This window comes from Notechis scutatus, chromosome 2, assembly GCF_049901735.1.
Source record: "Notechis scutatus isolate UNSWTSFEM ecotype Mainland chromosome 2, rNotScu1.2, whole genome shotgun sequence".
In the NCBI taxonomy this organism is placed as follows: Eukaryota; Metazoa; Chordata; class Lepidosauria; order Squamata; family Elapidae; genus Notechis; species Notechis scutatus.
In genome coordinates, this window is record NC_142010.1 from 162667454 (window position 1) to 162791051 (window position 123598).

The 123598-nt window shown below is 39.9% G+C and overlaps 2 protein-coding genes across 3 annotated transcripts; one reads left to right on the forward strand and one right to left on the reverse strand.

Moving 5' to 3' along the window:
• Positions 1–3221: 3221 nt before the first annotated feature.
• Positions 3222–61940, reverse strand: LOC113417207 (uncharacterized). Of its 2 annotated transcripts, none has more exons than XM_026675467.2 (20): positions 61678–61940; positions 43590–43646; positions 40588–40625; positions 35896–36036; positions 34919–34981; positions 33939–34059; positions 33659–33751; positions 31484–31644; positions 30692–30777; positions 30448–30531; positions 29900–29962; positions 26354–26431; positions 26164–26252; positions 25891–25927; positions 24638–24783; positions 23215–23277; positions 20455–20530; positions 9633–9717; positions 8545–8632; positions 3222–5606 (listed from the first exon to the last, which is right to left on the reverse strand). In XM_026675467.2, the coding sequence occupies exons 1-20, from the start codon at positions 61840–61842 to the stop codon at positions 5496–5498; spliced, it is 1845 nt and encodes a 614-aa protein (XP_026531252.2). In that variant the 5' UTR covers positions 61843–61940; the 3' UTR covers positions 3222–5495. The 2 variants fall into 2 exon arrangements, with proteins under 2 accessions (XP_026531252.2, XP_026531251.2); XM_026675466.2 differs by having other exon boundaries at positions 24638–24786.
• Positions 61941–63229: 1289 nt separating this feature from the next.
• On the forward strand, positions 63230–117209 carry CHD1L (chromodomain helicase DNA binding protein 1 like). The gene is made up of 23 exons (XM_026675462.2): positions 63230–63374; positions 64419–64531; positions 64634–64737; positions 65397–65511; positions 67245–67276; positions 67693–67774; positions 68441–68603; positions 70343–70498; positions 71767–71859; positions 80726–80822; positions 83965–84038; positions 86279–86389; positions 92130–92244; positions 97331–97484; positions 98404–98575; positions 100246–100391; positions 100841–101001; positions 101275–101477; positions 108460–108558; positions 108894–108964; positions 109467–109581; positions 115626–115734; positions 117073–117209. Exons 1-23 carry the CDS (start codon positions 63278–63280, stop codon positions 117140–117142), a joined length of 2652 nt encoding a protein of 883 aa, XP_026531247.2. The 5' UTR covers positions 63230–63277; the 3' UTR covers positions 117143–117209.
• Positions 117210–123598: the final 6389 nt, after the last annotated feature.

The following is a 123598-nucleotide window of genomic DNA, read 5'->3' on the forward strand; positions in this document are numbered from 1 at the left end:
GTGCAGTAGCCAAAATCATGTTTTGCACATTTGAGTTATACAGGTAAAGCCTGAGTTACGTAATGGAGCCTGTCAATTACATTTGTAATTCAACAAGTGAATCACATAACTTGAATGTGATCGTTCTCTGCTTTTACCCACACATTCACTAATCAAATGTGTGGGTCGCTGAGTGCACGAGGTATCTCAAGGAAAGCTGTGGGGGAGGTTCCCCTGTCCCATCTTGCCATGCCGGACTTGCAGACCTTGCAAAGATCTGTCTCCTCTCTGCTGCAGTTTCTTTGCCGTTGAGGGAGAAAGGAGGGCAGGATGATTTCCATCCCAGCGTCCAGTTGGCTTGCAAATGCTTTTTGTGCCAAGAGTGAAATGTTCTTGGAGGAGGGGGTGATCACATGCAACTTCAGGCACCCATTCTCTGCAAAAGTGGGTGGGTGTCTGAAATTGCACAAGATCATGGACCCCAGAACATTCCACTCAGCACAAAAAGCATTTGCAAAGTAATCGGACACTGGGAACAAAATCGTCCTACTCCCTCTCTCTCAAAGGCAAAGAAACCATGGCAGAAAGGAGACAGATTTTTGCAAGGTCTGAGACGGCAGGATGGGGGTGGGTGAGGTAGCAGGGGAGATAAGGTCGAGGTGTTATGGTGTAACTTCAAAATGGTCACTGTCATAACTCGAGGATTACCTGTATTCTCAAATGGCATGTTGTCTATTTTGCATGGGATTCCTTAGTAGGCAAGCAAGGAAGATAAAATTGGAATTTTAAAACACTGACATTTTCCTTTATTTATTATAATCACAGATAAACACAAGTTTTTAATACTTTGTTCTGTAACAGAGTAATCCAAGTGGGGCCCGTGGTCATCTTCTTTGGCAGTATTTTTAATTAAAAAGAATTACCAGTAAATGAGACTAGCCTCTGCAAACTACTAGCCTTGAGTAACTTATAAGAATGTTCAGTGCTCTTAAGGCATCTTGGAAAGAAAGCTTAGTCCCTCTTTTTGAAGGTATATCCATAGGCCCAGAAATAGGGATAAAAGCAAGTACTCATTCTGTGATCTGAACGTTTTGTCACTGACCATAACAGCTATTTTGTGAAAACAGTCAGTTCTGTGAATTAAGAGTTACCAAATGTGAACAGCAAACATGTAGATGGCTACTAGATGGCAACACAACATTAGATAGCACTCTTACCTCGGCCTCTCAGATTTTACAGCCTGGATCAGATAACTTGTCTTGGAATGCCAGCTAAACCTTCTGCCACATAATAGCTGCCTCTCCCTTGCTTTAATTAATTTTTTTATATGTCTTTGGTCAAGATGCTACACAAAGTGATTAAACTTTGGGTAGATGACAGGGTGCACAACAGCACACATGAGCCCTATAGAATTGCAGAGCAACATGAGAACTAGTGTTTTCTAACAGAAGTATGTTCAGCACCTTATCATTTTTTTCCAAAATAAGAATATAGACAAATTAGGAATGAGGATTAAGTCCTCTGTAGTAGTTTATGTATGCAAAATCTTAATGTTATTTTCTTTAAAGGAATGACGAGTGTGACAATAATCACAAGCATGATTGCCTTTACTTCCTATTTATAGATGCTCTGTTGCTTGTTTTTCTTGGTCATACTACATTGTGGCAAAATGTTTAACACACAATAGGTATATGCAGAAGCAAAAAACCTACAGAAATGCCACTTGAAATACATAAAAGAGCAGGAAAAACAATGTTGTAAGAGATTGAGAATCCTTTTTGGATGCCCTTGTCCCAGTACTTTTACAAAATTTGGCAATAATAAAAAAAGTTTTCTAATACAGGTAGTGCTTGACTTATAACCACATCTGAGCCCAAAATTTTTGTTGCTAAGTGAAACATTTGTTAAGTGAATGTTGCCTCATTTTATTACTTTCCTTGCCACAGTTGTTAAGTGAATCTGGAGTTAAGTTAGTGACATAGTTATTAAGTGAATCTGACTTCCCCATTGGCTTTGCTTGTAAGATCACAAAAGGGTGATCACATGATTCCGAGACACTGCAACCGTAACAAATATGAATCAGTTACCAAGCTTCTGAATATTGATCATGTGATTATGGGGATACTTCAATGGTCATAAGTGTGAAAAATGGTCATAAGTCACTTTTCTCAGTGCCGTTGTAACTTTGAACAGTTAGTAAATGAACTGTTGTGAGTCAAGGACTACCTAGTATACTACCTGTATACTAAAGGTTTTATATTTACCTTATACCAGAATAGTTTAGTTAGGTTGAAGAACGGAAAGGCTTTTCTAAGAAACCAGTCTTACTCTTATCATTTTAACAATATGCCATTATCAAGGAGGACAGAATTGTAACTTTCAATCTCATAGTCACAAATTTTGTAAACATTTACAAAGGTATGGATAAAGAATAATTACTTGCTTACAGACGCTTATTCCCTCATATTGTTCAATTTAACATTAACTTGAGACCACCACTCCTAAACTCAAGAAAACCTGCACAATTTGTGTACTCTCCTCCCATTCATTGAATACAGCCTGTTGTGAAAGGTAAGGCTGAAAAAAACACTACTTTCTATTCAGTGAAATATCTACTGAGAATGTGGTTCCAGATCCAAATCCAGGGTTTTATCCACCGATAACTTCAAGTCAGTCTAATCTGGTGATTATTAGGACAGTGCTTGCAACCATCCTAAGATTATTTCTGGAAAATTTCTCATGTCTTCAGTATTGTTTGTCCTAAGGATAGCTTGGTTCGGAATGACAATGTGTATGTTATTTCCAGTAGTGGGATTCAAAAAAATTTACTACCGGTTCTGTGGGTGTGGCTTGGTGGGCGTGGCAGGAGAAGGATATTGTAAAATCCCCATTCCCTCCCCACTCCTGGGGAAAGGTTACTGCAAAATCCCCATTGCCTCCCCACCCCACTAACCTGCTTTCCAGCTCCGTTCTCCTGTGCAGGGCAACAAAAGAAGACCCAACCGATCAGTTGGGACTCGGGAAGCAGAGAATAGATGGGGGCGGGGCCAGTCAGGTGGTATTTGCCAGTTCTCTGAACTACTCAAAATTTCTGCTACCAGTTCTCCAGAACTGGTCAGAACCTGCTGAATACCATATCTGATTATTTCTATGGCTTCTTAAATACTATTTTGAGACATGCCCAAACTTCAAGTTTCGAATATTAATCTTTGGAAAACTGCCACACCAATCAACATTTCAGAGTTTTCTGAATATTGTATTTATTTTATCACAAACTCGGAGTGAACAAATCCATTGCATGAAATATTGTATTAATAATGCTGATGCCAATCCCATCATATTTTCTGAATCAATTACTTTCTTTCACTTTGAAAAGGAACATGGATGCTCAAGCCTATAGGAACTGGTAAAATGATTTGCTTTCATTTTGACACAAGAAATTAACATTCTGCTGAACTATAAAGAAATACAATTGTGCAATATCACTAGAGGGTATATATTGTTAGAGTTTTGTCAGAGTTGGGTTTAAAAAAAAAAATCTGTAAATGCCCATCACCCTTTCTAAGAAATTTTCCATGCAAGAAACATCAAGAATACTCTGCTATATATACAGGTGAAACTCAAAAAATTAGAATATCGTACAAAAGTTTATTTATTTCAGTAATGCAACTTAAAAGGTGAAACTAATATATGAGATAGACTCATTACATGCAAAGCAAGATAGTTCAAGCCGTGATTTGTCATAATTAAGATGATTATGGCTTACAACTCATGAAAACCTCCAATCCACAATCTCAGAAAACTAGAATATTGTGAAAAGGTTCAATATTCTAGGCTCAAAGTGTCCCACTCTAATCAGCCAATTAAGCCATAACACCTGCAAAGGGTTCCTGAGCCTTTAAATGGTCTCTCAGTCTGGTTCAGTAGGAATCACAATCATGGGAAAGACTGCTGACCTGACAGTTTTGCAGAAAACCATCATTGACACCCTCCATAAGGAGGGAAAGCCTCAAAAGGTAATTGCAAAAGAAGTTGGGTATTCCCAAAGTGCTGTATCAAAGCACATTAATAGAAAGTTATGTGGAAGGGAAAAGTGTGGAAGAAAAAGGTGCACAAGCAACAGGGATGACCGCAGCCTGGAGAGGATTGTCAGGAAAAGGCCATTCAAAAGTGTTGGGGACTTTCACAGGGAGTGGACTGAGGCTGGAGTCAGTGCATCAAGAGCCACCACACACAGACGGATCCTGGACATGGGCTTCAAATGTCGTATTCCTCTTGTCAAGCCACTCCTGAACAAAAAACGTCAGAAGTGTCTTACTTGGGCTAAAGAAAAACAGAACTGGTCTGTTGCTCAGTGGTCCAAAGTCCTCTTTTCTGATGAGAGCAACTTTTGCATCTCATTTGGAAACCAAGGACCCAGAGTCTGGAGGAAGAAAGGAGAGGCACACACTGCAAGATGCTTGAAGTCCAGTGTGAAAGTTTCCAGAGTCTGTTGATTTGGGGAGCCATGTCATCTGCTGGTGTTGGTCCACTGTGCTTCATTAGGTCCAGCGTCAACGCAGCCATCTACCAGGAGATTTTGGAGCACTTCATGCTTCCTTCTGCAGATGAGTTTTATGGATGCTGACTTCATTTTCCAGCAGGACTTGGCACCTGCCCACACTGCCAAAAGCACCAAAACCTGGTTCAATGACCGTGGGATTACTGTGCTTGATTGGCCAGCAAACTCGCCTGACCTGAACCTATGGGGCATTGCCAAGAGAAAGATGGGAGACATGAGACTGAACAATGCAGAAGAGCTGAAGCATCCTGGTCTTCCATCACACCTCAGCAGTGCCACAGGCTGATAGCTTCCATGCCATGCCGCATTGAGGCAGTAATTGCTGCAAAAGGGGCCCAAACCAAGTACTGAGTACATATGCATGCTTATACTTTTCAGAGGTCCAATATTGTACAATCCTTGTTTTATTGATTGCATGTAATATTCTAATTTTCTGAGATTGTGGATTTGGGGTTTTCAGGAGCTGTAAGCCATCTCAATTATGACAAATCATGGCTTGAACTATCTTGCTTTGCATGTAATGAGTCTATCTCATATATTAGTTTCACCTTTTAAGTTGAATTACTGAAATAAATGAACTTTTGCACCATATTCTAATTTTTTGAGTTTCACCTGTACATACTGAATGCAAATGTCACATACAGTATTTAAAATGCATTCAAACAAATTGTATCTGAATAGAATCTGCTCAATCGTAAAATCTTAAGCATCTGGATGTTTATTTATAAACAATTTGTATCAATATAAACTCTAAACACTGCAGACACCTACAGCACTGTATATCCTTTAGTAAGTTAACCGTTTCGTTCCAATTTAATTTTCTCTGCATTTTTTAATGGGAGCTTGTGAATCTGTCCTGAAGACCTTTCTAACTGTCATCCCTTAAGCCATTTATACTTTAAACAGACAACTGTATTGGAACTGGAAGTGTTAAAGAATTTTGAAGCTAGCCATATTATCTCAGAATATCATAGTAAATTATTGGTTTTGCCAGTGTACCATGAAATTGCTCCAGTTTCAGGCCTATTTGGAACAGCAACGCTTCATTCCACCACTTGGTCATCATCTGTGAAAGAAACAGCAAGATACCTATAAAAAACTGCTGAGATACTGTACCTTCTCAGAATATACTTTTGGGAGTTGACAGAGATAGTTGCTATAAGCTCATTTGATCTCTGGCTGTAAAGAGCTTTGAGACATAGGGCGTAAAACAAGTTAGGACCAAAGGAAAACTAGACAACCTTGAAAACCATTACTACAATTATTTGTTGGAACAATTAGAAAAGTGCTTTCTCCAAGTACAGGAAATCCTCAACTACAATTCGCTTAGTGACCATTCAAAGTTACAATGGTACTGAAAAAAGTGACATGACCATTTTTCACATTTATGATCATTGCAGCATCCCCATGGTCACTTGATTTGCATTTGGATATTTGACAACTGACTCACATTATTTTGCATTACCTGGAGTCATGTGATCACCATTTGCTACCTGACAAGCAAAGTCAATGGGGAAATCAGATTCACTTAAAAACCATGTTACTAATTTAACAACTGCAGTGATTCATTTAACAAAGATGACAAAGTCATAAAATGGGGCAAAACTCACTTAACAAATTTATCAGCAACATAAATTTTGGGCTCAATTGTGATCATAAGTTGAGGACTACCCGTATTATATATTTTAACCAATAACAAAAGTACACAATTTAAAATTCACAGGACATACAGTATATTAATTACATCAGCATGTACAGGGATTAAGTTTCTCAGTGGAAACCAAAATATTTTTTCAAAATTGGAAATGCAAAAATAACTAGAAAATGGGTCTTCTATTGAAATAAATAAGAGGCTCAGGTAAGCTGTCTCATTAATAAGCAGAATTCTGGAGGTAGGCATAGGGATCCCTTTTTTAAAAAAGTCATCTTCCAGGCTTCAGAATAACGGACATTAGAAGAAATGTTTTTTGTGGTGGTATCTTTTGTGGGTAAAGAAAAGAAAGAACGGTTTGCATTAGGAACCAATAGCCCAGGTTTTCCAAAACTAGAGATTAAAATCAACATTTTTCACTGGGCTCAAACCAAACCAGGTCACCAAAATATAATCAGAATACCTTATTTCAATTAGAATTGCCACACCTATATTTTGGAAAACTTAACTTTTGGATCTTCTTTAAAGACTTCATAATCAAGTACAGAATACCCTTTCTTACATCATAGAGGCAACATGTTATACAAAGTCAGAAGCCCATTCATTTCCACGTCAGGCTCAATCTTGTAAAAGTTCCACACTCAGGAAAGTCAATTGTATGTTAATTAGTTTAGTCCAGCTGGTATGTATCATGCACTCTGAATAGAGATTTGAGAGAAAAGCATAAAACATGCTATAAAATGGGACTCCTCTAGGTGCTCTGTCTAGCCCATTTGTTCTCTTTTTAAAAACTTCTTATTTCCCAAAGAATAACCAGAAAAGGAAAAGGATGTCTAAGTTTCCCATCCTCTTTCAGTCTAACCTGATCAATTTACACACTTAAAAAATAGAGATGACAACTAGCTACCCACTGCAAAGATGGCTGGAATGCTATCAAAGAGGGAAGCCCCGATATAATTTTCATTTATTTATAGCTCATCTTCAGTATTTTTACAAATAATTCAAGGCAGTGAACATAGCCAATACACCTTCCTCCTCCTACTTTCCCAATAAACCTATGAAGTGAGTTGATCTGAAAGAGAGTGACTGTCCCAAGATCACCCACTTAGCTTTCATGGCTAAGCTAAGACTAGAACTCTGACCTCCCACTTTTTAGCCTGATACCTTAACCACTAGACCAAGGGTGTCAAACCACTAGACCACGGGCTGGATGCATCACACACTGGCCATGCCCACCCCCATTTTAGTGAAGGGGGGGTCGTGATACATCATGTGATAACATGACAGTGAAAGTTTGACACCCCTGCACTGGACCAAACTCTCATCATCCTAGATTATCTGCTTTGGAGATTACCAATAGCTCAGGCCAAGATGGGGTTTGTTATGCATATATCTACATTAGTTGACTACAGAATTATGGCCGTAAGTCATGCTGGTAATTAAGTGGATTGCAACATGACCACAAGCAATTTTATGATGTTTTCAATGTTTTTGCTGGTAACTGGAAGTATCCGTTTCTGGCAAAAAATATAAACCACAGTCACATAATGTTGCAAATGGTTGTAAATGTGGGCCAGTTGCCGAATACCCAGAGTGCAATTACTTGACTGCAGGGAGAGCTGGGCAGCCAACTGTCAGAATTTTGAACCTAAATAGCCTTGGGGAAATCGGTTGTAACTTTGAATGAATGCTAAGTGACCGGCTATAAGGACTACCTATAAACTTTTGTTAGTATATATTTGAAACAAAACTGGTCATATTCACAAATGTTTGAGTGGGTGCTTTTGTCAACACATTAGGAATGCCAGGAATGCTATGGCATATTAACTCCCTTTCTAGGTTATGGACAACTTCCCAATTTCTCTTTTTGAAAATTCATACTGTATTAAAAAAGATTTCATATTCACAATAAGATATACTGAGAGCAATCTGCCACACAAGACACATTACACCTGAATATCATTTCTGTAAGCTATAAGCTTCTGTAATAGAAAGTAGATACCTTTCTATTTTTGAAAAGTTGTTAAGCAAACAAATAGAATAGTTGAGTCTCATTCTAAAAAGGCATCGGTATTAATATTTGACTAAATAATACATTTTTATTTGCTACCCTGAGTTTGCAAGGGATGGAAAAAGATGTGCGTTTCAGTAGGATTTGGTAGAAATATAAAACATATTTCCACCATCTGTGATTATTGGCCTAGCAAGGGCTAGGAAGGAATATGGCCACATATGAGGATTCAGAAATTGAAAAAAAGAAACTGGATGAATGTAGGTGGATGAATTAATCAGAAAGATTATTCTTAATTGCGTTCACTGAGTTCACACCAAATTACGGAAGGTAATAACTTACTTGTAAACTGATGGGAAGCCCTGAAATTGTATATCCAACTGGTACCACTAGGGCTGGAATGCCTGTCAAGTTGGCCAACTGCATGTATCTGTAAAGATCAATGGAAACAATATTAATAATGTGAAAAATTCTGGAAAAGAAGTACTGAACTCTCTGCAGATTGTAAATCCAAGCCTCTTTGAACGTATTTGGCAGGGCACAAAGAATATTTTTCTTCTTATAATTCTAACTAACAGAAATGGTTTTAATAGTTGCTGTATAGCCAAGTTGTAGCAATCCAAGAGTTAAGCAGCCAACAAATACATTTAAATGGAAAGAATGTTAAAAAAAATAAACAGGCCAAAATTATGCCATATTTTCTACACATCAACCAGTGGAGATACCTATGGCTAGGTCGTTCTTTTTTCCTTTTCTATGAACCCATATGCATTTTAGGAGGACGTCATCCTTGGTGATCTCTTACATATAATGCAACTCCATTACATATAATGCAACTTATGTCTGTTTCTTTTGAAAATTTTATATCCTTCCATCATTATATTCCAGTCATTTCACCCCACTAAGTTTCAGTAATGGCAACTAAATCATACCTGTTCTCACGTACTAGTACTCCACTCCTTTCCCCTTTCTTTTCTTTTTCTTTCCTTCCTTCTGTCAACTCATAAAATTTCTTCCTTTACTTTTGTTATTCTTTCTACTCTTCTTTCAGTTTTTATTGTTACAATTATAAACTAATAAAATTATTTCTTAAAAAATTGAACTAAAGTGTTAATGGTTGCATATCTCTTTGAAGATATGGAATCTGGCTTTGTTAGGTATCATCCACATCTTATTCTTGACTGGGGGAAACAACTAAAAAGATGGCCTAGAACTTGAGTGTCAAATTTGCTGCATCACGTTGCTGTCAAGCAATCTTTCATGACATTTTTCCCACTTGCAGAGCAGGGGTGGGTGTGGCCTGTATGTGACGCATCTGGCCCGCAGGCCACCAGTTCAACACCGCAGCCTAGAAGCTTGATTTCATTCCCCTCATTTATTATTTTGTAGGTGTCACTTTGTTTTTTTATTGCACACAATCTTGTTCTCACTTCATGGTCCGTAGAGTTGTCTGAACATCACTACATCCAGTCAGGAGGTCTGATTCATGGATTACTGGTGCACAGCATGCAGTACCTTACACAAAACAAAAATTACAAAATTATAGACTTTATTTTCTACAGCTGTTATGCATCTATATAGAACTTTTAAATGAAAAATGAAAAATCGTACTAATCTATTAAAATAGTTCTTTAACAAAAACATTTTGACTGTTGCTTTGGAAATTCAAATATACTGTTTAAAATATATACATCTTTATAAATTTATAATTATTTTATAAATAAACTGCATGGCTTTAGCAAACAATTCATTAAATTTATATTCCATCTGACTCCCAATGAAATGAGTTTTCAGCTTTTAAAGTACAACATACTTTCATAAAATCAAATCTAAGTATCCTGAACTGGTAATGATATCACTTCTGCTTGACACATAGCTAATGAACAGCAGCCCATCACTTAGTTGTGTAAGTGGTTCTTGTCAAACTGCTTTTGTTTTTAGGAACATTTGATAGTCATTACCATGTCCACTCACTTGGATTTCTAAGTAGGACTGAGTATATTATATACAACGTACTTGTCCCTTTCTCTTGTTTGTTCCTTTTAAACAGATTACATTAATCAGCCATTGTACTCCATTCAAGGGATTCGTCCCAAATTTCTCTAATTTCTCATCCTCCACAACAGCAAAATCCCTTCTAGATTATTTTTCTTAATCTGAGCATTAATATATGCATAATGATGGGCATTAACTTCATAGACCAATTTTCCTTGTTTTTCATTTAGTCATTTGATAAGACCAATTATGAAAACTCTCCTACTTCTTTCTACAACACAAAGTCCTTAGTTGGAAACCATATTGTGAGGTTTTTATTGCAAATTATCTGCAAACGTCAATCTAAACACTTGCTAAACAAATTCACCATGTGTTCTGACTTAGGCTTCCTTAGAAAGCATAAAACACAATCTTAATTCTGGCAAAACCTCTTTGATTTCCACGGCTGTGGATTACGTTCATTCACAGTCTGTAAGGCTTCACAAACAGTCTTTCAGGGGAATGTTTATAAACATCCACCTTATCAGACTTTGAATGCTGCCAGAGAATTGCCAAACGCAGGGCAAGGCCAAACTTGGCATAGAGTCAAACAGAACTTTTCAAGGCTGAATCGACCAGACAAATTAACTGCTTCTTGCAAAAGCTCATGTCTCATTCGCTTGTCTTTTATGTCCTATGGGAGGGGCCAATCATCTCCAAGATGTGGCCTTACTCCTGAGTCGACCCTGTTTTCTCAATTGTTCTTGTCTTCTGGTAGCCCTGCACATGCGCAGGCTGGGAACCGGTTCCAGAAACTCCCCTGCCTCACTGCTGTCTAAGTCTGAAGGCAGATGATGACTGTCAGCCTGCCCTGGCCCCATCTCTGCCTCTGATGCAGATCCCTCTTCTGAGTCTTCCTCAGCCTCCAGGACTGCCCAGGTTCCTCCCCAACCTCCTCACTACTGTGCGACTCTGCTGACAGCTCCGTCAGCCGCCGGTGGGCCACAACACCATGCTTCAATCACAAAGCATCAGCTTTAAGGAATTTTTCAGTACAGATAGTCTTCAACTTAACAATTGGTTCCTTAGTGACAGTTAAAACCTAGATAGATTTAAATTACTTATGGCCCAGTTTCAAAGTTATAGCTACTGCAGCGTCCCTGTGGACACTCATCCTTACAACCAATTGCAGGGATACTGATTGCAGGGATGCTGCAGTAGTTCCCCAACCTATCTCTTTCCCACCCTGCCCTGCTAGGTCCCCGCACCTCTTATGCCTGCTTCCCCGCCCCCATGATGGGTCCCCACAGGCTTTGAGCCTGCTTCTCACCTCACTGGGCTCCATCTCCCATTCCCCATCATATACTTACCTCTGGAAGGGCTCTGGTGCTGACATTGGGAAAATGGGCGTTGGTACCTACCTGATACGCCCGTTCTCGTCGAGCTGCGTAGAGCATCCAGACAGTGGGAGGTGCTCCAGTCTTCACTCTAACAGGCTGAGCTATAATTGAGGAACACTCCTCCTCCTCAACGTGACTCCTCCATGCGTTCCCCAGTTTTACGAAGACGAGAAGACAACAGCTATCCTCTCATGTCAACTATAATACAAGACTCAACTATGAACTATATACATCATTGGCGAAACAGGACTCCCCCCAGACGGACCAATTAGGGTGGGGCTGGATGCTCTCGCAGCTTGAGCGAGAACGGGCGTATCAGGTAGGTACCAACGCCCATTCTCCGTGGAGCTGCTGCGAGCATCCAGACAGTGGGACATACCAAAGCCTGGTTTGTCCTACGGGAGGGACTCCGTCTGGTCCGGAATCACCTCTGGATCTTTTGCCGCCTGTTGAAGGACTCGCCTGCCAAAGGAAGCCTCAGCTGAGGCGTAAGCATTGATTTAATAGTGACGTATGAATGGAGATGGAGACGCCCAGGTAGCTGCTCGACATATATCCTGAATTGACGCCTGAGTAGCCCAGGCAGCCGAGGTGGCCGCACTCCTTGTAGAGTGAGCGGTAATGCCACTAGGGACAGGAAGGGCCTGTGCCAGATAGGCCTTGGATATAGTAGCCCTAATCCAGCGGCCAACAGTAGACGAGGAAACCTTGCAGCCCAGCGTCTTTGGCTGAAAAGACAGGAATAAGGATTCTGATTTTCTGATTGATTGTGTACGGTAGATGCAAATACGAAGAGCCCTTCGCACATCAAGAGTGTGCCACTGCCTTTCCCTTTCTCGAGAAGGCTTGGGGCAAAAATTAGGCAGAATCAATTCCTGGGATCTGTGAAAAGCCGAGTTGATTTTAGGCATAAAGGCGGGATCTGGTCTCAGGACCACCCGATCAGTGTGGAAGACACATAAGTCCTTTCTCACAGATAGAGCTGCTATTTCATATATCCTTCTTGCCGATGTTATCGCCACAAGGAATACCACTTTGAGTGTGAGAAACTGAAGTGGCGCCTCCCTGAGAGGTTTAGTTAATGCCATAAGAACTTTATTAAGATCCCAGGTAGGATATCTGTGGATCACCGGAGGGTGCAGATTGGAAGCCCTCTAAGGAAAGACCTTATGCGAGGGTGGTGGGAGAGTGAGCCAGAAGAGCTGCTAGCGATCACCGTGGACAGGGCTGCGACCTGCCTTCTCAGAGTGTTGGGGAGAGACCCTATCTAGCCCGGCCTGTAGGAAGGCTAGGAGTTGGGCGATTGAAGGCGAGAGCGGATCAACGGACGACTTACAGCACCACTTACAAAAGATGTTCCAGGTTGTGTCATAAATGCGGGTAGTCGAAGGCCGCCTTGCTGCCAAGATGGTATTGATGACCTGGGCCGACAAGCCCTCATCTTTTAGCCTTTCCGCTCAACCTCCAGACGGCTAGCTGAAGCCACTGCGGGTCTGGATGTTGAAGAGGTCCCTGGGACAGAGAGATCCTGTCGGGGGATCCTCACGGCGGGGCCACTGACAGATTGCGAAGATCCGCAAACCACGGTCTCCTGGGCCAAAACAGGGCTATCAGGAGGACCTCCGCCCGTTCGAGGATCAATTTCTGAATCACCTTGGGTATCAGCGGGAGGGGAGGGAAGGCGTATAGAAGCCCGGTGGGCCAGGGGCAACACAGGGCATAGTGGTTCTCTGCGCCGTCGGCAGGATAACGAGAGAAGAACCTCGGTGTCTGGGCGTTGAGAGGAGATGCGAACAGGTCCACCAAGGGCTGACCGAACCTCGCTGCTGCCTCCCTGAACAAGGAGGGGTGAAGGCGTCATTCCGATTGGTCCAGCGTGGCCCTGCTCAGCCAGTCTGCTTGGACATTCGAGACCCCGAGATGTGCTCCGCCCTGATGGATAAGAGATGTCTCTCTGCCCATCGACAGATTCGCTTGGCCTCCCTCATGAGACGAATAGAATGAGTGCCCCCTTGACGGTTGATGTGGGCTTTGGTGGTAGTGTTGTCTGTTAAAACCAGAATGTGATGGCCCCTACGTGGGGAGGAAGGCACGCAGTCTGGCTGAGTCTGCTTGATATACTGCGTGCAGCTCCAGCCAGTTGATGCTGCAGCGCCGTTCGGTTGCTGACCAAGTTCCCTGGGCTGAAAGCGACTGCATGTGGGCTCCCCATCCGTAAAGGCTGGCGTCTGTTGTGAGAGTGACCCTCTGGGGCTCCTTGAAGAGATGACCTCGGTTGGTAGATGGTCTTGTCCACCAGAGAAGCGAGGCGAGAACCCTTGGGGGACCTTCACCACGAGACCTGAGTTGCTCCTTCCGGAACGTTGGTAAGGCAGGAGGAACCACTGCAGGGATCTGGAATGTAAGCGTGCCCAGGGAATAACTGATATACAGGAGACCAACTTTCCAAGCAACTTGGACAGGTTCAGTAACATGGCCATTCTAGTCTGCCTGATTGTCATGATAGCTTTTTGTATACTGGTGAACCTCTCTTGAGAGAGGAATACCCTCCTTGAACCAAATCAATCACAGCTCCTAGGTGTGCTATACGGGTGGAAGGGTTAAGCTGGCTCTACTCCCAGTTAACGAGGAATCCGTGAGCCTGAAGCACTGAGAGGGTAGTCTTAGTGTCACTCTCAGCCTGATGTCGGGTAGGAGACAGAATAAGAATATCGTCAAGGTAGCAGTGAATGCGAATAGGGAAGTGTCTAAGGTACGCCGCCAGGGCCGCCAACACCTTGGTGAAGGTCCTCGGGGCCGAGCGAGACCGAAAGGAAGGGCCCGTACTGGAAATGCTGATTGTTATAACAAAATCTCAGATACTTGGAATACGAGGGTGAATGGGTATATGGAGATAAGCCTCAGAGAGGTCAATGGAAGTGAGCCAGTCTCCTTCCTAGTACCCTGTAAGATTGACTGAAGTGTATGCATTTTGAATTTGTGATGAACAACATAGCGATTGAGCCTCTTTAGATCTAAAATGGGTCTCCAACCCCGGAATGCTTCGGGACCAAAAAGAGGAGGGAATAGAACCCCCCTCCTGCTGTGACAAAGGCACGGGCTGGATGGCCTTGATATCGGAAAGATGAGTGATAGCGGCCGCCATGAGAGCCCGCTTAGTCGGGTCTCTGGAAAGGGGAGAACCATAAAGTGCTCGGGGAGCCGATTGGAACTGGAGAGGGAGACCAAACCTTACAGTGTCCCTAACCCAGAAATCTGACGTGGATAAGTCCCACTAGTCGGCAAAGTACTTAAGGTGACCGCCAATGGGATAAGAAATTGCAGGGCTACCTGGTGCGGCGGGGAGCTTTATTCCCTGCGCCCGGAAGGGTCTCCTGTAGGAGCCTCCCCTTCTATTTCTATCCCCGAGTCACTCCGGTCCTGATAGGTCGACCGGAACATCGGGAGCCCTGATACCTAGGGGTGAAAGCCGGTGGAAAGGAAGATCGAAGGAGCCCCTCTGAAAGGACTGAGACCCTCTAGACTCTTGCCTTCGAAAAGCGATGGGAGGAACTTCTTCTTATTCCGGCTCTCCATCAGCAACAGCTCAAGTGTTGGGCCAAACAATTTTCCCCCTGCTATAGGAGCTGAGGCCAATTTGGCTTTATTCTTGACATTGGCCTGCCAGTGCCGAAGCCAGAGTAGCCTACGGGCAGAAACGTGCGAGGAGATGGCCCTAGCGGAAAATTTCACGGAATGAAAAGTGGCATCGGCCGCGAACTCTGCTGCGGCCGTGAGTTTTGCAATGTCCTGATGCGCTCTAGTGTTTGACGGGGGACATGCTGTTTTAACTGCCTGAGCCACCTGATAGAAGATCGGGTGAAAATGACGCGGCTGTGGCCGACCGGATGGCCCAAGCATCCGACTGGTGCGCTCGTCGCAGAGCCATCTCAGCTCACTTATCCTCCGGCTTCAGCGCTTCTAAAGTGTCGGTGGGGTTGGATGAGGATGCTAGTCTCACTATGGGATCGTCTACCTCCGGAGTGTTTAGCATGTTAGAAAACTCCGAGTCGAGATTAAACAATCTCTTGTCTTGACTGGAAGGAGCAGGAGGGGGGGCCCGCAGAGGCCCATTGCCTTGCAACCAAATCGGAAAAAAAATTGGGGGAGTTGGAATGACCTCGGTTTCGATGACTGGCTGTCTGAAAACTGAGTCTTCTGGTCCCCCGGGATCGCTGGTGATGGTTCAGAAGGAGACTGGGAAGCCAGGCCCGAGACATTCTTTGCCTTGAATAACAAGGACTTAAACAAGTGAGGCTTAAATAGGCCTACGAATACTGGCTGGTCAGGAAATGCCCTCGTCCTCGGACATCTCCCCTTCCATGGGGTCTACCTCGAAAAATGGTTCTGAATATTGGATCGACCCCCTGTCTGAACCTTCCTCTTCCCTGAAGGGTTCAAACCCCATTTCTTCCTCTTCCTGGCTCACCTCCCCTTCCGGGAAGGGGGCTTCCACTTGGGAAGGTACCTGACCGTGATGTGAAGCCGGTCTGGAGATCGATCGTCCGGACATCGATTCGGCCTCGGGTGCCATCGTTTGGGAACCTGGTCTGGCCAACTGCTGGATACCCTCTGCTATCCCTTGTCTGATGGCCAGTTGCATCCACTCTCTAATGCTGTCCGGGATAATGGTTGAGGACGGGTCTTCTGGGCGAGGCCCGCTGCAGTTGGTGTGAAAGTCGCCTCTGGCGTGCGAGAAGTCTGGTGGCTACGTGCAGGTGAGCATCTGGAAAGAGAAGGTTGACCTGAAAGGGGAGGGGGTTGAGTAGAAGCAGAGGGCAGGGCAGGATGTGCAGAATGCGAGTCTTTAGATCGTTTGTCAAACTCCTTCTCCAAGGCCTTATGACGCCTTAAGGCATCCATTTGAGAGGCCTTGGAGGAGTCCTTGTCCCTTTTGCGCAGATAGTGCGTCTTAGACTTTGCCTTCAAAGAAGAGCCACTAGGATTGCCTTCTGCCATGACACAAAAAGATTTTTGACAATAAGGAAAAAAGGCGGTTGGCACGCCTGGGAGTTCGACCTACAACGTAGGCCGGCTTTCTTATAGTTGGGCGTCCCCCTTTTGGATAATTTTTTTGTTGTGGGGCCCAAAAATGCCAATCAAGTCCAGCCAAGGAACAGAAATAAAACAATAATGTACCTTCAACTTATCTTAGTAAGAAGAAGGGAAATAAATTTGGAGTTAAAAACCTAAATAACCAATCCATCAAATGAACGCAGAGGCCAGGAAAAGGAAAAAAATATGAATAAGAATAACCAACAAAGGGCAAAAAAGGTGGGCCTCCTGAGGCAGCCTCCCAACAAAAATGGGAAGTGAGTGCCTGAGTCTCTGGGCGAGCTGCGGGCAAGAACAGAAAGCCAACAATAATAGCAATACAAAGGGTAACCGGGCACTGAACCACTCTACCCTCAAAATCCGGGCTCACGCGGCCTGTCGGTCCCGCTATGGGCCTTTAGAAGCCTCGCAGCCCGATCGGAAAGATACGAAATTCAAAATGGCGGCCGGCCACGAGGCGCCCTCAAAATGGCCACCAGCTCCGGCGTGACTACCCCAGACACCCAAACCCTCTGAAATCCACCAATGGCTGGAAAAAGGCAGAAAGAAACACGAGGGTTGAAAGAAGAAGCTCCCTTCTTCTAAGCATTCGTGGGGAAGGCGCAACGCAGCGCTATCTGTAGCGCGATCTCAAGCCGCTTCTCAGCTGTAGCGCGGCTAGAAAAAACAGCAGAGGAAGAGGAGGGGGGGGGGGGCAAAGGGCTCAAACCCCTATTTCCCCCTTAAGGAGCGAAAAAGCTCCTAAACTAAATTTGGGACGAAAACTAAAAACGCAGGGAACAAGGAGAAAGGAGAGATCAAACCTGAATTGCAGAAAAAGCGAAAGGAACCTGGATTGGCCAAGGAATAAACGAACAGCTGCCTGTCTCTAGCGAGGCTGAGCTAAAACTGGGGGAACGCATGGAGGAGTCACGTGGAGGAGGAGGAGAGTTGCTCAATTATAGCTCAGCCTGTTAGAGTGAAGACTGGAGCACCTCCCACGGTCTGGATGCTCGCAGCAGCTCCACGGAGAAGAGGCCATTCTACTTCTCCGCATCCTTAGGCTGTGTAGCTCTGTCCTGAAAGCAGGCCCCATTTTTGGAGCGGCTGCAATGAATTGTGGCCATTGTGAAAATGGCACCCATTTCCGGGACAAAGCCATGCAACCTAGTGATGCCAAGGGGTAGAGCAGCAGGTCCTCATTATTATATGACACAAACACAAATGTTCTTGTAATGGATTTCTTGTAATGGATTTCTAATATTTGGCTTAGTGAGATCTTCCAAGTTTCAAAAAATAGGAGTCATATCAAGTCCATTGCCATATTTACTCCCAGTAAATTCTTTGAAGAAAATCATCTGAAGATGGAACCACAGATTGATTCCACCTCTGTTGGCTAGAAGGTAGGGCTTATATTTTTCCCATCTAGTTTAGAATAGCTTTTCCCTTGTTTTAGCTCTACCTTCTGCAGAAGAAGAAAGTATTCAACCCACCTCTATCTTTGTCTATTGGCCGCTCATATGTGAGAGTCAGCTAGCTTGCTACTTGCTACTACCGCTACAGAAATGGGAGTGGGAGAATTCAGTGGATATTTTTTCTTTGCAGCTTTGTAACTACTGATCTGAGTTTTGCTTCTCTCTCCAAGGTCATTTCTTTTAGCTCTGGAATGCAATATCCAGAGACGATACACTTGAATCAAAGATTTTCTCAAAACATTTCCTGGCTGGTGCTTGCCCTAGCTTCAAGAGGTTCACCTCTACGATTTGTTTTCAATTGGGGGCTTCGTGCGTTTTTGCCTCAGAACTTGCCTGATTTAAGTTGCATTCAGTTCTTTCCTAGTAAAAGTATCTTTTCTCTAAATCTATGGAGCCAAAGGTTTTTATTTCCAAGGATCAGACAGAGGCAGCCCAGGCAATGGGAGAAAGTGAGAAAAGAAGATGTAAGTAGATGACAGACTAGCACCAATTCTGTTGTATAATGCAGAGGACACATAAAGACTTCCAGAATCTTATTTTCAGCAGACAACCATGTGGAACCCCAGCTCAGTCAGAGAACCATCTGCCTTCCCTTCCTCCTCTTCAGAAGAAAATAATGGCAAACAGGGATCACAAAGGCCCTTTTTTTTTTTAAATTCTTGTTCATTTCTTAACTAGGTTTACAGAAAAAATTAAAAAATTACAGAAGTACAAAATACAAAAACACACAAAAACTAAAAAAATAACAAAAACAATTTTAATGACTCTATTAATTGCACGGCCTACTGATCAACAGTTGTAACAAATCAATAGGTCCAATAAGAAAATAATTAAACTTTAAAAAGTCTGATTTCGTGTTTGTTTCATCCTCTAAAAAGTTTTCTAATTCAGGTAGACCTTGACTTATGACCACAATTGAGTCCAGAAATTTTGTTGCTAACTGAAATATTTATTAAATTAATTTTGTCCCATTTTACAACCTTTTGTGCCACAGTTGTTAAGGGAATCACAGTTAAGTTACTAACATAGTTGTTAAGTGACTCTGGCTTCCCCATTGACTTTGCATATCAGAAGGTCACACAAAGTGATCACATGACTCTAGGACACTGCAACTGTCACAAATATCAAAGTCAGTTGCCAAGCATCTGAATTTTGATCACATGACTATGGGGATACTGCAACTGTCGTAAGTGTGGAAAACAGTCATATGTCACCTTTTTCAGTGCTGCTGTAACTTTGAAAGGTCACTAAATGAAATATTGTAAGTTAAGGACTACCTGCATTCTAAATCCGTTACTAGTTTACCTTATTCATTCCAATTTTGTTCACTATTAAAGAACTTTTCAATTATTTTCAATTCGTGGTTGCTTATTGCAAAGCTCTATATGGTGAACCATAATCTCTTTTCTCTTAAAAGAAAAAACACACTTGACAAACCAGCACAAAGGTCCTTCAATAAAAACTCACCTTCCCTCATAGCAACAAATTGTTGGCAATAAAATTTCCAAATAGCTACAGAGTAATTCTGGTCTTTAAGATAGGTAAAACTGTTTTGAGTAATCTCTTTTCTCTCAAACATCCAGGTTTCTGCAGGCTGACAAAGGATGTCTTTGAGCCATGCATGGAGAGGAGGGGAAATCCTTTGGCAGAAGGCAACAGCTTGCAATCTTCCCTGCCATTTTCCCTACTGACTTTCTGGAGAAGCAAGCAGATTAGATAGCAAATGGCCACCACACGATCACGGGGTGCTGGGTACCAGTCGTAAGTGCAAACCGATGGCCAAGTGCTCAGATCACTACCATGTGACTGGGGATGGGCAGCACGTGATATTTTATGATGGCCGAAAATGCTTTGTGGACCATAAAGCACCCTTTCTGAGCGTCCTAACTTCAAATGGTCATTAATCAATTGGTTGTAAGTCAAGGGCTACCTGTATCACAGCACCATTAGCTTCCCTTCACTTCCATTTTTGCATAGAAAAATAAGTGAAACAATGGGACATATACAATCATTCCAGCTACAGGGTCTCTTTTGCTCCCCCAAAGGAATGTGAGTGTCTCATTCTTTCCCATTTTATCTGCCATGATCCTGAGGTTCTTCAGACCATCAGGTGTTTTGAAAATGTTTCATATTTGTAAAGCTAAAAAAAAAAAAAACAACCACTCACACAAAATGAACCATCATGAATATTAGCAAGGTAGCACAAAGTTGATTCCAATGCAAGCCAAAGTTGTGGATTATCAACCTTTTGCTGATTGTAGTTTGCCGCATGGTTAGCATCAGATTAAGCCTAACAACAATATATAAGGTTGCTCTTAACTTTCAAGTACCTGGTGTAAGGAGACAATTCACCTTTGAAAATATCTCTTTGAGGGAAGCCATGCTTCGACTCCGCTGCCGATTTGCCTGAAAATAGACAAAACTCAAGTTAGTAAAAACAAACTCGAGATCTATAAATATTATAGTTAGCATAAGTCAATACAGCTAAATGCTTACAATCTAAATATTACAGTCAATCTAAATAGTAAAATTACTGGCTGACTATTATTATAATGCTTAGTAGAAATTCCGTAGACATATAAGAGACATAACAATATTTATTAAATGAAACAACTGATTGGCCACAAAGGAGGAAACTATGCACGGCCAGTTTAGCTATCAGAATACACTGAAATATAAACAATTTCTAAAAAATTATGTCAGAAAGCTATGAGCATAATTGGGCATGCAATCCAAGAAAGTATTAGTTTTAAAACCTAATATCAAGAGTGGGAGAGTGAGAAGAAATATTTTAATTTGAATGAGCAGCAGAAGTCTTTTTCCATTTCTGAGCTGAACAAGCTATATTGGTCAAATTATGGTAGTAAACTCCATAAATTTAAGTTTGATTCTAATTCGCTTCTACAAACTAGCATTTAAACTATCCTTCTCCAAGTAGTATTCTCCAGATGTGTTGAATATAACTCCAAGCCAGTCCAAAATTACTGAACTTTATTAAGCTAACTATAACAATGCAGTAAGAAATGTAAGGGGTTTAAATTGAAACCAGATACTTCCAATCTTTTCTTCTTGCTTTGTCAGAGGAAAAGTAAAACAGAGGAAATACATGGAAACATTACACTCCCATTAGTCCAATAAAATTATCTCTCAGATTAATTGTGAACATTACAGAGCTCTCTAATCAAGGAAAGGTGGCTGGAACTGCTGTAAAATTAAAATACACTGCTCAAAAAAATAAAGGGAACACTTAAACAACACAATGTAACTCCAAGTCAATCACACTTCTGTGAAATCAAACTGTCCACTTAGGTAGCAACACTGATTGACAATCAATTTCACATGCTGTTGTGCAAATGGAATAGACAACAGGTGGAAAGCATAGGCAGTTAGCAAGACATCCCCAATAAAGGAGTGGTTCTGCAGGTGGTGACCATAGACCACTTCTCAGTTCCTATGCTTTCTGGCTGATGGTTTGGTCACTTTTGAATGCTGGCGGTGCTTTCACTCTACTGGTAGCATGAGACAGAGTCTACAACCCACACAAGTGGCTCAGATAGTACAGCTCATCCAGGATGGCACATCAATGCAAGCTGTGGCAAGAAGGTTTGCTGTGTCTGTCAGCGTAGTGTCCAGAGCATGGAGGTGCTACCAGGAGACAGGCCAATACATCAGGAGACGTGGAGGAGGCCATAGGAGGGCAACAACCCAACATCAGGACCGCTACCTCCGCCTTTGTGCAAGGAGGGACAGGAGGAGCACTGCCAGAGCCCTGCAAAATGACCTCCAGCGGGCCACAAATGTGCATGTGGCTGCTCAAATGGTCAGAAACAGACTCCATGAGGGTGGTATGAGGGCCCGACGTCCACAGGTGGGGTTGTGCTTACAGCCCAACACCGTGCAAGATGTTTGGCATTTGCCAGAGAACACCAAGATTGGCACATTCGCCACTGGGGCCTGTGCTCTTCACAGATGAAAGCAAGTTCACACTGAGCACATGTGACGAAGATGCTGTGGAGAACATTCTGCTGCCTGCAACATCCTCCAGCATGACCGGTTTGGCAGTGGGTCAGTAATGGTGCGGGGTGACATTTCTTTAGGGGGCCGCACAGCCCTCCATGTGCTCGCCAGAGGTAGCCTGACTGCCAATAGATACCGAGATGAGATCCTCAGATTGCTGGTGCGGTTGGCCCTGGGTTCCTCCTAATGCAAGACAATGCTAGACCTCATGTGGCTGGAGTGTGTCAGAAGTTCCTGTAAGACGAAGGCATTGATGCTATGGACTGGCCCGCCCGTTCCCCAGACCTGAATCCAATTGAGCACATCTGGGATATCATGTCTTGCTCCATCCACCAACGCAACGTTGCACCACAGACTGTCCAGGAGTTGGGGGATGCTTTAGTCCAGGTGTGGGAGGAGATCCCTCAGGAGACCATCTGCCACCTCATCAGGAGCATGCCCAGGCATTGTAGGGAGGTCATACAGGCACGTGGAGGCCACACACACTACTGAGCCTCATTCTGACTTGTTTTAAGGAAATTACATCAAAGTTGGATCCGCCTATAGTGTTTTTTCCACTTTAATTTTGAGTGTAACTCCAAATCCACACCTCCATGGGTTGCTAAATTTGATTTCCATTGATAATTTTTGTGTGATTTTGTTGTCAGCACATTCAACTATGTAATGACGAAGTATTTAATAAGAATATTTCATTCATTCAGATCTAGGATGTCTTATTTTTGTGTTCCCTTTTTTTTTTGAGCAGTGTATAATGGCTAGTTTGTTTTCTATTAGCAAAGATGTTGAACATCAAGATAAAAATAATAACATACATTTGTCTCATCTGTCTAGCCTTTAAATAAAAGATATGACTGAAAAAGATTGGGTTAATAAAATCCAATCATATTAAATGCTTATTTCAAAAGTTATTTTAGTAGCATGCCAAATGATTTAACTGCTTTTTTGAAGGGACTGTAATTTAGTCAACATTTTACTATTCTTCCTACTTTTTTCCCCTTGTGTACAAGGAGAATATTACTGACCAACAATGGCTTTTTACCCCAGCTCTCCTATTCCTGCAGTTTATTTTTCACCTTAATATAGTCCAGGGCTGTAATTTGAGAAGCAATTGCAAGGTTCAAACGAGTCTCCAAATTCTGAAAAACGAAGACATTACAGTAAGTATTCCATATAGAATGAAAACCAAAAGCGAAGTAGAACTATAGACAAGGAAACCTGTAAAGCAGTGTAGTGAACAATTTTAAAAATGCACTCATATTTAGGCAAATATCAGGGAAAATTTATTTTTCATAAAATCTTTTCCAAAAATGCATGTAATTTTAAACGGTTCTCTCCGATAGTTTTTAGACATTTATTTATTAAATTTCTATGCCACCCATTTTGCTGAAATTACACTTGACCTTCAGTATAAATCCTTAAAACAATAAACATCATAAATTTAAAATTCAGTTAAAATCCAGTTGACCAAGATGGAGAGGAAGTGAGCAAAATGTGCATGGGGAAGAGGTGGGCTCTATTAGGCAGGATTTAAGGTAGGGGAATAAGAGCAAGATTAAAGGAGGAATGCACATTTACTTATATAATTTTTTCTTCTGCTTCAGTAGAGAAATCTTAAGAAATATTTTCTAAGAAACTGATACTTATTTTTATTTAAATTTATTTCTTTCAAATATTTCTATTTTTGACTTTCTCTTCTACTTACACTGATCACTTAGGAAGCCCCAAGAACAAGCAAGTGAACAGTAAGCACCCTACTTTTTTCTAGAACAAAAGTCCCTGCTGATGCTTCAAATCAATCAGTGTCACACATAACAAAGGAAGGCAACAGATTAGTGAGGTCTAGTGGGTCTGGAGCCTTGATGTAGAGGGAGGTCCAAGACTCTGACACTATACTGTGGATTCCAAGAATTATATATTCCATGAATAAAATCATCCTGAGGTCAAAGAGAACTTCATGCATAAGATTTGGAAGTTTCCCAATTTCCGCATCATATTGCTAACTACATATTAAAATCAACCTGAACAGCAATTGGAATGATATCTAATGTGAAGTAAAAGGTAAAGGTTTCCTTTCAGTCATCTCCGATGGTGTTCATCTTTCTTGGCCGAGGGAGCTAGTATTGTCCGAAGACCATTTCTGTGGTCATGGCTATATGCCAGAGACGCATGGAACGCTGTTATCTTCCCATTGAAGTGATACCTATTTATCTCCTCACATTTGCATGGTTTAGAACTGCAATCCTATTGCGTGAAGCTCGGGTCTCAAACTCAGGCTGCCAGCTCTCCAGCTGACAAGTTCACTGGTCTTTAACCACTGAGCCATTGTGCCCCAAGCTAGTATCAGGATACATTGCAATACTGATGTAGGCATTTCATATACAGACAGGAATCAGCAACCCAATCAGATTCTTGTGAATACAAAGGGCAGAAAATGCAGACCCTTGACATGATTTGTTAAAAATACCAATTGATATAGTGACCCCAACCACCATTTACCATTTGTTCAAACTGATTGTTGAAGTCAGGCTGCAGGAAATCTCTCATTTCACTGAGAATGCAGATTACATGAGCCACACGAGCCTCTTCTATCTCTGGCAAAGATACTTCAACTACTGAGGCTCCTAAGTCCACTAGGAACTCCACTGCTGAACATTCAGCGATAGCAGAAAGAAGAAGAAAAGTAAACTTCACTTTTAGATAAATATTGAGATGCCAGGAGTTTAAATTCACATTTAAAAACAATCTTTGTGCTACAATCTAATCCAGATCCACTTTTATGGGGCCATTATATTGTACTTTGATATCAACAATGATGCAAAAATGTAAAAAATAATATTATTATTCCATTCCATTCAACTTCTCTTTGACCATCTTAAAACTGTCCAAACAGAACACATCCAAGCAAACTGCACAACTCAAAAATCATGCTCTGGTTCCTTTAATCCATCCTTAATTAGCTTTCTTCCATGAATATAAAATATATACATGATACCCTCCTGGATGGTGCTAGCAATTCATGGCATCAGTTTATATATGCTCAAATGAATTTTTGTTTGCTAGGAAGAGGTCTATTTGTTGTAGTTCATGGATGACTGGTACGTGGTGCTGGCAAGAAGTAAACTTATTAATTAGAAGTTTCCAATCTTTCCCATAAATATGGAAAATCCATGACCATCACCCCCTTGCACTCTTTAAATTAAACAATGGCATCACAAGGAAAAAATGCTTATTCATTCCTTCACATATTTGTTTGAAGTAAATTACTTCCAAATCAAAATTGTTTTTGCTCTACAAGAAAGTTTCCAAATTCAAATTTGATCTGAAGGATCAAAAATTGCACTGAGAAGAGGTTTAAACATAGCTGTCCTACCTGAATTTCACTTCAAAAAATAATTGGGAATTCCAATCACCTCACCTTTGATACAGCATGTATTTTCTTCCTGCAACCTAAACTCACTGGGCTTTCAGTGTGCTATCATCCTAGCCTCCTTCACTCACCTGTATTCATGATCTTTTTTTATCGTGATAAATAATTAATACCGTAGGATCAAAATATGCACCTATTTCTCCTTAGATTAGATTTTCTCAGGAACATAGTACAGCTTCTGAAACACTTTCACTCCTCAAACACTCATGCAGTGATTTGGAAATTGCAAGACACTTTTGATCTTCAAGATGTATAAGCAAGAGATACTCAGCAGGCAGATACAACACTGATCAGCAAAAATTAATGATCATTTGCATGTTACCTTTTTGGCAGACAGCTAAGATTTCAGAATCACATGCCTAGCAGATAAGACAAAACACAATTTATTTAGTGTCTTTCCTCATTTTTCCAGAATCATTGCAAGACACTCAGTACCTCCCCATGTTTTTTATCATTTCATATAATCATGACACAACTCTCTGTTCTACTACAAACATGTCTCAAAACTGATCTAAGGACCAAAGTTTGCCCATAAAATATTATAATTGGTTGCCCAGGTATAAAATGTTAATACAGAAGAAATAGAAAGAAATACCTTAAAGAAACTCCAATCAATTCCCAATTTTAAACCATTCAGATTAGTGTTAACGTTTTCTGAGAAGGATGGTTCAGGTTGGTGCAATCCTGTAATGGATTTAAAGAAGTAAGAACAGACCCAGACATTTCATACAATTTTTAAAAACCCTTCTTCCTTGTGTTTCAAGTGAGTAAGTAGCAATACGCACCATATGGATACTGTAAATCTGACCCAGCCAAGGTAGCATAAGCAATAGCAGCATCTGTAACTGAAGTGCAGAGAGGGCCTGGCAAAAATTGAAAAAAACAATTATTCACTTTTCTAATGGTCCTATACTTTCCAATTATTTCTGAATTTAAGAGAACTTTATAGCCCCTTAGATTGTGGGAGAAAGCAGAACAGTGTTAAAACATTGTTGCCTGTTTTGAAAAGTGAAATAAAGGAGTACTCTGTCAGGCAACTTACTGTGGAGGACATTTCTGATGTGGTACAATGGCAACATCCAAGAATAACTCTTCCTTTTTCTCAAGAACAGTAATAAAAATCAAACAGACTTTCTTTTCAAATAATTACAATGGCACTTCATTCTTTACCATCTTCAAAGTTTACTATTCCAATACAATAAACTGTTTTTTGAAAGTATTCTAAGCACATCTTCTTTTCAGTATCAGTTATCAAACACTTTGGCAGTTTTCAAAGATTACACGCATTCATCCTCATGTGTCCCGTCAGATAATGATAAAAACATATTGTTTTTAAGGAAGATAAAGAAATAAAGTATGTGATTGGAAGGATGAAACCACTAGCTTTTATTTTTGTCCCACGAAGGGTTGATTTTGTGCAGTAAATACATGTCTTCACTGATGCTTTGGAAAAGGCCAGTTACGAGGGCAACACATTGTTTACATAGCAGGGAGAGCAATCAATGGAGTTATGAGAATATTTCTGATTTCTGCTGTTACCAAACAAACAAGAAGTAAATCAGCTCAGCTGCCCAAGGAAGAACTGGATTAAGAGGTTTGGTGACAATACAGGATCAACATCAATGGCCAATATAGAAGTTGTAATTTTGCAAAAATGAAGCATCTTGGAAAAGACATACCAGGACCTACTGTAAAAGTTTTATGTTGCCTATCATGCATTCATTCCCAATGTTTTCTCATATACAACTCAAATATCAATTGTCAAGTTCGAAGTACACTTATGCTGTTGCAACTATTATCACTTCTCGGCTTGCCAATGAACTACAGGGGAGGGGAGGGGGAAATGGAATGTAGGCTCTAGACATCAAGAAGACAAACCCTGAGAGGCAAGGAAACTTCACCAGGTGGCTAAAATCCTTAGAAACCCTTTCTCGTAACAATTCAACAACATTTAATTGGGCAATATGCCCTACACTAATAGGATGCTACCAATTCAGGGTGATGCTTTTTGGACTACAACCCCCCCCCCCCAGCTGTGTTCATGCAATTGATAAATGAAGTGTTGCATGAGTACCTTCTCATCTATTCTGAGACCACATGTGAAACTAGTACGCTGTACTGAAAAAACTCCTAAACGCTAAGCTGTCCAAATTGTCCAAATAGATAGTCTGGATTATTTAAGTTATAGAGGGTCTTGTGAAGGGGTGGAAATGGACCCAGGAAAAGGAAAAGTGATTTTGGAGTGGCAAGCCCTCCCACATCCACAAGCAACTGCAAAGCTTCCTGGAGTTTGCAACTTCTATAAGCAATTCATCCCCTCATTTGTGAAAATCACTCTGCCGATTATGGAGCTATTGAAAACAGCGGGAGGGGAAGAAAAACTCCGGCCCAGCCAGCCACTAAACTGGACAATGGAATGCCAGGCAGCTTTCTAGATGCTTAACAGTCTATTTGCAGCTGAGCTGGTCCTAAAACACCCTAACCCCGAGGACCCATTTATGATCCAAGCAGATGCCAGTGATGTGGCAGTGGGGGCAGCACTCCTCCAAAAGAATAGAGAGGGGAAACTGTAACGTGTACCTACACCTCCAGAAAGCTGAATGAGACTGAGAGACACTGGGCAGTATGGGAGAAGGAAGCCTTCATGGTATGGTAGGTGCTATTGATGTGGAGGCAATTTTTAGAGGGGGAGTAAAATCCCTTTTGAGGTGTGGACTGACCACAAAAATCTAGAGGCATTGAGAACCCCCCATAAGCTCTTCCCAAAGCCCATTTTGTAGCCTGCATGAGCTTCTCTCCAGCCCAGAAGCTGGCCCCCACTACAACGACCTGGGGCTTCTGCAGATGTTCCTGCAGCACATATATTGATTGCACAGAGTGCCAAAACGCATCATCTGAGATGGGGGGGAGTGTCCAATTCATGGATACATTTTGGCACAAATTCATAAAACTGATAGGGCCCTCCCAGGCCAAAGAGCTCAGTTCAGCGTTTCATCCAAGCATGAACGGAGCTGTGGATTGAGCCAATACCATGGTACAGCAATACCTACATTGCTATGTCCACTATCAGCAATAACTGGATGGAGCTTCTGCCATTTGCATGCATATCTGCACTGGTCTCACTCTTTTTAAGATAGCTATCAGAGTGGAATTTGTGCCCATGCCAGAATACCCACAGGAGCACCCGTCATCAGATACCTTGACTGAATGTATAGACTCTCCTCAAAGCACATGGTGTAATATAAAGCCACAGAGAGCCAAAAACGGCAGGCAGATAAGAAAAGGCCTCCCCAGGAGACATTTCACTTAGGGGACAAAGTGTATCTGTCCACAAAATTCCTAAAGTTGAGGCTGCCATGCAGAAAATCGGGTCCAAAATACATAGATTCCTTCCCTATTGTAAAAATAATCAACCCAGTTACAATAGAACTGAAACTGCCTAGGATATTGGGGAAGGTACATGAGTTTCCACTGTAGTCTGTTAAAACTGACCCATGACTCTAGACTAAGGCCAATTGAGAAAGAAGCCCCAGGTCCAGTTATGGGGGGGAGGGTGAAAAATGCTATGAGTTCAAGCAGATTTTAGACTCCTGGCATTATAAAGAAAAGCTGCAGCACCTGATGCAATTGAGGGGTTATCAGATTTCAGAAGTGAGGTGGATTAAGGTCCACGATATTAGAGCAGATTGCTTAATAAAGAGATTCCATGCGAAATACCCTCAAAAACCAGGGGCCCCAATGGGGAAGGGAGGGAAACTAATTATTAATAAAATGTTTTTATTGTCTTCCAGATATCTCCCACGTTTCAGGGTGGTTTGGCTTGACAAACTTGAAGCACGCTTATGCTGTTGCACTTCTCAGCTTGCCAATGAACTAGGGAGGAGGGAAGGGTGAAATGGAATGTAGGCTCCAGGCATCAAGAAGACAGTGAGAGCCAAGGACACTTTACCAGGTGGCTAAAAACCTTAGAAACTCTTTCTCATAACAATTCAACATCATTTAATTGGACAATGTACCCTGCACCAATAGGGGAAGAAGAAGTCTACATTTTAATTATACAAGATTGTGCGGGAATTAGCTAGAGCTGGTTTTGCCTTAATCTGTGCCAAAATTATGTACTCAATAAGGTTTTGCAAGAAGAGATCAACTTTTCATAACTATACTTGCTTGGTTGGGTCTGTCAATCGGAACATTGACATCAATTTTTAAACAAGCGAAGTATCTCCAAAAACTAAGAATTATGTCACTTAAATTAAAGTAATGGCATAGAAAGTAGCTTCTCCTTTTTCTCCCAAGGACACCCTATCTATATACAGCTAGAGACATCTTACCAAGTCCAACAGTAGAATATGAAAGAGGATGACACCCAAATCCACTGATCCGTCCAAATGTACCTGCAGACAACATAGAGCAGAATGATTAAAATTACAAAGTGAATGTCAGAAATACTTTAGGCAGAGTACTAAATGATACAGCCTAAGAGAAAATGTGACCAATCCAGCTTAGTGCTTCCTTTTCTTAGCTCAAGCATCAGTCAAGTAAATGAACTCAACTTGAACTTAAATATAGGAACTGGGTTTGGAAGATTACAGGTGGCTGAATTGCAATAGTACATTCACCAGCATCCACATGGCAGTCGAAACAGACAACACAAAGGCCACAGCATCATAAAGTTCTGCCCTTTTTGTACATGTGTCAACGCATATACAAAGGGATGGTACTTTGATCACAACACTACCACAGCCTTCTTGCCTGTTTGATTTCTTTCACTTTTTATGCCCTCAATTTTGTATAAGTGATTTTAATAAATTGATATTTTTCATTTTCAAGAATATGACCCTCAGAATTAGTTGTTTTTCACATTTCTATCAGAATTTACCTTTCAGTCCCACAATACCACAAAAAGAAGCTGGGATTCTCACTGAACCACCACCATCTGTACCAACAGCCAGTGGACAGAGGCCTAAAGAAAAATGGAATTCAGAGAAGATTTCATTAAATAAAATTATTTTCTCCATCATTTTTTCCACCGCCTAATCTGAACAAAACTTGAAATGTTGCTGTAATTTGCCTTGGTTTTTCAACTCCACTCTCCACTTTTTCATCTGTAATACTAGACTTACCTGCAGCCACTGCTGCTGCTGATCCACTAGAACTACCACCAGTAAAATGCTGGGGATTGTATGGATTTCTAGTTGTACCATGATATCTAGAAATAAAATAAATAGGTATTTTGAAGGCCATCATAGTGAAGGCTGGTGAGGAGGGAAGAAAGTATCTTTATACGCTAAAGAGATTAGATTGCAATCTGCCACAAGCAAAACTAAAAATATATCTGCTGCCAAGTCTAAGCAAGGGGAGGAGAGGGGCAGGAAAAATGGAAACAATAGAGTTGGAGAAAAAGATTGCGAGTAGAGAATTGAAAGCAGAGCACTGGCAAACGATCAGAGTAGGAGGAAGCAGTCAAGCCTAGTTTGTACCGTTACTGATTGCTCCAAAACCACTATAATACCATTCTTTTAGTATTATAAAGCTGCTTTTCTCTCTTTTGCTTGCCTACAGGTACACAGAAAAGCTTTTCCAGCCCCACTAGTTTCATACCTGCAAGCTAAGACAGCTCAATGCAGAAAGGCACCACTGCTACCAAGAAAGAAGGAAAGTAGCCTTCAGGGAAGCTTATTTAGCACAAAAATTCAAAGAGTTGCCATGCTTTTTCTTTTTTCTGGAAACAATGTAACCACCCAGTGGAACTTTTAAATCTTTCTTCTCTCACCTTCCATCCTCCAATAAGCTTTCATTACACTGTTTTATCATTCAAGATGTCAAAAATGTAATCATTTTTCTAACTGTCCTTTCTAGCCCTCACAAGAAACAGTTTGAATGAAAATCCATTTAGTGAATACATGTTATTTTACCTATTGGGATTACATCCAGTGGTCCCAATACCCAATTCATGCATGTTCGAGACACCAATGATAATGGCACCAGCCTCCCGTAGTTTCTTTGTCACAGTGGCATCTTCAGTCTCCGGCTTTTTGCCCAAGTATACAGTTCCACTTCGATGGTGATAGGGCACCTTATAAATATACCAAAAAGTATTCGTTCTATGGCAGGATTCTTTATAAATACAACCCAGTACTATATAGATAATTTATTCCTGCCTAAAGGGATGGCAATAAACCACACAGAACACAATTTCATAAGAAAATGCATCCTTTTAAGTTCTTCTCTTTGGGGAAGAAGCAGTGGTGGTATTCAACCAGTTTGGCCCAGTTCGGGCGAGCCGGTAGGAGCAATGAGCAGCGGAGACCAAACTGGTTCTCTCCGCCACTCTGCTGTTGGGCCCACCCACCTGCCTGGGCTCCCATACTCACTTTTTTCCCCATCGCCCCGTTGAATTTGACACGCAGCATTTTTTTTGGGGCGGGCGGATTGGCGCCAATGGCAGCTTTCAGGGCGGGCCGCTTGGACAGACCAGCGGGCGGATGTGGCCCGCGGGCTGTTGCCCCCCCAAATGATGGCAAACCACACGACCAATTCATAAAAAAATACTCCCTTTTTTCCTCTTCTCCCGGGAAGCAGTGGTGTATCAACCAGTTGGCCCAGTTCGGGCAGGCATTGCAGGGAGACAAAGGTTCTCTCGCCACTCTGCTGTTGGGCCACCCACCTGCCTGCCCATAACTTTATGGCGACTCTGCACCTGTGCAAAGTGCACATTTGGCGCGCATGCACACAAAGTACATGCACGTGCACAAAGTGCGCCCACCAAGCCACACCCACTGAACCGGTGGCAACAATTTTTGAATCCCACTACTGGGAAGAAATTCCTGTCAGACCCAAATGACTCCATCTCAAAGCCCCCCTGCAATCCCATCTAGACTAAAAAAATAGAAGCCTCCTTATCACTCATAGCTTAGCCCAAGGGCCACACTTATAAGGGAATTGCAATTTAGTGACACTCAAACCTTCCATCTTCTTATCCGCTGGTGATCTCACCATTTCACCTTGTTCACAATTAATTTCCCAGCTTCTCTGCCCTCACAAAAGGACAGAGGAGCTGGGGAATTTGCCTAATGGACCTCACCCCAGATACGCAAATGAGGATGTGCGTAACTTCCTCAAACTGGTCAGCTAATAAGATTTCTAGGATTTCTTGCCTTGCATCCAACAATTTCTGTAAAAAAAACTTTGCTTTTCCATTGCTCAAAATCCATCTTGTAAGAAGACACGCAATGATCATTACAACAAACATGGTTCTTCTCCTCAGTGTTGTGCTCCTTACTTTGCCAAATTCCACAACACAGCAAACTCATTGTAATGAGCAGCATATTACTTTGACAGTATCTAATGCATAACTGTGTATAACCACAATAATTAGCAGCCATTGATAGTTTAAACTCCAATAATTCTTCCTATTTTTTTAAAAATCTCTTCAAGTTGGTGATTGTCATTACATCTTGTGATAGCAAATTTCAGAATATGCCTCGACAAATCTGCTATCATTTTTAATATGGCAGAAATGAACATTATATAGATGAAGCAAATGTCTATTAACCATATATAATTAAATACAATTTAGGGGTTTTGTCATAGCCCTTTTCATCTCTACCTCTTTTTGAAATACAGCCATTAAGCCAAAATGATTGTGAACCAGTAATTTAAATATATGCTGCTGTATGAAGAACTTTTTATCTCAGTCTCCCTGTGTTCAGCTTCATGAATGATAGATTTTCACTATTATAAAACAGCATTCTTTTATGAATCTGTATCACTATTGCTTTAAAATGAACTTTGAAACATTTCTTCATAAGGGACTTACTTTACTCTCTTGATCATTTTGGATTCCTTTTTCTGCTCCCTTTTCTAGTTCTTTAACATCTTGAGATGTAGCAAGAACAATATATGGTATTTCAAATTTCTTGCATTGTATTTTAGTATATAGGTATTATAGTATTGATATTAATGCAAGGCACAAAACAACTGATAGTATTAAGGTGCTGTTATGCTTTCTTAATATTTCTTTCTTATACCCTTAATGTTTGTTTTCCTTTTTAACAACACTGAGCACAAAAAAAGTGAAATGTGTGTACCACTTTAATTTCTTCTTTTAAGCACACTGGAATTCCATCCAAGAGTGAGAGAGGCTGTTTGCTTCTGTAACGAGCTGTGGATTCCTCAGCCATCTGAGCAGAGAGATTTATGAAATAAAACATGTTTTATAATTATTCTACAGAAACAGTACTTTAAACAAGTACACTACAAAGTATCTCACCCTGAAATCCAAATCAGAAAGCTTCAGCACAAGAGAGGAATACAATTTAGAGAATACCTTTTTCAAGAAACAAGTAATACTCCTCTCACTGAACACACCTTGATTATCTCTTCCTCATTCCACTGAGCAATTGCCTGGAGGTTAGGACCTGCTTTCCCATCTTCTTTCAGAGCAGCAATAATGTTCTTGGCAACTTGTTGGGGTGTTATCTCTCCAGATCTAGTGAACAGTCAAAATGGAAATTGTTACATTTCTACTCTATTGTCAGATTCATGCTGAGCCTGAGGTCACTGGTAGTCCTGAACAGTAAGATTTCAAATGCACAATCCCAAATTCTTGAAAGGGAATGCTTAGTGAATCAAGGCTTTCTGAGCCCTATACTACTATATCATTTGTGCTGTGATGAACCAGGTTACTCCATGTAATCATTCAAACCAAACAAAACAGCTATGTTTTTATTCATGCAATATGCTAAGTAAAGCCAAACAATTCACATTATGGCCCAGGTATTCTGGCCGCAAACCATTGTTTACTTATGATTCTTAAAATGAGTGAACTATGTGGTTAGCTGCTCAGTTATTTGGGAATTGAGTGACTGAGATATGTGACAATTAAATTAAATTTGATCAGATATATGTTCTTGAATCAGACTGAGGAAAAACATGATCTTCTAGTTCCATCTGACGTGATTATGCATTATAATAATTGGCCCTTGTATGAATCATGAAGTCATTCCTCACCCCTGGAATGGTACTCCAAAGTAAATTTAAAATCAAGAACCATAGTTTGCCTGAAACATATGAAGCATGGGGAAACTGGGAATGATTATTCAATTATGTGCATGAACAGAGGTAAAGAAAAACAGAGTTAATTCCACAACAGAAACTAACGCCTGCTCATGCTAAAGATATCTTTATGGAAAATACAAACAATGCTTATATTTCTCCATTTGTTCTGGAATGGAGTGAAAAATAAGAACAAAGTTGGCCCTTAAGCTACTGTTTTGTCAATCAAGAGAACTAAAAAAAAAACCAAGAACAAACATACTTTTTTTAAAAAAAAATGCTGAATTCCTTACCTATAGCATTTCAAGTAATCCTGAATCCTTTTAAATCTGAAAGCAGAACTTGCAGAACATGAACTGTGACATAAAAAGGAACAATAATGATTCATGGATAATCTGAAAAGAGTAAGATGTTAACTGAAAAGCATTAGAGGCCCTCTTCTAATCTTTTTAGCAGAAACTGTCTGAAATTGGTGATCTTTCATTATTACTCATCCAATTTGACTGGATATGGCTCCATTTCTTTCTTTCTCAACTGCCACATCCTACTGGTGAGAGCTGCTGTGAAAGGAGGCAGTAGCCCATACTGCTCAATTTCATTTTTCCTAACCAAAAAAAATGAAAATCACTAGGAAGAAGAATGGAAAAATGTTTTCAGTTCCAATTCTGAATTCAAAATATACGATTTGTTCAACATTTAAGATTCCAAACAGGAATTCCAGAGTTTCATTTAATTTTAAAACAATAACACAACAGAAACAGAAAACTATGTATCTCCCTTTATGAATGCTCAATACTTGCTATAATTTGTGGATACATTGCATTCTTACAACGAAAGTTTGCAAAGCTATTACTTTCAATTATTTGCAACTACTCTGTTTCTCCAACAATACGGCCTCCCCCAATAGAAAGTCCCAGCATGTTTTATAGGCATGAAATGAAATTAAGCCCCTCCCCCCAAATTAAGGCCTATATTAAAACATGCGAAATGGGGGGGAATGGTGGGGGGGGCTTGCCATTAGGAAGTACTTTTGTTGCACACCCGGATATGGTGCTGCCTGCGTTGACCCCGATATGAAGTGCCCCACCAACGCCGAGGTCAACATCCAAGCTGTCGCCGCCCGCCCACCTGAAGATGCAAGGGGGGGGAATTAAATCACCCCCGAAAAGACAACCTAGCCATTTTTTCGGGGCTCAAAAAAAAAAAAGACCCGGCCTTATTATATGAGAAACACGGTATATATTTCCTACCCCTTAAATTACACACATGCCTTGATTCCATCAAACTCTGGAGAACTGCTGAGACATTTTTTGATTCTGACTTGTGCTCTTTTTTTTCTGAAACCACCAATGGCAAAAAAGTAGGATCTTCAGGAATATCAAGGTAGCGTAGAGCAGTAAAATTGTTCATCCTGCAAAAAGTGCATTAATATTATATTAATTTGAGAAAGTTTTTTTTTTAATTCAGTCAAGCACTAATTTAAAATTGTTTTCGAATGGTAACTTTTTTTTTTCATTTTTCTGTACTATTTCCCTCAAAGTTTTCCATTAATGACATGATTCTAAATGTATCCTAAATGTTGTCAAAAAAAGTTGCATTATTGGAACTGATCAGATATGCACACCATGGTCTACATTTCCTAATATTGTGCTAGCAACTGTGGTCTCAGAAGAAAGTGGTCTGCTATGCAGACAAAAGGCAACTGTACAGTACACTCAGGGAGCCCACATTGAATCTGAAGGAGCCAGCCACAGTTGCCAGTAAAATGTCAGGAAATCTGTTGTCTAGAGCAGTGGTTCTTAATCTTTTTGAAAGAATCGCCCCCTTGAGTCATTGAGGAAGTTATCATCGCCCCCCCACCCCCAGCATAACCTCTCAATCACAACACAGGGAAATAATTCTTCAATTTATGCAAACACGTTTTTTGTTTTCTTTAAAATTGTGATCAGGACATATCGATGCAAATAATTTATTTCCAGTCTTTTTCCCATATCTCAACTGTGTGAAAAATTCTGATGCCACCCTTCACTTTACTCCCAAACTTCGTGATACATGTATTTCATTATTATCTGATTTATTCAAGACACTTAAATGCAATGACCACTGAAAACAAAATTCAATTGCAAGAAAATGAAATGCCCGAAAAAAACAGTAACATTTAATGATTTAATTACAAGTGAATTTTAAGATGCAAAAAGAAATATAAAAAGGGCATAAGAACAAATCGCAATGCAGGAACTAAGAATTTCAAGACGAAAACTCTGAAACTAAATTAAGATTCGAGGAAAATATATATTCATGCACACTGTAAAAAAGGTTAAAAAGGCACAAAGAAAATTTTTACAGAAGAAAAGCAACAAAAATCAGAGCGACAAATTTAATGGGTAGAGTGATAGAGGCTGCTGCGCAACACGCATGAAAATGAGCAAAGGATATTCACATATGTACGGCGTTCTGTACTGAAGCTAGCTGGAGGAACATTTTAAAACACAGTTCAATCCACTAATAGCGAGCGATCTGATGTTTTTGTACGACAGATATACAGTGGTTCACTGTACAAAAAAAGTCTCAAAAGTGTTCCCAAAACACTCCATCGCCCCCATATCGCCCTCCCTTCCATTCCTTCGCCCCCACGTTGCCCCTTTTCATTCCATCACCCTCCTGAAAAACGAAATTGCCCCCTGGGGGGCAATATCACCCAGGTTAAGAAGAACTGGTCTAGAGCAGTCACTAAACCCTGAAACTCAAAACTGTTCAACAGATACCAGCTGTGAAAGCCAGAAGATCAATTTACATATATAGCTTCTATGTTTCCTCTGTCAAGAAATGCAGGAAAAAAAAGTCAGCCAGAACATATACAGGTAGTCCTTGAGCTTCATTGGCAATTGAGAATGGGATTGCCATTGCTAACAATGTGCTCATTAATTGCAATTATTACATGACTACATTACTTAGTGATAATTCAGATGGTCCTGGTTGTCTTCACAACCCCAAGATATGTGAGTTATTAAGCAGGAAGCAGAGAGAGGGCCAGGTAAGGAGCACAGGGGTGTGGTGTGGAAGGAGGGAGGCCCCAGGAGGCTCGGTGTAGGCCTCACGCATATTTGTGGTATAGGAACACAGCATAAACTTGGGGAGGCCAGGAAAACAGGACGTGGGGTTGTTGGAAGTTACGATTCACCCCTCTCCTAGGAAAAGAAATCTTAAAACATTAGAAGGGGAAGGAAAATTCCCCTAAAAGAAAGGATAGGTGAAAACACAAGCAGGGTCAGCTCCATTAGCCCCCAACTTTGCATGGGACACACATTAGCTAAGATCCTTTCCCATAGAAATCAAATAGACGGCAAGCTATAACAAAACTTGTGAAAAGCAAACGGAATAACTGGAAACTCAGGATATTGCAACCAGGTCCAAACTGACAGCTACAAAGAATCAGGGAAAAACAGAGATTGGACTCTTACCAAGATCCCAGGAAGAGATCCCAATCTTGAGACAGGAACTCATCACACGAACACAAATCAAAGACTTCAAAGATTCACACTTACAAATCAAAGAACCTGAAGTGTATAAGAAAGGGGTTTTCCTACTCACTTGTTAAGTTAATCTCAGGAACGCTGTAGAATTTATTCTTATTTGCCTTCCTATTAATAAACTGCTTCTGGCTTCCAAAGCAGCTGACCAAATGATTTTGCTGTAAAATCTCCCAGCTGGGAAATTTGAATCCACAAAAGGAAAGAACTTTGCCTTTTTCCTGAAAGGGCAAGGCTTCCTTTTCCTTTCCTCAGGGTGTACAGTGTAGGGCGTGAACACAGGAGGATGGAGAAAGAGGGCATTGCATGCATGTGAATGTGTAAGCATAGTGAGGAAGGAGGCTGAGGAAGGAGGGTGCCACTTGTCTGTGTGTGATTGTAATGAGACTGGGGGAAAGGTGTTCTGGTGAGTTTAAGTGAACAAAGGGAGAATAAAATGTGGTGCATATGAATGAAGAAAGGTAGTGGTGAGATTTTCTTAAGTGACTTGCTGTTGACTTTGTCTTTCAAGATGCCAGAGAACTTCCGGTTTGAAGGGCTTCGGCGACAGACAGAAATCCGTGATCGTGCGCAGTTTCTGTCTGGCCTCGCCACTGGAGCGCCCCGAGCCGGCTGGTTTCGGGGCTAAGCCACCCCGTAGAGGTGGTGAAGAGGGGGGAGACCGCCAGCAGGGTTGAGGAGAGCTGCACCTCTCCTCCTCAGCTGGCCATTACTCCCTTTCCCGAAGGCGGTTGCAGCGGTGGTCAGAAATGGCCACCACAAAGGAGAACTCGACCGGAAAAGAATGTGCAGGAGGAAGATAAGAAGTGAAAGTTTTGGCTGACCGGGTTAAATTGTAAAAGCAACAATTAAGGTATCCTGGAATTTAAACTTACAAAAAATAACATCGCTCCCAAAGAAGAGTCGGAAGCAGTGAAGGAAAGTGAAAAGGGAAAGGTTTGGGTTTTTTTTTTTCTTCTCTCTCCTTCCCTATACTGACAACTAAGAGACTTAAATAAGAAATCAGAAAAATCCGCTTTGACATCAATAGGCAATTAAGCTGAAAATAAAACAAAATGCCAAAGGGATAATAAAGATTTCTGGACATTAAAAATTTTCTTTTTCATAAGCAGGAAGGGAGAGTAAAAGAATAAGGTCAGGATCTGGAAGAGGGAGGAGACTGCCTGGAATTAAAAAGAATCTACAGTAAAACTTCAACAAGACTTCTAAAAGATACATTTTAACTGAAACTTTGCAACTAAATAGTAGAACCCCAGGAAGAGAAAGTGAAAAAAAAGAGCAAAAAAGAAACAGCTTGCGTGTATTTGGATTATTTGGTGATCTTTGGATTCTTGGTTATTATATTTGAATGACTAAAATCAATCGGGTGGTTGTTTAAAAATTTATACAATGGCACCACTTCTGGATGAATTGAAAATGGAACTTAAAAAGTACAAAGAAGATGCACAAGAAGGGAAGGGTTCTTTTGGCTTCGTTTTTCAATTCTTAGAAATGGAGATTTGGAACTATGAGAAACAACAAGAAACGACTGCAAAACAAGAAGACTGGGACAAAGAAGAAGCCATCTTTAATGAACAAGCAATTTTATGTGGGGAAGAAAAAGGAAAGGTGGGAAAGAGAATGGAGAATTTAAGACTTAAAAAAACAACCAAAGATGCCAGCCTTCTCACCTTGTCTGATGCCAGAAGAGACTAGTTTTAAGTCCCTTCATATAGTGCCATTCACTGAATTAATGGTTGTAACTCTAGTATTCTTCTTGCATTATCTGTAATGCAAGTATTATAATTTAAGAGAGTCCTTTGATCAGGCAGACTGAAAGATCAAGCTGACCATTTGCCTTCAGCATCCATGCTACCTACAAATCAGTTTCAAAACTATGGATTAGTAATCAGTAATGAGAAGGAAGCAACCCTGGGGCTCTCTTTCTTCTTTTCTTCCTTTTTCCTTCATATGTAAAACCACCATTTATGCAACACCACTATAACTTGGAACAGTCACTGACCGAACAGTCATAGGTCAAAGACTATCTGCAGTATCTTAAGCATCTTCTGTGTGTTCAGAAGTTTCAAATTAATGGAAAATTTCTGGTTATCAGTGAATGAACAGTATGTTCAACTATTGAATGTTGTGCTAATTTTGAACTTTTTAATATTCAATCAAACTTTACACTCCAAACACAATACAGAACCACATCAAGAAGCTATTGTAGAAACTGTAGTGCTTGGTATGTATGTAAAATAGAAATGTTCCCACATATATTATTTAAGAGTACAGATTGTTAGCCTAGAAAATCTAGTGCTACAGTGAAAAAGCTCTCTGTCTCCCATACAGTGCATGACTCATTCAATTTGAGTTTGATTTTCATGTTCTCCATTTTACTCTGCTTGCACTTTGTCTCTATTATGTAATTCAGTTAGTAAAATTGTACTTACCGCATTAAAAATGGCACTAAAAAAAGTTGTCCAAAAGCCTACAATGAAAAAAAAACAAAAAAGAATTTTTATTTCTTCATTCTATATTGAGTTTTCTTTCAACAGAGACTGAATATAATTGGGCATAAAAAGAGCTAAATACAAAACACATACAGGTAGCATCTTTCTCTAGACTGAATTTAAGGGACACCCATTCTGGTCTCTCCAAAGCCAGAATATGCAATATTGATCTGGTATAGTGAATCAGTTATAGCAAAAATCATTTCCCCCATTCTCAAAAGAAAGTGGCTTCAAACGTTTTATACCACGCAGGAAACAGGTGCAGTAATTGCTGTATACTGCCCAGAGACATTTTCCATGCGGCAGCCACATAAATTTGATCAATAAATAAAATAAACTTTTATTTTACTAAACTTTTATTTTACATCTCAGGGAATTCTTTCATAGACTTTAAATCATGCCTGTTTCTTCCTCAGCCAGTGGAGAGAAATCTGGCATTATTCCTAACTGGAGTCTAACGTGTTGAACAGAGGAAGTTACAAAAATGCATGGACTCCATTTGAACTCATAGTGTGACACAGAAGCAATAATCCATGCAAAACGAAGTGAATAAAACAACAAAAGGCATCCAAAAAATGCAGCTTTGGCTATAAAAATCACAGATTCCAGAATAGGCAGGAAGTTGGCCAGTAACTGAACATCCCATCACATCCCATCAAACAGTACCTAGCCCAACAACAATAACCAGATAACAATAACCAACAACTACTAACCAGAGCATACAAAACATTTGCTAGACCAATACTCGAATACAGTTCATCAGTCTGGAACCCACATTATTAGCACAATTGAGAAAGTCCAGAAATATTTCACAAGAAGAGTTCTCCACTCCTCTACTCGTTGTAGAATACCTTATGCCACCAGACTTGAAATTCTAGAACTAGAAAACCTTGAATTACGCCGTCTTCGGTCTGATTTAAGCATGGTATATAAAATCATACATTGCAATGTCCTACCTGTCAATGAATACTTCAGCTTCAACCATAACAACACAAGAGCACACAATAGATACAAACTCAAAGTTAACCGCACCAAACTTGATTGCAGGAAATACGACTTCAGCAATAGAGTGGTCAATGTCTGGAATACTCTACCCGACTCTGTAGTTTCTTCCCCAAACCCCAAAAACTTTAACCTTAGACTGTCTACTATTGACCTCACCCCTTTCCTAAGAGGTCTGTAGGGGGCGTGCATAAGCGCACCAACGTGCCTACCGTCCCTGTCCTATTGTTTCTCTTATTCTTCTTTTATTTTTCTTATATGTATCCATTTCATGTATTCACAACTATGTATACACTTATACTTATTATCTTGTAAACAATTGGCAAATCAAATAAATAAATAAAATAAAATAAATAAATGAGGATACAGCTGAGGTACTGTACAGTACAATAGAAAGTACTGAAATGTTATAAAAAGAGAGGACCAGACAAGAACTTGGTTGGAAGACATTCCATGTACCCATGGGTCACAATCCATCTTTTTCTCTCCCCTCATGTTTCTCAATTGAACTTGGTAAGTATTTGATTAAACAAAATGGATAACTAAGACTTCTTTGTTGTGTACCAAAGATCCCAAAAGAGTATGAGGGCAAAAATGAAACAGAAGCTTCCTTTTCTTTAAAACTCAGTTATAAATCTTGAAATGTTTAGATAAAAGTAAACTTATCAAGTAACCTTTTTGGTTAGAGAGACTGTTGTCATAACTCAACTTTTATGATCTAACAAATAACTTTTCAAAAGATAGCAGTTAGACTTATATACTGCTTTCCACCCTTCTCTAAGCAGTTTACAGAGTCAGCATATTGCCCCCAACAATCTGGGTCCTCTTTTTACCCACCTCGGAAGGATGGAAGGCTGACTCAACCTTGAGCCAGTGAGACCTGAACTGCCAAACTGCTGGCAGCTTGATCAGCAGAAGTAGCCTGCAGTACTGCACTCTAACAACTGTGCCACAGATGAAGGAAAATTGTTCACTAGTTATCATCCGACATGATTTGACACAGTATCATTACTGTGCAATGACTTGGTTACAGACTCATCTAGGTTGCAAAGAGGGATGCAGCCAGAGGTGAAAGATGTTGGTTTGACAGACCTACACAATGTCATTATGATAAACATTAAATAGGGGGATCAGGATACACAACTTGACTCTTTATTCTGCTTAACTCTTTTTGAGGTTGGAAAGTTATCGTCAATAATCTGCCATTTGTTCATCTAACCTGTGCTGTTGTATTCTCATGAAACATCATAATTAATCACAGAGAATGCCATAGCCTGTCACAGAGAATTGCATCAAATAATGCCTTCATTTTGGATGTTACTAATAGAGAGGGACAAGAGATTACCTGAGGTTATTTTGCAGATACATTGATCCACTCTTGAAAAGTTTAGTCTAAAATCTGCTTATTCCGCAGCTATTTGTTTCTCTCAGCTCAACCAATCAGCAAGTTTTTGAAACAGATATTTTGCATATAATTTACTGATTATACACTACAATCTGATTGGAAAATAAGGTTAAGTTGTTCTTGCTGCCTTTTTGCTAACTGGTATTACTTTACTTTTTGGATCAAGTAGACAAATTGGAAATTTATGTCCAAACCACCTGGAAATTACCAAGTGGCCTAGCCTTACCTTTGATAATCCTCACTGAAAATCAAGAAATATGCTATAGATATAGAATATATATAGATATAGTTTGAAGAGTACAACTTTAACCATATTGGTCTTGGGATTCTATGCTATAAAAGACATATTCCGTACAAAAAGAGAAGGCCAAAGAACACAAGGAAAACCCAGAAAAAGATGGAGAGACATCAAAGACACACAACAACAGCATCAAGTAACAATGGTTGAGGCCACTAGAACTTGGTATCTCCCTCGGCATCCGAAGTAGTAAAAGAAGAAATAAAGAAGAACGGGGAAGAAAGGCTGGATACTTACTGTATTGGCCAAGTGCACGCAGACCTTTAGAGGAAATCCAGATAGTCTGGGGGACCACTAGAAATAAAGAGAGAAACAGACACTGGTTTACAGAAGTATTGTGACCACAAATCCATTAGCTGTTGTTTTTTAAAATCAAATAAACACTGCTGTCCCTCCAACATAATTACCACAGCATATGACTGTAATTTCAATTATATCTAAATCTAATTTAATTCAGAGTTAAAAATAATTTGGAATATTTTAGAAATTACATTTTTTCAGCTCTCTATATATTTTTAAATAAATCCTTATATATTCATTTTTGTCAAATAAATTCCTAAGTATTTAATCTAATGTCTTATTCTATATAAAATAATGTATTCCCTCTCTGTTAAGATATGGTATCTCCATATATCCAAAAATGATGATAATGACATATAAGCTGAGAGGGAGTTTGGAGAGTAAAGGGGAATTTGCTGGAAATCCTTTTAGAAGAAATAATTATTGGTGGGCTGCTAGGGGCTCGGGCAATCCCCTAGCTTTGCGGGGCTCAGCGAGCCCCCAAATCCCATTCCTGGCTGGCCACCCCGCACCGCCCTGCGTTGGTCACCATAGCCTTAGTGCAGGAGCGGCCCTGTACTTGCCTTCGTGCCACATTTGCACTCAAGGCAGCCCTTACCTCCCGCCACACAAGGGGTGAGGAGAGAGATTAGAGAGAGAAAAGGGAATTCTCCCCTTTTCTCTCTCTCATCTCCCTCTCTTTTGTGCGCATGAACGCACACACACAAGCAGGATACCCTCCTGGGCCGGAATCACGGCAGCGGTAATGGCGACTCCTCCTCCCGATGCCGCCACTGCGGGCTCACATGAATAGTCAGCTGCGCTCTTCCCTCATTGTATTCAGTGGCAGCGGCAGCAGCAGCTGCTCCTCCTTCCTGAGCCGACATGAAGGGGACCATGGCTGGCGCTGAGCACAGAATCATAAAAAGCAGCCGGTCGAAAATCCACTGCCCAGCCATGGTCCCCTTCGTGTCAGCTCAGGCGAGAGAGACGAAAGAGAGAAACAAGTGAAAGAAAGAGAGAGAAGGGGGAGAGGGCAGGGGTGGGATTCTACTGGATCGGACCGATTCGGTAGAACCAGTTGTTACAATTCTCCGTAGTTCAGAGAACCGGTAAATCACGCCTCTGGCTGGCCCGCCCCTCTCTGCCCGCTTCTCTTCTCCCTGCCGTCAGACCTCATCGCGCATGCGTGACATCACACACATGTACATCACTGCCTGCAGCCTGCCCGCCCACCAGCCCAGCCATTGCTATCTGCCTTCTGCTGCGGCATTGCCTGATCTGATCTCCCTAGGTGATTGAGGTTCTGCAAGCCCCAGTCGCCTATCTGCCACTGCCGGTCGCCTTTCCCTGCCCCCCACTTGCCTTTTGCCCCTTCCCCACTTGCCTTTTGCCACCACCAGTTGCCTTCCCCCCCCACTTGCCTTCCACCGGGGAACACATAGGAGAGGCTCATGTCAGCTCTGGCCAGGTCAGTGGCTGCTTCTCTCCCGTGCTGCTCCAGCTGGGAGAGCGAGAGAGTCTTTCCCAGCACAGCAAAAGCTTGCAAGTCCCCCTCCCATTCGGAAACGGGCTCTGGCAGCATAGAGAAACAGGATTCAACCAGACTGCTTCTCTGCCGCTGACCATAGCCCATATCCCAATGGGAGGGGGACTTGCAAGCTTTTCAAGATTGAGTTTAAGAGCACCCCATGGAAGAAGCCGAGAACAAAAGTAGCAGCTGCGAGGGTGACAGGGGCATGTGTGTCCGTGGTCTCCTCCCAGGTGACAGCCAAGGCTTCACCTCCTCTTTTCCTCAGAGGCACGGTGTCTGCCCCCCTTCACACTCTGCCACCTCTTTCAGAGTCACCCTGCAGCCTAAAGATAGCCCTTAGATAGCCTAAAATGGTTTGGGTAGTTTTTGTACTATTAAAGCAGTGGTCTTCAAAGTTGACAGCTTTAAGACTTGTGGACTCAACTCCCAGAATTTCTCCTCCAGTCGTGTTAGCTCAGGAATTCTGGGAGTTGAAGTCCACAAGTCTTAAACTTGCCAAATTTGAAGACCCTTGTATTAAAGGCTCATCTGTATCTGAGTAGATGAAGTCCACAAAGTATTTGAGGGTAAGATTCACAGGAGAATTTCTGAAAAGGAAAACCACTTTGGAATCTAAAAATGAGGATGTGTCAGAAGACAGGTGGAATTTTTAAAAAAAGACCAAAAATTTATGTAGTTCCACATTAATTCATTGCCTGTGAGATATAGAAAATTGCCACTAACTTAATGTAAGTGCTTTTCTTGAATCTAGTTAAATAGAGAATTCCTAGTGTTAGATCGGGTAGCTCGGTCCCCATAGAGACGCGAGACCAAAAGTGAACATTCAGCTCTTATTGAGTATACAGTTCTGTACAAGACCTGCGCTTTGCGGCAGCCCTTCATATAGGAACTGTCCACGGCGCGGCGGCCAATGACAGGGCTTTGAATCTCCCGTGATCGGCTCGGCCAATCGCGGTTGATTCTTAGCGCGCCAATCACGGCCGTTTAGTTGTCCAATCAGGTTGCGGTCCGTGTGGACCAATCAGGATTCAGGGTTTGGAGTATGCTAATACAGAACACCCCTCCCCTCTTGGTTTCGTCCGACGGAACGCGGTCACGTAGTCGCGCAGGTAGGTGGGGTTTTGTATCTGTCTAGTTGACCTGCGCGGTTCAGTTGTTGTTTGGTCGTCAACCGGTTCGGACGGACTCTTCGTTGTTCCTGTGTCCCTGGATGGAACCGCCTGGAAGGGTGAGCTGGGCCTTCTCTGGTAGCTCCCTCCCGGTCTACCCGGGTTGGTTGAGCTGCCGATTCTGCCGTTCCCGCCTGGTCTTTCCGGGCTGGTTGAACTGGCTTGGCTGCTCCCTCCAGGTGAAGCCTCTAGTCATTCGTCTGCTGTGGATGCGTCGTCTACCGGTGAGTAAGGCTGGTTTATTATGGTTTGGGGGTGGTTAATTTTGGTTGGGGGGTGTTCTGTTTGCTCTTTAGGATTTTCTTCTTCTCTTTGCTGATGGTTTGAGGTCCCCCCCCCTTCTGATTTCTTTGTTAGTTGTTGTTGGCGGTGTTTGCGTGCTGTCAGTGGCTATTCTTGACCTAAGCTGGTCGATGTGCTGCTTCCAGCTTCGTCCGTCGGTCGTCTGTAGTCGGTAAGACCGGGGGCCCGTTATCTGGGTTATTTGTGCCGGTACCCAGAGTGGGTCCCCTGTAAAGTTTTTTGCGTAGATGGTGTCTCCTATGTTGAACGTTCGGTGTTTGCTTGAAGAGTCTGGGGGTTTCTCGGGGTTATATGTGGGGTGTAATCTGTCTAATGGGGATCTTAGTTTTCTGCCCATGAGCAATTCTGCTGGGCTTTTGTTTGTGGTAGTGCTGGGTGTAATGTGTTGTATTAAGAGCATTTTATTTATTTTCTCTTGTATGTCGCCAATTTCGATCTTTTCTATGGTGTTTTTCGTGAATCTGACCATGCGTTCCGCCTGCCCATTCGCCACCGGGTGAGCTGGCGCTGTTAACGCATGCCATATACCCTGTTCTGCCAGAAATTTTTCGAATGCTAGTGAAGTAAATTGTGGCCCGTTATTGGACACTAGCACATCTGGCAACCCATGTGTGGTAAAAAGTTTGTTTAGCTTTTTTATGACGGCTTCCGTAGTTGTAGTTTTCATGGTGCTTACCTCCAGCCAGTTGGAGTAAGCATCAACGGTGATCAGGAATGTGTGCCCCTTGAATTCTGGACCAGGGGCCCCTGGGGGTTTCCCATTCCAGGATTGGGGCGGTGGGGGGGGTTGGTCTGGTTCCCTGGCAGCTTTTGCATGTGGCTACCCAAGTCTCGATTTGTTTGTCCATCCCCGGCCACCAGGCGTAACTCCTGGCCAGGGCTTTCATCTTGACAATGCCCGGGTGCCCCTCATGCAACATCGACAACACCCCTCTTTGCAACCTCTCTGGGATCACAACCCTGTCCCCCCAAAGTATGCAACCCTTCTGCGTGAAGAGTTCAGTTTACCGGTTTCTGAAAGTTTTAAATTGTTTGTTTCCGTCGCTTTCCGGCCACCCTTTCTCCATCCAGCCCAAGACTCGCGCCAGCCGCTTGTCTTTATTAGTCTCTCTGGCAATGTCTGACGCGGTCAGGGGTGGGTTGGGCAATGTCTCAATGTGCAGGTTGTTGTTGTGGGTGCCGGGTCGTCCTCCAGGTCTGGCAGGGGGGAGCGGCTCAATGCGTCTGCATGCAAGATGTTCTTGCCGGGCTGGTGTGTCAACTGGTAGATATAGGCGGCAAGGAACTCGGACCACCTTGTCATCCTGGGTGATAGGATGTTTGGGGTGGCCTTGTTCCCTGCCAGGATCCCTAGTAATGGCTTGTGGTCGGTAACAATTGAAAAGGTCCTACCGTAGAGGTACTCGTGGAACCTTTTCACGCCGGCAATGATTGCTAGGGCCTCCTTGTCCAGCTAACTGTAATTTCTTTCCGGTTTGGAGAGTGTTCTTGAAAAGAAGGCGATGGGTGCTTCTTTTCCGTCTGGCAACATGTGGCTGAGGATGGCCCCGACACCGAAGGGTGACACGTCGCATGTCACAGTCAGCGGCAGGGTCTCACTGTATTGAATAAGGACTGCGTCTGATGTTAGTAGGTCCTTGGTCTGTTTGAAAGCGTTTTCCTCCCGCTTCCCCCAGGTCCAGATGGCTGTTTTATCCAACAGCCTATGCAAGGGTTCCGCCGCGGTCGCCTTTTGTGGTAGGAAAACATTGTAAAAATTAATGAGCCCAAGAAAATCCTGCAGTTCCGTTTTATTCCTTGGTCTAGGGGCTTCTTTGATGGCTCTGAGTTTTTTCTCGGTGGGGTGGATTCCGTGCTTGTCTAGGAGGTAGCCCAGGAATTCAACCCTCTCGGTGCACAGCTGACATTTTTCTTTTTTAACTTTAAGCCCCGAGTCTTTGAATTTTTGTAGTACCTCCCTTAGGCGGTTTTCCAATTGCGTTTTATTCGTAGCTGCCACCAAGACGTCATCAAAATAGAGCACCAACCCTTTTATCCCTTGGAGTAGTCTTTCCATTAGGCTCTGGAAGACCCCTCGCGGCATGCTGACTCCGAATTGGAGTCGGTTTCATCGGAATGCCCCTCGGTGAGTGAAGATTGTTTGTGCCTCTGCAGTGGTAGCATCGACCGGCAGTTGTTGGTAGGCTTGTGCCAGGTCGAGCTTTGCGAAGACCCAGCCTCCCCCCAGTGAGTGCAGGAGGTGCTGTACTACTGGGACGGGGTAGGCACTAGGCTGCAGCGCGTGGTTGAGGGTGGCCTTGTAGTCACCGCAAATTCTTATGGACCCATCTGGCTTGATGGGGGTGACTATGGGTGTCTCCCATCGGGCATGGTCAATCGGCTCTAAAACCCCTTGTGCGATGAGCTTATCTAACTGCTCATCGATCTTGGGCTTGAGTGCGAATGGCACTCGCCGCGGTTTAAGGTGGATTGGGGCGATGTTTGGGTCTAGATTGAAAGAGATCGGGGTCCCCCGGTACTTGCCTAGGGTGTCGTCGAAGACCTCTTGGAAGTCCATTACGAGCGTCGCTTCCCAGTCCGCCTCGTCGATGTGATGAATGCCCGTCACCTCGATGCCCAACGGTGTGAACCACTGTAGTCCCAGCAGGCTTGGGCAGTCTCTGTCCACGATGGTGAGCGGCAGCACCTCGGTATGCCCTTTAAAGGTTATCTTGAAATGTCCAGTCCCGACTACAGGGATACGGTTTCCCTGATAGTCCTTTAGGGTCAGCTTTTGGTTTTCCAGCTCGTGGTGGCGGATGGTAGGCACCAGGCGTTTGATTGTGCACCAGGAAACCACGGAGAGGTAGGATCCGGAATCCACCTCCATCTCACATGGTTGATCCTTGATGCCTACCTCCACGTGCACCTTCCGGGCGTTGATGGTCGAGGAGTGGCCGATGACGACCGTCTGCTGGGTCTCCTCTCTGCGTCGCACCTCGCTGAGCCACTTGCTTCAGCCGTCTCTGCTCCATCGGCTCTCAGTGTGGCGGTCTCTGGTCCTGGGGGGTGCCGTCTCGTTGCCGGGGCTACCGTCTCATCGTCGGGGGCTGTAGTTCCGCTTGTTCCGGCATACCTTGGCGATATGCCCCCGCTTGTTGCAATGCCGACAGATAGCATCGAGGAAACGGCATTCTGAGCGGGGTGATTGCCGCCGCAGCCGGCACATTGGAACCCCGACTTACGTCCTCTCCGCTCCCGCCGGTCACGTTCCGCCTGGAGTCGGTGGATCTCTTCCTCCTCCTCGGTGTCGGATAGGGAATCGACGTCGCCGTAGTGGGTGGTGGTGATCGCCCGGTGGCTGGTCTCTGTGTGTTTCTCCGGCACCGGGGGCGTCACGATGGTCGCTGGCCGATCCGCTGCGCTCGCCTGCCACATCCGAGCCGCCGATTTCTTGGTCGCTTCGGCTGCAATTGCCTCGGCGAGGGCTTCAGTGAGGGAAATGTCTCCCCTTGCCATCAGCCGACTCTGCAGGGTTGAGTCCTTGAGTCCGAGGACGACGCGGTCTCGCAGGGCCTCATCCATGTCGGTGAACCCGCACATGCCTCCGAGGTCCCTGAGTTCAGCCACGAAGTCGCTGATACTCTCGCCCTCCTTCTGGTCCCGCTGATAAAAATCGTGCCTCCGGATGAGGGTGGGCACGGCGGGGGCATAGTGGTTCCATAGCAATGGCTCGAGATCGGCCCAGTCCATTGCTTTTACGTCGTCGGGTTTGGCTAGGGCCTTTGCCATCTTGAACACTGCAGGCCCGCAGTGTGTCAGGAACACGGCCCTTTTTTTTCTGTCCGTTGGCATCTTTCAGATTGCTGCTTTCCAGGAACATTAGGAATCGGTCAATGTAGGATTCCCAATCCTCGGCAGCCTGGTTGAAGGGTGCGGGTGGCGCGGTGCTGCTGGCCATTTTGTTGGTCGTCTCTTTCCGCTATGCCACGTGCTTGGTTGGTCTCTTGTCTCACGATCCCACCTTTGTCGCCAGTGTTAGATCGGGTAGATCGGTCCCCATAGAGATGCGAGACCAAAAGTGAACATTCAGCTCTTATTGAGTATACAGTTCTGTACAAGACCTGCGCTTTGCAGCAGCCCTTCATATAGGAACTGTCCGCGGCGTGGCGGCCAATGACAGGGCTTTCAATCTCCCGTGATCAGCTCAGCCAATCGTGGTTGATTCTTAGCGCGCCAATCACGGCCGTTTAGTTGTCCAATCAGGTTGCGGTCCGTGTGGACCAATCAGGATTCAGGGTTTGGAGTATGCTAATACAGAACACCTAGCATTTAAAAAAATAGAGGAATATAAATATGTTAACATATCACATATGTTAAGCAAAGAGACTTGAACCTGGGAAAGTGAAACTAAAATTGCTTTTTAATGTCTGTTAAATTAATTTTTTAAAAAGTATCAGTAAATAAGGTTTTGACTTCTTTGTTTTCTTGGGAGGGTTCTCCCTTTTCAGAGCAGGGATACCTTTTCCTTCCTTGACCCCACCCTGGGATTTCTTTGGCACAACTTTATCTTTTCCCTCCTCTGGGCTTTTTAAAAAGCTAGCCTTCCTCCCCCCTCCCCCTCCTCTCTCTCTCTCTCACACACACATGCACAGAAGTTGGATCTTTCTTTCCTCCTGGCCCATGCAGACAACACCCACACAAATGAGTTAATTGGTCATGCCTACCCAGTCAAACGAAAACCAAGCCACGCCCAGCCAGCAAGACACACCACAGATTAAGCAACGCCCACAGAACCGGTTGTTATGAAATTTGAATCCCACCCCTGGGAGAGGGACACAGAAATGAGAGAGACCAGGAGGGAGAGAATGAGAGGGAAAACAGAGGGAAATAAAGAGAGAAGGAAGAGAAAGAAAGAAAAAAGAGAATGAGAGAGAGAAATGAGAGAGAGAAAAGGGGAGAAAAAGAAAGAAATGGGGAAATGATGGAGGGAGAGAATGAGAGAGAAGAAAAAGAGAAACAAATGAGAGAGAGAAGGGGGAGAGGGAGAGAAATGAGAGAGCTGGAGGGAGAGAATAAGAGAGGGAAATAAATGAGAGAGAAGGGGGAAAGAAAGGAAGAAAAAGAAGAGTGGGAGGGGGTGGAAAGAGAAAAAAAGAAATGAGAGGGAGGGAGAGAAACAAAAACAAAACTCTAGAAACAAAACTCTGGGTAGGCGTGGTTGGGGGTGGGTCATGTGACTGGGTGGGAGTGATGTTGAGTTGGCCACACCGAGCCAGCCAACCCAACCCAGGCAGTCATTAGGGCAGAGAGCCCTTTGCTAAAAAATTGGAAGCCCATCCCTGATTGCATCTACATTTAGGGGAAAATCATTCATTTCTTCAGGGATAAAGAAATCTCCTTTGATGATCTTAAGAAATAATTGAAAAAAACTTTTATATAATTTTGTTAACACCAATTGAGATAATGGTTATTTTTCAACATTCAGTCTGAAAGCTTACTATTATGAATCTTCCCATCTGATTCGTTTTTTCTGGTGTCTATGGTAAACTTTCACATATATTCTTATTCCATACTCCCCTTCCCTTTTGTTAGAGGCCACAATTTCTTTTTACCAAAATCTTTATTTTCCAACAGATTTAGAATATCATTTTAATGTGTGTGGGTTTTTTTTATAAACAAGTTTTATTAATTTAAAAAAAACAATACACAAACAAAATGTAGAATAATAACATAGGACATCTTTTCTAAAAAAACAAAAACAAATAAAACATCTTATTTAAAGACAGGATAATTCCAAATTATCACATTTCCATACCAACACAGTTTAATATGTATATTCATCTTATCTGTTCAACTTCATATCTTTTCCCAACTTCTCTTTATTTCTCCCTTTCCTTCTATTCAATTATGTTTCTTTTGCCTTAAATTGTATATATTCATTATATCCATCTGTCTTATTTAAAATTTCATTGTTCTCTTCCAACATTCTTCTAACGTTTTGATAAACAAACAAAACACAAAACATAAATACATAAAACTTCTTTTTGGAAAGCGGCTTACCCCGGGTAACATCTTTTTGTACAGACATAAATCAAATTCATGCTCACTAATATACTATTTCATATCTTATTTAACATTCTATATTTTCTATATATTTTCTCTCTTCATTCACTCTCTTAATTCTATTTTATTTATTTCATCTCAGTTTAAATAATTATACTTGCATCTTTTGTCCATTCTCTTTCAATTATCTATTTTTCTTTTCTTTCTAATACAATATTTCTCCTGTAATGACTGGTTGAAGTATGACAACTTTTTATCTTTCCCCTAAATTTAACACTTAAAATAATACATACTTTCCATACTGATTCTGCTTAGTACATTCTAAGTATCACATTTTAGAATAATAAAACAAAAAGAAAAAAAGAGAATTAAGTTTATGAAATAGTAAAAACAATATTCCATAGAAAGTTTTTAAATAGAGTTTCTATTGTTAAATCTTAAACATTTTTATACATTCCCTTTAATACATTATTAACTCATATATTTCAGTTTTCTAACTCAATTTCAAATACTAATATCTACAATACAATCTTATGTACTTTTGCAGAATCATTTTTTAAAGTTATAGTTTACCCTTTATCTCTGAAAAAAATCTGTTTTTTAACATCTTGTTTCAAACCTTTATGACTTCTCTTTCCTTTTCCCCTTCCTTTCTTATCAATTCTAGCCTTTTTACCCCCCCCCCCCCATCTCTCAAACTCCACTCTCTTAATCTTCCCTCTCTGTTGTATTTCTCTGTTCTGTTGCTTTCTGACATTGCATCGATTTTTCATCTTATTTTTCCCTTTCTTGGTTGCTTTTTTAGGTTCTAAATTCTCCATTTTATTTCCCTCCTTTCTCTCTTCTTCCTCAACTAAGATTATCTGTCCATTAAAGATGGCTTCTTCTTCTCCATCCCAACTTCCTTGTTGTTGTATTTCTTGGTAGGTAGAAATCACCATTTCTAAAAAATGAAAAATAGATCCAGAAGAGCCCTTGCCTTCTTGTTCCTCTTCTTTTAGCTTTTGAAATTCCATTTGTAATTCTTCCACTGATAATGCCATTTTTTTTCCTTAAAAACAACCCAAATGTTTTTAGTCTTTCAAGAAATAGTTCCCAAAAATCCCAAAGTCACAAAGCAATCCAAATCAGAACAAATTGTTTCATTTAGCACTTTCTTCTTTTTATATTTTTTCTTCTTGGGGTGGAATTCAGTTACACAGTTCCAAAGTAAATTTTTAGAAGTCTAATTGCCACTTATTTCTGATCTTATAAACTCCAAGCAGTCTCTTTCAATACAATCTTTAAAAAAGTTCTTTACCTCTTCCCTCCCACTTATAGCAAAATTCCAATATTCAGAAATCTTTTATCCCCTTGGCTTTAAATTTCAGGTTTAGTTACCTTCTGTGCCCAAGCAGATTTTTCCAATTTCCATCAGCTATTTCCATGGGGAGGGAGAGTGAAAAAAAAAAAACTTTTCCTTTTAAATCTTCTTCCGCCGCTTTCACACTCCTTGGGAAACAATGTGTCATTCAAACGATTAAATTTCCAGGGTGTTTCAAGGTTCCTTGCTGTCCCGGTTCAGCCAAAAAACTTTCACTTTCTCCAACTTCCTCCTGCACAATCTTACCCGGCTGCAGGCTTCTTTGTGGCGGCCATTACTGACCGCCGCTCCACCGCCTTGGGAAAAAGGAGTTTTGCCGGCTGAGGAGGGGGTTTGCGATACCCCCAAGCCCCTGTCCAGATCTCCTCTCGCTGCCTCTACGGGGCAACCATATCCTCCAGATCCAAATGGATCGGAGGCACTTCGGCGGCGAGCGCAGCAGGGACCGCGCACGATCGCGGATTTCTGCCACCACCGAAGCCTTGCAAACCGGAAGTCTTAATGTGTGTGTTTTGAAGATATACATTATATATTAAATATTAGCTGACAACAGTTTGATTTAAGACATTAAGTTAACTTATACAGGCTTACTAATTTTTTATCTACTTTTAAAAATCTTTGCCCTTTCTTCAGGGGTGGGTTTCTACCGGTTCTGTCCACCTCTGTAGAACCAGTTGCTCCGAAGAGCATCAGACATATAGAACCGGTTCTATGTCTGCTGCTGTTGTGGCCCGCCCCTCCACCCAGACTCTTACCTGTCCTTTATTTCCTGCTTTTTCAACTGCAGCTGCTTTGCCCGACACAGCTGCAGTTGAAAAAGCAGGGAAAAAGGGCTTTTCAAACTGCCTACTTGCACGCAGCGCTGCTCAGCTGTCCAGGCAGCTCAGCAGGTTGTAAATTGCACACGCGTAACGCTAATACACAGAACCGGTAGTTATACCAGTCGGATCCCATCCCTGCCTTTCTTATAGAAAAGGACTCCAACACTTATCATCTATGAAGTACACCACATGCTTTATTAGTGATACTATCCATTCAGTCATGTCCAATTGTAGGCAATTCTATGCACCTGCTCTCTCCATGTTTCCCAATTTTATACAGCTTTTTTCAGTTGTATTATGCTATGTTAGCTTTGATGGTGTATACCCATCATTTTTGGAGGGCTGACCCTTCCAAATATAACTGCCTTTTTCAATGAGTTTGCTTGCATAATAACATGGCTGAAATAAGTAATGCGGAATTGTGATTTTGCCTTCCAGCTTGGTTTTATATACTCCAGTACTGAATCATATCTTTCAAAATTCCTGGAGCACCAGGGAACTACCAGAGGACTGGAAAAGAACTGATGTGGTTCCCATCTTCAAAAATGGAAAGAAAACAGACCCAGGAAACTACAGACCAATCAGCCTAACATCAATACCTGGGAAGATACTGGAAAAGATAATTAAAAAATAGATCTCCCAACATCTAGAAACGAGTAAAGTAATTACCAGTGTTTCTCACAAAATAAGGCCAGGCCTTATTTTTTTGACCCCTGAAAAAATGGCTAGGCTGTCTTTTGGGGTGACTTAATTTCCTCCCCACCTAGAGCGGCCCATACGCACGTCCTCGCCGTGAGGCCGCTTCTATCGGCTGACGAAAGCTCCCCAAAGGCAGAGTCCCCAGCTGCTTTGGGGCGAGGCATGGCTGCCCATGTCCCCTCGCCATTAGGCAGTCTCTTTTGGGCGACGGAAACTCCCCAAGTGCAGTCACCAGCCACTTGATCGGCCGGTAGAAGCGGCCTCGGGCGAGCACACACATACTCCCCTTGCTGCGAGGCTGCTTCTATCGGCAGACGAAAGCTCCCTTGAAGCAGAGTCCCCAGCCGCTTCAGGGTGAGTGTGGCTGCCCGTGTCCCCTCGCCTTTAGGCAGCCTCTTTCACGCGATGGAAGCTCCCCAGTGCAGTCAACAGCCACTTCGATTGACCGGTAGACGCGGCCTCCGGGCGAGTGCATACACACACTCCCCTCGCCGCGAGGTCACTTCTACCGGCCGATTGAAGTGGCTGGTGACTGCATTTGGGGAGCTTCCATCGCCCCAAGAGACTGCCTAAAGGCGAGGGGACACGGGCAGCACGCCACGCCCTGAAGCAGCTGGAGACTCTGCCTTCGGGAGGTTCTATTGGCTATCGGGGTATTCTAGCCTCAGGCTACCTGCAGGGCCCTTCTAAAGGCAAGTTTTCTCCCCATCCTCACGCGCCCGTCCCCCATTTCTCTTCACACCTCGTGTAGTTCTAACGAAGGATGTGAGAAATGGCTGGGAAAACGCATGGTTTAAATAGGCCGAAATTTTGGGGGCTAGGCTTAATTTCACCTCATGCCTAGAAATCATGCTGGGCCTTCCTATTGGTGGAGGCCGTATTGTTGGAGAAACACGGTAGAATGCTGGAGAATAAACAGGGTGAACTCGAACTACGAATACATGAAGGTAAATATGATATAGTAGGAATAACAGAAACTTGGTGGGATAAAACCCATGACTGGAACATACTGATAGAAGGATACAAACTATTCAAAAAAAAAACAGACCCTATAAAAGAGGAGGTGGAGTTGCACTGTATGTAAAGGACCACTATATTGCTACAGAAATGCATGAAACCAAAGATGAAAACCTCCTAGAATGCATATGGGTCAATATAAAAGAAAAAAAGAATGACATGGCCATATGTGTATATTATAGGCCACCCAGTCAAGCAGAAAAAATAGATGTCCTTTTTGCCAGCCAACTAACAAACATATGCAGGAAATACACAACAATAGTAATGGGAGACTTCAATTATCCTGATATCAATTGGAAAACTAATTCTGCACCAAGTGAGAAATCAAATAAGTTCCTTACCAACCAAGCTGACAACTTTGTTGTCCAAAAGGTAGAGGGTGAAACTAGAGGGACAGCCATACTGGACTTAATTCTTAAAAACAGAGAAGAAGTGATAGAGGGAGTTGAAACTGAAGGAACCTTGGGTGAGAGTGACCATGTCATACTAGAATTCAACATAACATAAACACAAGCAAGAGAACATGACACCAGAGTCTTGGATTTTAAAAGAGCTGATTTCAATAAACTCAGAGGGAACTTGGGAAAGATTCCATGGATGAAAATCCTAAAGGGGAAAACAACTCAAGAATCTTGGGAAACTCTAAAAAGTATGATCATAGAAGCCCAGGAATAGCTAACACCCAAGAAGATAGGCTCAAGATCCAGATGGATCTTGACAGACTAGAACCACTGGGCCTTATCTAACAAAATGAAATTCAATGTAGAGAAAAGTAAAGTCCTACACTTAGGCAAGAAAAACCAAAAATACACATATAGACTGGGTGAAACCAGGCTCAATAGCAGTAACTGTGAGAGGGATCTTGGAGTCTCAGTGGACAACCAGCTAAATATGAGCCACCAGTGTGCAGCAGCAGTCAAAAAGGCTAATGCAATCCTAAGTTGTATTAACAGAGGGATACAATCAAGATCAAGGGAAGTACTAATACCACTCTATAAAGCCTTAGTAAGACCAAGAGTACTGCATCCAGTTTGGTCACCACACTATAAAAAAAGATGTTGAGACTCTAGAAAAAGTACACCAGGTACCACCAGGATGATTAGGGGACTGGAGACTAAAACATATGAAGAACGGTTACAGGAACTGGGCATGGCTAGTCTAGTAAAGAGAAGGACCAGGGGAGACATGATAGCAGTCTTCCAATATTTGAGGGCTGCCACAGGGAGGAAGGGGTCAAGTTATTTTCTAAAGTGCCTGTAGTCCAGACAAGGAATAATGGGTGGAAACTGAACAAGGAGAGATTTAACCTGGAAATAAGGAGAACCTTTCTGACAGCGAGAACAATCAACCAATGGAACAGCTTGCCCTCGGAAGTTGTGGGAGCGCCATCACTTGAGATTTTTAAGAAGAGATTGGACTGTCATTTGTCAGAAATGGTGTCGGGTCTCCCGCTTGGGCAGCGGGGGGTTGGACTAGATGACCTACAAGGTCCCTTCCAACTCTGATTATCTGTTAAAAGTCAACATGGGTTTGTTAAAAACAGATCATGCCAAATCAATCTTATTTCATTCTTCAACATAGTGACTAAATTGGTAGACCAGTGAAATACTGTGGACATAATATACACTGCTCAAAAAAATAAAGGGAACACTTAAACAACACAATGTAACTCCAAGTCAATCACACTTCTGTGAAATCAAACTGTCCACTTAGGTAGCAACACTTTCAATTTCACATGCTGTTGTGCAAATGGAATAGACAACAGGTAGAAAGCATAGGCAGTTAGCAAGACATCCCCAATAAAGGAGTGGTTCTGCAGGAGGTGACCACAGACCACTTCTCAGTTCCTATGCTTTCTGGCTGATGGTTTGGTCACTTTTGAATGCTGGCGGTGCTTTCACTCTAGTGGTAGCATGAGACAGTCTACAACCCACACAAGTGGCTCAGGTAGTACAGCTCATCCAGGATGGCACATCAATGCGAGCTGTGGCAAGAAGGTTTGCTGTGTCTGTCAGCGTAGTGTCCAGAGCATGGAGATGTGGAGGAGGCCGTAGGAGAGCAACAACCCAGCATCAGGACTGCTACCTCTGCCTTTGTGCAAGGAGGGACAGGAGGAGCACTGCCAGAGCCCTGCAAAATGACCTCCAGCGGGCCACAAATGTGCATGTGGCTGCTCAAACGGTCAGAAACAGACTCCATGAGGGTGGTATGAGGGCTCGACGTCCACAGGTGGGGGGTTGTGCTTACAGCCCAATACCGTGCAGGATGTTTGGCATTTGCCAGAGAATACCAAGATTGGCAAATTCGCCACTGGTGCCCTGTGCTCTTCACAGATGAAAGCAGGTTCACACTGAGCACATGTGACAGACGTGACGGGGTCTGGAGGTTCTGCTGCCTGCAACATCCTCCAGCATGACTGGTTTGGCAGTGGGTCAGTAATGGTGTGGGGTGGCATTTCTTTAGGGGGCCACACAGCCCTCCATGTGCTCGCCAGAGGTAGCCTGACTGCCATTAGGTGCCGAGATGAGATCCTCAGACCCCATATGCTGGTGCAGTTGGCCCTGGGTTCCTCCTAATGCAAGACAATGCTGGACCTCATGTGGCTGGAGTGTGTCAGCAGTTCCTGCAAGACGAAGGCATTGATGCTATGGACTGGCCCGCCCGTTCCCCAGACCTGAATCCAATTGAGCACATCTGGGACATCATGTCTCACTCCATCCACCAACGCCACGTTGCACCACAGACTGTCCAGGAGTTGGGGGATGCTTTAGTCCAGGTGTGGGAGATCCCTCAGGAGACCATCTGCCACCTCATCAGGAGCATGCCTAGGCATTGTAGGGAGGTCATACAGGCACGTGGAGGCCACACACACTACTGAGCCTCATTTTGACTTGTTTTAAGGACATTACATCAAAGTTGGATCAGCCTGTAATGTTTTTTTCCACTTTAATTTTGAGTGTAACTCCAAATCCAGACCTCCATGGGTTGCTAAATTTGATTTCTATTGATAATTTTTGTGTGATTTTGTTGTCAGCACATTCAACTATGTAATGAACAAAGTATTTAATAAGAATATTTCATTCATTCAGATCTAGGATGTTTTATTTTTGTGTTCCCTATTTTTTTGAGCAGTGTATTTAGACTTCAGCAAGGCATTCAACAAAGTAGACTACAACATACTTCTTGGTAAGCTAGAAAAAAGTGGGATAGATAGCATCACCACCAGATGGACTTGTAACTGGCTGACAAACCATACTCAACGAGTAGTCCTTTTTTTAAAAAAAATAAACTTTATTGAATTTTTATTACATTAAAAACATAAAAAATATATCACTCAATCACAGCTATTTGTGGTGCTTATTGTATGACAATAATTTGTGTAATAATTACAGGTATTAATTTATGCATAATTACATTCTTATTCTATCTATTACTTATATTTAATAATTACCTATCCTTAATCTATCTCCGATCTATCCAGCTATACTATTGTTCCCACACTTTATAAAATATTGAAGCTTCTTTATCTTTTAAACTCAGCTCAATGAGTACTCCTTAATGCAGGGGTCCCCAACCACTGGGCCCCGGACCGGTACTGGTCCGTGGATCACTTTGTACCGGGCCGCAAAGAAATAAAAATAAAAAATAAAATAAAAATGGCGGCTTTCTTCGCCTTCGGTGAATGCTGCTGGGATCAGGGATCAAGAACACAAAGGAGAGAAGGGAGGGAGGAAGCAACCAAAGCCTGTCCTGCTCTCCGGCTCAGCGGCGGTTTCGTTCTCCCGCCTCGTTCCTCTCTCAGTCGCTCTCTCGCTCCTCCACCAGCCCAGGAAGAAACTGCTTCAAAGAAGCCGGCAGGGTGGCTTCCTGTCGGCGCAGCTCCTCCGAAGCGGCCGTTCACCCCCACCCAGCCGCCCGCGGTTCAATCCAGTGCTCCGTTCTGCCTGCCTGCCTTCGTTTCTGGTTGTTTGAGCAGCTTGGGCTGAGAATAATAACTATTCACCTCTTTTTCTCAGCCGAAGCTGCTCCGAAACAACCAGAAACGAAGGCAGGCAGGCAGGCAGGCAGAACGGAGCACTGGATTGAACCGCGGCGGCTGTGTGGGTGAACGGGCGCTCGGAGGAGCTGCGCCACAGGAAGCCACCCTGCCGGCTTCTTTGAAGCAGTTTCTTCCTGGGCTGGTGGAGGAGCGAGAGAGCGACTGAGAGAGGAACGAGGCAGACGCCTGAGGGATGAGGCTGAGGGAGGGAGGGAGACACCTGAGGGATGAGGCTGAGGAAGGCAGGGCCGAGAGGCGGGGCTTCTCAGCCGTCCTGAAGGGACTTGTCCTGAGCAGCGGAGACAGCCGTGGGCCGCCACCACCCAGCGCTCAGTTTTGAAGGCGCTCCTCAGCCAAGCGCAGTTCCTGAATCTGCAGCTGAAACCCTCCGTTTTAAATGTCCCAATAGAAGAGAATATCTGTCGCTCAGGGTTGCAATGAGGAGGCATTGCGCTCCCTGAACTTGGTGGTTTGCTGGCAGACGTTTTATTACCCGACTAGGTAACAACATCAGATGTTACCTAGTCAGGTAATGAAACGTCTGCAAGCAAACCACCAAACTCGGACTCCCCCCCTCCTTGAAAAAGTGTTTCTGCGTGAAACTGGTCCCTGGTACAAAAAAGGTTGGGGACCACTGGTGTAAGGTCTGTTTGGGTGGCCAATAGCTCATGTTCAAAATGACCTCCGGATAAAATGCCCATTTATATCTGCTCTTTTTGTCCTGAAATCAATTTTATAATAACATACAAGCTTTCCTGAGATTCGTCAGATACTCAGGAAAGCATACGCATTTTCATAAAATGGGTTCATTAATTAACTACACTCCTTCTGATTTTTTGCCAGCACAACTCTCCTATAATGTCTACAGCGAAAAGTACCAGCTTGGGTAAGTATACTCCATTGTCGTCGTCGTCATCGTCATCATGCCCAACCCTCAGCCAGTGGCTCAACCACCTCCACGCCCCTCTCCTGCAGATAATCCATGCTACCAGAAATAGCATGGATGATGCGAATATCGTCCCTAAAACGCGCAACTGTCTTTACGACCTCACTCACCGCTTCCACGGGAGGACTCCAAGATTTTTCGAAGCGGCCCGGCCGCCGGCGGTGAAAAACAATGCCAGCCGCACCAGTAACACGCCGCAAGAAACCTAAATAAAACAAAACGAAAAGCGAGGCTCCCCAGGCCGCCGTCCATAGTTGCCAGCCTTCGTCCTTCATGGCTCAGGTGGCCAGTGCGGCAGGGAAAAGGAGAAAATCAGCAGAAAGTCGAAGAAACAGAGTACAAAACGCTTCCCTCCGTCTCGCAGATTTGTACTGGGTTGGAGGCGGAGCTTGATGAAAGCAGCTATTTTTTTTGCCGTTTGTTTGAGGAATCGGAATGTGACGCCTCAGCTTGGTATTTTTCCGTAACTCCATCGCGCAACGTGCCTGAATACAAATATAGCCGTCTTTGGTTAATCGCGTGTTTGCGCCAGTGCAGCACCGACACCACTCTGAAACTACAAAGGAGAAGCGATTTGTGTTAACAGAGACCCTAAGAGATTTTAAAAGATGTACACAATATACACGATATTTTTCGATTCTTTTTGCGGCCTTTTTAGTTTGATTTAAACAATGATTTGTTAGAATACCAAGTTACCCATGGATTCCTCAATTAACTCCTTATTCCTGGCTCGCCGACATACAGTAGAATAGCGGCAAGAGTTGGATTGTCATAAAATTGGCTAGGCAATTGTTTTCTGCAGGCACAATTTTGTCTGAGGGGGGAAAAAACTTAAGTGATAGGTAATATTAGCCGAATCCCGCAGAATTCCGCTCTGTTCCTGCAGCGGCATGTTGCTATTATAAACGTCCATGAATGGCAAAAGGGATCATCTTTAACTGGGCGGGATGGGACGGGACGGCCAGAGCAAAGAAGCTAGTCTAGCGTAATTAGGGACACGACAGGTGGTTCTTACTTTTAATACGGGACATTCATTCTGTCCTGTTACATTGCTCTCTTCAAACTCTTCAGGTACGTCCCCCTCTAGTTTCACTTGTTCATTGATCGATGACATATAAATGCCAAACACTTCACTCGAATTTGGGGTGAGGCGGTAGGGGGGAGATAAATCCACAACGGCCTGGATTCAATCGACAAAGCAGGCTAAAATGTGGTTGGAGAGCCGATTATTTTTACTAAAGATTTACAGCAACTTTGGGCAGGAATCGATCCAATTCCTTGGGTAGGAAATCTGCTGGGGGGCGCGTCGTTGCTCTTGGGAAAAAAACCCCACAATTTTAATCATATTACATTGTTCTAGATAGGGTTACTTTTAAATGTAGATGGGCATACAGTCAATCGATTGAGTCCAACAAAAAAATGCAACGCAGAGTAAAAACAGCACCGCAGTCAAAAGACTACTACCAGGTCTCTTCCAACTCTTAATCTGTAAGTAAAGTATTGAAAGGCCCGTGTGAGCAGCATCACTGTTCCACAGAATGATGCTATTTCTAGAACACGCCCAGGTTCCCACAAAAGCCAATTACAACGCAACGTTCTTTTCTTACCAGCCAATCCAGAGAAGCCCGCCTTTGCTTTCTTTCCGGTAACTGTACAGTGAACATTGCCGAAGGAAGAGGGAACGGAGCTTGCTGTTTTGAGGGCTGTGTGATGTCTTGTTTTTTCCAAACTGTTTCTAACAAATACAAATCCAGACAGGGAAGCGAAAGTATAATAGAGGAACAATTACGCCAATGGGGGTTGACGGGTAAGTTTCGTTCCGAGCCATTTTTCCTAAAGATGGAATCCATAGATCAACTTATTTAGGCTCTATTGATAACCGCTAGTTTGTATTGGGGGAAGCCAGGGAATTAAATTAATTCAACGAGAGCATGTTTTTATTTAAAACTATCAAAATGCAGAAAGTATAAAAAGTAAGCAATGGTAATTAAGTACTGTATATTAAAAACTAGGTTCAGCTATGTACAAAGTACCTTGGTTCGTGGCCTGTTCAAAAAGCTGGGTGATGTGAAGATAACCTAAAATGAATAAGTACCTTGTTAATTCAGTATTAAGTGTTTCAGATACTTAAGTAGTTTTCCAAATCAAAAATTTATATATTGATTGTTCAGAGGAAAGAGGTATAAGACATCATCTTTAAAATCTCTTGTCTTAAAAAATAATAAATATATTGTCAGACTGACATTCCTATATTTGGCATTTAAAAAGTAAGTTTCTTGAATAATTATGCTATTCCATAAAATAGATCCTTTGTCCTGCCTATTGATAGTATGTAAGTTGTAGCTTCTTATAGCAATCCAATGAATACGGGAACCATGTAACAGGTTATATGTTGTTGTTAGTTGTGAAGTCGTGTTTGATGTAGTAAAACCACTTAATTTACCAGTTTTAGACTTGCCAGAATTAATTCCAAGAATTCCCATTTTGGCTGAGAATTGTAAGCAATAGTGGTAACTTCTTAATGCTTGGTATAAATTCTTACCGTTTAGGTAATAGTCAAATGCATATATGCATCAAAATGAAATATCTTCAAAAAATAATTCTATGTTTACACATATCTTGAAATGTCAATGAAAACAAGACACCAGGTTCAAGGAAATTGCTGCACTGTATTTTGCTTCCCTTCTAGAATGTCAGTGAAAGTAGCTATGTTAAAATAAGTTCTAAGAAAATGATGATGACTGCTTTTACATAATCAAAGTTTAATGTCTAATTCATTAATTGTATTTGAAACAGCTGTTTATGTAACTTAAGAGCTCCTATGCAATAGTTTCCCTTTCTTATTTTTTAGCTATTCATCTGCGTCCCTATCAGATAAAAGGTGTAAATTGGCTAATAAGCTGCTATGAAACTGGGCATGGCTGTATTCTGGGTGATGAAATGGGACTGGGGAAGACTTGCCAGGTATTATTTTGTCTTTCTGTATATGATTTCTAATGTCAGAAGAAAAATGAATGCTATTATATGTGATAAATAAATCCAAAATATGTTTAAAATCTATTTCAGACTATTTGTCTGCTTGTTTTTTTGAGTGGGAAGCTTCAGAGGAGACCTTTTATGATCATTTGCCCTCTCTCTGTGTTAAACAACTGGAGAGATGAATTAAAAAGGTAAACATTTCAAGAGTTTTTACATTTCTTGAAGCACATTCTAGCAAATTTCAAATGTAATTTGTGAGCTGCCCAGAGTCAGTTTGGAATTGGACAGTACTGAAATACAGAATTGGCAGCATTATTGCAAACTATATGTTATGCCTGTTGATAATGAAAAATCTAGTAGCATATTTCCAGCTAATACATTTTATTAAAATCTTTTATGAAGTGTAATTCGTTTATCAGATGTATAGATGAAGTGTGTGAATCTATGATGAAATGAATATATGCTGAAGTGAGCTAAGCTTTTTAACATTTGTTAGTTAGAAAAGGTGCTGCTCATATTTCCTCTGATTTATTTTGCTTATCAAAAGAAATCTAGTAAAATTTGGATTGAGAAAAATGATGCAGAATGAAGTGCAACCCATTTCTTTTAAATGCAGTTGTCTATAAATTTAGCCAGCATTCCATTACCTATGTCTGTCTGTATAAGATAATTATTTTCAGAAATTTACTAAGTTAGGAAAACAGGTACTTTGCACACAAAATGTCAAGTTTTGTCTCTGGCATCACAGAATAGATAGTGTTGGAATAAGTGAACCAATGCAATTTGTATATTTATAATTCTGGTTAGAAGAGAGACATTGACCGATAGATCTTTTAAACATCCAAAAAAGGTTTTCTCCGAGCCTTTCCACTGTGATATATTCAGGTGGCAAAGAAGAAAGAGCTGAACTACAACAGGATTTGAAATCAAATCATGGTTTCCAGATTTTGCTGACTACTTATGAGGTATATCATTTGTTTTAATTAATACTTTGTATATATGTGTTTAATTAATATTTTGACAAGGCATTTGGCTATTCTTATTTGACCAGTTTCCATGTCCACCATAATATTCATGATCTGTGATTGTGCTAAAAAAATTAATGATAGCAATTTTGCTTCCATAAATAACAATTATATCTGCAATAGTATCTCTGAAAATTAAACTTGTCCTCAGTTGAAATTATTCTGTAGAGTCTTTTTCCTGCACTCACTCATCAAGGTCTCATAAATAGCTTTATATAACAATTTTTATTTTATATTTATCTAATTAAGGCCAGATGTACAAGTAGATTGATGGGAAGGAAAGGCTCTGTGTATCCTTTTTCCAGTATAACAAAAATAAATGGATGTGGGAAAAATCCAGATATTCAAAAAGGTAGATTATGAGCTTATTGAAACCAGATTATAGAATATCTACAGGTTATTAATTTAGGCTTGCTCACCTTAAATCTTTTCTAAAAAAATTATTCAAGAATCTTTCAGTTGATTATGCTTTAAACTAAACTTTAAAATAACTATCTGGTTTCTAACCTAGCCACCAGTGGTTTAGATTCACGTGTTATACTGGGCAGGATTTTGTAATACTGATGAAACATAAACGAAGACCAAAATGGCTGGATTCACACAGGTGTGTGACCCAGACAATAATGATTGGAATTGTTTAATTAACCAGCAATTTATTTTTACTTTACTAAAATATTAATAAGCCATAATTTCTGGTTGAAATGAAATATGAAGCTAGAATTCTGATGCTTTGAAAGTGACACCAAATATAACAAATTCCTGACTATAGGAGGAGGTGAATGGAAAAGGATTGCATACAACCTCAAGGTTTAATTAAGAACATTGTCCTTCATACCACTTGACCATAGAATTACAGGGCTAGAAGGGACCTTGGAAGTCTTCTAAGCTAACCCCCTGCCCAAGGCAGAAGAAACTTTATTGCATCTCAAATGGTTGTCCAATCTCTTCAGGACCTCCACCAATGGAGCACCCACGACTCTTCCATTGATTAATTGTTCTCACTGTTAGGAAATTATTCCTTATTTCCAGATTGGATCTCTCTTTAACAAGATTCCACTCATTACTTTTTGTCCTGTCTTCATGTATTTGGAGAATAAGTCAACCCCCTCTTCTCTGTGATAGCCTCTCAAGTACCCGAAGACAGCTATCATGTCACTCCAGTCGTTCTCTTCATTAGACTAGAGTAGACATACCTAATTCCCTTAACTGTTCCTCATACGATTAACCTCCAGACCCCTTTTGTTGCTGCTCTTTACACACTTTCTAGGTCTTCAGCTTTTGGGAGGGGGGGTTTATCATGGTGAATAATATGTGACACAGCATTTTAGGCATGGCCTCATTAGTGCAATATACAACAATACTATCACTTCTCATTATTTTGATGCTATCCCTCTGTTGATGGAGCCTATGCATTGGCTTTCTTTCTTTCTTTCTTTCTTTCTTTCTTTCTTTCTTTCTTTCTTTCTTTCTTTCTTTCTTTCTTTCTTTCTTTCTTCCTTCCTTCCTTCCTTCCTTCCTTCCTTCCTTCCTTCCTTCCTTTCTTATTAATTTTTATTATTCATTTTGCTTATATGAATAAAGCATAGTTGAGTTTCATATGCAATCATCCTTTTCTTTAAAACAAACATATAAACTTATAGTATAAACAAAACTTTTCTTTCACTTGGTTACAGATGTGCCTCAAAGATGCAGCTTTTCTAAAACGGTGAGGATACTGAGTACCAATTCCATGTTTTCAACACAAAAGCTATTTGGACCCTGGGGCCAGTTATACATGAATAGTTGTTTTAGTTTTTAGAATGAAGCCTGTTCTTACAAAGGTGGTCTCTTTTTTGTGCTTTTACCTATTTGAATCAGTTACTGGGTATTTAAGGGAAGACAGGTGGTAATTATTTGCATTAGAAGGAACATATTAATGTAACATCTAAGAAATAAAGAGAATTATTCAAATATGACCAAGGAGAAGGAAACCTTATACAGTATTCCTCAAGGTTCCTAATTCTGAGCTACTAAATAAAACCTTAATATTTTAAATCTTAATAAATCTCAGTTCCTCTATTAATAAATTAAGCAAATAATAGATCTGAATGCATCATATTTCTGGTCTTTCTTTATGTTCAGTTTTAACTGGACTTGTCTTGTTGTGGATGAAGCTCAGAGACTGAAGAATCAGGATTCATTGCTTCATAAAACACTATCTGAGGTAAAAGAATAGTACATTTTCTTTTATTCAAATGTTAGAAGATGAATATTTCCTAATTGCCTTGGTCATTTGGGGAGATTTCAGTTTTTTTGGTTATCTTTAAGGGTTCAATTGAGTAATAGACTATTTCTAGTTTGATGTGAGGAGACATCCAATTTGATTTTAAGCTAAATTATTGGCACTTTTATTATTCAATAAGAAAAGAAGCAACATTAATATTAACTTTAAAATATTCAGTTTATCTCTAGAATAAAACATTATTTTCTCAGAAGACACACGTTTTCCAACTTTACAAAAAAGGGAATGAATCCTAATCTCTAATTGCAAAATAATATTGAAAAGTTCTGAGTCATGTCCCCACATCACTTCCCATCACCCTATATCAACTAACTTGCATGTGTTGGTCTAATAGTTACATACAGTTAATCAAATTCTTCTCTTCAGCAGTGTCTCAACTATATACAGAGAAAAACTTTATTTTGATCACGCATCAATTAAAATATATTTGATAAATACAAAGGAAAATTAACTGTAACATAAATTGATGACCATTTGTGGGTATAGGTTGCACATAACATAATAGAATTTTGCTATTTTTAAATACATTTATCCCCGATTGTCTACCAAATAATGCAAAAAAATGCTAAACTACAGGTCATCTTTTAGTATTCAACAGATTTCCGTCTCCTGCTAACTGGTACTCCAATTCAGAACAATCTTCAAGAGTTATATTCCATGCTTGCTTTTATTGAACCAGTTATATTTCCCAAGCAACTGGCAGATGAATTTGTTTGCTATTACCATAAAATTGAAAAAGACACTGAAACAGGCAAGTACAAAGTTGAAATTCATTGCAGAATGTGAACAGTTGGGATTCAGGGATTCATTTATTTTTTGATTATGCTACTGTTATTAAAGGAATGTGTATAGCCTTCGCTTGAACCAAGAACACTCCAATTTTTAATTAAGAATTCAGTGTCCTATGATATCATGGACCTCATCTTTGTGCTGTTTCTTTTTTCATTCATAAGAGATGTATAGTTATGCTTAGGGTATTTTTTTTTACTTCCCTGAGGAAATGTAAAGTCTCTTAGGCAAGCTTATTTTTAAGTACAGATAGCCCTCATTTAATGACAGTAATTGGAACTGAATACTTTGTTGCTAAGCAATATGGTCCTAAAGCAAAAATTATATGACCATGCTGACTTAACCACAATTCTGTTGCAGTTATTAAGCAAATTATGCAGAGTCATTAAGCACAATATCATGTGACCACAACTTGTGACTTCCTGCGGACTCCCACATTGACTTTGCTTACTGGAAGCCAGCAGTGAAGGTCACAAATGGTAATCACACAACCATAACACACTACAGCTGTTGTAATTTCAATCACCTGATTGTGGCGACACGGTGACCATTGCAATTTTGAGGACTGGTTGTAAGCTTCCTTGTTCAGTACTGTCATAACTTAGTATGATCCCAATAACCACTTATATAATTTTTAAGATTTTTCTAAAAGGTACTGAATTTGGTGCATATGTGAGAAAAAGAGTTCAGTCTCCAGTAAGGTTATGAATCATTATTGCAGGCATAATTAATGCCTGGAATTTAAATGACATATTGAATATATTTTAATTCAAATACTTGGGTATTTGAAATAACAACATGCATAGTTCCTCGTACAACAGCTTTCTTCAGTCTTATGTCATGCTGCTGAATCATGGAATTCTTAAATTGACCAGTTGAAATTAGGGAGATTTATACCTGTTAATTTTTGTAACTCTAGCCCTATTAATTTTAGTGGGTTACCCTTAAATGAGACTACTATAGTTTTCAATCACACCAATTATAGTGATGAGTTATATATTTGCTATATGAAGCTCTTTTTTAAAGTATCAAATTACATAATCTCATTTGTTAAGACCAGTAGCCATCAAATAAATAAAATCCAAAATAGTCAATTACCTGTAATACTCATGCAACCACATGCAACATTACTCAGGAGATGTAGCCAAACGAGCTAAAATTGGCATTAGCCTAATGATACTGGCATTATATTCTGAAATATAAGATATAGAAAGGATAAAAGATAAACACATGGAATACATTATTGTAATACTGGTGCCCTGATTTGTTAATCTAATTATGTGATATGACAATCTTATATACTGTACATCTATTTCATTTACTGTATATCTCTCTCTTGTGTCAGTTGAGTAGACTGTGTGATGCATTCTTTGAAATGGCCAGACTTTTTGCCTTCTACTTCAAGTTAAGAAATTGTTTCACAATGTTTCTTAACTATCTCTACTAGAATTCATTAAGATGAGTATGTTACGTAGATCCACTTCTAGTTAGCTTCTGTTACTTGAAGGTATGGGAAGATTTACAAATTTTCCTGCAAACATACACCCAAAGCATTAACCATCTAAATGGTGAAGTGATTGTAAATTAAGGGGTAGATCCCCTAGATCCTGTTAGATTTCCTTCAGTTTTAAAAATCATAATTTGTCCACGTTTTTCATCTTGTTTGCATTTAACTGGATATTTCTGTCTCTTTTTTTTAAGTCAAAGAACTTCACAGTCTGTTGCAGCCTTTGTTGCTCAGGAGAGTGAAGGCAGAAGTTTCCGAAGAAATTCCAAAGAAGGTAGAAGTGGTTCTCTACCATGGAATGTCAGCACTGCAGAAAAAACTTTATAAGGCTCTTCTCATGAAAGACCTAGGTAAAAAGAAAGCAAATAGATTTTGGCATTGGCCATCAAGTCAGATAATAATTTGATTGGTAAATTAAGACAGGAAGCTTTAAGGCTGAATCATATTTTGAATAGAACCATTCAAATAATGAAAATTTAGTTATCAAATCCCATTGATTTCAGTGTATATACTATTCAATTTTTTAAAATTACATTTTCGCCCTAATGGGACACATTTGTGATTTTTCTTCATATTAAGGCTATGCTTCATATTAAGAAGGAAGAAGTAATCCTTAAACATTATTTGGTTTTTCTTACATTTCTTATATTTCTACCTCTAGCAATGCTGAGGATTTTACTGGTTGATTGGATTAGTACTTGAATTTCCCATCATTGATATAAAAGGCAGTATTCTTTTTAAAAGGCAGTAGTTTTTTCTTCTTTCTCTGTCTTTTCTGTCTTTCTTTTCTTCTTCATTTCTATGTAATCGTTACAACTTCTGTTTCCTTCTTCATTAGAACTGCAAGCTTTGATACTGGCAGGCAAGTTGTATTAGTAGTTGTCACAAATTGCCAAATCATCTGTACGTATCTCCTGACCCTGCAGCTCATTTGTGTACTTTGGTTTTGCTAATTTGTGAAGAGAAGCTACTAAAAAACAAACACATGTTAATATGGGCTAATATAATTTGGATGATAGTTAAATGAATCCCAGAATCCTAACACTCTCTGTATTGTTAGTTTATTTATTTGAACTTTCCTTGAAAGTGCAAGAAAGGATGGGCCAGAAATGTTGCAAGAAGGTACATTTCCTAGGGAGATCAGGAGTTTTAAAACAGTATTTGCTGAAAGCTACTAGAAACCCTTATCAACTAACATAGTTCTTATGAACATCTTGTCTACAAATTAGGTAGCTTTTATATTTAGATCATCTTGTCAGATTGTATGATGGTGTCTGTCAAAGATTGCTCATCTCTGCAGTAGATGACCAAAGCATTGGCATGAGATTAGAAATTAAATTGTTAGAACTTTCAACTTCAGGATTTGGGTATCACAGTGCACTCTCTGTCATTTAATGTAATTGGTCATAAGAAAATAATGTTTTAAAACTTTAAGGAATTTTAACAATTGTTAGCAATGGCTTTCTTTTTTGCTGTTTCTAAAAGCATATATATTGAATTGAAGATACTATAATGTTGAATTTTAATTAAAACATTCTTTACCTGCTGTTTTGTGTGATTAAGTCTTGATATCTAAATGTATCAACAAAAGCAGCAAATGTCTCTAATATTTTTTCAGATGCATTTGAAAATGAGTCTGGAAAGAAAGCTAAACTCCAAAATTTGTTGATTCAACTACGGAAATGTGTAGCTCACCCATATCTATTCATTGGTAAGAATTATGAACCATGAGCATTGTTGAAGCTACTAAATTAACTGAGGTAGGCATAATAATTCTATTAGTAGGCTATATCTCAGTTAAGTAGAAGAAGGAAGTGAGGCACTGACTTAGATCTGAATAGTTGTGCTGGTTGTCTATCTTTTTTTATTATTCTTCGGCTGAGTTATCTGAGGGATGCCTTCAAGTCACTGGTAACTGCCTGCACTAGTCCCTGCAGTTTTCTTGGCAAGATTTTTCAGAAGTGATTTGCCATTGTCTCCTTCCTAGGACTGGAAGGGAGTGACTGCCCAAAATCACCCAGCTGGCTTTCTGCTTAAGGTAGGACTAAAACTCATAGCGCCCCAGTTTCTAGCCTGATGCTTTAACCCAGGGGTCCCCAAACTTGGCAACTTTAAGACTTGTGGACTTCAACTCCCAGAATTCCTCAGCCAGCACAAGTCTTAAAGTTGCCAAGTTTGGAGACCTCTGCTTTAACCACTACACTAAACTGGCGCTCTTTAGGGGGCGTGCATAAGCGCACCAACGTGCCTACCGTCCCTGTCCTATTGTTTCTCTTATTCTTTTATTTTTCTTATATGTACCCATTTCATATATTCACAACTATGTATACACTTGTACTTATTATCTTTATCAATCCTAGATCACCAAAATCTCTTTCACTGAGGACTGATCCAACAAGAAAGGATTAACTTACACACACACACACACACACACAAAGGACTAAGAGGTTTTTCCTGTTAGCTCCATTTAGGCTAAGCAGGATGTTGATTGCATCTGTTCTTATGACTGAAATTCAAGGATCACTTTGTTGGCAGTGTTTCTATATATTATATGTTTCTATATTTTGGACTAATCTGAAGATTCCATTTCCAGTTGTATTCACAGAAATTATTAGGAAGGAATGGGTTGATCTAACTAACTATAAGACTCTTCCCTCTTTGTCAGTGTCTATGACATTGAATCTCTTCCCTGGGCATCTACAGAATAGCTTGGGATGTCCTGTGTTGCTTTTAAATTTCACACAAAGATCCTATGAAGGTTGAAGATCCTATGAGGGCTGAAAGCAAAGAGCAATTCACTGAAAGTCATCCATTTGGCTTTCACACCTGAGAAAGGTCTAGAGCTCACAGTCTCCTGGTTTCTAGTCCTGCACCCCAACTGCCACATCAAACTGACTCCCAGGCAATGAACCTGTTGTATCTCTCATTATCAAAGTGGTGGTCAAGAGAGAAAAAGGTAAGATTCTAGTGGACTCAACTGAACATAGGATAATTGGTCCTGTGAGATAGCAGCCTTGAACAATTGAGTCTCAGTGATAGCCTCTAGCACTATGATTTGGGCGTGTGCATTGTTTAAAGATTTGTCGTATTCTAAACATTTACAGAACCATTTAGTAAGTTTGCCAAAATAGTACAATTCATTGTTGATAATACTTTTTGGACAGTCTTGAAAGTTGGCCTACCAGAGAAGACAGTGGAGGCCATTTTAGCAGTTGCCGTATTTTTTGGAGTATAAGACACACCTAGCTTTTGGAGAGGAAAACAAGGAAAATAAATCTGCCTCTGCCTCCCAGCAATTTGCCTCCTTGCAGCAAACAACAAACGGCCTGGTCAGCTGATTGTCGATTGGATCGGCCTCCTGACAGTCAGCTGTTTCAGGCTGCAGGGATTGCTATCACCTATTGCCGCCTCCACGCGCCTCTTTTTTGGCATCTACATCCCATTTTCGGTCTCTGCGCACCCCATTTTCCACCTATCTAACAATTCTACCAAGATTTTTTAAATTACTGTTTCATAGTTTTATTGTATTTTTTTAGGACACACATACTTGAATATGCAAGATTCATTTTTTTACTTTTTAAATTATGATTACTAAATGTAATTACCAAATTGTGTTTTGCAGCTTAACTCATCAAAGATGAAATAGTTCTCTCTAACGGGTTCAAAAGTTTAGCCCTTTCTTTTCTTTAATTAGAATTTTAATTACAAATTTTAATTACAAAATTGCAAGAAGGAAAAATATTCAAAATAAGAATAAAAAAAAGAAAACAGAATTGTGACTTCTCTTCTTTCTTTGAGTAATTGCCATCTTATTCTTTCCCTTCTTCTTTGACCCTTTTTAATCCCCAAATCCATAAATCATCAATCTTTTTTTCTTTCATCATAAAGTCTGTATGAGACTTCCAGGGTTTTTTTTAAAAAAACTTTATTTTTTCACCAACCAAACTGGTGAGCTTTGCCATTTCCACAAGCTCCATCAGTTTTATAATCCAATCTACTGTGGGTATTTCATTATTTTTCCATATATGTGAGTACATTAATCTTGCCAGTGCTACTCTATACAGTATTCCTATATTTTTTGTAGAAGAAAAACTTTCCTTTGTGATTAGAAGAGGTGCAATTAACTCCTTCCTTCCTCCCTCCCTCCCTCCCTTTCTTTTTTCTTTATTTAATAATGGCCAGAATGGTACAAAATCTGTTAAGATCATTTTGAGCAGTTCTAGAAACCATTTTCAGTTGTTTAGGATCAGGTATTTTTTCTAGACCATGAAAAATTAATTATAATATGTCAGGGATGGCAAACTGGATTTCTTTGAGGACCGGATCAGCACTGTAATTCTCTGCAGACTGGCAAGGGTGAGCTAGACGGATGCCTCCTGTAGCACTTTGCTGGCCGAAAACAGGCCGCATGGCCCATTCCCAAGCCGTTTTTCAGGCTGTTTTTCAGGCCATTTTTCAAGCCATTTTTGGCTGGCAGAGTGCTGCAGGAGGCCATGGAGAGTGAAAACAAGGCACAGAGGGGCTGCATGTGGCTGGCTTTAGCTGCCAGAGGCACCACAGGCCGGTCCTTTAATATTTCCAGGCCAGCCCCACGGGCCAGATTTAAGTACCCCGTGGGCTGGATTCGGCCCGCGGGCCTTGAGTTTGACACCCCTTCAGTATGTAGTTTCTTCAGATTTAAAAAGGATTTCCTGTTCACTGCATTGAGCTTAATATAAGAACTTTAAGTATATCTTGGAAATCTGTTTTTTTTTTTAATTAAAGTAGCATTTAAGTAAATATCCCGAATGCATCTTTAAATGTCCAGATATAGCATTAGATTTTAAGTATAAGCAGTGGTTATTAATTTGCTTCTTAACTTGCTGCAAAGCAATGGCATTATGATTTTAAATCTGCTCAGATTGTTTGAAATAATCCTCTCGTTCTTTTTGGTGGCCTCATTATTCTGGGTTTTTTTCCCTAATGGGAATAAACTATACATGATGTGGCCTTGAATGACTTTGATTGTGCTCTTTTCTCTTTCTCTAGATTTTCTTTCTCAGGAGATGTTTTAGCATATTATTTCCTACTGTTTTAGCAAATAGTATATAGTATAGTCTTTATTGTCATTGTACATCATACATATATACAACAAAATTGGTTTAGCCTCTCTGGTGCAATCTATAACAGAAAATACAAAACTACATAAATAGTATAGAGCAGGGATGTCCAACCTTTTGGACCTCAGGGACCACCAAATATATAATTTTAAATCCCGCGCACCATTAATATGAATTTTGACTGATAGTGGCTTGCTGATGTTGGTGGGAAAGTCAGTCCCATATTCTAAAGCTGCAATAGTCACAGGACTGGCCCTTTGGTCATCCCAGAGCAGCTGCTCTTTTACCCGGGTGCACCGGCCTGCCATGGACTGCAGGAGCTGTTCCAGGATGACCAAAGGGCCAGTCTTGTGACTACTGCAGCTCTGGACTATGGGACCGACTTTCCCACCAACGCCAGCAAGCCACCCTGGGGCAGATTTCCCTCCCCCACCGTTGGTCTTACCTTCCAGTTTCAGCTCACAAGGCTCTACTCTAAGTAAGGTTTGTGCTTGGCTGAAGGGTGTGGGCCAGCAGGTGGGCGGGCCATGTGGGCGATGCAGCCTTGTGTTCCTGTGCAGCCTGGATTAATTGCTTTGGGGGGAGTGCTTTAGGGGGGACATTTCTCTGTGGACCACCAAAATTTTCTCACAGACCACCAGTGGTCCCTGGCCCACTGGTTGGCGACCACTGGTATAGAGAATAATCCCTATACAAGTAATTGGGGGCGGGAAAGACTAGTCATATGTTGCTGTATGTGTGTGGAGTGATTGTGATTGTGTTTAAGAGTCTGACAACCCATGGTTAGAAGCTGTTTTTAAATCTGTTTGTCTGGCTGGCTATGCTTTGATGTCTTCTGCCCTATGGTAGAAGTGAAAAGAGACACTGGCCAGGGTGTAAATCATCCCTAAGTATCTTCCTTATTCTGCTGAAACAGCAAGACCTGGTGATGTCATCTAGTGGTATTAGAGGGCAACTGATGGTTTCTTATGCCAAATTGATCACTCTGTAGTGCCTTCCTCTCCACAGCTGTTAGACCAGCATACCATACCGTTATACAGTATGTGAGGACACTTTCTATCATAGACCGATAGAAAGAGGTCATCAGCCGTTGTTCCACCTGATTTTTCCACAGCACTCTAAGGAAATGAAGTCTCTGTTAAGCCTTAATAACCACCAGGGACATGTTGTTTTTCCAAGTGAGATCTTGACTAATGAGCACTCCCAAGAATTTAAGAGGAAACCCTCTCCACACAGCCCCCCTCAATATACAGTGGGGCAGGTTCCTCTCTGTGCTTAGAATATTTAAACCCGAGAGAAATGAGTGTTACAGTAGGTGCAGTATTATTTCTAATTTTATCTTTTTTTTTTTTTTGCATATAAATTTTTTATTTTTGTATTTTAAAAAATATTTCTTTAGGTGAACAATGTGGTTCCAGGTTTTTACATTTCAATACAAGCATGACCATGATTACATATTCAGCTTTCATATCCAATTTCATATATTATTGCTTATTTCCTATTTCTTTAAATATTCTCATGCATTGTTATACTCATTACTCATTTTGTCCAATTTCAATTCATATAGCTTATTTCATTTTTCTTTAAATATTCTCGTGCCTTATTTTAAAATATTATCTAAATTCTTATTCCATTTCTATACTCATTACACATATTTTCTTATATCCGTCACATTTGCAAGTTTATAACATTCATTGTTCCATTCCATTATTCCATTCATTGTTCAATAAATTTCATCCTAATTCTTATTATCCAAAGATTATCCCCTTTCATTGTCAATTCAAGCTTGCCACCCCTTTACCTTATACATTTCCCCCATTGTACTCCCTTTAATTCGTTATGAAAATTTACCACAATATAGTCATTTTTTAATTACTACATTCTACGTTAGTAACAATAATCCCTTAACTTTATATAATATATATATATAATTCCACATGGCATTCTCTTTTCTCAATTACATTCTAAATCATATATTCATTCCAAAAGTATTGATCTATTCGATTAGTTTTGAAAACTGATAATAGTCTTTCCGTTGCAATTCTCAATTCATTTTTACTTTATTCATCACATTGTTAAATATTAATTTTTCTTATAATACATTCTTATTTCCATGTCTATCTCAGTTAAATTTATATCAATTTAGCAATAATTCTTAATAAAATGTCAGTTCCAATCTTTTCTATTTTTATATCTGTATTCTTAAATACCACAATACATTTTCATGCAGAATCCCTCTTCCTAGTCATCTTCTATACCCATCGTCTCTTATCCTCCTGACTATATAACTCCTTCTCATTTTTGCTTGCTTTCTATTTTCTATCATTTTCTATATTACCAAATTTCTATATCCCAAACTATTCCAAGTAATTAGAAAAGACCTTTTTCAATAATCTTAATAAAATGACAGCAAAACTTATTTGGCAGGATAAAAAGCCCAGAATAAAAATGAAATTGCTACAAGATATAAAGAGCAGTGGAGGTTTTGGGTTGCCAAACTAGGAATTATACTATAGTGTAGCAATATTAGTCTGGTTAAAGGATTGGATCAATCTAAAAAATAAAAGAATATTAGCTATAGAAGGTCACGACCTGCAGAGAGGGTAGCATGTCTTTCTGTGCGATACAGGACCCTCCAAACAACAATATTTCCACAGACACCTGATTAGAGATTCGTTAATAAACAACTGGATCAGAGTTAAAAAGAAACATTCTATAAAAATCCCAGTTTGGCTATCCACAATGGAAGCAACGACTCACCCAAATAATTTAGACTTGAACAAAATGCTAAAGTATAGAGACTTATTGGACATTCACGGAAACTTAAAAACAATACAAGAGCTCCAAGAAGAAGGGCTACAAGTAGACTGGTGGGCTTATTTCCAAATACAAAGCTGATATAAAAAGGACATAAAGGATCACGGAATATACCTGAAACCACAACGATTAGACAAAATTTTATTAGGCCCAGATAAAAAAAAAAACATTACCAAAATTTACAAATATCTCCTGGAAGTAGAATTAGAAGAAGTAGTAAAAGGATGCATGATCGCATGGGGTCAAAATATCGGTCACAACATGAAGTTATCAGATTGGGAGACTATATGCAACAGAAATCACAAATTAACAAAATCAGCAGCATACAGAGAAAATGCATATAAAATGTTCTATAGGTGGCACGTACCCCTTTTGAGATTAGCGAAAATGTACCCTAAAATGAGTCCTATATGTTGGAAATATTAAAAAAAAAAAAAAAGAGGGAACATATTATCATATTTGGTGGTCTTGCCCTGAGGCTCAAAAATATTGGCTTAAAATCAAAGATTGGCTACAGGAAATCACCAATTGAACCATTAGACATAGAACCAGAACTCTTCCTATTGGGGATCTTCAAAAAAAATATGTAAAGAGCACAAAATACTTATTATTACATATATTGACTGCTGCCAGGATTGCCTTTGCCTAATATTGGAAACAGCCAATATGTACCCGCAGAGAAACTGGTCATACAAAAAGTTATGAACTGTGCTGAAATGGATAAATTAACGCTGAGTTTAAAAGATAAAAAAGCTTCAATATTTTATAAGGTGTGGGAATAATGGTACAGCTGGATAGATCGGAGATAGATTAAAGATAGGTAATTATTAAATATAAGTAATAGAATAAGAATGTAATTATGCATAAATTAATACCTGTAAATAATGCACGAATTATTGTCATATGATAAGCACTACAAATAGCTGTTATTGAGTGATATATTTCTTATGTTTTTAATGTAATAAGAGTTCAATAAAGTTTGTTTTTTTAAAAAAAAAGGTAACCCTGGAATTAAAGGAAAGAGTTTTTGTTAAAGATTGCAAAAGTGGCGAACAGAGAGAGAGGAGAATTAGAAACTTATGAAATTGGACTTTGGACTTTGAGAAGAATTAAATTGGATGTGGAAAAATTTAGAGGAAAATGTTTGACTACAACAGATTTGGAAATTGAATGCTGGAATTGACTGTTAAAAAGGAATAATAGCTAATAATTGGGAATTAGTGAAATTAATAATAGCTTAAATAAGGGAAAAAGCGGAAAAATAAAGGGAAACAGAATTGAGAGCGCAACCTAATGGTAAAGGAAAAATTTCAGTGACTTTTTGAAAAGTGTTTGGTCTATTTAAAATTGGAATGTGGAATGAAATAAGAGGAATTCTATTACAATAAAATAAAAAACCTCAAAAGTTAAATATTAGAACATTACAGAAAAGGGATACGTGAAGATATTACCTCGGGATTGTTTGGTGGCTTTGAAAATAAGTTTGAAAAGAAATTAATCGAAGAAAACTTGGAAATAAAAACTTAATAGACATTGACTGTTGAAATTAAATATAAAAGACGCTGGTTGAAATAAATTATTGGACAATTGGATTAGATATAAATATTAAAGAAGAAGTGCACAAAATGAGTGAAATGTATGGAAATAAAATTGGAATTACAAAGCATGAAGGAAATGATGAGAGAAAGCTCAGAAATATATAGTATTCTAATTTTATCTTGAGGTTGTGTTTTATAGAAATTTTGTGCTTTGTTCCTTTTGTGTTATTTATTTCTTGGAATATTTTACATTTGAGTAAAAGCCGTACTTACAGTGCTATGATCAATTCAAAGTCTTCCCTCAAGTTAGCTCTAGAACAAGTGTACTTTCACCTCCCTGCTGGTAGTCTCAGAACTACAGCCCCATATATAAGTCTATTCTAATATTCTGTCTGGTTTGGCTTTGTAACCAAATTAGACAGAGACAGACTTTAATGGATAATTAGAACTGCAGAAAAAACAATTGCTACCAACCTGCCTTCCATTGAGGACTTGTATACTGCACGAGTCAAAAAGAGGGCTATGAAAATATTTACAGACCCTCACATCCTGGACATAAATTGCTTCAACTTCTTCCCTCAAACGACGCTATAGAGCACTGCACACCAGATCAACTAGACACAAAGACAGTTTTTTCCCTGAAGGCCATCACTCTGCTAAACAACTATTTCCATAACACTGTCAAGTTATTTACTAAGACTCTATTACTATTTTCCTCTCATCCTTCCTAGTACCTATCTCTTCCCACTTATGACTAAAGCTGTGTTGCTTATATCTTTACAATTTATATTGTTTTATTTGTTTCCTAGTATGATTTGATTGCTTATTAGTAACCTATGACTATCACTAAGTGTTGTATCTTATGATTCTTGATGAATGGATTTTTTTTATCTTTATGTACACTGAGAGCATATGCACCAAAGACAAATTCCTTGTGTGTCCAATCACACTTGGCCAATTACGAATTCTATTCTATTCTAATATGCGAAAGGGAATAATCAGGACAATATGCTCAAGTCCCTTCTATTTGTTTGGAACCACTGCTGGAGTACTTTCCGTTACAATGCATTTTTAGACACAATTTTTAATAGAGGTGTTTCATAATAATTGATTTTCTTTCAAGGTGTTGAACCAGAGCCCTTTGTCGTTGGAGATCATCTCATTGAAGCTAGTGGTAAACTGAACTTGTTGGATAAACTTCTTTCTTTCCTGTATGTTGGGTATGTTTTATAGTTTCTATGACGTGGGACTTTTTTAATGTAAACAATAGCATTTTTTAAAAAAAAACTGATTAATGTGAGGGAATGATTAAGCACAAGAACAATTTTAGAGAAAGGTAGAGACTTTCAAATACATTATTTGAAGAAAACATAAATTGAATGATAAATGTACAAGCATGATGTCCTTAATGAAAAATGTACATGCATAATTAATTCATGCTCATTGGAATCAGGGCTTTGGAACTCTTTTGGGGTTTTGCTCAGTTTTGCCAATGATCAAAATATTCCAGTAATATTTCTTAGCACTTTCAGCTCATTCAAAGAAGGAATGGGATTGTGTGTCCTTTTCTAAAATGTTGAAAATGGGTGGGTGGACGGTTGGACTTAAGCGTAGTACACAAAATTATCTGCTACAATGTCCTAGTCAATGACTACTTCAGCTTCACCTTCAACAATACAAGAGCACACAACAGATACAAACTCAGTGTAAACAGCTCCAAACTTGATTGCAGAAAGTACGGACTTCAGCAACAGAGTGGTCAGTGCCTGGAATGCACTACCTGACTCTTTTGTTACATCCTCTAACCCCCACTCCTTTAATCTCAAACTATCCACTATTGACCTCACCCATTCCTAAGAGGTCTGTAAGGGGCATGCATAAGTGCACAATCATGCCTCTCATCCCTGTCCTATTGTCCCTATTTATTTGTAACCTATTTCCTATATTCTTACTCATGTTTATACTTATACCTATTATTTTGTAAGCGATTGACAAATCAAATAAATAAAAAATACATGTCTGGACATACTGGGGTTGAAGTGGGGGCTAGGTAGGGCAATGTATTGCTTTGCATCATGTCATATATTAGAATGGAGTGGAATGGAGTGGGGAATGAAATGGAGTAGAATTAAATGGAATGGAATTGGAAGGGACCTTTGATGTCTTCTAGTCCAGACACCTGTTCAAGCAGGAGAACCTATACAATTTCAGATAAGTGACTGTCTAGTCTCTTCTTAAAAACCTCCAATGATGGAGCACCCACGATTTCTGTAGGCAAGCTGTTCCACTGGTTAATTGTTCTCACTTGTTTCTCTTTAATTCCAGGTTGCTTCTCTCTTTGATTAGTTTCCAACCATTGTTTCTTGCCCTGCACTCTGGTGCTTTAGGTAATAATTTGACCCCCCTCTACTTTGTGGCAGCCTCTCAAATACTGAAATACTGCTATCATGTCACCCTTAATTCTTCTTTTCTTTAGACTAGCCAGACCCAAAAATTGCAGCCGTTCTTCATATGGTTTAGTCTCCAGGCCTTTGATCATCTTAGTTGCTCTTCTCTGAACTTTTTCCAAAGTCTTAATATCTGTTTTGTAGTATGGTGACCAAAATTGGTTGCAGTATTCCAGGTGTGGTCTTACTAGGGTTTTGTAAAGAGGCACTAATACTTAATGTGATCTTGATTCTATGCCTCTGTTTATATAACCCAGGATTGTATTAACTTTTTTGGTGGCTGCTGCACACTGCTGGCTCATATTCATGTGATCATTTGCTAGGACTCCAAGATCCCTGCCACAGTTACTGTTTTTGAGCCAGGTCTCACCTAATCTGTACTTATATCTTTGATTTTTCCTGCCAAAATATAAAGTTTTGCTTTTCTCCACATATTAACTGCTATATCAAATTGGGTCCCTAAAACCCAAAACATTAAGAATAAGGAAATGTTTAAAATTGAGTATGAGATATGTAGTATGAATAGAAGCTACACTAGATAGCTTTAAGCAAGCTTGAGTATCTTGGTCAGATTCCCCGTGTGAATGCCAAATGGGTTTTGAAAGGGAGGACAACAGTATGGCTTATGCAGCCTTGCAACAGTCTCAGCAGACTATAATTACAGACAGATGCTAGAAGTTGCCTCTTAAGTGCAGGGAAGGAAATAAAGATGAACAGGTCTTGGTAGTAACAACAAATAGAAATTGTGGAGGGCAAGGTAGAAGAAGCTGCTGCAGAGGAAAGAAAATGAGCAATTTAGTATTGGCCCTTCTGGCCCCACGCCTTCAATCCTAAATCCAAAAGGCAGGATTGCTAAACCGTATGATTAATGATTGTGGGAACTGGGAATGTCAAATCTAACAAAGAGAAGGATGAGGGGTGACATGTTTAAGAGGCTATAACAGAGAGGAGTCTACTCTCCAAATAGGAGAATAGGTCAATCTATTATTCTCCAAAGCACCTGAAGGCAGGACATGAAATAACAGAAGTTTATCAAAGACAGGATCCAATCTAGCATTAAGGAGAAATTTCTTGTCAGTGAGAAAAATTAATTAGTAGAGCAGCTTTCCTCCAGAAATTGTGGATTTATCACTGGAAGTTTTTAAAAAGAGATTGGACAACTATTTCTCCAGAATGTTACAGGGTCTCCTGCTTGAACAGAATGTTGGACTACAAGACCTCCAAAGTCCCCTCCAACTCTAATTCTGCTGGGAAATTACTGGTCTCTAACTGCTGCAGCTGCTGCTGCTATATCCTGTCTCTCTGTAATGAGGCCATGTTCATCCATGACTTGCTCTGAGAGATAAACAAAAGAACATTATAGATCATTCAGCCCCGATTCAGCATGATGATCATCTTGTTCTATTAGAATTTTGGTTTTGCCTCAGCTGCCAAGTTGAAAACGGAAAAAGGGTATTGCAATAATCTTTACAGGTCTTTACACCCACCCACCCACCCCCTGCTGCCCTCTGACTCGGTCTTAATGGCTTAAACATCCATCCAATCAAAATAAAAGAATTTGGGCCAGTCTTGGTAGTGATATTGGTGCCCATGAATCCAATAAAGCAGAAAAATAGATAAAAGATCAACTCCCTTTCCACTGCAGAGTTAGTACAAACTGTGAAAACAGTTTTATGGATTAGGCACTTCTCCTTTCCAAAGAATATTGCAACAAAAGTGCCAGTAATAAAATGGGCTATCTCCCCCATTCTCAAATGATTCAGCCTAAGCATCTCTGTGTAGCATGGAGATAATAGTATCTAATATCCTATATCTATTGAATTCAGAGGATGATATGTATAGAGATGTTGTCTATTTTAAATGTGCTTTGTGGGAAGGTGGAGCCAAGGTCAAAATATTCTTTTTTTTATTGCAGTAAGCATCGTGTTCTGTTATTTTCACAAATGACCCAAATGTTAGATATTCTGCAAGACTACATGGATTATAGAGGTAAATGTTTTTGATGTAGCTCGATTTATTTTCAGAATTCCTATTCTTGGGAATAAAACAATGCTTTGCATAGAAAAATTCTTTTAAAACATCTGGTTTCTTATCTATGATTGTGGGTTCTTTGCATGGTCATCTTTGAATTCCCATATATGAAATATGTGTCCAGAGGACAGCCCATTTGGAATTTTCTGAAACTTTGATGGGAATCTTGATCTCACATATAGGATATGACTAGAGATAGCTATTGCTGAACCCTTCAGTTTCTACAGTCACTACAATGGATTTGAATGACAGAGAAATTATCTGAGAAGAAGTAGGTGGGCTGTGTGAGTTCACATACACTTAATAACTGCATTTATAGGTCTCTTTAATTTAAATACATGGTTGATACTTCTTCGTTGTCATCAGATAGCCCTTCTGAAGTCTGGAGATTCTTAGTCATGCAGGGCATAGTTGTCTCAAAGTTGCTCTTTCAAAAGGCAACTGGACTGTTTTCCTTAAAGCAAAAGGAATCTGTAATAGCCCTTCAAACATTTTGCTTCTCATTCAAGAAGCTTCATTGGTTTTGGCGGGATGGTGGGAACAATGGAAGGAACATCCCCACCAGAACCAATGAAGCTTCTTAGATGAGAAGCAAATGTCTTCTTCTTCCTCAAGGGAAAAAACAGTCCAGTTGCCTTTTTAAAAAGCACCTTTGAGACAGCCTTTTTAAAGATTATATCCCTTGGGAAACAAATATCAACTTTATAATGCTGTCGTGAAAGTAAAAAATCTGAACCTCTATAGTTGTCCAGCGTAGCTCGGGAAGGGAATGCAATGGAGAAAGATTTCCAGCATTGTTACTGTGGAATGAGGTCAAATTAGGAGAAGGCCCAGCTTTCTTTGACCAACTTGAAATAAAACTTGGTGATTGTCATTAATCATCTGAAAAAGTGCTCAACTCTGAAAGCCAAAAATAAGGGTTTCTAATGTAATAGTATCTTCTGGTCTAGGTGCAAAATCAACAGCCTTTTAACCAATGATGTCAAGTTTGGAACAGAATTGAGGCAGGCAGTATTATGTCATAATTCAAATAAAAATCAGAAAATAATTTTGGAAGAAAAAAATTTGGCAAAAATTTTAATGTGAAAAAAGAGGGAGAATGTTTCATAAGACCCTTAGTCCACCAGCTTTTCCAAGTCAGGCTAAAAATCTGGAGAAGTCTTGAATACCAAGTAACTAGTGTTATTAAAAAGCATAAGTTCATCAGATGCATAGAATATATATACTGATATAGACTTTAAATTGGGGTAGGGCAGGGAGAAAGGTAGGGAAGATAGATTGATTGTGCAGATATAGGGTAAATATGAGACATATTAAAATTACCTTGTAATGTGTTAAAATGCCTTGTTTTGATTTTCTTTGGTATGTCTTTTGATGTATGTAAATTCAGCAACAATCTCTTTCTCAGTGGAAGAGCACTCTATGCATCTGATGAAATGAATTGCAGCTTACTAATGCTTTATGCTCTTTAATCAAGTTTGCTAATCAGAAAAGATACTACCCAGATCCCTTGATTTCCAATCGGAAAGTGGATACTACAAGACATATTAGAACTTCATTGATATTGTCAGCCTTCAAGATTTTTCTCCCTTTGCTTTGCTTCTTTCGGCTGTCATAAGTAACAGGGGGAGGAGGGGGGAATGATTATGGGAAGTGAGCTGGAGGTGTTACAAACCAGAACTGTATAAGCTGGGGGGGGGGGTACATTCTTCTTAGATTTCTATCCTATGCTATGCGCAGCTGCAACCCTTTATCAAACTATGTCAAGGTCAACGGACAGAAGCCTCATCACCACCTGGAGATGCCCACATGATGATATACACAACTTTTATTGGATGAGCCAATTGAACTATTGGGGGTGGGAACATTGCCATTACTTTGTATATGTGATTTACGCGCCCATTTTCTCAGGTTCAGAATTCTTTTGTTGCTACCACTTGATTTCCAGTAAAAGATATCTTTTCTCTGATTAAAAGAGTCTTAAGTATTTCTTTCTTGGATTTTGAATGGAACACCAGCTGACAGATATAAGCTAAAAATAGCAGAATATTGAAAGCTGTTTCTCCTTCCCTCCCTCTTATATTCCCGTTTTCCCTGTTTAAACATATATTTTCATAATAGTCGCTATATTTTTTTTTCAAACATAGGAATAGTGTATCTCTCATGAATGTTTAATGTTTCTTTTAAAAACTGAAAAGGCTACAGCTATGAGCGCCTGGATGGATCTGTCCGAGGTGAAGAGAGACATCTTGCCATTAACAACTTTGCTCAGCAGCCTATTTTTGTTTTTCTTCTGAGTACCAAGGCAGGTGAGTAACCAAGACTTTTCTATGTAAAAGGATTGCCAAAATTTCATTAAAATATGTTTTATTTTAACCTTGATCAAATAAATCAACGTTATATTCCTTTCTTTTAGTTCTGAAAACCTTAATCTTTAGTTCATTCAAATATTGTTGTAGGATTTCATCTCTTTTAAATTATTCTTTGTCCCATAATTTAGATTTTTTCAAGGCCTTTATAAGTCTTTTTCCATATAGCTATCCAGTTCATTTTCTTGGTTTATCATTTGCATTTCTCTTTAATTTTTATATGTCAAATTTATGTAGCTTATCTAATCAGAAATGAGTGAGCATTTTTTAATATATATATTATTTTAATTTTTAAAATTTCAACCAGCTTCTTTTGTATACCTAATAAAGATTCTTTATCCGGGTAATTATCTTGGCCTGCTACTTATATTTCCACTTTAAATATATTCTCTATTTTGATATAAATTGGATCCCTTAAGTTTAATAAGGCTCCTGGTGCTGATTATGTTCTTCCAGAAATAATAATAATCTCAGAAGGCATAATTAAAGACAAACAAGCTGGATTCAGGGAAGGGAGATCAACAATTAACCACAATTTGGTACTTCACACCTTGTACAAAAATATATATATAAAAATAAATCCTCTCTTTTTGTGGCCTTCCTTGACTTTAAACAAGCCTTTGATTCGGAATCCAGAAGTACCCTCTGGAATAAATTAAAAAGTACTACTATTGATAAATGCCTCCCCTATCCCATACAAAAACTATATTAAAAGTAAGGTATAACCCATAAGGGACTTTATCTGACTCAATAAGTGTACAAAGAGGAGTATGCCAGAGATGTATCTTGGCCCCTTCCCTTTTCAATTGTTATATTAATTCCCTAATAGATCTTCTGCATAACCCAGATTTCCTTCCAATTTAGCACAACACAAAATACCGATACTTCTTTATACTGCCCCTATTATTTCACAAACTCCTATTGGATTCAAGAGAGCTACTTCAGCAACATTAAAATACTGTAGACAAAATAATCTGATCTGCAATTTCAATAAATCGAAAATTCTAGTTTTTGCTAAAAGAGCTATTCAATACTCTTGGAGAGTAGAAGGACACCATCTAGAACAGGTCAATACATTCAGTGGTTTTCCATATGAAAAGTATGTGGAAGGCAAATCTGAACCACAAATCTCAACCCTTACATCCTCAAATGCTCTCAAAATGCTTTTTTCACATAAGTAGAGGACAGTTAGTCCCTACAGCCATAAAACTCTTTGAGGCTAAAACACTTATGTGAATTCTCTATGGAGCACAAACATGATTTTTTTGTTGTTGAAGAAAGAGTCTTTAGAAACCATATAAACAAAATTCCTCAGATCCATTTTAGCTACACCTAGCGGGACATCAAATACCCAGTTGACAATTGAAACAGGAATGCCTCAAATTCAGGTGCCTGGAAGATGACGATAATTTACTGGTTGAAAATTCCATTCTTCCCAGAGGGTTTGTGCCCTTTTTTTCCTGATAGACAACTTCCTCTCTCCCTTGAAACAACCGATAAAGCATAAGCTGGTCTTCTATGGACCTTCCCCACTGTTTTTTATATCCCTATGATCAAGCCAAGCAAGTGGTTACCAATAGAATAAGAGACATAAAGTTCCAGCTAGAACTTAACAAGATATCTCTCCACACCAGAAATCAGATTAAATGGTGTGTGGGGGAACCAGCAAGGTATCTGAAAAGTGGAATAGCATTTTTTTAGAGCCAGACCTAATATTCTCCCCTCAGCACTCCTTCAGGGCAGGTATGATAAATACCTGAGCAAATGTGTACATGACAATGGGGAAGTTGAAGATATCTCATCCTGTTATGCTGGAAGTTCTAGAGCAATGATGGCGAACCTTTCCATTCTTGCGTGCCAAAAGTGCACGTGCATGCAAGCATGCGCGTGCACATGTGCCAGCACCCATAAGGCAATGCACAGAGGGCCCCATGCCCCCTGCGAATGCTTGCATGACTCCCCCATGCACACCATGCGTCTGCACATGCATGCGCATCTTCTGTGTGTGCCCTGCGCCCCGCACATGTGTGGCAGCTACCCAACAATCAGCAGGTGGGTGGGCAGCGCGCGCACCTGCACAGTGAACCTTCTCTGGGGCGACGGCTCGCGTGCCGGAGGAGATGGCTCTGCATACCACTTCTGGCATAGGTTCAACATCACAGTTCTAGAGGGATATGAGATCAACATACATTCTCCCTCTCTTGGAGAGATTTCTAGGGAAATCAGATAATTTCTATGTGCACCATCTCCTTCAGGATTCAAACACAGCTATTTGTATATGTATTCCTTCATTAACATTAATTAAACATTGTCTATCCATAGAAGCTATAACTGTTATTGTGACTACTAATTTCTGGACACATTCTTCAAAGATATCCTTTAATATTTATGATGTTTTGTGTTATTTTATAAAACAAAATTAAAATAAGTTTTTTTAAATCTAATTTTATTCAGAAAAAGTTAAAATACAAAGCACCCAAAAAAATTAAAGAAACAAATAAAAGAAAACAAAGACATTGAAATGTGCAATAAAAATTAACACATATACACATAATATCCCCTCTAGTTGAATACTAATTTATATATTACAACAATATTAGTTTCCTACCCTTTACGAAACAGGCCCAAAGAATTTTAAACTACTAATTCTGTTTGCAAGTTGTTAACCTGTAATTACAATTATGTTAATTACAAAATAGTTAACAAGAACAATAATAATAAAAAGGCAAGATTAAAATTTCAAAAACCCCTGTCAACAAGTTATTGTTATTGTAATCAACTCTGAAAATGTTAATATCTGGCTATTCATATCTGAGGAGCCCCAATAAAATTGGTCTCATCTTGTCTCCTGGTAGTCAATGTAAATAAAAATTCCACACAAGATATGTGTAATAAAAATAATGAAATTTTATCTTCTGAATTTTCCTGCTTTGAAAACTTAAGGAAAAGTGGAATGTATATACCATTTTGATAGCTTTTTGATTAGATATTAAAATTATTAAGGCAAGGGATTTGGAAAGGAGTCTTCTATGAAAGGGGATTAAATTTTACTGGAAAAAATGAAGATACAATAGAGAAAGAAAGGGCTGCACACAGATGCCTGATATGGACTTAACTGGACATTTGATAAAACAACTAAATGTCAGAGCAAATGAATGAACTATTTTAAAAAATGATATGTCAAATAGCAGATAAAAGTTCAATTGTCCAACAAAGCTGTAAAAATGCTCTTTAGATAGGCAAAGCTCAAAATAATATTTCTGAAATTTAGACTGAGCAGATATAAAATTTAGACTGAGTTGGCAAATATAAAAAATCATAGCAAATATAATGTAAGGGTTAAAGGAGTTCCAGAGACTACAGAAATTACTGTTTAAAATTATTCCAAAATTATTGTGAAAAGATCAATATAATATTAATACTGAATAGTAATATAAAAAGATCAGCATAATCGTCAGATTTATTCATGAGGAAGCCTAGTGGGTGTTTAAATTATATTTGTTAATATTTTAACAATGCTATTTTAGCTATTTTAATGAAAAAGATAAATTACAGAAAAATGTGAGTTTGTGAAGATCAAATAGGATGGTGGGAGTATTTTTCCAAGATATTGGCATGCTATGCTGTAACAAAAGAAAATAATTTAAATCATTTACAGAAAACCTTATGCAGAACAAGATTTGTTATCAGTGAGAATTTCCATTTAAACTAATTATTTCAGCTGAATGAAAAGCAGCTTGTTGGCAAAATTCATTCCCAGTGTAAAAGAAGCAATTAATAAACTGTCCTTGGAATTTGGGAAAGTTGGCTCAAATATAAGCTGAAGATAAAAGTGTTATACCAAGCTGCAAAGCAAACAAAATGGCGAATGAATGATTTATTGATTGAACTGATTGGTTTGAATTTGTTATATTTTACAGTCAAAACACTTTACATCTTAGAGCTATCATCTTATATAAAATACGTAGCTTTTTCTCTGGTAATATCACACTACTAACCAGAGCATACAAAACATTTGCTAGACCAATACTCGAATACAGTTCATCAGTCTGGAACCCACATTACGTATCTGATATTAGCACAATTGAGAAAGTCCAGAAATATTTCACAAGAAGAGTTCTCCACTCCTCTACTCGTTGTAGAATACCTTATGCCACCAGACTTGAAATTCTAGAACTAGAAAACCTTGAATTACGCCGTCTTCGGTCTGATTTAAGCATGGTATATAAAATCATACATTGCAATGTCCTACCTGTCAATGAATACTTCAGCTTCAACCATAACAACACAAGAGCACACAATAGATACAAACTCAAAGTTAACCGCACCAAACTTGATTGCAGGAAATACGACTTCAGCAATAGAGTGGTCAATGTCTGGAATACTCTACCCGACTCTGTAGTTTCTTCCCCAAACCCCAAAAACTTTAACCTTAGACTGTCTGCTATTGACCTCACCCCTTTCCTAAGAGGTCTGTAGGGGCGTGCATAAGCGCACCAACGTGCCTACCGTCCCTGTCCTATTGTTTCTCTTATTCCTCTTTTATTTTTCTTATATGTACCCATTTCATGTATTCACAACTATGTATACACTTATACTTATTATCTTGTAAACAATTGGCAAATCAAATAAATAAAATAAATAAATAAATAAATAAATAAAAATAAATAAATACCCAAAACAAATTTCAAAATTTATTAATAAAATAGACAACAGCAATCGCCTCAAATATTTTTCTAAATAATCCCATTATGAGCAATTTATAATGCTAATATAATGGGAGCCTGTTCATATCGCCAAAAAGTGCTATTGCTCAGAGCGAGTGCAGCAACAGACAACCAGTCCCTATAAACATCTTTCTTAAATTATGAAAATGAAACCATTAGCGTTTTTAATGGACATCTGTGTCAGTTGAGTCAAGAGTGCTTGGAAGAAGATACTTTTTGGAGATATAAAATAGCCAAAGTTTGGAGAGTTTTTAAAGTCAATGTTTCAAAGTTCTGATTATATTTTGAAACCAAAAGAAAGCCGTTATAGGTTGTCTTTGACTTACAACAGTTTGTTTAGTGACTTGTTGAAGTTACAAAAGCACTGAAAAAGTGACATGACCATTTTTCATGCTTATGATCATTGCACCATCCGTGATCACGTGATCAAAATCCAGATGCTTGGCAACTGGTTCATACTTATGACAGTTGTAGTGTCCTGGCGTCTCATGGTCACCTTTTGCGACCTTCTGATGAGCAAAGTCAATAGGGAAGCCAGATTCACTTAACAACCTTGTTACTAACTCAACTCCTGCATTGATTCACTTAACAACTGTGGCAAGAAAGGTCATAAAATTGGACAAAATTCACTTAACAACTTTACATGCACTGTCCTACTTAGCAACAAAATTTTGGGCTCAATTGTGGCTCTAAGTCAAGGACTATCTGTACTGGCCTAGATAGAATGTGCTCATCTAGATATATGCCCAATACAATCCAGAATAGGATTATCATGTTTGAGACATAACCTATTCATTTAATTAAGTGGAATATGAAAATACTATGATCCATTTATAATACACTCCTGTACATTATTGCTTATCAAATGATATATTTATCTTTATACTTTTCACTTGAATTAAGGCTGGTTTGTTTTTATTATAATTTATAAATATTTTCCTTTATTTTCAAAGGTGGAGTTGGTATCAATCTTACAGCAGCAGATACAGTTATTTTTGTTGACAGTGATTTTAATCCACAAAATGATGTGCAAGCAGCAGCCAGAGCCCATAGGATTGGCCAGAAGAAGTGAGGAAAATTTGGTGGCTTCTGCATGTAAATGTGGTGGTGGGGGCATATTTTATAAGGGCATATTTTATAAGTCCTGCTACATTGTTGTAGTCCCTCCCCAGACCACTAAAAAGCACATTTACAGCTAAGGTATGTCTTAGATTCAGAGGATAGCACCAGTTAATGTACAAGTAGTCCTCGAGGTACAATGGCAATTAGGACAGGATTGCTGTTACTAAGCAATGGAGTCATAAAGTGCAACATCAGATGACCGCATTGCTTAGCAATGGCAATCCAGGCAGTCTCTATTGTCGTTAACTCCAAGGCATGTAGGTCATCGTTAAGCAGGAAGTGAAGGTAGTCCCAAGTAAGAAGCATGGGGGACATTGCAGGGGGCACCACACTGGCTGGGCATGTGTTGAGGAAGGGTGCTGCAGTGCAGGCCAGGGAAAGAGAATGGAGTGAACGTGTACGAGAACAGGGAGGCTGTGGACAGAGGATGCTGGTGGGTGCATTTGTGTATGGCGTAGAGAGGTCCAGGGAATGAGATCACTGGTGAGTGCAAGCAAGTAAAAGGAGAGCAACTTGTGACCTTCCCTGTTGGCTTGCCCGTTACTTTAGGCAGATGGCAGAGAAGGTCGGCAGTGATGATCACATTGCTACAACCAGTCATAAGTGTGTACTGGTTGTCAAGCATCTGAATTTTGTTTATGTCACTGTGAGGGTGCCACAGTCATATAAGCTCAATGTCATTATTATTTGGAACAGATACTGAATGATAGTATCTCGAGGACTACCTGTAGTGTATATGGAAACTAAAGAAATTGTTCCAAGTACAGTAGGCTTGAAAGTGATACCAGAAGCTATTATGAGCACTTCATCTAATAATACTCATTGCAGCACCTTATTTAAGAAACATTGTAACATTAGTATTTTCATTTAAATATTCCATACAGTGCTCTCTGGTTATCAGCAATACGATCATGTGCCACAAACTGTTTAGGAGGCTTCACTAATTCTCTTTATAGTCTTTGCTCCAAAAATGGACTTATCAAGAAAACTGGGGAAATATATGACAGACAAAATTAATCTATTGTAATAAGCTTCAAATGTTTTAAATGTTTGCAAGGATATGTGTCCAACAAGATTACGGTTTTCAATCATTTTGAAAATGGTAATTTAAAATGGTAAATTACCATTTTGAATCTTTTCAAAAATATTTTATAAACTATCTCAGTTGGCCTTAAACTCATGGAGGAAATAAGAAGAAAATGCAGTAGCACTAATGCCTGAAGAAAAGGAGGCAGGCAACAGCCATATTTGAGCGTACAGTTTTTATAGTCCTATCTCAGTGATATATTGGATGGGATGAGTTAAACTCTAAGGCATTCAAAAAGTATCAATTTGGTAATCTTGTGTTAAAGTGTCTATAAACATCTTTCTTAAATTATGAAAATGAAACCATTAGCGTTTTTAATGGACATCTGTGTCAGTTGAGTCAAGAATGCTTGAAGAAGATACTTTTTGGAGATATAAAATAGCCAAAGTTTGGAGAGTTTTTAAAGTCAATGTTTCAAAGTTCTGATTATATTTTGAAACCAAAAGAAAGCCGTTATAGGTTGTCTTTGACTTACAACAGTTTGTTTAGTGACTTGTTGAAGTTACAAAAGCACTGAAAAAAGTGACATGACCATTTTTCATGCTTATGATCATTGCACCATCCGTGATCACGTGATCAAAATCCAGATGCTTGGCAACTGGTTCATACTTATGACAGTTGTAGTGTCCTGGCGCCTCATGGTCACCTTTTGCGACCTTCTGATGAGCAAAGTCAATAGGGAAGCCAGATTCACTTAACAACGTTGTTACTAACTCAACTCCTGCAGTGATTCACTTAACAACTGTGGCAAGAAAGGTCATAAAATTGGACAAAATTCACTTAACAACTTTACATGCACTGTCCTACTTAGCAACAAAAATTTTGGGCTCAATTGTGGCTCTAAGTCAAGGACTATCTGTACTGGCCTAGATAGAATGTGCTCATCTAGATATATGCCCAATACAATCCAGAATAGGATTATCATGTTTGAGACATAACCTATTCATTTAATTAAGTGGAATATGAAAATACTATGATCCATTTATAATACACTCCTGTACATTATTGCTTATCAAATGATATATTTATCTTTATACTTTTCACTTGAATTAAGGCTGGTTTGTTTTTATTATAATTTATAAATATTTTCCTTTATTTTCAAAGGTGGAGTTGGTATCAATCTTACAGCAGCAGATACAGTTATTTTTGTTGACAGTGATTTTAATCCACAAAATGATGTGCAAGCAGCAGCCAGAGCCCATAGGATTGGCCAGAAGAAGTGAGGAAAATTTGGTGGCTTCTGCATGTAAATGTGGTGGTGAGGGCATATTTTATAAGGGCATATTTTATAAGTCCTGCTACATTGTTGTAGTCCCTCCCCAGACCACTAAAAAGCACATTTACAGCTAAGGTATGTCTTAGATTCAGAGGATAGCACCAGTTAATGTACAAGTAGTCCTCGAGGTACAATGGCAATTAGGACAGGATTGCTGTTACTAAGCAATGGAGTCATAAAGTGCAACATCAGATGACCGCATTGCTTAGCAATGGCAATCCAGGCAGTCTCTATTGCCGTTAACTCCAAGGCATGTAGGTCATCGTTAAGCAGGAAGTGAAGGTAGTCCCAAGTAAGAAGCATGGGGGACATTGCAAGGGGGGGCACCACACTGGCTGGGCATGTGTTGAGGAAGGGTGCTGCAGTGCAGGCCAGGGAAAGAGAATGGAGTGAACGTGTACGAGAACAGGGAGGCTGTGGACAGAGGATGCTGGTGGGTGCATTTGTGTATGAGCGTAGAGAGGTCCAGGGAATGAGATCACTGGTGAGTGCAAGCAAGTAAAGGGAGAGCAACTTGTGACCTTCCCTGTTGGCTTGCCCGTTTACTTTAGGCAGATGGCAGAGAAGGTCGGCAGTGATTATCACATTGGTACAACCAGTCATAAGTGTGTACTGGTTGTCAAGCATCTGAATTTTGTTTATGTCACTGTGAGGGTGCCACAGTCATATAAGCTCAATGTCATTATTATTTGGAACAGATACTGAATGATAGTATCTCGAGGACTACCTGTAGTGTATATGGAAACTAAAGAAATTGTTCCAAGTACAGTAGGCTTGAAAGTGATACCCAGAAGCTATTATGAGCACTTCATCTAATAATACTCATTGCAGCACCTTATTTAAGAAACATTGTAACATTAGTATTTTCATTTAAATATTCCATACAGTGCTCTCTGGTTATCAGCAATACGATCATGTGCCACAAACTGTTTAGGAGGCTTCACTAATTCTCTTTATAGTCTTTGCTCCAAAAATGGACTTATCAAGAAAACTGGGTGGAAATATATGACAGACAAAATTAATCTATTGTAATAAGCTTCAAATGTTTTAAATGTTTGCAAGGATATGTGTCCAACAAGATTACGGTTTTCAATCATTTTGAAAATGGTAATTTAAAATGGTAAATTACCATTTTGAATCTTTTCAAAAATATTTTATAAACTATCTCAGTTGGCCTTAAACTCATGGAGGAAATAAGAAGAAAATGCAGTAGCACTAATGCCTGAAGAAAAGGAGGCAGGCAACAGCCATATTTGACGTACAGTTTTTATAGTCCTATCTCAGTGATATATTGGATGGGATGAGTTAAACTCTAAGGCATTCAAAAAAGTATCAATTTGGTAATCTTGTGTTAAAGTGTCTATGGAGATTCTCAATCATCCAGCTCATGGTTGTCCCAAAGGTGCTTTTTTCAAGAGGCAACTGGACTTTCTAGTTTTTCTTTGAAGATGTTTTGCTTCTCATCCAAGAAGCTTCTTCAGCTCTGACTGGATGGTGGGGAATGGATTTATACTCCTTGCAGACAGCTGGTCATTTGCATTCTCAGAGAGTTGCTGAGGCTACCTGGAGATTTATTTGTATTGTCAGTGCAAATGGGTGTGAAACATTCTTGGAACTGTTGAAAGGACTGTTGTAGATTGGAGATAGATAATGTCCCTTTATGTTGAGAGAGACCTATTCAATTTTGACATGGATGGCCTCTTTGACCCCTCTTTCAAACCAGCGGTCCTCTCTGTCCAAAATATGGGCTTTGCTGTCTACAAAAGAGTGGCCTTTGTCTTTGAAATGCAGATGTAACATTGTCGATGGCATTGTCCTTCAGTAGGTGTTGCAAGACCTTTTTCTTGTAACTGCTGGTGGGATCTCTCTTCACAGTCATATTTAGGAGTGTCCTGCAGAAGACTGTTCACCTTAGCCTTGTAGTCATCTGTGTTAGGATGACTGTGCATCTTCCTTTATCAGCTGGCAGGATGGTGATATTTAGGTCTCTTCCTAGGGATGTCACTGCTCTTCTTTCTTGAATTGTGAGGTTGGAAGGGGGTATTTTAGAACTGGCAAGGGGTGCAGATACCTTCATTCTGGTTCTGGTTCTGCCAGTTTATTGTTCCTGGTGGCTGATTCTGTGGCTGTGAGGAGAACATAGGAGAACAAACACACCAAGACAAGATTCAGCAGTCCATCTGCATATAAAAAACAACAGCCATTCTTTTGAAGATAAACCTAAAGGTGGCCTCAACAACTCGTAAAAGAATGCAAATTAGCAACTATCTGCAAGGAGTATAAATCCTTCCATTCCCCACCATCCAGTCAGAGTTGAAGAAGCTTCTAGGATGAGAAGTGAAATGTCTTCAAAGAAAAACAAAGTCCAGTTGCCTCTTGAAAAAAGCACCTTCGGGACCTGAATTATAGTATTTTACAATTTACATAAATACATAATTTGCCCTCATATTGTCCAAAATGCTTCAGTGTAATTGAAGTTGGAGTGCAAAAATAACTGGAGGGTGAAAGAATCCCATTTCTGGTTTGGAAACCTATTGCCTCCATTGTTGTGGAAGCAAAACTAAAAATCCTGTAGCAATGAGACCTGAGAAATATTTGCTATATCCTGATGCAATACACATGACTACCAATTGTTATATTAATATATATCTTATGGTACTTTTTTAAAGACCAGTAAAAATCATCCGCTTGATTGGGAGAGACACTGTAGAAGAAATTATCTACCGACGAGCAATAGCAAAACTCCAATTAACTAATACTGTTATTGAAGGTGGGCAGTTTGCACTTGGAGCACAGAAAACTCGGGATACTTCAGATGTTCAGGTAAGAGATGCCAAAAAAAATTCACAAATTTCAGATAACAGCAGAGGAAATACAGATGGGTAACCCTAGAGATTAAATGGTGTTTCTGTATTTTTTTTCTTTTTGAATTCTATAAAGTATCAACATTCTGTGCATGAGGTATATAACATTTGGTTATCATTTGTACACATCACACTCTTATTTCTGAATCTAATAGTGATTTCTAATTCCTGTGCAAAATGTGCCTATATAGAATAAGTATTCATCACATCCAAAGCTTGATCTTTGGGAAGAAATTGTCTCTGTAACCTTCCATTTCTTAATCTAAATCTTTAGATTAATCTTAATCTAAAGTTGCCATTCTTGATTATCATTTCATCTGCATCACAAGCAAGTGAATTTTCCATCCTGTCAGCAGAATTCTTACTTAATTTGCTATAGGGACAAGTTATCTTCATCCTCACATGTTGTTTCTTCCTAAGTGTTTTCTCCAGCATATTTATATTCCAGTTTGTTGTTAAATAAACATGATGTCCCACAAGATAACAGGATAGTAATATAATAAGGAATGCTTTGATTTACTCTATAACAGTGTTTCTTAAACTTTTTTCTCTCAGGACCCCTTTCTACTTTTATGGAATTATGGAGGACTGCAAAATAGCTTTTATATGGGTTGTATTTATTAGTATTTAACATATTAAAAATTAAAATTGGTGTATTGCTGCCACTACCACTTCTCACAATTGTTTGAAAGGGTCTTAATATATTATTTGTCAACATAAATTGGCAAATAAATTCACGGACTTCTGAGGGAATTTTAGGAGATCCCTAGGGGTTCTCAGTCCACACTTTAAGAAACACTGGTCTAGATCAACTTTCTAAAAGAAATAGGGAAATAAGAGTGAGATCTTTTAAATGCCACTATACTCTCTTTTTTTAGAAAAAGCTACATGAAATCCTGAAGTTTGGTTTGGACAAATTGTTGTCATCAGAAGGGAGTACCGTCTGTGATATAGACTTGAGAAGTATCCTTGGGGAAACAAAAGGAGGAATATGGTCAATGGATCCAGTGCAATCAATCACAGAAATAAATGAAGAGCATATTTTGGAAAGTAAGTTGTTTAATCTAACATAAAATACAATAAAAATCAGGCTCCTCACTTGAAACTCAAATTTATTTTTGAACATTAACATTACTTATGTATATGCTGTCCATATTTTTTTATTCTCTTTACCAAAGTTTCTTTTGAACATGCACATTGTTGGTATGGTCTTTTGAACAAACCATAGTTGGTATTTTGTTTTGCTGAATAAACTGGTGGTCTTCTTTACTCATTATTTATTCATTTATTTATTTATTGCCTTTATTATTTTTACAAATAATTCAAGGTGGTGAACATATCACCCCTCCTATTTCCACGGACCTGGGGGGGCGTGTTGGGGAAACGACGGGCCAAGCCCCAAGCTTCAGGCGGGACCGCGGCCTTTCTGGCTTGAGCCCCAACCCCCCCCCCCCGCCGCCACGGGCCCCGCCCCCCCACCCGATCTGGCCTTGGTGAGCAACGCTGCGACATTGATCAGATTTGAACGGGGAACGGGCCCCCACCACCCCCCCCCCCGTCCCCCCCCGAAAACGGGCGGCCCTTTGCCCCCCCCCCCCCCGGCCCTCCCCCCCACCACCCAGGAGCCCGGGCAACACCGGCCGACAGGGCCCGGGCCCGACGAGCGCCGCCATTTGGCCCGGTGGGTCACCGCCCGTCAAAAGAGCCCAGGAGCACGGGCGCGTGTCAGGGGACCGAGAAGGGGGAACTTTGTTTAAACCACGAACCAAGACTTACGACCTTTTAAGGGTATGACACCAGCCCTAAACAAAGCCCTGACTTTAAAACGTTTAAAGAAAGAGTGGGGTTTGCGCGTAAAGAGCAAATAAGCTAGCAAATGGATAGGATTTAAAATTTGAGAAGAGGAGGTAGAAGGGAAAGGGACTTGGGGGGCCGACCCCTTAAAGGCTGGTGAGGGAAAGCACCAAGAAACAAAAGAAGGAAACTGTGACCCCATACAGAGGGGGCACAAAGAAATTGAGAGCTTGGACCCCTACAAGGGTTTTGCCTTTTTCTGTTGAAGGAGGCGTCTCTCTCTAAAATCCCTAAACAGTTTCCCTTTACCTTAAAAAAGGAGAAAAGAAAATATGTGGCTGTCCCACTAAAAACTAAAACGGCTCGGATAAGTTGGAAGGAAATTGTTACTTCTTTGTATTTTTATTGAATTTTTACCATTTGTATATCTAAAAAAAATTCTGATTTATGTATTTATTCAAGTAAAGTATATTAAAATTTGATTGGATAGATAAGGATATTACATTTATCAATAATTGGGAAATTCTGAAATGGCAAAACATTTTAAAGTAATAACTTGGCTTGAGCATGAAACAACAAAATAATATTGTACAAAATAGATTCTCTACTTCTAATACCATAGAATTTCTCACTCAGGAATTTCTACAGTACATTTCTTTGCCTCAAAAATAAAAAAGCTGATTAGAAAAGAGTTAATATAGGACATTGAATAATATTTTTTTCTTGCATATGTCTCTCATTAAATTTTATTATTATTTTTTTCAGGTTGGTGACAGTACAGATTTCATGTTTAATATAGGTGATGGATGCTAAAATCATGAATGGATAACTTTTTAAAAGAGGATCACTGTAAGAAGTATTACTATGCTGGAGCTAATCTTAAAGTTAAAATGTATGTAACATTGGTGGTTCATTTTGTTTTTAAGGCCATATGTACATATTTGAGGGCAAAGACTATTCCAAGGAAACTAGCCAAGGGGACAAGAAGGCATATGATAATTTGCTAGAACATCAGAAAGCTCTCCATGAAGACCTTAGTCAAGGAGGAAGAATTCTCCGAAATAAAGAAAACGTAAGAATAATGTGACATTTTGATACTTTGATTAGTATACCAGAAAAAGCTTATTTGAAGTTTATATACAAACATAACAGGTAGGATGGAAAAATAATTTCTACTGTCAACTTCCATAGTATGCCCTTTAGATTAAGTTTTATCTTATGTTTGGCTGGATTTATTCTCCAGTTTCTATGGATACTCTATCCATCAATTTGTAGTCAACCAGAATTTTAAAATCTCAACAAAGCTAGATTCTGGGTAGCAAGTTGTAATTATTCAGATGAATTTTCAGGCCAAATAATCTGGAAAGTCTTAAATTGGTCAAAGCAGTGGTGTGTTCTTGTTGTTTTGAAAAAGGCTATGGGAAATTGACCAGAAGAACCTCTGATGGTATAGAATGAAGAGGAATATGACACCAATTTGAGATTAAAAAAAAGATTATATCACATAGATTATTTTTCTAGGTTCTTCTTATGACAGCTGATATGGGACCTAGTAAAAAGCGTAAACTGAGCCCAGAAGAGCTGGAAGTTCTGCAGAAAAAAAATCAGGAAGCAGCAGCAAAGAAGGCAAGGCTTAGAGAAGAAAAGAGGCAGAGGGCAGCAGAGATTGAACAGCAGAAAAAGTAAGTTTTTTGCATGCTTTGCTCCCTCAGCTGTTGACCCTGTTCTGCTGAGCTTCAATGAAAGAGCATTTGAAAATTAGCATACTGTTACTAGCGGCCATTCATTTCTCTGTACTCTATTGGTCTAGAATCTCTGTAGACTATGGGCTGCTTTCATACTACTGTTTCAGTGGTGCTGAAGCAGGATTGAAATTCAGCTGATGCTTAAGCTTACAATAAAATCAACTCTGGATTATTTATGCAAATAAAAGGATTTTTTTTCATTGAATTAAGGATAGCCTTGTGGGAAGCCAATCACTACCAGTCGTGCTGCCTTGAGTCAGAAGAAAGCAGTGAGGAAGAAGATGAAGAAGAGGAAAAAGGTCAATTGGATTTAGAATATAAAGATCCTGAGGAGACTTCTATAAAGTATATTGTGGGTGATGTTACCCATCCCATAGTAGGAGATGAGGATGCCATTATTGTTCACTGTGTAGGTAAGTTAAGTAAACTTTAGGTTAAAAGCCTATATTTTGTGCATTGTGTTAATTAATTCAATAGATTAATTGAATGTCTTTGCAAGTATAGATCCACAAACATACTTTTATTTATTATTTATTTTATTGGGAGATAAATTTGCATCTGGAATCTATTATAATTTCCCTCTATTCCTACCTGAAAGGAAAAGAGGTCTAAATATAAGGAAATATCTTTAATAGTATTTTAGCTTGAAGTAAAATGTGAAATTTATACAATAGCCATTTCTCGGTAGCAGTTTTCACTATTCTACTCCTTTTCAGAAATCGTGTTACATTAGCCCCTGGATTCATATTATTTGGCTAGATGGAGATTCTGAGAGTTGTGGTAACATTGCATACAGCTACAGTGCCCCCTAGAAAACTCCATGGACAGTACCAAAAGGAAAAAAGATATGATGCTGGAAGATGAGCCCCTCAGGTCGGAAGGTGTCCAATATGCTACTGGGGAAGAGCAGAGGGCTAGTACTAGTAGCGCCAGAAAGAATGAAACAACTGGGTCAAAGCTGAAAGGACGCTCAGCTGTGGATGTATCTGGTGGTAAAAGGGAAGTCCAATGCTGGAAAGAACTATACTCCATAGGAACCTGGAATGTAGGATCCATGAATCAAGGCAAGCTGGACATGGTCACATGACAGAACATCGACATCTTAGAAATCAATGAACTAAAATGGACAGGAATGGGTGAATTTAATTCAGATGACCATCAGGTATACTACTGCGGGCAAGAATCCCTCAGAAGAAATGGAGTAGCCTTCATAGTCAATAAAAGAGTAGGAAAAGCAATACTGGGATACAATCCCCAAAATGCAGAATGATCTCAGTTCAAATCCAAGGCAAACCATTCAACATCACAGTAGTCCAGGTCTATGCCCCAACCACTGGTGCTGAAGAGGATGAAGGTGACCGGTTCTATGAAGCCCTACAACACCTTCTAGAATTAACACAAAAAATGATGTCCTTATCATCATGGGGGATTGGAATGCTAAAGTAGGAAGCCAAAAGATAACCGGAATAACAGGCAAGTTTGTCCTTGGAGTACAAAATGAAGCAGGGCACAGGCTGGTAGAATTTTGTCAAGAGAATACGATGGTCATAGCAAACACTTTTCCAACAACTCAAGAGACGATGCTACACATGGACATCATCAGACGGTCAACACAGAAATCAGATTGACTATGTGCTCTGCAGTCAAAGATGGAGAAGCTCTATACAGTCAGTAAAAACAAGACCAAGAGCTGACTGTGGCTCAGATCATGAGCTCCTTGTTGCAAAATTTAGGCTTAAATTGAACAAAGTAGGGAAAAGCATTAGGGCCACTCAGGTATGAACTAAATCCTATCCCTGATGAATATACAGTAGAGGGGACAAATAGATTTAAGGAATTAGATCTGATAGACAGAGTGCCTGAACCACTATGGACGGAGGTTCGCAACATTGTACAAGAGGTAGCAACTAAAACCATCCCAAAGAAAAAGAAATGCAAGAAAGCAAAATGGCTGTCTGAGGAAGCTTTACAAATAGCTGAGGAAAGAAGGGAAGCGAAAGGCAAGGGACAAAGAGAAAGATACACCCAATTGAATGCAGAATTCCAGAGAATAGCTAGAAGAGATAAGAATGCCTTCTTAAATGAACAGTGCAAAGAAATAGAAAAAAACGATAGAATAGGGAGGACCATTTAGTGGGCCCCAAGGAGAAATTCATAACAAGGATGTATAATTTATTAAAATTTGTCTTGGAAGAGGAAGTAGTAAAAGGTTGCATGATAGCATGGGCAAAAATATTGGACATAATATAGATTTAGAAGATTGGGAAAAAATATGGAACAAAAATTACACATTAACAAAATTGGCAGCTTATAAAGAAAACATATATAAGATTTTTACTGTTGGCATTTGATACCAATGAGATTGGTCAAAATGTACCGTAATATGAATCCAAGTTACTGGAAATGCAAACAGAACCAAGGTACCTTCTACCCATATGTGATGTTTATGCCTAGAAACCCAAAAATACTGGAATAAAATATGGAGTTGGATACAGGAAATAGTGGAAGATCAGATAGGGTTTAAACCGGAACTGTTCTTGTTAGGAATAATAAAGGGGAAATATAGTAAAAAGATTAAATATATGTTACCACATATAATGACAGCAGCAAGGATAGCATTCGCACAACATTGGAAACAAGATACCACGTATCAGAGGAATTAGTAATTCAAAAAATTTTAGATTGTGCTGAAATGGATAAATTCACGTTAGAACTAAAGGATAAAGAAGAGTCAGAGTATTATGAAGTTTGGGACAATTGGTACAAATGGTTGAATAATAATAAAGATAATAGAGATAAGAAAATTGTAGACAAATGTATATGAATTATATAAATGTGTGTGTGTGTGTGTGTATGATATATGTAGTAATGTCACAGTATTGTTAAGAGTAAGATTTGAAAATGTGAAAAAGCATAATAAAAATAATAATTTTTAAAAAAAGAATAGGGAGGACCAGAGATCTCTTCAAGAAAATTGGAGATATGAAGAGATACGTTTCATGTAAAGATGGGCATGATAAAGGACCAAAATGGCAGGGACCTAACAGAGGCAGAAGAGATTAAGAAGAGGTCGCAAAATTACACAGAAGATCTATACAAGAACAAGCTTAATGTCCCTGATAACCACAATGGGGTGGTCACTGACCTCGAGCCAGACATCCTGGAATGTAAAGTGAAATGGGCAACAACGAAGCTAGTGAAGGTGAGCTATAGGGAGCTGAGCTATTCAAAATCTTAAAAGACGATGCGGTAAAAGTGCTACACTCAATATGCCAGCAAATTTGGAAAACTCAACAGTGGCCACAGGATTGGAAAAGGTCAGTTTACATTCCAATGCCAAAGAAAGGCAATGCCAAAGAATGTTCAAACTACCGCACCATTGCACTCATTTCACATGCTAGCAAAGTTATGCTCAAAATCCTACAAGCTAGACTCCAGCAGTATGTAGACTGAGAACTACCAGAAATACAGGCATGATTTCAAAGAGGCAGAGGAACTAGAGATCAAATACCCAACATACACTGAATCATGGAGAAAGGTAGTGAGTTCCAGAAAAACTTCTGCTTCATCAACTATGCTAAAGCCTTTGATTGTGTGGATCATAACAAATTGTGGCAAGTTCTTAAAGAGACGGGAGTACCAGACCAACTTATTTGTCTCTTGAGAAACCTATATGCGGGTCAAAAAGCAACAATGAGAACTGGACACAGAACCACTGATTGGTTCAAAATTGGAAAAGGAATTCAACAAGGCTGTATACCGTCACCTTGCCTATTTAACTTATATGAAGAGCGCATCATGAGAAAAGTAGGGCTAGATCAGGGGTGGGATTCTACTGGTTCATCCCGGTTCAAGTGAACCGGTAGCTCCGAAGATCAACTGGGAATGAACCAGTTTGCTCCAAAGATCAAGGTATTTCCTTTTTCCCCACATCAAACATCTGTTTTCCGAAGATCAGCTGTGCCTCACGATTTAGATGTCAGCGTTCCAGAAAACCTCAACTCCAATAAATAACTCTGAGACAGACATTCCTTTTATTAGAGTAGTAAACTGGCACATCTGGGAACTCCCAAATCTGAACGTTCCGGGTTTTCCTCCAATAAGTAAAAAATTACAAATCCACCCCCTGCACCCCTTATTCCATCACATGCCCCAATCACCATCCGTCCCAACTTGAGACATCTCCTCAACCATTCCTCAGCCAGGTACAGGAATAACATGACCTTGACTTTAAAGAAGAATGCTATTATGTCTGACCACATACGCTCCACGAAATTGCCCCCCCCCCCCATTTTCCCAGGCTCAAGAATGTGGCAACATGGAAGCTTCTGGTGCTAATATGGCTTCCAAAGCTGACATTAGATTAGCTAGAAAGCAGGAAATTGTCGGATTTATTGCTTTCTAGCTAATCTAAATCACACAGCACAGCTGATTCCTCCCCCCTCATTGTTGTACTGCTTCAGCAGGAGGCTTCCCTGAGGCCCAGGAGGCAAAAAATGGTGTGTGGGGTTGTGTGCTGCATGGGCTCCCCATGCCCTGTTTTTGCTCCCAGGAGGTTTCCCTGAGGCCCAGTAAACCAAAAGAATTTTGGCCTACAGGGCCTTGGAAGCCTCCTGGGAGCAACTTCTAGAGCAGGAGCAACTTCTGACTTCCTACCAGCTTCCCCATTGAAGAGTTTGGTGCAGTGGCAGGATTTAAAATAAACAAGGAAAAGACCACAATATCGACAAAAGAATCTTACAAATAAACAGAAAAACAAATTGACAGAAAAGATGGGTGTCAATTCAATGGGCATGCAGATAACTAAAAATGTTAAATACCTGGGAATTTGGCTAACAGCAAGATGTATAACCATCAAAGAAGACAATTATACTAAACTCATACAGGAAATAAAGTTGGATTTGAATAAGTGCCTGGGATCGACAGGATGTGCTCCTTCCACTCACCGTCTCTCCAGGACAGTTCGGGTCCACTGGGACCATCCAGCTGTGGGGGTATTGGTGACTTTCACTGGAGTTCCAAGAAAGCCATCTTTCCGCTGCTGCTCAAACCCCGCCTTACAGGAAAAACCTACAGCTGTCGCTGGTTGGAAGGATATCTACAACAAAAATGAACATTCTACCGAAACTGCTATTTTATTCCAAACAACTCTGGTAAAATTAGGAAAAAAGTTCTTTGAGGACCTAAATAGACTGGTTTCTAAGTTCATCTGGCAGGGCAAAAAACCAAGAATCAAAATGAAAATGCTACAAGACACGAAAAACAAGGGTGGTTTTGGGCTCCTGGATTGGGAGCTGTACTATCAGGCTTCAATTCTCACATGGGTGAAGGAGTGGATAAATTTAAAAAATAAAAGAATATTGACGATAGAAGGACATGATCTACAACTGGGGTGACATGCATTTATATGGTACAGGAAAAATAAACCACACAGATATTTTCCAAGATACCATATTAGAAATGCTTTGGTGTCAGTATGGGTGGGGGGGGGGGGAAATCAAACAGAACCACTACATGAAAATACCTGTCTGCTTATCCATGATAGAAGCATTAATATACCCTGATGTTTTAGATCCAGATCAGATTATAAGATATAAAGGCATACTTAATGAACAGGGAGGTTTTAAATCAGGAATTTAAAAAACGGGGAATTAATTTGGACTGGTAGTCATATATCCAAATCCAAACGTGATACAATAAAGATTTAGGAATGTATGGATTCTATAAGGAACCCTAAGAACTGGATAAAATACTGTTAGGAACAGATGAAAAATTAATAAAGAAAATGTATAATTACCTACTGAACTTTAAAATGGAAGAAGAATATGTAAAAGAAACGATTGTTTGGGCAAAATTTTTTGGATACACCATAGAATTAGAACTGGCAAAAACTGGGAGAGAAATTATAAATTAACATTGTCAACAGCATACAAAGAGAACCTATACAAAATGTTTTATAGATGGCACTTGCCACCAGCAAGATTGATAAAAATGTTTCCAAATATGTCACCGAAATGCTGGAAGTGCAAACAAAGGTCAGGATTCTACTACATGTGGACCTGTCCGGCAGCAAAAAAATATTGGTTGAAGATAAAGAATTGCCTAGAAGAGATAACAAAACAGCACCTGAAACCAGAATTATTTTTATTAGGGATAATTGCAGGGAAATACAATAAAAGACTCATATATTTAATCATACATATAACAACATATAATAATGTAGCTAGAATCCTATATGCACAAAACTTGAAAAGTGAAAGGACTCCCACGGAGGAGGAGGTAATAAAAAAAACATTAGAATGTGCTGAACTGGACAGACTTAGAATGGAACTCAAGGACAAAGAGGAATCACAATACCTAACATGGGATATACTGTATGATTGGATAAATAATAGATGCAGAGATTAGGGTTGAAAAAGTGAAAAATGAAAGAAGATCAACAAAATAAAAATACAGAGATAGGGAAATATGTAGGAACAAACAACTTAAGAAATATTATTGTTGAATTGTATGTGAATATAGTATGAAATGCACAAAATAAGAACTGTAATAATGTATTATGGTAGAATTAAGCAAATAATAGTTATAATCTAGATGTATAACACGATGTAATCAAATGAGATTATATTATATGATAGTTGTAGCTATGATGTAAAATATGATGAGGAAAAAAGGGGGCTTTGATATAACCAGTACACAACGCCTTTGTATGATTGGAACTGTAATATATATTAAGGAAAAATGTACAATAAAAATATTTATTTAAAAAGAAGTGTGGTCTGACCATTGTGGAAATTTCAATTCGAGAGAAGTAATGGTTACCAGATTTTTATGCGTTCTTAAAGTTCAATAATTGTTCTGGCATAATACATTATTTGGATTAACTGGAGGGCACAAATATAAATATATATAGATATATTGTCCATTTTTCAGCCCAAACTAGAATAATTTATATAAAAAAAATAATCCCTATTCTCAGTCTAGAAAAAAAATATACAGAAGTAAAAAAAGGGGAGAGAAAATGCAAACTAAAATAGTCAGAAACTAAATCTTAATATTGAGCACAAATTCAAAATGATCAGCTAGCGTAGGCAAACATCTGTGCTATAAGGAGCCAGAATTGGAGATTTACTTATCAAAGCTAATTTAAATGAAGGCAACTCAAAAATCTAAATTACTGTGCTGTCAGTTTACCAGTATAATGGTTCTGTTTCCTCATTTGAATACTGAATGGAATGAGGATTGTAACTGTTAATTTATCTGCATTTGTTGTTGCAATCTCCATGAAGAACAAAAAGACATCATTCTGAAAGTACCACTCTATTTCAAATAAGTAATGAATAGTCTTCCTGAACTTTTAAGTTAAACTTCTAAACATACAATTCTTTGTTTCAGATGATTCTGGCCACTGGGGAAGAGGTGGTTTATTCACAGCTCTGGGGAATCGTTCTGACCAACCAAAGAAAATATATGAATTAGCAGGAAAGATGAAAGGTAAGTCTCCTTTCCATTATTTTAGTAGATGACACCCAACTTTGCAAATCCAAGAAATCCAAAGGCTTAGTTGCCACCACTCATTCAAATATTAATTCCAGCCAGTCTCTTACACAAGAATGAGTTTAAAAGAATCACACAATCACTGCCTATGTATAATATTGCAGGGAGCTATTTTTCTTTGCCTGCTTCTACCTTATCTAAGGAAAGCCATAATAATGCTAAATGAAAAAGATTGTGACAGTTTATTCTTCATTAGAGCTATTCAGAAAAACTTTTCTCAATTTAAATCTAAATAGGACAAAATGTTTCCACCCTTGTTAATTGTTTTGTAGACCTGGCATTAGGAGGAGCTCTTTTATTCTGCATTGATGATAAGGAATCCAGGAATAAAGGAACAGATTTGGTAACTATATAACAATATGTTTTCTTTAAATAATTCTAAATTGCATTCTATGCAGATAAGAACCCAATTAAATATATAGTTGATATTCTGCATTGATAATAAGAAATGCAGGGGAAAAAGAGACAGATTTGGTAGCTGCACAAACATATATTTTTCTTTAAGTAGCTCTAAATTGTATTTTATGCAGATAGAAATCCTATAAAATGCATACCTGAATATTAGTAAAAGTTGCAGAATAAATATAAAACAACTTACTAAGCAAAATGCATGGAAACTACTCTGTTTTTGATTGATAGCAATCTTGGCTAGATTGTCTCTGAATTCCTTTCTTCATGTTTTTAAATAATCGTACACTAAAGGAAAATAAAAATGAAATTATCAGGATTAGTTCAAAGTTCAGAAGACATAGCATTTGTAAAAAGTGACAAGAATTGTTTTGTTTTTTGACAATCCATTCTGTGTACTCGATTTGCTCACTAGTCAAAATGTAATATCTTCCTAGCTGGCTCTTATTGTAGCACAGCATCGGGATCATTCAAACAACTTGTCTGGAATTAAGCTTCCTGCATTAGAAAAAGGATTAAAGAAAATTTATCAAGAAGCCAAGAAAAGAAATGGTAAGTATGCCTGTCTCAGGGCTTTTGAAATGGAAGAAACATGATAGTTCTCTGTGTACAAAACTTTGTATTTCGACAAGGGTGATGGATATTGCAAATGAACAGGTTGGGTAAGATTGCTTTATAGCACAGAAGCAAAATTTGCTTCCACCTAGGATTGAATTAATGGAACCACTACTAACCTCAGGGAAAAAAGAACTGCTACCCTATATGCTGCCAAATGGTAGTGGCCAAGGAGACAAAAAGGGAGGGGAAAAGAAGAAAAGTGATTGAATGTATCAGCTGATGACAAGCAACTGCAATATGAGCCTGGAAATAGTAAAAATCAAATGTCTAGACTAGGGCTCTGCAACCTTAAATGCTCAAAGAGCCATTTGGACCCGTTTCCCACAAAAAAAACAAAACAAAACACCGGAGCCAAGTTGGCATGGCCAACTTGACGTCACTCACTCCCACCCAGTCACATGACTCCCTAGCCTGTTAGAACTTGCAGCACATCCAACCAGCACACAAGTAAATAATTCTGCAGGATTCATCCACATAAGAAAACTTCTTTATATACAATACCATACAGCAGAAGTCAGCATACAAAATTAGGAATACAGAAGCAATATTCACAGAAGCAAGTCATTACAGAGTAGAGATATATAGAGGCCTGGGTTACAGAGGACAAACCAACTCTTATCCAGTAAGTCTAAGCCAAGCCCAGACTCCAAACTGTCTCTTATGGCCCCATACAAACAAATACTGTTTCAGTTTCCAAACAGTCCCCATTAGCTGACTTGTTTGCCATGTCTATTCCAATTTATGAACCTTATACACTCCTCCCTTTATGACTGGTACAGACAGAAAACCAAATAACTCAATGTTCTTCTTGTGGTGCACTCCATCCAATGACGTGGTCACATACTGCTGCCAACACTAGTGCCAGCCTTATACTTTTACTCTTCACCATTGGTGTGAATATTTCGTCATAGTGCACATTTTTCTTCTGTGAAAAACCTTGTGCTACTAATCTTGCCTTGTATTGTACCTCATTATTGATAGTACTTTCTTTTTATACACCCACTTACATCCTACAGCTTTGCAACCCTGTGGCAACATCATAGATGTGAACACTTTTATGTTCACCCATATATTTCATTTCTTTGTCCATGACTTCTTTCCACTTTACTTGTTCAATTTTGGGTAATGTCAATACTTATTTATAGTTCCTTGGTTCATATCACACATTACACACCATAACTTTACTAGCAGAATACATATCAGGTGGAATCCTCTTGGTCCATCGCTCTGATCTGTGTGGCATTGATTGCTCTTCAGTCCTTTCTTGCTTCATACCTCAGTCATCTTCTGATTCCTTTATTTGTGCTTTTTCAGTTTCTCCTCCCTGAACGCTGACACTATCACTAAGTGAGTTACCATCACTAAGTGAATCACTGTCACTAAGTTGATCATTCCAAAAATTGGCATCGATTCTGTTCCAGTTTTGCTCTGCAAAGCTTGCAGACCTTGAAATCACTATTCTCTTGCTTCCATCACTAAAGCAATAAGTTCATAGCCTGTAAATCTTAAATTTCTATTCTTTGGTTGACCCTTTCTTCTAATTGCTTTTGTAATATGCACCCATGCAGTGCTTCCAAACACCCTTAAATGTGCCAGAGATGGCTTTCTCCCATATAGCATTGCATATGGAGTATCATTAATGGAGGAACTCCACAGCCTATTGATTAAATAATTTGCAGTCAACATGGTTTCACCCTAATATGACTTGCTCAAACCTGAGTCCTCCAGAAGTGAGTCCTTCATCGTTTATAAGACACCATTCCGCCTCTCAGCTACACCATTTTCAGCTGCTTTTTTTGGTATGGATTTGTGTGTCTGTATTTTATTCCTAACTGTCCCAACCCCTGTTGAAAACTTGCTGACGTGAATTCTGAACCTCTGTCAGTTTAAATTTAACCCTTCTGCAAACTGTTGCATTTTTTGCAAAACTCGGAAGCTGGCATTGCCAAGCTTTCTGTGCAAGAGATGAACACATGAATTGTGTTGTGCCACATTTTCAAATGTTTGAGCACATTGAACCTTTTGTCTCTGCAACACATAAAGATTATCCCCTTTTATGCCCTGGGCACATACATTCCCATTTCTCTTTATGAGACACTTCCCATTTACAAATGTGGTCTCAAACCCCTTTTGGTCTAGACTAGAGACACTCAATAAATTATGCTCCGTTTCAGGCACACACAATATATTGCTAAACTTTTCCTTTTGACATGAAACCACCACACTGCCATTTCCAGTGACTTTAGCCTTCTAGCCATTTGCCAAGGCCACCTCCAGCTGGATCCATTCTGAAAAATATTTTAGAATTATTAACAATTGTTTGACCAGCCCCACTGTCAATTAACCATTTGACCCTGCTATTAAAATAGCCAACTTTTGCAACAGCAGCCTGTCCATCTGTTGTCCTTTTTATTTGCAAACAGTCTTCCTTCAAATGAGTCCTATCCACAGATGAAACACCACAGATGAAACACCACCGTTCTGTTGCTTTCTTTGTTGAAAAACTTTGTTGGGTTGTCATCTGATCTCTGCAGACATCTTGTCTGTTGCTTTTCTCTCTCTGCTCCTTGGGCCCTCACCTCAGGAATTTTTCCTTGTGGCTTTTTCTAAAATGGCACTTATTTTCTTCTGAAATCAAACAGGCTTTAAGAGCTTCCATTCTTAAGTCCTGTTCTGGTTTGCACTCAAAAACAGCTGAAACAATATCCCAAGTTTCATCAACACTGTTTAACACTACAGCACCTTTTGAGATTTAGGAATCTGCATCCCACGCTGTTCCAGCTCAATGAATAAAGTCTACATGTGCAACAAATGCTACTCCACACTTGCTTGTGGCTGCAGCCTTGCTCTGTACAACTGTCTCGATAATTGTACAATATTGCACTCACATGCACACTTCTCAATTTCAGCCAAACCTCATCTTCAGTCTTTAAATCAGCTACATTCAAATATTGTGCATCTTCTAAATTTAAGATGATATAGGCCAGTGCCTTGATATGCTGCCTCTGATTAGCTTCTGCTAATGGTGCCTGGGTTGATTTACAACAATATCCCAAAGCTCCTTAGCCTTTAGGAAACATTCCAATTTTGCAGCCCAAATAATATAATTCTTTTGTCCCAAATGAAGCAGAGAGCTCTCCTCGAATTCAACAGCCATCCTGCAATCTTTCTCTGCCTTGTTCTTTTTTACTATAACACAAGCAGTCCTTAAGCCTATATTACAGTTCAGTCTTATTGTGTACTCTTGGCCCATAATCTGTTAAGAGCTTGCAGCACATCTGACTAGCACACAAGTAAATAATTCTGCAGGATACATCCACATAAGAAAAACTTCTTTATATACAAAGCAGACAGCAGAAGTCAGCATACAAATCAGCAATATTCACAGAAGCAAGTCATTACAGAGTAGACAGATATAGAAGCCTAGGTTATAGAGGACAAACCAACTCTAATATAAGGTCCAGTAAATCTAAGCCACGCCCAGACTCCAGACTGTCCCATACAAACAAATACTATGTTTTAGTTTCCAAACAGTCCCCATTGGGTGATCTGTTGCCATGTCTAGGCAGTAATAGGCTATGGCGATCCCTGCAGCCTGAAACAGCTGATTGTTGGGAGGCCGATCCAACCAACAATCAGGCTGTGCTGTGACCAAGCTGTTTGCTGCAAGGAGGCAAATTGCTGGGAGGCAGAGGCAGATTTTTTTTCTTGTTTTCCTGACCAAAAGCTAGGTGCGTCTTATACTCCAAAAAATACAGTATATGCTGCTTGACCTGATAATCTATTGAGAGAGGTAAGTTGTCTCCCTGGAGCTAAGATCAAAGATGTGACAGAGAGCTCATCAAAATAAGCAAACCTTCTGGTTATTGTCTGTTTCTTTCTTTTCATGTTGGGATGAACGATACAACCAGGAAAATAATATCTAGAGACCATGAGCAACTGGGCAAGAAAGCAAAACAATACAGGACACAATAATCTTCTCTTCCATACTGTCAACACCCAATGTGGCAATGGAGGATTTTAAAACTGCTGGTTCAAGGGACGATGCCATTGAGAGAACTTAGACCATGGTTTATAATACCTACAGGAAGTGCTTCCAGCAAGAGATGGGCTGTACCTCACAAGCACTGGGAAAAATATGTGGAAAACTGCCTCATCAAAAGGGCTTTAAACTAAAAATGGAAGTGGAGAGTGACCAATCTTTAATACCAAACTCCAAATAATAAATTGCAACACAAAAAAAACAGACAATGAGGAAGAGGAACTTGGGTATAAAACTCTCTGGAGGCCAGAAATAGGCCCGTTTTTGCCCTCCATGAACCTCTGGGAGGCCCATTTTCTACCTTTCTGGGCTCCACACACCCCCTGCACTTACCTGGGATCCAAAATGGGCCGCATGGGGACTCCTGGGTGGGACAGGGCCAGACGGTAGTCAGGAACTACCGGTTCACTGAACTACACGTAAAATTAACATCCTGTTCGTCTGAACCAGCTGAAGCCCACCCCTGTTTTCATTCCAGGGTTCTGAAGGAGCTGGCAGGGAAACTGCCAGAAGGCTGGAATAGGGCTGATGTAATTCAATTTTCAAAAAAAAAAAAGTGGAACCAGGAAACTATAGGTTGATATCAATACCTGGGAAAATCATAGAAAAGATAATCAAAAAAAATTGTGAGCACCTAGAAATGAACAAGGTGTTTAATAGAAGCCAGTATGGGTTTGTTAAAAACATCATGCCAAACTTTATCTCCCTCTTTAATAGTTTATAGTTATATCTATATACCACTCTATACTGCACAAGTGAGGCCAGACTTGGAATACTGCATCCAGTTCTGGCCACTATAATACAAAAATATTGCTGAGGCACTTGAAAAAGTGTACGATGAATAATTGAGGGAGCTGGATATGTCTAGATTCTAGCCTAAGGAAGGGAAGGATTAGAGTGACTTGATAGTAGTTTTCCAGTATTTGAGGGGCAGTCACAGAGAAGAGGAGGTTGATTTAGTCTCCAAAGCTTCTAAGAGCAGAACAAGAAGCAAAAGGTGGAAGCTGGTTAAAGAGAGATCCTACCAGGAACTAAAGAGAAATGTCCTGATAGGGAAAGCAGTTAATCTGTGAAACAGCTTACCTCCTAAAGTAGGTAATCCATTGCTGGTGGTTTTCAAGAAAAGATTGGTCAGTCATTTGTCTGGAATGGTATAAGGTCTTCTGCCTTGGGCAGGGGGTTGGACTAGAAGACCTCCAAGGTCCTTTCCAGACCTAACACTATGATTCTAAGCTGGGGACTAGATGACGATATTGTTAGATGGATTCACAATTGGCACCCAAAAAGTACCATATTTATTAGGCAAGTATGTGGAGTACCTTGAGCCCCATGCTATCCAGTGACCTTGATGAGGCAGTTGATGGGACACTTACAGCCTGTAGATGGCACAAAACTGGGAATAATGGCTAACATTTTAAATGAAAGAAGATCCATGAAGATCTAGGCAGATTTCAGAAGAAGAGAAGAAGAGACTCTTGCCCAATGCTGGAACAGCCCATTTATTGTTGTTTTTAAGGATGAGGTGAGACTGGGTGGTCTGACAATTTCAAGCTGTTCCCACTCCCATTCTTAAGAGCACAAGCACCACTGAAAAACAATCATTATACTGCTGAAATTTAATCATTTTGGTATTAAATTTCACCAGGGAAATCTGAAGGTGTTACTTATATGTTACCACAACTTGGTTTTTACTGACTATTCAGTTGGAATAGATTACAAGGAGGAACTCTCAAAAGTTCTACTATTCACATTAGAATAGATTTAAAATGAACATTAGCCCCTGTTATAGTTTACATTGCAACAAAATGAGCTTCTCTTCGTATAAAAATAATGTAAAATATCATTTTGTTTATAATTTCCTAGATAGTTCCTTCTACACCAATACATTGTTATTGGTGCTGCATACCAGATATTTTCTTTTTATTCTTTACCTCAGCAAGCATTCATCTTCCTCGCATTGGATATTCAATCAAAGGCTTTAATTGGTATGGAACAGAACGCCTCATTCGCAAATACTTGGGATCCAGAGGAATTCCCACATATGTGTATCCTTCTACATCTTATATTGCTCAAAATAACTTGTTATCTGTATTTCACAGTGAATTAAGACTTTCCAAGAACCAGGCTGCAATGAATTGCTTTTACTTATTCAACAGGCTAAGAAAACCAGACAAAGATGTTTATTGAAACAACAGAACTGCTGAATGAAGACATGAGACACTTGTTGAGACCTGAACAACTGAGTATTTTGCTGATATAGACCAGGTGTCAAACTCACATTGTCATGGTGGCATCACGTGATGTATTGGGACTTTTTTCCCCTTTGCTAAACTGAGCGTGAGCATGGCCAGCACGTGATGCATCTGCCCCAAGGGCCGGGAGTTTGACAGCCCAGATGTAGACAATCCAAAATGATTCCTTCCCTTTTTTAGGTTAGACATTTTTTTCATGCAAAAACATTGTATTTCAGCTTACAGTTCTAGAACAAGGGTAAACTCAATTTCATTGAGGGCCATATCAGGGCTGTGGTTGACCTTGCGGGGCTGGGTAGGTGTGGCTGACTGGGTGGGTATGACCAACTGGGTGGGCATGGCCAGCTTGACGCCACTCCCCAAACTGCTGGCATGTTTTCTCATTGGGTAGACCAGGCCAAAGCCAGGCTGGCTCGATCTTTCCTCTTCATATTGGGTAGACCAGGATGGTCCTACGGGCCAAATCTGACTATATCGCAGGCTGAATTTGGCCTGTGGGCCTTGAGTTTGACACTCCTATTCTAGAAGAAGAGTGTGTTCAGATTCTTTTAATTAGTGTGAAGGAAAGGCTTTTGAAATTACCCTATAAAGGTTATACAATTGAACAAACATATTCACAGAAGGCTTGTCTGGTTTGATTTTTTCTCTCTCTTATTTTCCTGATGAGAGCAAACATTGTGGCAAAATAGTGGAGCTTATAACAAAAATTGTACTTTAAAAACTTAAACTGGTAGATGACATACACATTGAACATGGAAGTATTCATCGGTCTGGGAATAGCAACACTATTACCTAGTTGAGGCATTCCCAAAGGCATTTCAGAAAAGATATTTGTTTTCTTGGTTGCAGAAAGATGACATATAAGTTCTGCCTCTCAAAATCACTTGATTCTTTTTTTTTAACATGGGAATTATCAAAGGCCTTCCCACAACTTTGCTAAGAACAAACTCTAGTGAAGATTTTTGGGATCCTTCCCTGTACTAATATTTGCAACAGTAACAAAAAAATCATAATGTTAAGTGACGCTTATGTTCAAATTAGCTCTATGACAGGCATGGGATATAAGACAGCAATTTACTGATTGAGTTAAGCTGATAATAACTGTGGCAATTCCTTAGCTATGTTCTTCAGATATTACTTTCCAAGAATTAAAGCATGTTCGTCTTCAAAAGAATCCACAGTAGCAATACTGCAATCTTAAAGTTTTTCAGCTATTAAACAAAAATCGACATTTTCAGTGGATAAATTGAATTAAATATTCACTTTTATGTAGTTTTCTTAATTTTTGTTTTTAATTAGAATTGTATTTTATAGTTCTGGGTACTTTCTATATTAATGGGGCAAATTATGCTTTAGAAAAAATATCCAAAGCTTCAAAGATGGCCTGAAAAAATGAAGAGAAGTGAAATTTTATAAAAAGAGTGATTGCACAATAAAAGAATTATCTGAAACCAATGTAGAATTAGCATTTAGATGATTTGCTGGAGTGTTAAGTTTTACTATTCAAGTGTGTGGGACTGTTACTATAGACAAGTTCTGGCTCATTTGAAATGGAGAATATATATTTACAATAATTTAAATAAACAATATATGTTGTCATAGATTACAAGTGTATTAGGAAGGGCAGTGTTGTAGTTTACAAGCATTTTTTTTACATTTTTTTACATTCACTCATCCAAAAAAAATAATAGGAGCCTTGTGGAAACCAGCTCACACAAATGGCATACTACAGGGTAGGCACCCTGAGTAAGAAGAAACAAAGCAAAATCCCTAATGTATCAATCAAAAAAAAAACACCAAAATGATGCCAACTATGTCAAGATGGATAACCAGGAAAGAGTAAATTTCACTTTAAAAAATTACGGGAAACACATACTACAATATAAAACATAGCCCAAGTTAAAATCTACAAAAACAACTAACTCTGGTAATGTGTAAGGTAACTGTATAAGCAGCAGATCCAATATCCAAATTTAACCATCCTTCGGAGCTGTTCTGGTTTTTCAATGCAGTAGATGTTAAAAGTCCAATTTCAATATGCATGCCCAACAAAAATTATGATTTGGGGTGGGAGGACTTGCTATATACTCAAGAAGTATAGATCTTTTTGAGTCATCCTAGTGCAGGGGTGGGCAAACTACGGCCCGTGGGCCACATCCGCCCGTTGGTCTTTTTAATCGGCCCGCCGAAGATTGGTACAGAATTAAGGTTTGATGTGAATGATTGAATGATTGCATTCATTTGATTTTGACTTGTAATGACAGGCATTTCGACACCAGGTGGCGGCCCGTCTGTCAAATTTTAAAAGTCAATGTGGCCCCCGAGCCAAAAAGTTTGCCCACCCCTGTCCTAGTGACTAAGAAATGAGATGCATCAAGAAAAACGAGCCCTTGAAAAGTTAAGGAACTCCGTACAAAAAAGGATGCTCTGTAGGTGGTGTAAACACTCAGAAATCTTCCAGCTTGAAACATACAAGAAAGTTAGAGGACTTTTGAATAAAAAAAAAAGCCATCAAAGTCAACAGGTGACCTTGATGTAATATCAGCCATCTAGTTCAGCGTATTCCATGCTATGCAGCCCCTCTGTGCTATGGAAATCTTTTTTTAGAAAGAAAATGTAAATACAGGGTCAATTATCCCCACAAGTTACTCCCCTCATAATCTGTGATACTCAGTCTTCTGCAGTATTCCCTGGAGATTCACTTGATAGGGTTTCTCTCTTCAGGTGTAGTTTGCCTATAAATACATTTTAAATATGTGGAACATCAGTAAATACACCAAAGCAATGAAATCATACAAGTAGTTACATCAATACCCAAATGTCTACCATCCCACTGTTCCATGAAGCTAATATAGCTTCAGTCCTAGGACAAAGTCATTCCATTATATGGCAATGCAGTGATGCCAATCTTGTAGCTGAAACAGTAATCAGTCTATTCAGCATCTGTAATGATCAGCAGGAAAAGTGTAACCAAGTCCATTGTATAGTTTTCAATAGTGTGGACAACTCTACCCAAAATGGCTGTAATTTCTCCTCACAGGTTTCTATTAAAGTCGACTGAATCAAAAGAAAATCACTAGTCATTAGTTTCGGGAAGCCAGAGTTCTATTAGCACTCACATCTTGGTATTTCCAGTGAGGTTCCATATTGATGTTATCGGGCATTTTGTGTTCTGTTGCTATACCTCTCAGTTTTGTGTCCACCAGCAGGAAAACAGGTTCTTCCTTCCACACATGGGGGTTTCATTTGCATAGACTAGGTGACGGCTTCCCTTGATTGAATGACTCATGGTTGGACAGGAGACAAATTAGCTCTTTTAAAAAACTTACAAAAAAATAATAAATGCCATAACTAACTTGGGCTGTTTCCAGCCTCTGAATCTGGTAAGACACTTGGATATCAGCCTATTGCCACAGGTGCCAGAGAAGTCACAGGTACAGTGAGTGCAAGCCACAGCTCATCAGAACCCGAAGTATCCACCTTCCTTCTGCTATGATTCCACATATTCCCTTGACCTTGTTGGCAAAATATCTGTAAAATGATTCAATGTCAAAGTCCAAACACATTAATTCACAATGTTAGGGATGAAAAAAAATCCAAACAGTTGAACTTAACCAGCCATTGTTGGCCCTTGAATCTTGTTAGACTTAAGTACATAATCATGCGATGTAAGAGAAAGCTGCTAGGCAGACTTCCTCTCCTCTTAGGAAGACAGGAGAGATTCGCATATCAGCATAACTGCAGAGCAGGCTCCCATACTGTGGTAGGACTATATTCAGCCACCTATAGCTAAGGCAAGACAGGAAGTGGCCATTACTTGAGCTGCAAAAGTATTTAATACTTTCCAATTTCTTGATAATTTCCAGAATAAGATCTTATAAAGCTCACCCTGATTAGGTGCCATGTTAAGGGGGGGGGAATATAATTCAGTAAATGTAAATGACATATTCAGGATAGGGGTGGGATTCAAATTTCTTAACAACCAGTTCTGTGGGTGTGGCCTAATTTGTGAGTGAGGAGGAAGAACAGCTGGGGCCTGTTCCAGATGCACGTATGCACAAAGCTGTTAGGAAAGGGGAACAATGGAAGACAAAGAGTCAACTCGGGAAGCAAAACACACGTGGACACTGAATGGCCCCTTCCTGGCTGGTGAATAAATAAAAGTAAAGGGGAGTGGTTGTAGGAGACACAGTTCATCTTTCTGAAGATTTTGCTCAATGTATTTCGTGCCACAGAGACTGCCAGAACTTAATTCTCAGCCTTTCGGCTGGGAACTCACGGGTAAATAAAGAGGGGTTTTCGTGGCAAGGAGTCTGTTTCTTGCTTCTGCTAAGGCTGGTTCAGAACAAGGCTCTTGATTGCCTTGGACCAGCACATAGCCTGGTAGCAACCCTACTACATATGGGCTAGCCTGTGCCTGCATGCCCTGTCCACCCTGGGGCACTTGGGATCACCCTGAGGCCAGCTGGGGAGAAATGGTCATCTCTTAGGAACTCCCTGCACCTTGAATTGTGGTTTGGGTTCAGGAAGACGAAGGTCCTGCAGTGGCTCATGGTTGACTGGCACTCACTCCTGGTCCCAGGACAGCTGAGTGCATGGATATTGCATTCTGCACTTCCATGCCCATGAACTTGTCTCTCAGTTGCTCCAGCATGCTGTCAGGAACTCCCAGTCTGCCAGCTCTCTTGACTTTCCATTTCTCTCTGCACTTCATGACCACCTTTGGAGGAATCAGGGGAATTCCGTTTCCGCAGGCTTTCTCACCTTGCCATGCCATGGCTCCTTCAGGCTGAGGAGGGGGTTCCGGCTGCAGCACCCCCCTCCCATGTCAGCAGCAGCTCCACTTTCTCTGCTCACTCTTTGGAAAGGGCCATGATCACTTGCATCCCAGAGCTGGTGGGATCACTTGCATCCCACCAGTGCCTTCTTCACTGGAGCCCCTCCAGCCTACGTCACCATCTCCGCTTTCCGCTCCAGGCATCGTTCCAACTTTCCCTTCGCAGCACCTTCAGAGGCAACCAAGTAGGCTGTGCTGAGGGTTGCAGAAAGGAGCTGGTTTACTGCCAACCGTCCAACTAGTGAGCCCAAGAAAAGTAGGCACTCTCAGGCATTTTAACATCTCAAAAGTAAAACTTTATTGGATACACCAATTCGGTACTGAAGAATTAACTTTAACCTTAGACTGTCTACTATTGACCTCACCCCTTTCCTAAGATGTCTGTAGGGGGCGTGCATAAGTGCACAAATGTGCCTACCGTCCCTATTGTTTCGTTTTTATTTGTATACATTTCATGTATTCATAACCATGCTTATACTTGTTGTCTAATACTTGCTTGACAAATAAATAAAAATAAAATAAAAATAAATTAAAACCAGCTCTGAGGACTTCTCTGTGCAAGGCTACATAGTTAAATGTTAGTTTTCCGTCCTTCCCACCCATTAAAGTCACACTGTTCAATTAAGAATCAGTCTTTTGTTTTGAGAATAGTTCGTTTTTTGTGAGACACCTGTTAGTGGATTCTTGGCTCACAAGGTCTATTCTTGGATTGTCTGCATTCTTTTCCACCCTTCCCTCCCTCTAATTTATTGGCAAGTTGAATAGCGATAAATGTTCAAATGACTCAGAAGCTGTTCATACTTGGCAGCCGTTTATATTCCATCAGGTCTAACTTTACTGTAGTCACCAGCTGGTACCACACATGGACCTCATCTGGGATTCCTCGGGGATGGCAATTTTGGTACCGTTTCCAATGCAGCCCATCTCAGAATTGGTAGACCAGCAATTGCTCCGGCCATCCTCTCAGCTTTCCTAGCAGGCCTCAGAACTCTTGGATGTATTCAGTCAATGACCTGGGTTCTCTGTCTTATGGTCCGGATCTCTTATTCTGTTTGGCAGGTCCATGACCTCCACTCCTTTCAGTGTCATCTCTCTCATGTCAGGTTGCAACTTGGGGGTTTCTCCCCAGCGGAATCTTGATCTATTTTCTTGACTGGATGGTTGGTTCTGCATTCCATGGCTCAATAGCCTTGCTTGCCACATTTGAATCAGGCAATGGATCATGCTTGCAGGGCTTGAGTACTGGCCTTGTCCCTCTTCCTTTCTGGAGGTGACTTTTTCCAGACTTTAGCTGTGTGGTACTTGTTTCAGGCTTGGTCAATCTCCACTTCCTTGGCCAGCATGCACTAGTCATGAAGGCGGGCCAGAGCCCCTCCTGCAACACAAGCGGTATACAGGTCGTCATTCAGCCCATCTTTGAAGCAATTTACAATGTCTGCCAGCCAGTTGAGATGGCACGCCAAGTCATGGAATTCCTCCATGTATTCTGCCATGCCCTGTGTTCTTGCCGCACAGTTTTTGTGTGATCCCTGGTCTTTTGATTGGCCAGCAGGTCTTCAAATTGCCACTGAAGTGATGTCATCAACTGGTTGGAGTTCCTCAATTCGGAGGCATTTGCATTGTGGAGGGTCACCATCCATCGGCCTGCAGCCCCTTCTAATGCCAGCATGATCACTCTTACCTTAACTCCCTCCGTGGGAATCTTATGGCCATATTCCTGCATGTAAGTGAGGATGTGGGCCAGGAAAAATCCCAGTTGCTGGGAGTCCCTATTTAATTTCACGCTGGGGGGTGCCTTCTGTCTTTGGGACTCCACAGTGTTGCCCAGTCTCAGGACAATGGCTCCAGGTGTCTCTCACTATGGGGGTTCCACAGCTGCAGTAGCCTCTGCTGAGGTGTCAAGCGATGATGCTTTCCCTTCTTCATCTTCAAATTGGGATTGGTGACCACTGGACATTCTGGCCAAGGTCTCCTGTGCCTTCAAGTTCTGGAACAACTCCATCATAGAACACATGACTTGCTTCATGAGAAGTTGGCAGGATCAGGTTCATCTCTATTCCTCATCATCTTCAAGTGCTTCCAGTTCTTCCTTCCATCCACACTGGTGACTGCCTTGGGTGAGGGCAACTCCTTTGGTTCTCCCTTCCCAGTCACCCTTCTTCCCGATGCCGATGGACCACCTGGGTTTCAATGAGTCTCCCAGGTTCACATCTATCCAACTGGTGGAGTCTGCTCCCAGGTGAGCCTTGGCAGAGGCTTCACCCCATCACTCAGTTTCCTCTTGGTCACTGCCTCATTGTTTCTTATGGATAGAAACTTTGTAGGAAAATTCCAGAAGCTTAGCAATATTGTCATTGTAAAATATTTGGGAATGATTAATTTAATGATCATTCATTATGTTACCGTTGTGAGTTTTTATGCTATCATGTAGAAATTGTGTGACAATGGTGTGGGGATTGGCCTTAATTCTTCCTTTGGATGAACCTTCTTGAAGTAGCCCTATTAGCAATCAATGTAGGTGTACACCATTTGATCTTTTTTTCTAGATAGTTGAGCAGTGGAGACACTTGAGCCTCATCATCTTAAAGTAAAATGAAGATTATTTTACCCATGTTTATTTACACTATATATATTTGACATTTTCATTTGTCTTTGCAGTTTCCAGCCAATTGTTTTTGACACAGCAGTCACAAAATGCCTTATATAGAATTGTTAATAATTTATTTCAGCAGGTGTAATTTTTTAAGAAAATTCAATCTGTACTACAAATGCCACCATTCTATGTTACAATCCTTGACCAGGAGACAACTGACTAATAGA

What these genes read in the sequence shown, in the direction of transcription:
- LOC113417207 (XM_026675466.2), bottom strand. Translation starts at nt 61,842, where the DNA reads ATGAAGGACGAAGGCTGGCAACTATGGACGGCGGCCTGGGGAGCCTCG. An exon ending in CTTAGCTGTCTGCCAAAAAG is followed by an intron (nt 24,787 to 25,890) that starts GTAACATGCAAA and finishes CTGAATGTTCAG; the next exon opens with CAGTGGAGTTCCTAGTGGAC. An exon ending in ACAATCAGTTTGAACAAATG is followed by an intron (nt 23,278 to 24,637) that starts GTAAATGGTGGT and finishes TTCGTTTTTCAG; the next exon opens with AATTTGGAGACTCGTTTGAA.
- CHD1L (XM_026675462.2), top strand. Translation starts at nt 63,278, where the DNA reads ATGTCTTGTTTTTTCCAAACTGTTTCTAACAAATACAAATCCAGACAG. An exon ending in ACGCCAATGGGGGTTGACGG is followed by an intron (nt 63,375 to 64,418) that starts GTAAGTTTCGTT and finishes CTTATTTTTTAG; the next exon opens with CTATTCATCTGCGTCCCTAT. An exon ending in AGACTACATGGATTATAGAG is followed by an intron (nt 84,039 to 86,278) that starts GTAAATGTTTTT and finishes AAAACTGAAAAG; the next exon opens with GCTACAGCTATGAGCGCCTG.